This window comes from Neoarius graeffei, chromosome 8 (assembly GCF_027579695.1).
Source record: "Neoarius graeffei isolate fNeoGra1 chromosome 8, fNeoGra1.pri, whole genome shotgun sequence".
In the NCBI taxonomy this organism is placed as follows: Eukaryota; Metazoa; Chordata; class Actinopteri; order Siluriformes; family Ariidae; genus Neoarius; species Neoarius graeffei.
The window spans coordinates 85584429-85728607 of record NC_083576.1 but is presented as its reverse complement, the minus strand read 5'-3'; the positions used below and the strand labels follow the sequence as shown (position 1 = coordinate 85728607).

At 42.0% G+C, this 144179-nt stretch overlaps 1 protein-coding gene across 1 annotated transcript; it reads right to left on the bottom strand.

Moving 5' to 3' along the window:
• Window positions 1-30009: 30009 nt before the first annotated feature.
• On the bottom strand, window positions 30010-142345 carry poc1b (POC1 centriolar protein B). The gene is made up of 12 exons (XM_060928413.1): window positions 142172-142345; window positions 139812-139896; window positions 139403-139574; window positions 139143-139322; window positions 136855-136962; window positions 136642-136757; window positions 133132-133265; window positions 132166-132234; window positions 131809-131961; window positions 130151-130228; window positions 37157-37381; window positions 30010-31330 (listed from the first exon to the last, which is right to left on the bottom strand). The coding sequence occupies exons 1-12, from the start codon at window positions 142184-142186 to the stop codon at window positions 31184-31186; spliced, it is 1482 nt and encodes a 493-aa protein (XP_060784396.1). The 5' UTR covers window positions 142187-142345; the 3' UTR covers window positions 30010-31183.
• Window positions 142346-144179: the final 1834 nt, after the last annotated feature.

The window sequence follows — 144179 nt, the reverse complement described above, 5'->3', positions numbered from 1 at the left end:
AAGGCTGAGCAGATCTCTGAATTTTTGTTGCTGTCTGTATGGGAACATGCCATAAATATGAGCACACTTAGTAATTTAGGGCTGGCTGGCATTCATCAATATATTATATACACATGAGCACAAAGAAAATAACAGAATGTTTTGGAAATGTGACAGTTTGGTTTTGCATTCGAGAACATTTACACACAAGGTGCATTCAAGCAGCCGGTTTGCATAACCGTACTGATTCTCTCCGAGTGTAGGTCAGTGTAATCACTTCATGGGGTTTGTCTAGGCTTGAAACACACAAAAGCTCACTGCGGTGGCATTTCAGGACACCTCGTCCTCCGTTGTTTCCATAACAACCAGCAGAATTCACTGTCCCCCCCCCCCCCCCCCCCCATCCTGACTCGCCGAGCTCCTCATTCATACAGCTCAAGACAACACAAGTCAGTGCAGTGGTTTCCTGGCCTCGTGCCTCTCCAGCTCGGAGTACAGTTTCAACACATTCCTGACGGGTGATTTGGAGAGCAATCGCTGCTGAGAAAGGCCCTTTTCTGGAAGCCATCGCTCCTTGAACAGCTGTTTTCCTCTGCTGCTAAACAGAAGTCCCGCAGATCCTGAAGTATGATAGGAATTTGTAAACAGGGGGCCGGGACCAGGGCCCTCGGGGGTATCCTGGGTAATAGCTCTCTCTCTCTCTCTCTCTCTCTCTCTCTCGGAATGTGTGTGGGGGGTAATTAAAGGAGGACAGGATGAACGTTATTATGTGTTGGCTGTGGGACTGCAGCACCAATGCCATGTAATCAGAGAATCCGGTGGATCCATGGCATCTCACAAGCCTCAGAGCTTGGCGTTGAAGATGGAGGAGGAGAAGAAGGAGGAGGAGGAGGTTCTCAGAGTGCAGTTCTGTAGTGGTGTTACACATCTCCCTGGCTCGGGTCCCATCTCTCCAGACAACTTGAGCTCATTCAGTGTGGAGGAAAAAAAAAACAATCCAAATCAGACTAAAACAAGAATCATGATGTTATTAGGACTTGTTTCCATAGGGTTTGAGGTTTTTATTCATTCACTCATTCATCCATTATCCATAACCGCTTATCCTGGAGCCTATCCCAGCTGACTATAGGTGAGAGGCGGGGTACACCCTGGACAAGTCGCCAGGCCATTACAGGGCTGATACATAGAGGCCAAGTTTACATTAGACCGTATCTGTCTCGTTTTCTTCGCGGATGCACTGTCTGTTTACATTAAAACGCCTGGAAACGCCGGGAAACGGGAATCCGCCAGGGTCCACGTATTCAATCCAGATCGTGTCTGGTCCGGTGCTGTGTAAACATTGAGAATACGCAGATACACTGTGCTGAGCTCTAGCTGGCGTCTCATTGGACAACGTCACTGTGACATCCACCTTCCTGATTCGCTGGCGTTGGTCATGTGACGCGACTGCTGAAAAACGGCGCGGACTTCCGCCTTGTATCACCTTTCATTAAAGAGTATAAAAGTATGAAAATACTGCAAATACTGATGCAAATACTGCCCATTGTGTAGTTATGATGGTCTTTAGGCTTGCCATCCTTCCACTTGCAAGTGGTAAGTGACTTGCGCACAGCGGCTCAGTCCCGAATCACTGCTCGTGCACTTCACTCGTGCGCTCTATGAGCTGCGCAGGGCCGGAGTGCGCACCCTCCAGAGGGCACTCGCTGTTCAGGGCGGAGTGATTTGGAGCGCAGCCGCTGAGGAGGAAGCGATGAGCCGCACTGACACATTTCAACTTAAGTGCCGAATTAGTCATGTGATTAGCGTATCCGTGTATTGGTGTTGCTGTGTGCACGCGAATCGTGTATTGGCGTTGCTGTGTGCACGCTAATCGTTTTTAAAAACGTTAATCTGATGATCCGCTGATACGGTCTAATGTAAACCTCACCAGAGACAAACAACCATTCACACTCACATTCATACCTACAGTCAATTTAGAGCCACCAATTAACCTAACCTGCATGTCTTTAGATTGTGGGGGAAACCGGAGCACCCAGAAGAAACCCATACAGACACGGGGAGAACATGCAAACTCCACACAGAAAGGCCCCCGTTGGCCACTGGGCTTGAACCCAGGGCCTTCTTGCTGTGAGGTGACAGCGCTAACCACTACACCACTGTGCCACCCTCATCCATCCATCCTATGCACTTTTGAACCAGGTGTTGGATCCAGAGTCTATCCCAGGAACACCATGAACAAAGGGGCTATTTGGGAGGCGAGAAGAAATCAGATAACCTGAAGGAAACCCATATGGACACGAGGAGAACGTGGGAAATTCCATAAACACAGTAACCTGAGCTCAGGATAGAATCAGGGATCCTGCAGCTTTTAGCAGCAGAGTATACAATTTATGTCTTGGTGCAAAATGAACAGTGATGGTCACATCAGTGTATTGGGTTCCTACTTACTTTCTGTTCAAGGAATTTGTCCAAAATACCTACGACATCATGATTTCATTCAACATGAGCTTGATGTTAGTGATCACATCCACCATCCACATCAGTGACATACATTCTCAGAAAAAGATACCAAACTCTAATTTACAGGTTTCAGATATATCGTCTTGTGTCTTTTCCTCTTCATGGAATTACTCTTGTTCTTCCAAAACAAGCAACTGTGCAGTTTATCCACATTGCTCCCATATTGCCATGGCAAGGAATCACAAATAACCCTTCTTTGGATTTTCTGATTTTGTGATGAGAAGTCAGATCTACACAGACATACGATCTCATTGTGCCGGACCACCCACCAGAACAGTGCACACACTGCATGCCCATTTTTAGCCAGGTAGATCGAGTGTGTCCTGGCATGTCGTGTCACTGACTGAAGAGTTCCAGCGCTTTCTCAAACAAACCAGCGCAAACTTTTGATTCAAGGTTTGAGGTCCTGGATAGATGTTTACCGCCATCCTTTTCTTCACGAGAAATGATACAGGATAAAGACGCAAATTCCCACAGGCTTTATATGATCAGAGGACCACCCAGGGGATTACTGGTAACTTGAACAGGGACGTTTCTTTTGGCTCCAGAGAGAAATAATCAGATATTTGACTTCGCAAGATCAAACAGTCAGTCAAGAAAGGGGTGCTAATGTTGCCAGAGGCAATAAAGACAAATGAGTCCACAGGAAACGCACATGCAGACATACAGATACTAAAGCTAGCCGCACACTACGCCGATTTTCAGCGTACCGAGCCAACTGAAGTCGCAAGTCAGGCGTAAAGACTAGTTTTCGACGGTACCGACTCATCTCACAGCCGATTCGAAAAACTAATCGGGAGCCAGACTGATCGGCGAGAGTCGCTAGCAATAGCCAATCATATCTTTCGCATATAACACGTGACATCATTAAACACAATTTCTAGCACGAGAAATACGTGTTGGTAGCACCTAATACAGGTATATACTGTAATTCCATAGACTGAAGCTTTATCCATAGACACAGTGGGCTGGAAAGCCACTCTGCTCAAGTTGTGTGGCTGAATTCCAAATCGCTTTAACTCCCCTATATAAGTGCACTATTTAAGGTTGGAAATAATAGCTCATGCAGCCTAGATAGTGCGCTACATATTCCGTGTTGTGTCATTTGTAATTCAGCCTGTAGCATCTTCAAGTGTTGGATTTAACAGTAACTATATCCAATAGCCAATCACAAAGCTATTAAGTTGTCACGTGTCGCTTCAATCGCGACTGCACTCGTCAACAGTCGGGGGATGTGTGCGTGCCCTGTCGGGAGTCGGCTCTGAAATGGGTCGGTTCGGTACCGCGTGGATCGTCGTAGTGTGAGGCTAGCATAACATACAACATGCAGGGATCTAACTAGACCAAACTATCAGCTTAGTGGCACCAGTCATAACGGCCGGGGGTTCAGGGGCCGCCTTGGTCCCCCGAAAGCTCACTGGTTCCACATGCTCAGCTCAGAGATGCATTTTAGTGCATTTCCTGGCTCTTGCAGTCTTCCCTGAAAGTCCCTCTTTTTTGGTAAAATGAATGAGGATTTTTTTTTTTAAACAAAAGTTGCTGTGATTGTTTTTGATTAAAGACTTCTTATAATTAATGTTCAGCTATACTGGTGACATTTATGGAATAAGAATTAAAAAAAAACAAAAAACAGGTGATGTTCACTAAGTGTCAGCTTTATTTTCAGCTTCAGCCATTCAATTACAATCCATGACTATCCAGATTTAACTCCGGGACTGGAACATATTACGTGTATATTACGTGTAAGCACCTCTTAAAGGAGAACTGAAGGCCAATTTTTTTATTACCAAAATTCTATTTAGCTCATTTTATTAAATATAGGAATGCATTTTTGATCGCTATTCTGTCGCTGCTATAGCAAGTTATGAGTGTTTGAAATATGCTCTGTAATATATCAGTCCATATGTCAAAGCAACGGCCGTAAACGAGATTCGTTGAGACCTGTGCGAGACATCGTAGGACGGAAGTAAAACATACAGCGGAAATCAAAGCGACCGACATCTGCCAACGGTCAAAAGGCGTGCGCGTCCTCTTTCGAATGCTGATGTAATCAAGCCGGAAGTTTTGTTTGTTTTGATAGCAATCAGGAAAGTTTGAAAAAAGTCGGCAGTAATCGTCATTTAGACTCATTTTTGTGCAATATTTAGTTTGGAAAACAGTTTTCAAAATGGCGGCACTGACACCTGGCTGACACTTCTTCACGTTTCGAAGTCTCGCACAAGTCTCGTGAAGATCGTGCGGATAAGCGACGCCTGCCGTGGACCAAACGAACTAAATTCAACACGGCTAAAAACCGAACAGGCCGATAAGTATAATATTTAATTGCAATTAGTTGCCAATACGAGTCACGATATAAGGTTACTAAAACCGAAAACGTAATTGAATAAGACGTTAATTAAGAAATAAAGCAAGTTTAAAAATGACTTCAGTTCTCTTTTAACACTTTACGGATGGCACTTTACCATGAACACAGCATAAGGAAGGAGGTAAACCGGACTCGCATGATCAGTGACGATCTCTACACGGAACGACTCGGGCAGCTAAGCACTGGGCGCTTACGTGGAGGTGGAGTGGAGTATGTCCGAGTGTAGAACATTCGCATGGCGGTGCACTGTCTCTGCCACATCGGGATAACAAGAGAAAATTTAAAAATAGACCACATTTTCAAGATCGACAAGTCTTTTTATTCGTGTACCGGCAACTTTTACAGGTGTGTCGGTAATATCATGGGCGTAGCGGTAAGGAAACATTGCGTATCAGCCCGATACACTGAAAAGGCCGAGTTAGAACCCTAGACGTGCTATTTTTTTTTTTTTTCATAAAATAAAGGTACTCAGTACTCAGGATCGGAAATAAAAAGTCACGATCAGAGCTGAAATGGTTTGTGTTTGGGGTAAATGTAACACTTTGACTAGGACTAGTCAAGTGTGAGAGAGAGAGAGAGAGAGAGAGAGAGAGAGATGGTGGACAGTGTTAATATTAATTGCAGAACCTCCAGCTGGGAAACGTCCACAGATTCACAGGCAAGTGTATGAGCGAGCATCTTGGAGCTGCCAAGGTCAGGTGGAGGTGCGGTTTAACAAGAGGAACAGACCAGATGGGACCCCTCCCCCCCAAAAAAGTGGCTATTCATTTTTTTTCCAAAGTGATGACGTATCTATCTATCTATCTATCTATCTATCTATCTATCTATCTATTAAAAAGCTGTATGTGACCGTCACAACTCACTAGGTCATTTCGAGATGCTGTGTTACGATCATGTGCACACACACAACTGTTAATCCATTCAACACCAACACTACCATCAACACATTCGCTTCAGCCTCCCGCTTCCCTGCGTCGGAACAGACGGCTGGAACAGAAGGGACGGTGCGCTGGAGGTAAACATCATTACAGGATCACAGCTTTTAGTGACATGCACGTGCACCGGCATCTTAAAAGATTAGAAAACCTCCCTAATGCTGCTTAGCAGGAAAGCGCCGTATCACCTGACCGAAAGCGGCGACCTGAAATCCGATTCAACGATCGGGCCGTCATTTGTGTCGCTCTGATCTCGCATTTACAAATGTGTGTGTAAAGTAAGACAAGAATTTGAAAACACATTGTTTTTCCTTCTTAACTACCTTAACTATCGGAATCTCATCTCATTATCTCTAGCCGCTTTATCCTTCTACAGGGTCGCAGGCGAGCTGGAGCCTATCCCAGCTGACTACGGGCGAAAGGCGGGGTACACCCTGGACAAGTCGCCAGGTCATCACAGGGCTGACACATAGACACAGACAACCATTCACACTCACATTCACACCTACGGTCAATTTAGAGTCACCAGTTAACCTAACCTGCATGTCTTTGGACTGTGGGGGAAACCGGAGCACCCGGAGGAAACCCACGCGGACACGGGGAGAACATGCAAACTCCACACAGAAAGGCCCTCGCCGGCCACGGGGCTCGAACCCAGGACCTTCTTGCTGTGAGGCAACAGCGCTAACCACTACACCACCGTGCCGCCCACTATCGGAATCATTCAGATAAATAAATTAAAAGTAATTAAAAAAAATAGCATTTCAATCCACGAAGTACACTTGTAATACGGCCATGAAATGTTTGGAACGCTGGACAAGTTCAGTGGGAAGAAGAAAACTTTTCCTGCTTTCTCCTTCCCTTATTTATTTGTGTGATATTGACTGACAAGGTCACTTTGAAACTGCAATTTGAGACTGAAAGTAAATTATTCATAAAAATAAAACGTCATCGTTAGAAAGCCAATAACATCCTCCTGGCATTAGCATGGACGCTAGTTAACCACATTTCACATGTTTGCTAAGCGCACGCTAAAAACTCAACCCTGTTATTCATTCGAGAGCAAAATGCAGTAAATAAAATATGTAAAAATATTGGCGATTAAATGTTAAAAAAAGATTTTTAAAAAGAGAAAAACAAAACTATTAGCAATCATGAGGGAACTTATTTCTTAAAATACATTTAGCGCACATGCAGCGCGTGTGTGTGTGTGTGTGTGTGTGTGTGCACTGATTCCTGGCAATAGTTTGTTTTTGTCTGAAGCCATAACAGGATGAGGCGATGTGAAAGGCTAACATAAATTAGCTTTTGTGTTTTTGTGAACAGACCCACTTCCTGGCGTCAGATTATGAGGCCTAATAACAGTGGCTTCATTTCCTGTGACGAAAAAAAAAAAAACGGCCAACAGCCAACAGGAAACGCTGAGCTTCAGACAAAACAAAGTGTATAAGTGATAGAGGAAAAAAAAAGTAAAAAGAAATCAGTGACAGCCACTTTAACACCACAGCTACTAGTAGTAATAACACAAGGGTTGCCAGGTTTGTATGTCAAAATCCCCCAATTAGCAAAACTAGTTTGATGTCGCCACCAAGAACAAAACACTGATGTTAACAATGTAGGATTAAAACTATAGGTTCCTTAAAGTGACACAGGACGATGTACTGGTTCAGGAATCATTTAAGCCACTCCCCTTTCTGAATTGTTTGAGCTGATACCCATCCCTCATAGCTGGTACGCATCATCTTGTTCCAATACATTTTATTTCCTAATGCAGGGCATCCTAACCACTAGTCTGTTTACAAACCACTCGCTCGGTAGCAGACAGTTCGGAAAAGTCATGTGAGGTCATGCGTGGGTCAAAGGTCGCGACCGTGGAGCCACAGCAAACATGGAGGATCACTCAGATCGAATGAAGACTCCTAAATCAAGACAAAAAACGACAATTTTAAGAAAGTAGCTGACATCGTCAGAGGCAAAAAGAGAGGGAAAAAAATACGGCAAACAAGCCGAGTAAATATCGCTTGCTTCTGTGTCGGAGGCCGCCGTTTCCGCCATGTTTGTTGCGACCTCGCTCATTATAATATTATAATGAGGATAAACTTCAGCTGTTTGCGTACCCAAGCGTAAACATTAGTGTGTGGTGTTTTTCCAGTTCATTCTCCTTCACAGGTATGAGATGGCGGGTAATATAGTGTGTGATTCAAGTACCTGGAGGTTATTCTAGCTCCACGGGGTACTATTCATCTTTTTAATACATCGACCTGCATCACGGGGCGGCACGGTGGTGTAGTGGTTAGTGCTGTCGCCTCACAGCAAGAAGGTCCTGGGTTCGAGCCCCGGGGCCGGCGAGGGCCTTTCTGTGTGGAGTTTGCATGTTCTCCCCGTGTCCGCGTGGGTTTCCTCCGGGTGCTCCGGTTTCCCCCACAGTCCAAAGACATGCAGGTTAGGTTAACTGGTGACTCTAAATTGAGCGTAGGTGTGAATGTGAGTGTGAATGGTTGTCTGTGTCTATGTGTCAGCCCTGTGATGACCTGGCGACTTGTCCAGGGTGAACCCCGCCTTTCGCCCGTAGTCAGCTGGGATAGGCTCCAGCTTGCCTGCGACCCTGTAGAAGGATAAAGCGGCTAGAGGTGATGAGATGAGATGAGACCTGCATCACTTTAAGTTGCTCTGATACATGAACGTGTTGTAGTAATACAAATATTTCCATAAATCTTGACTATTAAGAAGGAGGACACAGATTCAGACGCATAATGGGATAAACATCGGTGTCACTTTGTGTTTATTTCTAAACATCACTGAGCTTTGCTTTCAGATTAGATTAGCAAAGCAAGCTAGCTATGTGCTCGCGACGTATGTTCAGCAGACACAACAACGATCTGTGCTACCTCCTGAGTTTTTTAACAGCAGGAGAAGATGAAACCAGGGTTATAAACCTGTTTTCCATTTATGTAACACACATCGGACCACATGCGCCATCGGATTGGTCTGAGGAATCAGTTGAGACAATTGTTTGGATTTGTCACTTTACAGCATCATACCAAATTCATCAAAAGTCGCCCTGTCGCTGTACATCGATCTCACGAGTCACACACTTGCGTAGAAAATTAACGGCCATCCGAAGCTTCGTCTCTTGCTAAACTGAATAAATCTACGTCCGGATTTCTGTTAAAGGTCCCCATGGCATGAAATTTTCACTTTCTGAGGTTTTTTAACGTTAAAATGAGTTCCTCTGACCTTCTTAAGTCACCCCAGTGGCTAGAAATGTCATAATGTGTAAACCAAACTATGCCCACCCTTTGTCAACATTTGAGAATGGCGCGTCAAAATGGCGCGTTGATAAGCTCTTCCCTTTACTACGTCAGCAAGGGAGATGATCCCCACGCCCCCCCTCTGGATTCCCACCCACTGTATGGATTGCCTGCCCAGCTCAAAAGTTGCCACCATAGATACGTCACTTCAATTTTGTAGTGAGGAGACCATAGAGGACACAACAACATGGCATCACCTAAGTGAGCGAAACATGGAAATTGCGCTGTACATGGATGTGACAACACAGAAAGGAGTCTGTTTTTACTGCCGACGGGAGAGCCCCTGAAGACGCAGTGGCTTAATTTTATTTACTCCAATAATACGCCGTCGAGTCTACCTAAGACGGTGTATGTTTGTCGGAAGCATTTTCCTGAGGAATGTTTCCACAACTTGGGACAGTACAGGGCAGGTTTTGCACATCAACTGTCACTGAAGCCTGGGTCCGTACCAAGCATCCCTGCCGCATCAGCCACAAACACCGAACAAGTAAGTGTATAACTGTTAAGTCGTTTTGCAGTGTTTTAAAATCGGTGCCACGTTAGCCTTGCAATGGTTACATTAGCTGTGCAGCTAACCGCTGTGCAAAAATAGTTGAGTTTTACAAATGACTTCGTGTAGATACATTTTGTATCCAGCACGATAGGGATATGATGAAGTATGGTGGCTATTTATATCAGCATGTGAACATTTTGTCAAGCAAACCGGGATATAGCCTAAATCACTACCTTTGTGTAAACACAGACTCGGTTTGATCGCGAACTTTATAACGGGAAACATAACCAACCCAATAATTCCCGTTTCCAGACATAACATTTCAAACTCACCATTCTGATACGTCCTGCTGAAGTCGGTGATTTACAGTTTGTTCAACTGCTTGCGCTTCTGTTTCGGGGTTGGACTCCGGGTCAAAAGCGAAAGCTTGGACTGTTGCTTGACCTGCCATTGCTACTGTTCACACACAGGTAGCATGCCCGCAGCTTGGTCAAGCCCCTCCCCCTCCCCCCATGGCCCGCCCTCTACCCTTCTCATTAGCAAAACGACGCACTGGGAAAAGGGCTGAAATGGGGCTTTCTCCCAGGAGGCTATATCTACGTGCCGAGGGTTCATTTCGAGAAAGGCTGCGGATATAACATCCGGAAGCCTCCACGAGCCCGTTTAAAGCATCAACAAACCACCATGCCATGGGACCTTTAATCTGCTTTCTAACGATCGCTACGTTGAAATGCAGAAAATATTCCAGTGTACTCCCTTATTCTGAAAATGACATCATTGTACAGTACTGTGCAAAAGGTTTGGCACCCCATACAAAGTTTGTTATAGATTTCTATGTTATGACTTCTACAGGCGGCATGGTGGCGTAGTGGTTAGCGCTGTCGCCTCACAGCAAGAAGGTCCGGGTTCGAGCCCCGTGGCCGGCGAGGGCCTTTCTGTGCGGAGTTTGCATGTTCTCCCCGTGTCCGCGTGGGTTTCCTCCGGGTGCTCCGGTTTCCCCCACAGTCCAAAGACATGCAGGTTAGGTTAACTGGTGACTCTAAATTGAGCGTAGGTGTGAATGTGAGTGTGAATGGTTGTCTGTGTCTATGTGTCAGCCCTGTGATGACCTGGCGACTTGTCCAGGGTGTACCCCGCCTTTCGCCCGTAGTCAGCTGGGATAGGCTCCAGCTCGCCTGCGACCCTGTAGAACAGGATAAAGCGGCTAGAGATAATGAGATGAGATGAGATGTTATGACTTCTACATTATCAAGTCCAAACATTACAAAAACATTTTAGAGTTCCAAACGTTTGGGTTTTTTTTTTCCTCCCCAGCACAAAATTAAACATTACAAGAAAAAAAAAAACGTTTGCATGCAATCTGAGCAGCGTATTCCATCCATAAGAGCGCACTTTTCAGATTAAAAAAGAAAACGTAATGAAGGATACTGGTGCAAAAGTTTTGGTGCAAAATAAAGAAGCGAGTGTGACAGAGCGTCCAGAAGAACTGGTGCTGGTTCTGTAAGATGCTCAGTAAAACCTACAGCTCCTTATAAAACTGCACTCATTGGACCTGAGACGACTATTTTTTTTTTTTTTTAAAGCAAAGGGTCGTCTCACACCAAATACTGACTTTGTTTCATTTATTATGGCTTACTGATTACTGTTTATAGTATTTTTTAAATGTTAAAACATTTAATTTCATTATTTTTAAGCCATTTTTTGGTCTACAGCATTTCTTTCTTTACATGTGCCTTAGACTTTTGCAGTGACAGTACTGTAGATATTTTTAAATTTCCTCAGACGTTTTGTCATGGTGGTAATGATATTGTTTCTGAATTACAGCCCTTGCTCCGCTTGTTGTATTACGCAACCGGGCCTTATTTCAGTTCGCTGTTTCTTTGCTCTGGCGCTGACTCTGAGGCGGATAATGGGTACTTGGTGCCGTTTTGTCACGTCCTGTTCCTGTGTGTAAGTGAGCAGTCACTAGCCCACGCACAGTGGTGCACAGGTGTGTTGTGGGACGGCACTGCTAATCCCAAGAAGTGCCAACAAAGCAGTGGCCTGGAGAGCTGAGAGCTTTGTGTGTGTGTGTCCTCGTCTCTAATCCTTACCAGGTGCTTCCTAACAAGACTCTCCGTCCCTTTAATCGGCCCACTAGAGGTGAGTTAGTTCACGCTGTCCCTCCAAAACGCTGTTCTTTCAGATTAGCCACTTTGCTAGCTCAGCCCCACTCCCATCTGTCAGCTGTACAGATGGAGGACAGAGGGATGAGAAGATCTAGAGCAGGCGGAGGTCACAATGAGATGAAGAAGATCAGGCTGAGGAAGCACAGATAGATCTCACACCCTCGAGCCCACGTTCTCGAGTTCTTTTGTCAGATATCGGTGAAATACTTTGAGTCCCCATCAGGATCATAGTTCACTTCTATTCTAGTGAGCACCGTGTGATGGTGTCCATATGACTGGTGAGTTTGGATTTGCACAAGATCTACCCAGCAGGGGGAGGAACCGAGTCTCTCTGCAACCAGGAAGTTGTCTGTCAATCACTCAATCCTAAACACGATCACTTTTCAGTCAGTTATGAGGGTTAAGGTTCGAGCTCAAGCGCTGCTTGGATTTCAACTCTCAACCTTCTGAGCATCAAGTCACACACACACACACTTCATACAAGTTCATTTTTAAGAAGGACTAATCCTGACGCTATGAGTATCACATGATATCGCATATGAGAGGGGAGATATGGGACATGTTTTCATCTTTTGTAGATTGTATGAAATTCTTTGCAGGTTGCGTCACATTCACATTGCTCTTACAACGACGTTAGTTTCTCAGCTTGGCACATATACTGGCCTTCAGGCTTCACTTTTACTCTCGTTATTTTTTGCAGGGAGACTTGGGACATTGTGAGGAGACATGGAACAAAAAATCATCCTCATGCAGGGACACACCCACATTTTTAACAAACATTTTTAAGCCGGGCGGCATGGTGGTGTAGTGGTTAGCGCTGTCGCCTCACAGCAAGAAGGTCCTGGGTTCGAGCCCCGGGGCCGGCGAGGGCCTTTCTGTGTGGAGTTTGCATGTTCTCCCCGTGTCCGCATGGGTTTCCTCCGGGTGCTCCGGTTTCCCCCACAGTCCAAAGACATGCAGGTTAGGTTAACTGGTGACTCTAAATTGAGCGTAGGTGTGAATGTGAGTGTGAATGGTTGTCTGTGTCTATGTGTCAGCCCTGTGATGACCTGGCGACTTGTCCAGGGTGTACCCCGCCTTTCGCCTGTAGTCAGCTGGGATAGGCTCCAGCTCGCCTGCGACCCTGTAGAACAGGATAAAGCGGCTACAGATAATGAGATGAGATGAGATGAGATATTTGTAAACCACAAGAAAAAAACCTGTATCATTATGAACTGTCCCAACTCTTCCCATCTGGAGATTTTGAAAAAAAAAAAATCCTTAAATGTTTTTCCCCCAGAATTGAAGTTTAATAAATAATACTATATCTGGTCACTCAAGGCTCAATGCTTTAATTCCTAACAAAACCCCGATTCACCAGCGTACATTACACTATAGAATGGAGGTGGAGCCGAAGGAGAAAATACTGTTAAGTTTTGGTCGATAAAATATTGATCTGTACAAACCTTACTGCAGCGTCCAGCTTTGGCTCCAAAGGAAGTCGGTTACTCTCAGGGGAACATCTAACTTCTGATCTAAAACCGGATTGGCTAAAATTAATTTATGGGAATACACTGGGTGCGATTTGCTGGGGCGGATGGTGGGGATCATCCCCCCCTCTGGTTTTTATCTCTGCTGAAAAAAATCCTCAGGGACAACCCCGTCAATAAAACAAACAAACCAAAAAAAAAAGTTGACATGACAGGCATGTTGTGATACAGTTTTCTATGGTCTACATTGCACTCAAAATGACCCGAAGTGGCAGCTTTGATGTTCACGAACGTCCCCAGCAAATAGATACATTGTAATAACAATATCTTTGCGTTCTCAGAACGCAAAGATATTGTTATTATCTACAATGTATCCATTTGCTGGGGACATTCGTGAACATCAAAACTGCCACTTCGGGTCATTTTGAAAGTGAGTGTGTGTGACAGCTCGCCTTTTGGCGGATGCCGCCTTTTTCACGGCCGATTTTTTTTTTTTAGGGGGGGCGTTGGAGTGTCTGATTATAATTTCAAAGTAAATTCTGCATTAAAATTACTAAATAAGCAAATCCGTTACAGTCCATGAAACAGGAAGTATAAGGATGAGAAAAAAACAGTTTAAATCGGAAAGCTGCGCACAATGTGAACTGCGCCATCAGAGCAAACTGTTCATTTAGTATTCATGTATTTCAGTGATTTTCGAGTCACTGTCCATTTAATCCGGAGGGAGAGAAACATCACAGCAACGCGACAAGCAATGCGAACTTTGTTGTGTATTTAGTCAGAGAGATAGGAAGATGAATTTACTATCTCTGGTTTAGTGTTCGTTTTCATTTAGTGTTATTCATTTGATATCATTGGATGTTATTGAGCTGTTAGCCTATTGTTACCTTAATTTTGTGACGTTTCATGATTAAAAAAAAAAACATCCGCCCTTCTGGTTTTTTGACAAATCGCACCCTGGGAATACAAACCTTCCCATGTCTCCCCTGTCCCAAGTCTCCCTGATCTCTCCTATGAATCTGACATTTTTGCTTTAAAAACTACTAAACTTTAGACTGATTCAAAAATTTTGACAGGAAAAAAATACACAGATAAACACACAGATTGTGACTTGCATAAAATGGTCACACAATCATCTTGTACGATGCAAATAAAGTATAAATATAACAAAATATAAATCCTTACAACCAAAAACAAAAATAATACCTTTATTTATATAGCGCTTTTCAAGACAGGTGGCACAAAGTGCTTTACATCATGATAAAAAAAAATAATAAGTAAAGGCATTCCAGAAAAATATATAAATCAATTTGATTTATATATTAGATATGGGGCGGTACGGTGGTGTAGTGGTTAGCGCTGTCACCTCACAGCAAGAAGGTCCTGGGTTCGAGCCCCGGGGCCGGCGAGGGCCTTTCTGTGTGGAGTTTGCATGTTCTCCCCGTGTCCGCGTGGGTTTCCTCCGGGTGCTCCGGTTTCCCCCACAGTCCAAAGACATGCAGGTTAGGTTAACTGGTGACTCTAAATTGAGCGTAGGTGTGAATGTGAGTGTGAATGGTTGTCTGTGTCTATGTGTCAGCCCTGTGATGACCTGGCGACTTGTCCAGGGTGTACCCCGCCTTTCGCCCGTAGTCAGCTGGGATAGGCTCCAGCTCACCTGCGACCCTGTAGAACAGGATAAAGCGGCTAGAGATAATGAGATGAAATGAATATTAGATATAATAATTTGATAAAAGGATATTATTATCCTTTGATTTAATCAAAGGATAATAATAATAAGATGGAAATAAAAAACATTAATTTAAAACAAATAAAAATAGAAACCATCAAGAAACAAAACATAATAATAATAATAATAATAACTAAGATGGAAACAAAAACATTCATTTAAAATAAAAATAGAAACCATCAAGAAACATAAAAACAACAACAACAACAACAACACCAGTAATATGGAAACAAAAAAACATTAATTTAAAACAAATAAAAATAGAAACCATCAACAATAATAATAATAATAATAATGTGCAAATTACAAACGGTATTATATTACATTACATTCAAATAAAGGAAAAGATCATTTTTAAAAATACTCCCCCCCCCCAAAAAAAAAAAAACATTTAAAATATAAAGACAGGGTGTAAAAATGTAAGTGAGTAAATAAATAAAATATTTACTCATTTTAAATATAAACATTTCCAGTTCCAAATTAATATTTTTCCAAACCCAATTACAATATTTCTATTTGCTACAGGCTGGGATTGAATCCCCTCCGATATCCGAGCCACCATTTTGTGCTGCTATCGGCTCGGTGCTGTCTCTAATGTCAGTAATCAATTTCTAAAAATGAAATTTAAAATGAAACTATATTTTTATATATCTGCATATCCATCCATCATCTGTAGCCACTTATCTTGTCCTACAGGGTCGCAGGCAAGCTGGAGCCTATCCCAGCTGACTACGGGTGAAAGGCGGGGTACACCCTGGACAAGTCGCCAGGTCATCACAGGGCTGACACATAGACACAGACAACCATTCACACTCACATTCACACCTACGCTCAATTTAGAGTCACCAGTTAACCTAACCTGCATGTCTTTGGACTGTGGGGGAAACCGGAGCACCCGGAGGAAACCCACGCGGACACGGGGAGAACATGCAAACTCCGCACAGAAGGGCCCTCGCCGGCCACAGGGCTCGAACCCGGACCTTCTTGCTGTGAGGCAACAGCGCTAACCACTACACCACCGTGCCACCCCATATAGCTACACATCTTCCTGCTTTTTGAATTATGGTAAGCGGAGCCAAAGAAATTATCTAAAGCAGGGGAAGTGCAAAATAGTTCACTAAGTGCTCGGAAACTAACACAGGAGAGCAGATTAACATGAAAAAAATAGCTCTAGTTCAGCAATTTGAGTAGTTTTTCTTTTAAAAAAAACATGAACCACTGTGACATTTGGAGCAGATTCTGTGTTGCGACCAATCACGTGGATTTATGCTAATTATTTAGCTGTACGTGGCTCAATGAAAAGAAGAGATGACTCAAACTTTCATAGATTATTTTTTATTTCATTTCCCCTTTTGGTTCCGATTAGAGAAGTGATGAGCTGGCTTGTTAAAATAGAAAAAAATAAACCAAAACAATGTTGAAAAATGATTGGATAAGAAAATGCGTGTTAAGTTGAAATAATGACAGCACTTCAAATTTTTTTCAGCACTTAAGGGGGGGAAAAGTATTGTGACAATTTACTGAGACTGATGATGATGATTATTATTATATCGCTATATCACACATTTACTGCGAGTTGGCCAAGTGGTTAGTGTGTCCGCCTCTCGACCGGGAGCTCGTGAGTTCTACTCGCGGTCAGGTCATACCAAAGATCATCATAAAAATGATACCTACTATTGTCTGGCAAGGCACGCTGTACTAGAGATGTGAGTAGGGAAGTCAAACTCTTATGGCTATCAGAGAACCCGCCCCCCACTGTAACCTTAGCTGTATAGACCCCTTTCACATGACGTCACCGCGCCGCGAGATTTTGTTAGGCGCCATATTGGAAGACCAAGTACATGCACTCACAATATAAAACAAAGTATGAGTGAGAGTAAAGTGACACGATGGATGATAATTCTGGTTATGTGAGTACATTACCAGCTGCAGAAAGGGCACGGTATGTGGAGAAACTGGCTGTGATTGATGGGTTTGACCCATATGATAAGACTCGCGGCAAGGGAGAATGGAAACATAAGGAGGACCGGACACCAATTCTGCCATCTGTTTGCTACCCAGACATTGTAAACTATTTGTTGTTTACACCCAGTGCCTACACTCAGTGTTCGAACTATGCCGATATTTTCGGGGGGGGTCCCTTTTTTTCCCTTGGGGGGGGGGGGGGGGCGCTTGCGCTTGTCTCGGAGCGCGGATCTCCAAACACATGAGAAGCCTATCTTACGCACATATCACGCGGACTCCACACACGCATCGCGTCTGAAGTCATAACTCATCAGGGGAAATCGTGTCCGCATTGGCATGTTCAAAAAACAACCTCGCGTCAACAATGATACCACACGCAAGAAAAAAAAAAAAAAACAGTCAGGCTACTCAACAACCAACCTGGCAGCAGCAAGCAAGCCCCAAACCATCCTAAATTATTATTATTATTAAATTGTAGAAGTCTGGGAGGCTTGCTCCTCATACAGTTATCAACTTGGGGCCACTTTAGCATGTTTTAAATCTGAATTTCTTGCGTTTGCTTACCTCAAAGTGTCCGCAGATCATGCACAGACTTATCCATTATATCCACAGTTTTTTGCCAAGTCTCACACAGGTTTCTTTCAAGTCTACTGTTGGGCCAATAAATCATAAATAAAACAGCTCAGATTTGTTTGTTTAAGTCGTTTGCCACTCCACTTTATTCTCGTGGGTTCACATACCGCTGCCGTTATTTCCCCCTAATCACGAGTTTGTTGGTCTTCCAAAATGGCACAGGGTCTGTTTACTTCCGGTTTCGGGTGACGTCAGTGAAAGGGGTCTATAGGCGAGAGGCCGAGGGCTATGGAAACGGAGATTGGGGCCGCATGGCTTAAAGAGTTGGTTAGTACTGGGACAGGAGACTGCCTGGGAAGACTAGATTCTGGCGTGAGAAGGGCTTTGATATCACACATTTCTAATTACATGGTCATGCAAAATGAGAAACTTGCACAGGCCAAAGTGCAAGCCAGTGAGTCCTGAAGAAAGAATTAGAAAGCGCTAGAAAGGGAGATTACGTCCGAGATCCTAGCTTATAACGTGAATGGATGGATGAGCTGCTCATCATGAAGCTCATCATGTAGCCCAGGACAGGGTTCGGGGGAAGAGGACGGGTTATCTGGGATCCTCCAGCTTTAGTACTCTCAGGAAATTCAGGATTTAAAATGGACAGATGATGACCTTGAGGGAGAAAGTTAAGAAGCTGGAGATGGTACACAGGTCCCCAGACCCCTGACTAAGGAAACATATGGAGAGACAAGGCCTTTGGCGTCTGGTTATACCGAGCTCTCGTTATCCCGTCACGTATCACGACATTTCTCTGAAGTGCAGCTGACAGCAGCACAGAAGCAGCATGGGAACGTTGGCTGGCAGCATGTTCACCAGCATGGCCTACATTTGTTTCTGCTGGAGGAAGGGGATGTGTGCCAGCCAACACCAACACCTATCATCCAGATGGCACGTTCCAGAAGCTGTGTCTCTCCAGCTGCCATCTGGCCCCTCAGGAAACCTCTAGAGATTCCTGATGCAAGTCTTCGTCAAGAGTTCAGTTTCAGTGCAGTTTTGCCCCCCTGTACCACTGTTCAAGAAATAATTGTTCATTCAGCCGATTCATAAATGCGATTCTACTCCATCTGCTGTAAGGGATCTGCATGCATAGAACGTACACGATGTTTTGCGTATTGGGAGTCGGTTTGTTTGGCTACGCCTGTGTTGTCCGGTATAGCTACCAAACATAAACAGTAAAAAACTTCTCTCTACATCGTTAGCTAATTTAAAAAGTCGTGTCAAGAAGCATACATGCCGACACATTGCTAAAATGAGCACTTCCTACAGTTTGATTATTCTGTCCTGCGATACGCAGTTACAGCATTCATGGTATTGGTTGATGATGCAAATGTCGCCAAGGTTAAAAAGATGCGATTGAGAAAATCCCTTTGGAGCAGGTAGCTATGAGTCAATGCTTTGATCTTGATGAATTCTGCTAACATTATTGCGAAATTTTGCAGATGAAAAGCCCCACTGCATCCGAGGTTTAAAGCTACAGCTTTCACACAGTCTGTCGACCAGGGTCACGGCCGAGATATTTCCACCAAGGATACATGGGTCAGGTTTGGGAAACAGGTTGTGGAGAGACAGGAAGGAAGCTCGAGCCTGGCAGTGACTCCTCTTTCCTGTTAAAAGCTGAATCCGACATGGAAAAGGTGTGGAGACGAGGTTTATCAGCAGTCTGTTCTCACGCTTCCCCTTTCAGCAGAATGGACATGAGGGAAACAGAAAAAAGTGAAGGTATCCGCAAATACTGGAAAGTCGTGAGACCTTGCGATAAAAAGGTGATTCATAAGGAAATACAAATGCTAGCGTCGCTTTATGGTTATGTTTGATGTTTAAAATACGGTCAACATTTAGAACCAGAACAGTTTACGATTTTGAGGTTTCTCAGAGAGAGAGAAATAAGTCAGATGCTGGTGAAGGGACGAAAGTTTATAGCCGCGATAACACAAGCGAAGACTTGTGTCATGGACGTCCTGCAACGTTAAAAGGAACTATAAATGGATAAAACGTACGCTGTGTTGTTCTGTAAAAGCTAACAAAGGGAAATGTTATCAAACTTCTGTGGTGTAAAAGGAATAAAGCACTTCAGGGAACAGTGTTATACACTTCTGGGCAGGAACAGTAGCTCCGCTTCATCTCACCACGCTGTTGATGAGTTTCCAAGAATAGCATGATCCCTAAGTGTTTTATTCCTCTTACACCACCCAGATTTGTTCATTTGAACATCAAAAAATTCTCACCACATGCTTGTAAAGGAAGGTCACATCCCAAACATCAGCCAACACACACACATTCATGTAAAACTACGTTGTGGGGACTCACTGACATGATGCATTTCCTAGTCCCTTACCCTAACCTTAAAGGAGAACTGATGTCATTTTTAAACTTGCTTTATTTCTTAATTAACGTGTTATTCAATGACGTTTTCGGTTTTAGTAACTTTGTATCGTGACTCGTACTGGCAACTAATTGCAATTAAATATTATACTTAGGGCGGCACGGTGGTGTAGTGGTTAGCGCTGTCGCCTCACAGCAAGAAGGTCCGGGTTCGAGCCCTGTGGCTGGCGAGGGCCTTTCTGTGCGGAGTTTGCATGTTGTCCACGTGGGCTTCCTCCGGGTGCTCCGGTTTCCCCCACAGTCCAAAGACATGCAGGTTAGGTTAACTGGTGACTCTAAATTGAGCGTAGGTGTGAATGTGAGTGTGAATGGTTGTCTGTGTCTATGTGTCAGCCCTGTGATGACCTGGCGACTTGTCCAGGGTGTACCCCGCCTTTCGCCCGTAGTCAGCTGGGATAGGATCCAGCTTGCCTGTGACCCTATAGAACAGGATAAAGCGGCTACAGATAATGCGATGAGATGAGATATTATACTTATCGGCCTGTTCGGTTTTTAGCCGTGTTGAATTTAGTTCGTTTGGTCCACGGCAAGCGTCGCTTATCCACGCGATCTTCACGAGACTTGTGCGAGACTTCGAAACGTGAAGAAGTGTCAGCCAGGTGTCAGTGCCGCCATTTTGAAAACTGTTTTCCAAACGAAGTATTGCACAAAAACGAGTTTAAATGACGATTACTGCCGACTTTTTTCAAACTTTCCTGATCGCTATCAAAACAAACAAAACTTCCGGCTTGATTACATCAGCATTCGAAAGAGGGCACGCGCGTCTTTTGACAACCCCTGTGTCCAAAATCGCTCCCTACTCACTATATAGTGAAGACGCCATTTTGTAGTGCTGTCCGAAACCTTAGTGAGGATTATTTACACCCTATATAGTGCACTGAAAAGTATCCCACAATGCGTCACAAAAAGTAGTGTACAACGATGGTCACTAACCAAAGCAATATATCCCATCATGCACTGCGGTCGTGCTGAAAGAAATCAAATTAAAAGTCTCAAATAAAGTCAGCGGCAAAGAAGAAAGTATTCAGCCTTGATTTAAAAGAACTGAAAGCTGCAGGTACTCTGTATTGATTAATGTGAGAAATGCGCTCAGTATAATATGGATTTATCACAAAAACACACGCATGTATTTATTATTTTGAAACCCACCAGCCGACTGATCTGGCACGTTTTAATTGTGCGACAGTAATGACGTAAATACCAGCGTGACGGACTAGTGTCCGAAAGTGTTTTTTCTTTTTACCAATGAGCTCACTGTATAGTCCTCTATACAGTAATTCCCTATATAGGGAGTAGGGAGTAGTGAACGAGTGAGTGATTTCGGACACAGGGAACGTTGGCAGATGTCGGTCACTTTGATTTCCGCTGTACGTTTTACTTCCGTCCTACGACGTCTCGCACAGGTCTCAACGAATCTCGTTTACGGCCGTTGCTTTGACATATGGACTGATATATTACAGAGCATATTTCAAACACTCAGAACTTGCTATAGCAGCGACAAAATAGCGATCAAACATGCATTCCGATATTTAATAAAATGAGATAGAATTTTGATAATAAAAAAACTGCCTTCAGTTCTCCTTTAACCATCACAACTAAATGCCGAATCCCAACTTTTACCCAAACCTAAACCTCATTCTAACCTGAACCCCAGATTTAAGTCTTAACCCTCAAACAGCCCTTTGAAGAAGTGAGGACCAGAAAAAATGACTTGACTTTGCTAAAAATGTCCTAACTTTTGGTTCAAAATGTGTTATGGTCCTCAATATGTTGCAAGTAGGAGTGCACACACACAAAACCCGTCCTTTGTTATCCTAGCTAAACGTCTTTTGTACCGGAGCCGTCTCTCCTTTCAGGAAGCAAAACAGGTTCTTAGTGTCATACAATCAAAGGAACCCAAAGGATACTTGGGGTCAGAGAATTTACTCAACTTCAAAGCGAGGGAAAACGGAGCTGGAGATAAGAGAGGAAGAGGAATGAAAAAGTAGTGTTTTACACACACACACACACACACACACACACACACACACACACACACACACACACACACACACACACAGAGCTGGGTGTTGGATGGAGACTCCATCCATGCTACAGAGGGTACGACAGAAAAAGAAAAGTTCGGTGGTGTTTTCCATCTGAAATGTAAATTTAACATCAGTATGTGCTCAACGTTCGTTCACGGCGACACGAACACAACCCGCATCCCTTTACACCTGGATACACGGCTTTGAACTCTTTTCCACTCGGTTCTATTTTTGTCTCACCCTTTCTTCGAGAAGCCGGGGAACACCTGAGCGTGTCTTCAGGGTGCAGGTGTTACAGTGCAAAAATTGAACACCGCTTCCTCCTATCGCACTTTCCTCACGTCACCGATGTTTCAGTGCTCATTTTCCGTAACGAGACATTTATTTATTTATTTAACCTTTATGTAAAGAACCTCCAGCATCGCAAGTTTGCAACTGAACTTTTCCACCACCGTTACACGTTCCAAATTTAGACGCCAATTCACTCATTTGCTGAGACTTTTCACTTTCAAAAATACGCAAAATCTCATAGCAACAAAACTCCAAAAAACGTGGATGCAAAATTCGTAAAGGCTCGGAGGTCTGTATATATATACACAACCCCGATTCCAAAAAAGTTGGGACAAAGTACAAATTGTCAATAAAAACGGAATGCAACGATGTGGAAGTTTCAAAATTCCATATTTTATTCAGAATAGAACATAGATGACATATCAAATGTTTAAACTGAGAAAATGTATCATTTAAAGAGAAAAATTAGGTGATTTTAAATTTCATGACAACAACACATCTCAAAAAAGTTGGGACAAGGCCATGTTTCCCACTGTGAGACATCCCCTTTTCTCTTTACAACAGTCTGTAAACGTCTGGGGACTGAGGAGACAAGTTGCTCAAGTTTAGGGATAGGAATGTTAACCCATTCTTGTCTAATGTAGGATTCTAGTTGCTCAACTGTCTTAGGTCTTTTTTGTCATATCTTCCGTTTTATGATGCGCCAAATGTTTTCTATGGGTGAAAGATCTGGACTGCAGGCTGGCCAGTTCAGTACCCGGACCCTTCTTCTACGCAGCCATGATGCTGTAATTGATGCAGTATGTGGTTTGGCATTGTCATGTTGGAAAATGCAAGGTCTTCCCTGAAAGAGACGTCGTCTGGACGGGAGCATATGTTGCTCTAGAACCTGGATATACCTTTCAGCATTGATGGTGTCTTTCCAGATGTGTAAGCTGCCCATGCCACACGCACTAATGCAACCCCATACCATCAGAGATGCAGGCTTCTGAACTGAGCGCTGATAACAACTTGGGTCGTCCTTCTCCTCTTTAGTCCGAATGACACGGCGTCCCTGATTTCCATAAAGAACTTCAAATTTTGATTCGTCTGACCACAGAACAGTTTTCCACTTTGCCACAGTCCATTTTAAATGAGCCTTGGCCCAGAGAAGACGTCTGCGCTTCTGGATCATGTTTAGATACGGCTTCTTCTTTGAACTATAGAGTTTTAGCTGGCAACGGCGGATGGCACGGTGAATTGTGTTCACAGATAATGTTCTCTGGAAATATTCCTGAGCCCATTTTGTGATTTCCAATACAGAAGCATGCCTGCATGTGACGCACTGCCGTCTAAGGGCCCGAAGATCACGGGCACCAGTATGGTTTTCCGGCCTTGACCCTTACGCACAGAGATTCTTCCAGATTCTCTGAATCTTTTGATGATATTATGCACTGTAGATGATGATATGTTCAAACTCTTTGCAATTTTACACTGTCGAACTCCTTTCTGATATTGCTCCACTATTTGTCGGCGCAGAATTAGGGGGATTGGTGATCCTCTTCCCATCTTTACTTCTGAGAGCCGCTGCCACTCCAAGATGCTCTTTTTATATCCAGTCATGTTAATGACCTATTGCCAATTGACCTAATGAGTTGCAATTTGGTCCTCCAGCTGTTCCTTTTTTGTACCTTTAACTTTTCCAGCCTCTTATTGCCCCTGTCCCAACTTTTTTGAGATGTGTTGCTGTCATGAAATTTCAAATGAGCCAATATTTGGCATGAAATTTCAAAATGTCTCACTTTCGACATTTGATATGTTGTCTATGTTCTATTGTGAATACAATATCAGTTTTTGAGATTTGTAAATTATTGCATTCCGTTTTTATTTACAATTTGTACTTTGTCCCAACTTTTTTGGAATCGGGGTTGTATATATATAAAGTTAAGTTAAAAATTATCGCTTTCAGACAACGCAAAGAAAATTCATTGTAATTTATCGTGACTCTTAAAGTTTCGATTTGTTTTGGATTTGTTGACAAAATAATGTTTTCTTGTTGCTAATATTTAACTCCTTAGGAATTCACATAAAACCATATGAACGTAACGGCTTCACAAACAACATATCGTTGAGATAATGACCGGTAAAATAAAATGAACGAGAAAATGACAAGCTACTTGCTTCTAAGGTCACGTTTAAGATGTGAAGGCGTGTATTTTCTTGTGTTTTACATTTACGAAACTTGATTGATGCAGAAGTATTACGGAGTTGTTCTGACCGTGATAATTGCTACATGCATGCAAACTGTTATTTTCACGTTCATCATCCACCGCTGGTTTGCGAACCCAGTGCTCATGGATCTGCCAGATGTTTGGAAGCAACGTTTGGTTTCTCCATTCATGCACCACAAGGAGCAAGGAGGTCATGGAGCACACCTGTGCTCTCTCTCTCTGTGTGTGTGTGTGTGTGTGTGGAGTCACATGCTGAGTGTTTGTTCTTATGTTAAGAACTGCAAAAGCTCGTTCACGCAAAACAAAACAAAAACGCAAATGGGAAACGTCCAAATGTTCTAGCGAACATCTCCGAAGAAGAATACAAACAATTCTTGTTTTTTTTTCTTTGCTGCACACTTTGATTCAAGCTTGATTTAGCTCACGAATTTGAATGACGGTTGCAAAGTTGTTCTAAAATAAAAAAAATAAAACACTTCTCGGATGTTTGTTTGCTTGTTTTCAGGTCTGAGAGGTTCAGAGAGTGACGTGTGAAGAGCAAGAACAGGGAAGGATGTGGTACCCAAAAGAAACACGAGGTGCAAAAACTTTTGTGCTTCTGCTCTCCCCACTTCCGCTTGACCTCGAGAACAGAGGAAAGCCACACAGCTGGAGGAGAGAGTAAACACGGCCGAGAGAGTCTCCGCACACAACAACAACTCGGTCTGTTTATCTTTCTCGCTCTTTGTTTTTGGCCTGAACACACGCCTCATTTTGGAATCATTACATCATTACACCATCATTTTTATGCACTTTACAGAAATAAAAATACAAACAAACAAACAAACAAACAAAATTAAACCCTATAGAAGCACACAGATTTTCAAAACACCAAAGAGAGGAAGTGCACATTGCAACTAGTTTTGGGGAAAATTTCTTTCTCAGAGTAAAATCTGTGAAGTTCCTACTTCATAAAATTATTCGTTTATGGCTATAAATAAGAATTTTAACTGGTTGTTTTGTTTCACAGTGGCACTTCAGGTCACCACTTTTAACTATCTCCATGTACTCTGAAACGATCAGATACATCTCTTATTTATTTATTTATTTAATTATTGCTCTCCAATTTATTCTTGTGTGATTCCAACCCACCATCTGAGACACATGAAGCCTGCCGAACACGTCTTATTCAAACTGCTGCATCACAGGGCTGTGGAACACACTCAGGAACGTAATATCGGGCGTATCAGACGCTCACTGGCCGTGCTGTGAAAATTGTCCATGCAGACGCTCATCTAAGTTTCCAAATCTGTCATTGCTTCACTCTTGAATATTTTCTATCGTGAATATGATCATTAAAGATCTTATAATCTCGGCTTTCCAAAGAAATGTATCTGGTTTAGATCTGTTCAGTACTTTGGGAGTAACGGCAGGTTGAAGTCGGTACAACAGAGTAAAAACTCTGCTCGCGGGACGTCGGGAAACTGCCGGTGCGTTTCTTTTCTTTTTGAGTCACGGGAAAGCGGTCAGTCTCTCTCTCTCTCCTGATCGGTTTCCTACTGGATTACTCGTCAATATCAATCAGATCACTTTTCTAGGGATGCTCTCTAAAACAGCTCTCACTGTTTCTGATGAAGGATTCAGCAAATATTTTCCGTCCGCTAGTTTTGATGTTCTGATTCACGGGAGACTTTGAAGTGAGTTTTCAGAGCTTTACCTACTTATTTTTTCAAAATGAACTGATTCCTGTAAATAAATAACTATTTCAGAATATAACTGGAGCTGTTTTGATGAAAAATATTGAGATCTTAGTGGTCGGAATGAGATTTTAAATAAAAAAACAGAAGTCAGAAACACGAGTGTTGATTTCAGTTCAGTTAATGTGAATTGTTTATTGGATGTGGATCAGAGTTTTTTTCGAGCTTCGCCTTGAAAGCTGTGAATCTCATCTCATCTCATCTCATCATCTCTAGCCGCTTTATCCTGTTCTACAGGGTCGCAGGCAAGCTGGAGCCTATCCCAGCTGACTACAGGCGAAAGGCGGGGTACACCCTGGACAAGTCACCAGGTCATCACAGGGCTGACACATAGACACAGACAACCATTCACACTCACATTCACACCTACGGTCAATTTAGAGTCACCAGTTAACCTAACCTGCATGTCTTTGGACTGTGGGGGAAACCGGAGCACCCGGAGGAAACCCACGCGGACACAGGGAGAACATGCAAACTCCGCACAGAAAGGCCCTCGCCGGCCCCGGGGCTCGAACCCGGACCTTCTTGCTGTGAGGCGACAGCGCTAACCACTACACCACCGTGCCACCAAAGCTGTGAATATTAATCAAAATAATCATTTATATTCTTTCATATAAACGCTAGTAGGCCCTACTTTTGAGAAATACAAAGGCCTATAGTGCACAAAGAGTGGATTAGAAATAATCTTTTATTACTTTTTTATTGAGTGTACCGATTTAACGGTTATACCAAATTAGCATAAATAATACTAATTAAATACAAATTTGCATAATTTGTTTTTACTAATTTTTCAAACTTTGTATTCCGTATCCAACCGTCTATGTGCCTGCCAACATATTTCCATGTAAATATCTTGAAAAATAGAAAAGTTATGAAGAATAAACATTTGATCTCATTGGTTAACGAGGCCCGTTTTGGACCATGTGATCCTCATGCAGAATATTACGGCCGTTTTGTAAAAATTAAGCCGTTTCTTCAATCTTTGATTTGTAATATCTGAAGAACGGATAAATGCATTTTAATTCTGTAAAAAGTATGTTGCTCTGCATTCAATTCGGAATTCAATGAGAGTTTCAAGCAATTTGGATTGAATTTGAATTTTCACCTGATATGTGAAACCTAGTTTCACCTAGTAATATCTGCCCTCTTCCACATACATGAGCTCATAAATGCCCAGGACTGGAATGGAAAAGAGAGAGAGAATGCCCCTCCCATTCAGACAGCACAGACAATTTTCCTCACACGGACTCACAGCATCATCAGGATTCGAACTCGGGATCTCCAGTTGGTAGGGTTTACACTTGAGAAGCATTAGGTAAAGATACTTCTTTATTCATTCATCTTGAAACATTCACTTTCCTATGTTTTTTTTTAAACATACAGTGAAATAAGTTCACTAATTGGACCATGGAAGCTAAATAATAACTTTATATCATTTACATTTCATGGGTGCTTGGTAGAATTTTTTTTTTGCTTGTTTTATTAACATCAAGAGTACAACAGTGTATTAGAGCCTTAGGTCCAGTATAGGTATTCATAAACAAGCAAACAAACAAAAAACCCACCTCATTTACGACAAAAAAGATTGTAGTTATAAATCCTGAGGGGGAAAATCCTCCTCAGAAATTCCAAGATTAAAAAGTCAGAAATTCTAAAATTAAGAAATTGAAAATTAATGGGGAGAAAAAAAAAACTAAACAAAAAACACCACCACCCTACCATGCTTTGCTGCTTCCTGGTTGCAGTGCATTCTGGGAAAGGTAGTTGAAAATGTATATGTGCTTTATTGAAATAATATTGGCTGGCTTTCTTTCGTCTTCAACTCGTTCAATGTCATGCTAGCTGACGAGAATATATCTGATGTACCATGAAAAAAAGCCAGCCAATATTATTACTATTCATTCCTTTCGGGTGCTCAACGTGTCTTTCTCTTTCAAAATTCTCTCAAAATCTTCTGTATTTAACAAAGCAAACCTGGCGGCCATGTTACGTATCGTTTATCCGTCTGTGCCGCTTCTCCTCCAGAACTTACTACCATCCGGAATTTCCTTACACACTGCTCCAAACACAAGTACATCTCCCAACCAGTTACTGCCTCGGACCTTGTAGAAAAATCACACCTTTCTCTTTTCAACAGAATTCCAAGTAAACATTGCCATCCTCTTTTTCAACTTTTACCTCGTATTAAAACACAGTTCCTTGCGCCTTAGAAATCCCGGAAGTCTATAACCCCGATTCCAAAAAAAGTTGGGACAAAGTACAAATTGTAAATAAAAACGGAATGCAATAATTTACAAATCTCAAAAACTGATATTGTATTCACAATAGAACATAGACAACATATCAAATGTCGAAAGTGAGACATTTTGAAATTTCATGACAGCAACACATCTCAAAAAAGTTGGGACAGGGGCAATAAGAGGCTGGAAAAGTTAAAGGTACAAAAAAGGAACAGCTGGAGGACCAAATTGCAACTCATTAGGTCAATTGGCAATAGGTCATTAACATGACTGGGTATAAAAAGAGCATCTTGGAGTGGCAGCGGCTCTCAGAAGTAAAGATGGGAAGAGGATCACCAATCCCCCTAATTCTGCGCCGACAAATAGTGGAGCAATATCAGAAAGGAGTTCGACAGTGTAAAATTGCAAAGAGTTTGAACATATCATCATCTACAGTGCATAATATCATCAAAAGATTTAGAGAATCTGGAAGAATCTCTGTGCGTAAGGGTCAAGGCCGGAAAACCATACTGGGTGCCCGTGATCTTCGGGCCCTTAGACGGCACTGCATCACATACAGGCATGCTTCTGTATTGGAAATCACAAAATGGGCTCAGGAATATTTCCAGAGAACATTATCTGTGAACACAATTCACCGTGCCATCCGCCGTTGCCAGCTAAAACTCTATAGTTCAAAGAAGAAGCCGTATCTAAACACGATCCAGAAGCGCAGACGTCTTCTCTGGCCCAAGGCTCATTTAAAATGGACTGTGGCAAAGTGGAAAACTGTTCTGTGGTCAGACAAATCAAAATTTGAAGTTCTTTATGGAAATCAGGGACGCCGTGTCATTCGGACTAAAGAGGAGAAGGACGACCCAAGTTGTTATCAGCGCTCAGTTCAGAAGCCTGCATCTCTGATGGTATGGGGTTGTGTGTGGCATGGGCAGCTTACACATCTGGAAAGACACCATCAATGCTGAAAGGTATATCCAGGTTCTAGAGCAACATATGCTCCCATCCAGACGACGTCTCTTTCAGGGAAGACCTTGCATTTTCCAACATGACAATGCCAAACCACATACTGCATCAATTACAGCATCATGGCTGCGTAGAAGAAGGGTCCGGGTACTGAACTGGCCAGCCTGCAGTCCAGATCTTTCACCCATAGAAAACATTTGGCGCATCATAAAACGGAAGATACGACAGAAAAGCCCTAAGACAGTTGAGCAACTAGAATCCTACATTAGACAAGAATGGGTTAACATTCCTATCCCTAAACTTGAGCAACTTGTCTCCTCAGTCCCCAGACGTTTACAGACTGTTGTAAAGAGAAAAGGGGATGTCTCACAGTGGTAAACATGGCCTTGTCCCAACTTTTTTGAGATGTGTTGTTGTCATGAAATTTAAAATCACCTAATTTTTCTCTTTAAATGATACATTTTCTCAGTTTAAACATTTGATATGTCATCTATGTTCTATTCTGAATAAAATATGGAATTTTGAAACTTCCACATCATTGCATTCTGTTTTTATTTACAATTTGTACTTTGTCCCAACTTTTTTGGAGTCGGGGTTGTACTCCCACATGTTAATACTGAACGTTTTGAGTCCAGCTTTTTTAACAGGTTACGTTTTCAATGTTTAATTGTAAATATTTTAATATGACTAGCATGTTTTTTTTTTTACAAAGTTGTCATAAAGACAAAGTAGAAGGGAATGGAACACATTTTTATTCCATGGAAAAAGTCTCCTAGATGTACAGTAGAATCTTTTATATCGTGTGTTTGAGGAGGAAAGACTGCATTATCTATATCTCTCAGCTCAGCCATGGCGTCTGTAGCGCAATGACGTTAAACCGACCTTGCAAAGAAGTGAAGAAATCTGGTTCCTTAACAAAAACAAAAAAGTTCCGTTTTAATCTTGGAATTTGAGGGATTTTTTTTCCTCGCAAATGTGTGACTTCATAATCTCAGAGAATATCAGTGTTTTCTTACAAATTTCCGACTTATATAGCTGGTGTAACAGGACATAAACGTGAGAACAGGAACTAAGTGGTTCTGCGGATGTTGCGCAACATTAAAATGTAACTCTAAACTCCGTTTAAACGGAAACTTAGTCCTAATAAGTTTGTTCGATGCTTTGCATAGATATGGGGTCTATTTTATAAAAATGGTAAGAATTAAGAATATAAGAGTTTTGGGTGTTTGTGAGGAATCTTGGCTTCACAATACACACATACACACAACAAGTACAGTCTTTCACAGCAAACACACTGCTTTCATTCACGACACTCGTTTATTTCTATAAAATACAAATGTACACTGAAAATACAGACACGAGGACAAACAAGGACAAAGTGAAAGAAAGAAAGAGAAAGACACAGAGAGAGAGAGAGAGATACAGAGCTGTCTGTCTCTCTCCTGACGTGTCGTCTGAGCGGCTGTCGTGAAGAATGCCGCCTCTCACTGCTGTCAAAACAAGGCCGGGATGTTTTCCTAGCTGCAGCTGTCTCATCCGCAGGGACTTAATGAATTTCTGGGAGAGACTGCTCCACGATCCTTTTAAAAACACCCCTCACCCCTCGGTCTAACCCCTCACTGCCCTCCGACCTCCATCCTGCTCTTCCTTCCATTTCTTCCTTTCTGTTTTCCTTGAGTTTTGAAGCTGAAGAAAGTTTCCTCAGGGTTTAGAGAGAGGAGAGAGTCTCTTCTACCCCAGAACGTCGTCACTGACCCCTGAAAGCTGGCGATGGGACGCGTGTCAAACTGCTGGACCCACAGCGCCTGTCGTCTCTTTGTGTGACTCGTCCTGCTGCTGCATCTGCTCCAGAATAACAGCCTGGTTGTCTAGACACTCTCTCAGCTTGTCCTCTGTCAGCGTGAGACGCTCCTCCAGTACAGACACGGTCTGAAGCACAAGCAGTTCATGCTAATTAGTGTCATACATCAGCGACATCAATTCAAACCTCGCTAATTTAATACAGCTGCGGAATATGGGCATGTGCTCCAGGACTTTGGATGAATGATCATTTTAAACACTCGAAAATGGGGCTTTTTGGGCAACCAGCCAAGATTCTGGTTACAAATTTCAGGCGTTACTGTAAAATACTACCGTATACATAATTAACTAAATAAATCGAGTCGTACATGAGCTGATAGCAGATGAGGCGCGTAGCACCGAGTTGTCTATAATCCATGTACGACGAGATTGAGTGGAATAACTGTTTTATTCTCTCCACATTCACTGGATTTTGAGAAACGGAGCATTTTTTGTAACTTCAAGAAATAAAAACTTTATACAAAACGTCCGACAAAATCATTTCCACTTAGAATGTAAACAAACTGGCGAAATGACAGGAGCAATTTGTGAAAAATGAGATAATAATAATAATAATAATAATTCTAGAAAAAATGAAAAAAAGATACCTGTATATTCTTGCCATCAAATACTTTCATTCCATATTTTGTTGCTTTTTTTTTATAATAATAATAGTTAAATTTATATAGCGCCTTTCAAGAAACCCAAGGACGCTCTACAATAATAGACAAAGAAAGAAAAAAAAAAATATATATATATATATATATATATATATATATATATATATATATATATATATATATATATTATAAAAAAATAAATAAATAAAAAATAAAAAGTCCACCAAGTAGGGGTCAGGATGTAATTCCCGTGGTGTAGCAGCCACAGTCCCACCAAAAGGCGCAAGAAAACAAGTCCCACATCTCCAGCACCGCCGCCAGCAACATCGCTCGAACACCACGCCATGAATCCACAAAGCGAGCAGAGAAGCTCCGCCACGCAGAGCGCTGGTGTGTCCCAACCCGCCTGCACAGCCGCCGCGACACCACCGAGCAACATCGCTCGGAACATCACGCCAAGCGTTAAAGCGCAGAGCGCTGGACAACCACGATGTAAAATGAGCAACAAGCTCACTGCAGTCCATAGCTGGGAGCGCAGGCATCGCCCACGGCGAACCAAGGCCTGGAGGGAACCGACGCCCAAAACTGGGTCCGGAGCTACACCACAACCGGCGGACAAAACACTCAAACATCAAATCACACAAACAAAAAAAAAATAGAAAAAGAAATAAAATAAAACAAAAAAGCTCCGGTGAGAAGCGGCAGCCAGACACGCACGACGTACTCTCAACCGGAAACGAAAAAAAAAAAAAAAGTGTTAGTAATTACCAGTCACAAGTAATTTTTTGTATTTTTGGGGGTTTTGTTTTCAAGTGGAGTTTTTATTTCATTCTCAGTTGGTTCAGCAACACGCTCTGCCATTTTGTTTTTCCTCTACTCATGGTATATGAGCTGATAGCCTAGTAGTAGAGTAGCCAATCAGAGCGTGCAGTTGCTCATATCCAGTGAATGTGGAGAGAATAAATAGATAAATTTTATATATATTACGTAAAGAAATGCTAGAGACCAGAAATGGTTTAAAAATAATGAAATTAAATGTTTCAACATTAAAAAAAAATACTATAAACAGTAATCAGTGAGCCATAATAAATGAAACAAAGTCAATATTTGGTGCGAGACGACTCTTTGCTTTAAAAAAAAAAAAAAAACTAGTCTGAGGTCCAGTGAGGTCAGTTTTATGTGGAAATGAGCTGTAGGTTTTCCTGAGCATCTTCCAGAACCAGCCGCAGTTCTTCTGGACACTTTGACGGTCACACTCGCTTCTTCATTTTGCACCAAAACTTTTGCACCAGTAGCCTTCATTATGTTTTCTTTTTTAATCTGGATCGTGCTCTCTTATGGAATATGCTGCTCAGATACAAACCTTTCTTTTCTGTAACATTTAATTTTGTGCTGGAAAACAAACGGTGGAACTCTGAAACGTTTTGTAATGTTTTGACTCAATAATGTAGAAGTCATAAAATAGAACTCTATAACAAAGTTTGTATGGGGGGGAAGGTGCCAAGACTTTTGCACTGTACTGTGCACACAGACGTGCATCATAACCTATATGGCCCACTGTCTTTTTTTTCACCAGACAGTGCAGAACAGTTGTTAATCTGAATCTAGAATCATCCACAACCTGGGATTTATTGCCCTGATGCATAATGTTACAAGGCACTGTGGTACAGATACTCATTTGAATCTAGAACACGGCCGATTGCTCGAAGACAACGAGGGAGGCTCAGCCTCCTCTAAAAATGACGAACATCGAATCATAGAAATATATGTGCTCAACCCAACTACAGTGCGAAATCATTCCGTTATAACTTTCCCCAGTTCGCCTAATGTGTGCGTGAGTTTTTCCCCCTCGTGACAGCGTGATGCAGCCCAGCCTCAGTGCACTTCAACGGCATTGGGAGCTCTGCGCTTTCAATCTCAAAAGGCAAGACGGTTATTGGACAAATACTGCGAAAATGCCCGCCCACGGAGTCTCACGGACTCCCAGCCTCAGTGGACTTCAATGGCATTGGGAGCTATGAGCTTTTCAATCTCAAAATGCAAGACGGTTATTGGACAAATACTGCGAAAATGCCCGCCCACGGACTCCGAGCCTCACATGGGAGGGACATGGCAGTTTCCGCGAGGAGGAGACTGGTGATTGGTGAAAGCGGCCGGATATTTTCTTTGATTGACAGCTCGTTTCAAATATAGACAGGCAGCGGTGAATCTCAGTTCAGTCCCATGCGGATTCGCAAGTGCTGTGGTGTATTGTAAGAGATCGGCTTACATTTCGATTTCATTCATTACATCCGGTTTTTACCAGCTTTTTTAGTTTGTATATATTTTCATTGTAAATAAAGTGTAAATATAGTGTTGTTATAAGTTTGCTATCTTAGTTCCAGAAATGTCGTTTATTTGAGTGACTGAACTTGAACTTGAGGGGGCTAGTCAGCTAGCAAGAAAGCTGCACACGGATGCCGAGCATTGCTGATTTAATTTTGGCGAAGCCATTTGCCAGTCTTCCTTTTGAGGAAAAAATTAAAATTAAAGAGCAGGGTAGACCAACGCCTCAAACTGACTTGGTGAAAAAGGTAGGGAATAATACTCGTTCCTTTCAGCTCTCCTGGTACGAGAAAGTGAATTGGCTAACAGCAAGTGACCCACATCAACAACAGTAAATAGGCTACTTTAGTAGTATGTCATGGATGGACCAAAAATATAGAATCTATTTAAAATGTTTATGCTGAGTATATTATATTGGAATATATATTTTTCTGGATATGAATTAAACACAGCTACGATTTGGAAAACATTTTTAAACAAAAACACAGCCGAGAACATTTCACACTACAGACCTGGATTAAAAGTGAAGGGTTATCAAAATTGTCAATAAAACATTTCTCAGTCAAAATAAGTAAAATATAGGGAAAGTGTCATTGAATGCTGAGGTTCCTGACAAAGAGCTGCTTTCAATAATGATCACTTTTTAAACAACATGCCACAATTTTAAAATATAAAATGTTAAAATATCCCCCCCCCCAACACCACCATCATGTATATTGGACAGTAGGCTAATGAGCCAAAAGAACCTGTTATTTCACAGTTTGCGACCCTGCCAACAATCAGCCAGATCAGAGGCAAGAGTATGGGCAAAACTGATGTTTTTTCTTTTTCCTTTTAAAATCTGGAAATATCATAACCCACCAGCCTCCCCTGTTTGAAAGACTACCAGCCGCCACTGATCTAGAACTATGCGTACGTAAGGTTGATAAATAGGCGCATTCAGACCAAACAGTCCAAACTCACCAAGAGGAACTACCCACTGAGGATCTCCCCTGAGAACTACATACTGTACCTTCAAGAGCTTTCTTTTCCGTTTGAATTCGCACCTCCAGCAGGAACGCTGAAGTGACGTACGCTGGCTTGCGAGTGTGATGTTAGCAGGAAATGCTAGGAAAGATTTTTTTATTTTGCTTTGACGCCTCAAAATTGTGCTGCATTTCCTCCGTCGCATTTCAGCCTGGACATCACTGTTGGTCCATTTCTCCAGGTTTTCATTTTTTTAATGCGAACGTTAAGGGCTGTTGTTTGCATGGCTAACGGTTTACATAGATTTTTAAAAACGCTGGTTGTCGGTTACGGTGCATCAGTTGCCCCCTAAAAATGAAAAGTTCCTCCGATCATGATGCATTTTTGTTTTTATGTTCCTTTTGGTAAGAAAACACACTGGGTGAAATATTTTGACACAATTCAAAAGTGTAATGGTGGCACCAGGAGCTCAAAGTTATGGAAAAAGCTGCTATTTTATGACAAAATTTCGATCACTATTCATGAAACATTATGGCACCTTATAGAGTATACCAAATATCTTGGATCCACATTTTTAGTCCATATTCTAAATATATTATCAAGCACAGTTTGAGTTTTAGCTGTTCATTGAATCATTGTTCAACTACTTTTAAACAATACAAATGTATTATGGATCACATTAATGCTTCTCAATCCCTTGCAAAGGTTCTTAACATGATCTCTGGCTCACAAGAAATCAATAAATGGAGTCCAACGTTGTGATTCAAACCTTACGCGAAAACATAAAATAAGCGTTTTTTTGGCAAAAAATGAACCTCATGGTGCCACCATTAGACTTTTGAATATGGTCAAAAAATTTTACAGGATGTATTTATTGGTGAAAAGGAACACCCGAACACAAATGCATCAGGTTTTATGAAAGTGAGGGCAACTGATGCACCGTATTGTCGGTGCTGTAATGGCTTCTGTTTGACCAATCAATGTACACTTAAAGTGCCATTCCACCATTGGATGTATTCTTTGGCATAAAATACAATATATTTTATGACAACATGACTAGACAGAGAAATCTTTTAGCTTCAAAATGATATATCAAACATAATTTTTTGACAACGACAAGTATATTAATTTTGCGACCAAAGTCCCCTACCCTTTTAATTTCCGCGCGGTAGTGAAACGTGATGTCATCGGCAGGTTCCCCTTCTTGTGTACCACGTCAGTCTATTTTTAGACCAGGAAACCCCCAAAGTGAGAGAGTCATTTCTCCTCGTACTGTATATGGGGGCCAAAAAAATTGCGAAAAATTTTGAGTAAATCTTTCAGTTAGCTAGATTTATTGGTATTAGCTAGATTTATTGGTATTATTTTTATCGCGTTCTATCCGCCATTGCTGATAATATGTGCCACGTCACACATCACGTGGTACACAAGAAGGGGAACCTGCCGATGACATCACGCGCGGAAATTAAAAGGGTAGGTGACTTTGGTCGCAAAATTAATATACTTGTCGTTGTCAAAAAATTATGTTTGATATATCATTTTGAAGCTAAAAGATTTCTCTGTCTAGTGATACCATTTATATATGTTGTCAAAATATATTGTATTTTATGCCAAAGAATACATCCAATGGTGGAATGGCACTTTAAGTCTAGGCCAATCACCATACACTTGCATCACTCATGGTTCCTCTTGTGCTGGGAGAGAATCTACCCTGGGATAGGAACTAAAAAAGTCCCTCAAAACGGTGTTCTAAGAACTACAATTGTTCTTAGCAAGAGAAATTTGAGAAGAGCCTGAAACTCAGTAGACATTTCAAAAGCGAAAGAAACTTTCTCCTAAAGTCACTACATTAGTCTCTGACAGTCCTTTTATATAATTTTATAATTGTTTTTTTTCTTGCTTATTTTTATGAAAAAGTACTTTGACCCCGAGTTGAAAGCACATCTCTAAAACCACCGACAGGTTTATAAAGTTCACTGGACAGAAGAAAAGTTGAACTGCTCACCTGAGTTAGAATGTCCAGTTGCTGAACGATGTGCTCCAGTGTGCTTCTCAATGCTGGTGAAGATCCAGAGCGCTCCCTCTGCAAGTCTGTGATGCCTGGCTCCAGAGTTTCCTCTTCTTCAGATTCCTCTTGGTGTTGTGTGTGAGTAAAGGTGGAGGCCAAGCCTGTTCTGGTGCTGGGACGCTCTCCAGAGTCCGAGATCCCACTTGCGTGCCTACCTGCACCCTAAATGACAGCAAAATGAAGAAACACAAGAACAGTGAGAAGATGCGAGACCATTAAGGGAAGCTAGAAAGGATGGAAGAGTATCTGATCATTTTAATTGACGAGGTCAGTTTGACTGCTCATATCCCCCGCACCATCAATTTCTTCTCGGTTTGTACCTTTGCTAATTCCCAGCCTTGTCTAGCAAAAAGCTAACATGCACTTCCTCTGAGAAACATGAAGCCAGCCACTGCATCCTTTCTCATGCTACATCATGGGGCAGCTGAGCAATTGGTGAACGTGCCAAGTGCCCTCTACCACAATCACGAAATCATGAAACAGATGCCCATGATTGGTTAGCGATGTTTTGACCGTCATGTCATCCCTCCCACCCTGAAAGCATGAGAATTTTGCTCTCTTGGACCCTGATATGGCTGTGGCATCATCTTGATATTCACACTTGTAACCTTGCAACCGTATGGCGAACGCTTCTCTGTTGTGCTAGTCGTGAGCCTGACTGGTCATATTTTATGAAAAAAAATTGTCCATAAGTTCAGTGGACATCTCAATTAACCTGAAACATGAAGACACTAGGGCGGCACGGTGGTGTAGTGGTTAGCGCTGTCGCCTCACAGCAAGAAGGTCTGGGTTCGAGCCCCGTGGCCGGCGAGGGCCTTTCTGTGCGGAGTTTGCATGTTCTCCCCGTGTCCGCATGGGTTTCCTCCGGGTGCTCCGGTTTCCCCCACAGTCCAAAGACATGCAGGTTAGGTTAACTGGTGACTCTAAATTAACCGTAGGTGTGAATGTGAGTGTGAATGGTTGTCTGTGTCTATGTGTCAGCCCTGTGATGACCTGGCGACTTGTCCAGGGTGTACCCTGCCTTTCGCCCGTAGTCAGCTGGGATAGGCTCCAGCTTGCCTGCGACCCTGTAGAACAGGATAAAGCGTCTAGAGATAATGAGATGAGATGAAGACACTAAAGAGTCTCTGACACAAGCTTCTAGTATCCAAACACCTGCTGCCGTGGGTGGTTTTGCCGAAATGCTGTTGGTTCTGTAAGGGTGTAGGGCCCCTGACCTTGTGGGCCAAGCGGCACCAAGACACGGCTCATCAACAACATGGAGGACTTGGACAGGGAAGGGATGGGAAGGCAAAGCAAGGGGGGAGGGTTGTCCACACATTCCTGCTCTAATACAGGAAGAAAATCGATTGCAGCTCCTTGCTTCCTGAGACGCGTCCTGACTTCAAAGGCCAGCGGTGGAGAGACAGAAGCATGGCCTGGGAGAGGAAGAGGGCTATTGGGGAGGAGGAGGTGAACAAAGCAGCCAGTGTGTAGCCCAGCCAGCTTGAGGGTCCCCTCCTGCAGCCGCAGGCCACATCTGGGAAACATCTGTTCTCCTCGTTTGTGAGCTCCTTGCTTTCCAGACCTTGCTGCCTCTTTTTTTTTTTGTTGTTGTTGGTTCTTCCTCTCCACCTCATCACACAGGAAGCTCAAGTGCAATGAGGCAGAAACTGGGGGAGAAGATAATGGTGATTGCCTGGCTGCCAATCAAATATCCATCAAGCAGAAACTTCTGACTAGGTCTCATGTTGAAAAGTGAAAACTAGGACATGGGCACTTTCTGTCGCATCAACCTGGAAAAGTGGGTGACAAGTGGAAAAACATTCATTCAAACTCAAAGGCTCTGAGGGTCCACTGGCCAGGCATGGAATCAGAGAACATTTCCCGCTGGAAGATGTGCCTTCACCGGGGAGGGTCAAGGGTAAAATATGCTTCCTCTGAAATGTGTGCAAATCTGCCATCACATCTTTTCAACCCACTGCTCATGCGTACACAGATGAAAACGCTTGAATGCGATGTTAACTGCTATCTTCCGCATACACGAGTTCACAGTCTGCCAAGACTGTCTACAACAGTAATATCACTCAGATCATATGGTGGAAAGAATCAACTTTTCTCTCCTAGAAAGCCAGGTTTGCTGTCCTGGACTCTTGCCCATGGGCAGCTGTGGCATTGATATTCAAACTTGCGCAGTCCGGATAAGGTGAATTCTTTCCTATTTTGCCACTTGTTAACTGTTAACTTTTTTCCACCCTTCTCACATGACATTGCTTCTAGGAATGGCCATTTGAAAGCATCCTGTTGGTTATCACCATTATGGTTAAACCATATCTTGCAGACAGTCAGTCAGTCATTTGACCCAATTTGTTCAAATGGCACAATTCCAGCCATTCATCTCCACACAGTCATTCAAGCAGCTTGATGACCAGGAGAGTAGAGTTATATAACAAAAACCTGAGCACCATATATAGCCAAGTGATGGTGCGATCCCGACAGCGTGTTCAGAGGGACTGAAGTGGGCACAGGTGGGTCATTAGAGCTTGAATATAATCATTCAGCTCTGAGGACAGACCCACTGCCATTATGTTGGCCGAGTTATAATTTATGTCAACAGGCTCGCTGGCTGCTAAACAGGTACTTGGCCTGCACCGAGCCAATGGGAATATTTATGAGCTCCTTGAGCTTCACAGAAAAGCCCAGACAAGCCTTTGAAATATCACACAGCTCCTCGTGCTGCGGCCCAGGCATGGAACGCTACGAGAGATCAGAGTGATCGTGGAAAATCGTGTCCTCTCCTAACTCCATTAATAAAACGAAAACTCAGTCACGTGGCTTTTCACTGCAGTATAATCCTGACATTACTGTTTCAGTGCAGCTGATTTAAAGCCTGCGAGTAAAACCAAAACCTCATGTTCACACTTTTGCACTAACAGACGTTGTATATTTCACAGTTCCAACAGAGGTCAAGATTTTTCAGTGACACAGTATGCAATTTAGGTGTAGATATTCTTTCCTTTTTATCTGGTTAAGAAAATGAAAAAAAAAAAGCCTCAATGAGGCTGTAGCTCATACCGGCCACTGTTGTTGTGTGCGAGTTTGAAAGACGATCAATCCTGTGGGAGGAGTAGCGACTTTTGTGAAATTGTATATGACCCTTGTGTAGCCTCATCCATGGAAGGTGACGCCACCTGGTGAACAATTCTTCTTGGAAAATGTCTTTAGAGTCTTTTGGGTGAGTTTCAGTGAAAACATCCCAGCATTTTACGAAGAGCAGCGTTTAATGTGACAACTCACCCAAAAATTTCAGACACCCATAAAATCGTAAATATGACGGATGACGCCACCATCTTGACAATTTTTATGCACGCCCACCTGGGGAACATTGTATGTGAATTTGATCAAAATCTGATGAATCCTGTAGGAGAAGTAGCGATTTTTGTAAATTGTGGACGGATCACGAACAGATGAACGACGCGTGATCGCATAAGATCATCTGGCCTGGCCTACAGCTGGATGAGCTAATTAGAATATGTCATAGTATGGACATCGTATGTTATACCCTTGTGCTGTTGATTCATTTTTTCAGGGTTATATTAATGCACTCGTGAATTTGCATTTGGCATAGTCATGTGGTTTTATGAGCCTAATCTTCCGTGCTGCCTCAAGGCAACTTGGAAGAGTTGAAAATAATTTATACAGTCAAGTTTAAAGAAGGTCTTTCCTCCTCCATGAAGTGGGTTATCCCGTGCCAGATACCAACCTGGAATTTATACCCTCGCGTTATTAGAGTTGAAAGCTTCCAAAACCACATCATGAGATTTATGACAAAAGAATGTCTCTCTGATCACATAAGGATCCAAATTCTTCTTGAAACAACTGGTTTAACCCCAATTGTCCCGCTCATCAAAAGCAAAACACTCAAACTTTACGGTCACGTCAAATGTAGTACAAAAGGACTGTAAAAAATGTGTTTCGAAGGAATGATAACTGGTAAAAGAAGCGCGAATGAAAAAGATGGCATGAGAACATCTATAATTGGTCAGAGCTCAACCGTGACACTCTAAACCAAGCCACTCAGAATCGGGAACTTTGGAGAGAACCAAGTCATGCGAGTGCACGTTTTGCCACAGGTGGAGATAGTGTTCTATAATAACGTACGCATTCGAATATAATAACAGCTCGCTTACAAGGAGTTTCCGGCAGACACTCAACAAAAATATTTAAAACCAGACAGTAATATGCGCTAACTTGTACAAACCGGGACGTCTGGTCACCGTACACTATAGATCCGGAACGGTAAGAGACAGAGAATGACACTTAGTGAGGAAAAGTTGCGGCCTGCCGCCCTGAAGAAGAAGAAAAAAAAAAGAAAGCCGATTGAAAAAAAAAATATCATGAAAATTGACAGTTATAAGCGACTGAAAAAAATCCTGTTTTTCAAGGATCATTCCAGATCAGTGATCAAGATCAGCACCAAAAGTCATAGCAACGTAATTCAGCCCAGAGAGATTGTTCATGTGAAATTTGGTGATGACTGGTTGAAAACTGAGGGAGAAATAGCATCCTAAAAAACGCTAGGATACTACTAGTACTAATAATAATAATAATAATAATAAGAAGAAAGATCCTAAGTGAGAGTAAGCATTTGCGCCAGCACTGTTAACGCAAATTAATAAAATGTGTGTTGATATAGTGAAGGTTCTGGAAGGAGTCTCCAGTATCAGTCAGAGGTTAAAGTGTAACCTTTTTAAAGCTTTCCAACATGGGGAAGTCTTCAAGACAAAAGCCGTTTATGCTTTCCATTCCTTGGCGGCATGACAAGCTGCATTTCTTTGTACTATTAACTTCAAGAGAAAGGGAAAGAGAATGTAGGCTTTCATTAACCAGGCCGAGATCACGGCTACCAAAAACAACTCTAAGCCACTGAATGGACCACAGCCAATCAGATGGCTAGTTAAACCCTGTGAGAAGTGGCTAATCGCTAAGAAAATCTGTAATGCTGTGTGGGAATGTAGAAAGCCAGACTCCGTGTGGTGACAGCGCTAACCCTAGGGTGATTTGCTGTATATATAATATGGGATTGTGTAGATGAAGGTAAACCAGTGATTAGACAACCACAAGTCCTGGAGTAAAATCATATTCAGAAGTCCCCTCCCCCCAAACAAAAAACAAGACTTGCCCATTGGAAATCAAACCGGCTGACAATCCACCATCCTGTCTGAATTAATTTGGTGGTTAATTGACTATCTTTTGAAACATTTTGTCCAGTTCCTGAACCAATAGGTGAGCTAACTCATAACTGTATCTACCCAAAAAATTTTTTCAAGTGTTTCAAGAGCTTGAATGTTAAAACACCACTTCAGCTAAGGTCTCACGTAGCCGGAATCACTTCATGGTAGACACTGGTAGATGATTTTGAGCCTTCCAGGGGCCAGCCGGCACATCTTCCAGGCCATTCCATTGGGAGCTACCTTAACACCTGGGAAGGCATGGCTTCCAACCCAGAAAGGTTTTGTCATGTTGAAAATTGCCATGGGTCAAGCACTGGATGAATTCACCCGTTGCAAGCATGAAGGCATCTGCGAGCATCCTTGAGGCTTACGTGGGTTACCAGAGCACTTCATCACAACCATCGAACTCAGAATGTTCACGGAACAACATTCTGCAGAAAGTGAAAAAAGTTTGCCTAGAAGGCGTGGTTTATTTTGCCTTGCCGTGGCTATGTTGTACTGCCGTCATGAAAACAGTACACACTGCAGTCATTGCTGCAAGACCATACATTGCTGCTGCCATTGGTTTACTGGCCTCTTCTGTTGCTACCGTGGTGGCTACCTCGGTTTCGTTTGCATATTTACTCCACCCAAATTTAATGTGACCTCCGAAATCTGCCAGAATGGCCATGGTAGCTCCAGCTATGGTTCTCGTGGATCAAACAGCTACGTGCGACATTAGCTTTATGCTAAAATACTTGCACAGGATACAAGCATTGTGCTGCTATGAAAATGAGAAAAATGTTTATTTTCGGTCATAACAAATAGGTTCCTATGAACCAGTTATGGAGGGAGTACACAGGAACAGAGGAACACAGGAACCGCTTTTCCCTTCAATTCCATTCACTAAAACACATTAAGTGATTAGGAGCGTAACGCCTCCCGTCTCGTGATGGAGATGAGAACATTTCCCTTGTCACAGGATGCCCTGTAATGGCATTAAAGTGAGCACTCCCTAGTACAAGGAAGCCTTAGTGAAATCAAAGGCAGCATTAGCTTTTGACCCGTCGCCCACTCCTTCATCCAGTTCATTTCAGTCTTCAATGACTCGCTCGCTGCCTCTTTATCAGCTTCGGTGCAGATCAAAGTCTGGTTTCCGCTGTGTGGAGTACCTGCTCAAGGAAGCCTAATGGAGATAAAGCTCCACTCTGGCTCCACTCACATGCTTCATCTTGGTGTGTGCGCGCACCATATACTTCTTCCTGTGCTTCTCAAAATGGATCGGGAGGCACCCGAAGCGGCCCTCAAATCCTGTATGCATACTCGTGTATATTCTTTATTCACTTTAAACCCAAAAGGAATATAAATAAAAGATAATATCAGTGTAAAGCAAGATCATGTCCAGCAATATGGTGTGAGCTAATCAAGACCTCATTTAACCTACAGCAAGTCAGAAATCCACATCACGGCTGCCTTTGCAGATATTTTGGTGAGCTTCCTTTGCCTTTTGCTGAGTGAAGCAAGCGGAGATGACCACCGATGCTGGCGGGTACAGCGGAAACGTGAAACCAACACTTGTCATGTTGAATGTAGGCCATTTCCTGCCAAGGGAAGTGAGCCATAGCCATCTGAAGCTGCTTCCTGAGACTGAGAAAAGAGGGCCGTGACTCGACAGGGCCCTGGAATTACTGCAAGACCATGGAATTTGAAAAAGTTCCAAAATATCTCCTTGCTTTTAGAACAAAAATGTTGTTTGAAAGTACATGAAATTCTCAATCCTGATTGGCCAGAGGACTTTAGTTTTATTATTGTTAATTCTCTACAACAGCAGCTCTGACATTAGTGCAGCTCCAAATCCCAGCTTCGCATTAACGGCCTCGTTCTAATACGTATGCTACGTCAAGTATGCTAATAAACACCATCTCTTTTTGCACAGAGACCGTCCACAGCTGCCATGAAATCTGCACTGTTTTATAAACAGCTTTTTGCCTTACAGATGACGATGACGACGACATCATACTTCGACTGGGATTACTGTAGCGTGTGAAAACGTTAATCGTGCAGTTAGAAACATGAATCCTGGACAATGATGATAGTAGTGTCTGTACTTAATGCTCGTGCTCTGTCTTGTTCTCTCAGGCCGGTTTGTCAAGGCTGCATTATTATCAGTTTCCTGCACCTCGTGAAAGACCAGGTCACAGGATATAGCGCTCTTGTGCAATCGAGCAAACCGCTTATCCGAGAGACGGCAGCAACAGATCTGTCAGGAAACGCATGATAACAGACAGGAAAGAGAAAGAGCAGCGCAGGGCAGATAATGCACCAATATTAGCCTGGTGATTGGCGCTGAATGGCTTTCTGAAGAAACGGGGGAGATTCCTATGGAAATGGGTGAAGTGGGGGAGGAAAAAATAAAAACGACAAAAAAAAAAAAAACAGGCGAAGGCTTCATCTTGACAAAATTCCTGTGTGAAGTGCAGTCTGTCACCGAGATCCCACTGAGAAGATGAGTCATCGGACAAGAACAAGCAAGCCAGAGAGAGAGAGAGTGTGTGTGTGTGTGTACACACAGCTCCAGATATTCAGTAAGCTGTTTGGGCTGCCTGTGATTATCCCAATCACGAGGCGATAAAGTACTGCAGAGATTCAAATCATCGCTAATGTTCTCCTCATGAACAAGTGCTGTCATTATCCTGATGTTTTTATTTCACCCTTTAACGTATCGCATTGTACCATAGAAACACAGTCTCGCAACCAGATGGACTTAAAAACTGTGCACATAAAACCCTCGCTGAATGATTCATATCGACTCGGTTAAGTCGTGATGAGAAGATGCAGTGCTAAATAACCTGCAGCCTAAAATGCCTAGTGTCTGCTGTTCAGAGCTGGTTATTGTTCGAGTCCTGTCAGGAAACCCAGTTTGGCAGAAACGCAGGCGAAGCTCAACAAACCGGCTTGCATCCAAAGGAAATTTAGCTCCTTATATAAAAGACGTTAGCACAGATGAATCATATCACGGTGGAGGCTAAGCCTCTTGACTGTGCTGTATAAACAGGGATAACATGGTAGCCAGGACAGGCATCGAGTCACTGCCGCCGACATTCATAAATTTTCGTGTAAGGAGAAGAAATGTGGAAAGACTCACTGCTAGAAGTGAGAAGGCTCCACACAGACTGAAGCTGTAACATAAAACAGTGCACTACTCAAAAAACAACAACGTCTACATGGGACGTTGATTTGCGCACATTATTTCGAAAACCTTTTTCATGATATGAAAGAAGGAAACGTAATGATGATTATGTGTAGACTACGCCGTGTTGATGTGGTTTACAGCCTGGACAGGCAGACCAGGTGAGCTCACATGGCAGATACAAATTAGAGCTCGCTGTGGCGCTTCAGAACAGGAAGCCATTAGCACGGCATTACCCAGCGGACTCGGGCCAGGAAATTAAATCCGCCCGTCTTCGAGAAACTGATGTCACCGTTCTGCCTGTGGGTAATGGATCATTACTGCCTTCCGTTACGAGGCTGAGAGGTGGACTGAGTGGGGGGTCAGAGACCGAGAGACTGCACGCGTGAGAGAGAAAGACAGGAGAGAGGACTGCTCATGTATTCAAGTGTAAAGAGCACACACTATATTCCAGCTGGAGGTCTGGTTTCAAACTCTTGTTGAAAGGGTTAAAAGAAAAAAAAGTGGAGGTGAAACACTCAGAGTCAGTGCTGTATCTGGCTAAAAGTAAACGCAAACTACCCGTTCTATAGCTGTATTCAACTACAGGTTGTAACTCGTAACTTCCGACTAAAAAGAAAACACCACCTTGGAATTCCTACTCAAGAACTCGGGATCCAGTTGTTTTTTTTTTTTAATTCTCCTTGTTGTTGTTTTTTTAGATCTGATATTTCTAGTTTTTTTTAAGCATTTACTTTAAACACTGAAAGGAGTTCTAGTTTTAGCAAACTATATCCACACCATGAAACGTGGACCGATTCAGTTGAAAACCCCCAGGCGCTGGCAGGAAGATAATGTTGGTTTACTGTTTAACCCAGTGGTCCAATCATTAACACCAGGGTCAACAACACGCTGTGACTCAGGCAGCGCCGTTATCTGCTGCAGATAGAACACAGCCCACGGACACCTCATTCAGCTGTGTTTGAACACTCCCGCACATCCGGTGTGCTATTCACACTGCGTGCAGTCATATCCACTTCCCTTATGCTTTTAGAGGAGCAAATCTGGGAGAGAGATAACGCAATGACTGGTAGTGAAGTTAAACATGAGCATATTGTGTATGAGGGGAAAATCATTACCGAATAAAACTACAGGTTGAAATGTTAAAAGAAAAAGAAAAAGAAAAAAAAACTATGTTTATTAATACGGAGGGGTGTTAAAACATTTCATAATTATCGTATAATTGCATGAATTGTTAATAATATTATGAACACTAGTAGTAGTAGTGGTGGTAATACAACCACGTTTGCCAAAATAAATAAATTAATTAATTAAAAAAATTTTGGAATGCAGTGTAAAACATCAATAAAAACAGAATGTGATGATTGGCAACTCATGGAAACCCTACATTTCACTGAAAACAGTACAAAGACAACAAATGTTGAAACTGAAAAATTATTGTTTCTTTGAAAAATCTCATCTCATCTCATTATCTGTGGCCGCTTTATCCTTCTACAGGATCGCAGGCAAGCTGGAGCCTATCCCAGCTGACTACGGGCGAAAGGCGGGGTACACCCTGGACAAGTCGCCAGGTCATCACAGGGCTGACACATAGACACAGACAACCATTCACACTCACATTCACACCTACGCTCAATTTAGAGTCACCAGTTAACCTAACCTGCATGTCTTTGGACTGTGGGGGAAACCGGAGCACCTGGAGGAAACCCACGCGGACACGGGGAGAACATGCAAACTCCACACAGAAAGGCCCTTGCCGGCCCCGGGGCTCGAACCCAGGACCTTCTTGCTGTGAGGCAACAGCGTTAACCACTACACCACCGTGCCGCCCTCTTTGAAAAATATATTCTCATTTTGAATTTAATGACAGCAACAGGTTTCAAAAAAGTTGGAACAAAACACTGGAAAAAACAAAACAACTCAACTAATTTGGTTAATTGGAGGGGAAGCCATGGCCTGGTGGTTAGCGTTGGGACCAAAAGGTTGCCGGTTCAATTCCCTAAACCATCAGGAATGGCTGAAGTGCCCTTGAGCAAGGTACCAAACCCCCAACTGCTCCCAAGGCTACTCTGGGTATGTTATGTTGTACGTCGCTCTAGATAAGACCATCTGCTGTTAATGTAATGTAATTGGCTACAGGTCAGTAACATGACTGGGTATAAAAAGAGCATTCCAGAGAGGCGGAGTCTCTCAGAAGTAAAGATGGGGAGGGGTTCACCAGTCTGTGTGGGCAAACAGTGCAACAATTTAAGAATAACCTTTCTCAAATGTAAACCTGCAAAGGATTTGGGGATCACATCATCTATGGCAGATGAAGCGAACTTTTATTCATAGTGCTGGGTTGCATCTGACGTCACATCCGCCTCATTAAGCTACAGTCACACTACAGCTCGTGAGGCTTTGCGATGGTTTATCGATGAAAATGAGGCATTTTGGTGGTTATATACACGTGAGCTAAAAGCTGTGGTCACACAGCGTGCGAACATTTGACTGTCATACCTTCACGCGCTCGAGTCTGGCGCAGCTCAAGTGGCTGTGCTTGTTCACAGAGCGCGCGGTGCACGCGCTTGGGACCCAGTCATTATGGGAAACACCTGATACTGATTTGAGCGTAATCAGCACACGCAGATATGGAAGCTGTTTTCACAGAGGCTTTGCAAAGTATTATCATGTTTGTTTTTAGCCACATTTACAACGCTGTTTAAATAATCTGCTTTATGATTCTGCTTTCGTTTGTGTTTTGTTTGTGTAAATAATCACATCTGCTGATAGACACTCTTCATGCACTTAGATCCGTCTACCGCCGTCTATCTTGTAGTGTCCTGATCCCCAGATCTTTAACCCAGCCACATATAAAAAGTTGTAGCCTCCATGCTCTTCCAGGTTTTCATCTATGTGTCCATGTAGAAGGATGGCTGGAGCACCAGGTAGTTTGAGATGTTGGGGAAGTCAACGGATGGATAATCTTCCAACTCCTAGGAAAATTCCTTCTTTGTTAGCGTGTAAGGATCTAAACCCATTGAGTGGTTTCTATATCCACTTCTTTAGCATGTAATTCTTGGTTTTAATAACTTGCTTGTTTTCTGTACAAAAACATGGCAATAAGTTCTTGTGTTAATGGACCAGACTCCACTTTTGGATCATTAATCCCTTTTGACTGAGAATGACCTGTGCGCATGGATTGATGTTGGCTTCTGGTACCATCCATACAGTTTTACATCCATACAAGACCTACAATTAAAATTTTTTAATTGCATTTATTTAATTCCTGAGCTCAGATCTGTAACAGGGAGTGATGTTGCATCCCATTTAATACACTTTACAGTAGATTATTAGATTCTAATAGAACAGATGAGCCAAAATAATTGGAGATCCTTTTTAATTGGCCTCGACTCGTTACAAGTATGAATAGATGGGCTTTAAAGTAGAAAAGGTTGAGAACCCCTGATCTATGGTCCATAATATCATTAAAATTGTGATGGAGTGCCCATCACTACAGTTGAGTATGTGCTTTGACGGCCATACCAACGAGCCTAGCTCTTTGGTGTTGTGGTCAGGGTGCAGGTTTGGCATCCTGTAGACCTGGGCTCAAGACAGAATAAGGTGACTGTTCTCTTGCTTCACAACAGATGGTGTCAGAAGTGGGATAACTTGCTAGGAGGCCATCAGAGGTGTGCCCTGTATATGAGCCATACGAGGGACCCCCAGGATAGGTGGCCCCCGTGTGAGGGACCCCAGAGATGGGTGAAGCAGCAGGAGTGGGTGGGGCACCCTGGTATGGTTAAGAACCCCTGATCTATGGTCCATAATATCATTAAAAGTGTGATGGAGTGCCAGTCACTACACTTGAGTATGTGCTCTGACGGCCATGCCAACGAGCCTAGCTCTTTGGTGTTGTGGTCAGGGTAAAGGTTTGGCATCCTGTAGACCTGGGCTCAAGGCAGGATAAGGTGACTGTTCTCTTGCTTCATTACAAAAAGATTCAGAGAATCTGGAGAAATCTCTGTATGCAAGAGACAAGGCTGAAAACTGACATTGGATGCGTGTGGCCTTCAGGAGACACTGCATTAAAAGCAGACAAGTGTCTGCAGTGGAAATCATTTTAGTGGAAAGTACTCGATGGGATGATTTCTGAGATCAAGTTTTAAAACACTAATTTTGTGCAAGAGTGTCACACCTGCGTGCCTTGGCGCGTGCATCAGATAGACTCTCGGGCGCGCGCCATAAACAACTCGCACCTGCACAGGATTAAGGTGCAATCAGCGTGCCGATATAAAAACTGTGAAAAAACACTTACTTTGCAAACTATTGAGTTGCGTTCCTGACATGTTACCGAGCCTTATTTCTTTGTCCGAGTTCCTTTTTTTCGTCTTTGATTCTGCCGAGTCTACGATACCCTGTTGTGCCTGCCGCTCTGGATTGTTTACCGTCTTCACTTGTATTAATAAACACACCTTCTGCACTTCCATCCGTCTCCCAACCATCTCTGACAGAATACTTCACACTCCCTGATAAAGAGAAGCACAGTCACCTGTTCATACGCCAAGTTCAGGAACAAACTCATGTTAATGGCGCTGAAACAGACACCGTCACATGGTGCGGTTGGAGTCTTGTTCTCGGACTTGACTCGAAATTTTCTTTAAATGACTTGGACTTGAACATGGGGGACTCGAGACTGGACTCGGGGTTTAGTGACTCGACTACAACACTGCTGCTGAGCGAGCGGTTTGTAAACAGACGAACACGTGGTTAGGACGCCTTGCGTTAGGAAATAAAATGTACCGAAACAAGATATTGCATACCAGCTATGGGGATGGGTATCAGCTCAAACAATTCAGAAAGGGGAGTGGCTTAAATGATTCCTGAACCAGCATATTGACCTGTGTCACTTTAATAGAAAACGAATCAGAACTTTGACTGATCAGTATCCAGAGGTTTTTCAACGTGCTTGAGATTCTTTTTCGACGAGTGACGCTATAGTTGTATGGACGAGCAAATATGGTGCAACAGCAACACTGTGCAATAGTGAGACTATTTTTAACGTGCACAGTGATGACTGTCTGGATTTACAACCATGTTGGTGTCGATTTCGGGCATCGTCTTGTATCACATTGTAAAGGCATCATTCGAGCGCAAAATTTTCAGGTATGGGTTCGTACTGCTTTCGCTCGGTCCGTTTCTTCAACTCATCACAACCTCACTGACACTTTTCCATCTTGTTTTTTTTTTTACCCCCTGCCATGTCCTATACCTACTCACTCTCGTCTTTCTCACGATAATTTGCTGTCCTTTCAGTTTCCTGCCTATTTTTGTTTTGTGCAACACATCCTGTTCTTGTGCTCCACTTAGCCTTAATATTTCGGTGCGTCTCGTGTCCGAGTCATTTTTTTTTTAACTTTCTGTTCCTCATTTTCCACCGTGGCTCTTCCACTTCTTGCGAGTTTGCAGTCAGCACTTGTATTTCCACTCTCCACCCATCTCTCACCTTCTTCCTCTCCTCGCTTCAGCCACTTCTGTTCTCCCCTCCCCTCCCCCACTTGCCGTCCGTCTCTTGCTGTCCAAGACTTGAAGTTGAAGTGACGAATGTATGTCATGGTCAAATTAAAGATTTGCTTTTCCAGAAAAGAAAAACATCCTGAGGACTATCGAGGAGGAAGAAAAATGTAATTAATTAACTTTTTGACGTTGCTTGTTCTTTCCAGACACACTCACTCACTCAATCGTGTTAATTTTTATGTAACTGACCCACTTTAAATGTTTTCCCCCCACATTGATTCCTCTGTCTACTCCACATGACGCACAGAGCAGAAGGTTAATGCACCAAGAGCTGTTACTTCCTTAAATCACACGAACGTCGTTCACAGTTAAACCCTGAGCTGAGTGTTGAACTGAGACCTTCCATGCAAATGTTGAAAAGTGCGTCAGCGTGTAACCAAAACCAAATTCACAAATGATTCTGAACGCACATGGATTTACATAGGTTTCCATTATTTATTTTTTTGCATGAGTAATGAGTACGTCTAACACACGCAGGCTGACTGGCTGCATGGATGTTTAGCGTGCTAATAAGCTTGCAGCGCTACAGCAGAGTAGGTGAAGGTTCGTGCTTTTGACTGACAGCCATAGTCATGGGTGGCTCGGGGCCCAGCTGAGCCCGTGCCCTTCAGAAAGCTCAGCCGGAGACGGTTGTGCACAGCGAGAGAGTCTCGGAGGCAGCGGGGGCTCTTTCAAGCCTGCCATTAGCCCTGGAGCCACACGCAGGACCTTCTTGATACAATACAGGCTGCCATGAAATGTAACAAGTCGAGGTTTCTTGTACGTTTTGAGGCCACTGTCTGGACTTTGTCATTTTTTTTTTGTCTTGAACATTTTATCTACTCGTTAGATCAGTCGTGAAGGGTGTAGTCGGTGTTGCTCAGGTGTCTTGGAGAAGAAAATCACCAGTAGCGCAAGAATTTCCAGCACAGTGTTTAATCAAACGAAGCTGAACGGTGAACGAGGTGCTCGTGATTTAATGCACAAAAACAACTAGAACTCCAAGACAAGCCAATCAGTTCACTTCTTCCAAACTTCAATATTGCAACTGATTCCATTTCAGCAGTGTGGTTGATTTACTGTGTAGCTCTAAACCAGAATGATTCAAAAAGAACCTGAACTTCTCGCATGTTCTTGTGTGAATCAGTGATGTGTGGTGTGGTGTGGTTCTTCCTCTTCTTTTGCTCTTCTCACCACAGCACAAGTCATTCACTTCCTGTTCTCACACACCGAAAACTCTGCAGAGTAAGCTTGTGGTTTGGACCTCCACACACTCCAACAAGTCAAAGACATTACATATCTGATGGTGGTGTAGAAACATGAGGCTACCTCTGAGGTAAGCCAGTGATAAATCCTCGTTGGCTTGGCTGTCGAGACTCCTGCCAGTGACGAGCAGCAGATAATCCGAGAACAGAATGCGTGTGAACAGACACAGACGTCTTCAAGCCAAGCTCAGGAAGCAGACGATCATGACTCGCTGGCACAGTACTTCCTATGACCTGGATTAGTGCCACGGGAGGGACGTGATGCTACTGAGAGTTCCTCAAATCAGGCTGAAAAGCACAATTTGGGATGTTTCAGATTTTCACCACGATATTGAAGCCACTAGGGAGTGTGCTTTTCAGACTGGGGCGTGCGTGAATGGATGTGAATCAGTGTTTTCAGAAACCTTTTAGCATGTAAGCAGGTTTACATCCCCTTTAATCATACTGTTCCCACAGGAACCGGGTTTCTACATACTCCATCATCTGGCTCATGACATTTCTGAAGCGGTGTAACAATCGATGGCTTCAGTTTCCCAGTCTGGTCAAGCTGATTAGGCTAAATGCAAGAAAAGAGGCTTGGACTTATGCCTTTCTCTGGGCGCTTTTTCCCACCAACCAAGTTCAATGTAAAACTCAAGGGACAGATCTAAGGCTCCTGAGGAACCCCTTCAAGCCCTCAAGAACCTTTGCATTCCATTAGTCTTGCTTTGATGATGCCTTTAGGTCACTCTGTGATATCCGAGCAATCCCAACTGAGAATTTACAAAAATCCTAAAATGGTTCAACCTTAGCAGCTTTTCTGTCTACCACTCAATAAGATCACACCAGATGGTTTCCTTTTCAGAAAAGGGTTTCCCTTTCAGAAAAGGTTCCAGGTCGAACCCTTTTAGAAAGCTGAAACTGCAAGTCTCACTGCTAGCAAACGTCAAAATGAAAAGCGGCTGTTCGTTTTCTATGTACGCGGACTTCACGGAACAGCGATTTCAGCCACAACAAACTTTGAACCAAGATTCTCAAGTTTGTGCAAATTATGTATGATGTGAAAAAGCTAAACACGGTCTTGAATGAGTCCTCGGACACATGTGAGCTGATGTTTCGTGAGTTCCAGAGATGTCCACAAGCGCTGGTAACCAGCGGTTTTCTCCGCCTAGATAGACAGTCTGCGGCAGCTACTCGATCCAAGAAAAAAACAAAAGCTTGCCTTTCAATGTTCAAGCGATTTATATCGTCTCCGCTGCCCATAATTTGCTGCGAATCCAATTATTCCACCACGCAATTATCTTCGATTTGGGTCTAGCAAGCTCTGATTGGCTGAGCCAGACCACTTGACCACACCGTAGTGTATGTAGTTATGTTACAGAGCCAGGCAGCGTACTACAGAGGGGAACTGAGAAAGCCGGGGACACACACCTGGAGGGAAATCTCAGACATATTTTGCAAGTATTTTACAGGGAAATGGTGAGTAATTGATTAGCCAAGAGTGCACCAGAAGGCATGTAAATTTCGAAATTTTCCAGGGTGGTATATCCCCAGACCCCCCCTAGCATTAACGCACCTTTGGCTCCGCCACAAATTCCAAAGCCGCCTACTCCTTTTTTTTTTTTTTAGCCGGCGACTTCAGATTTTCTGGAGAACCCCAAGTTCCCTGCCCACGATTTTAGTTCCTACCTGCATTTACTGCGTGATGCACAAAATAAAGGACGAAACGCTTATAACCATCAAAAAAGTCAAAGTCCTTCCCACGCCTTACAGTACCTGGTATTCCTGGGCAGTCTCCCACTCAAGTACTAACCAGGCTCAACTCTGATGGTGGCGCATCGGGCGGCGCCGATCTCCGTTTCCGTAGCCCTCGGCCTCTCGCCTATTACATAGCTAGGGTTACAGTGGGGGGCTAGTCCTCTGGTAACCACGAGTGTTTAACTCCCCATGCACATCTGTATTGCAGCATGCCTTGCCAGATGGTAGTAGGTACCATTTTTATGATGGTCTTTGGTATGACCCGACCGTGAATAGAACTCACGATCTCCCGATCAAGAGGCGGACTAGGCCACTAGTCGGTGCTTATAACCATGGTTTCATTTTATCCTGTTATATACAAGCTCTTGTTAAACATGTATAGAGATGTTATGAAGAAAAATAAAGCTTGGAAGGAAGTAGAGAGCGCTGGTGCCTCTAGTGAGTGAATGTAAGGAGTACAGATCGCTTGCTTTGCGAAGCCCAGAATGTAACCAGGAAATAAAAACTGATTTTCACACTGATTGGTGCTTTATTAGCCCATTTGACCATAAGGCCATTGCCGTGGCGTCCGTCATCCACAATTCAGTTAAATCGTATCTCCTCCGTCAGTTCTCCACGGATTTCCGCTCCGATTGTTTTGTTTGAAAGAACTCATCACTCCACACAAAACTTGGTTGCTGTTTTGTCAATTTTTTGCTAACGAGTTACTAATTAGGCCAAATTAATGAATTTTCCAGGCCTCTCACTAGAATTGTATCTCCTCTCAGAGTTCTCATCCGATTCCAGGTCTGATCGATATTTTGGCTCGATCTTCCCTTGAGGAACAAAACTTGGTCATTTGTTTGTTGATTTTCCTGTTGTAAACAATTTGTTTATTTTCAGCTAAATCTTGTCTCCTCCCTCCTTCAGTTCTCAATGGATTTCAGTTCTGATTGTTTTATTTGAAAGAAATCGACCTTCTGCACAAAACTTGGTCGTTGTATTGTCAATTTTTTGCGAACAAATGTGTAAAATCAGGTCAACTTCATGCATTTTCTTCTGACTAGATTTGTATCTCCTCTCTCAGTTATCATGCGAATTCAGTTCTGATCGACGTTTCGGGTCGATCTACACTCAGGGAACGAAATCTAGTCCTTTGTTGATTTTCCTGTTGTAAACAATTAGTCGTGGAGGTTGGTCCTCTCTCACATTGTCACATTTCAGTTTTGTTTGGTCGTCATGGCTGTTTTGATGGCAGGCCAGATGAGCTCCTACATCCTTGACATTCTGGTTTAATTTGTGTTGAACTGGTTGCATTTAAAAGCTATACATAGCTACAACAATTTCATGTCAGAGCTTTTTTTTTTTTTTAAATAATGCTGGACACGCCCACCAGCTACAGACTACAAGTGTCTCGAGTGACTTGTCGCCTTGGTTGTGTTGATGTAGGGTTAAAGAATGTAGTTAAGACATTATCGAGAATGAGACACCATTTTTCTGGGCAGGATATCATTTACGTTTAAAATTTTGGTCTTCAGTAGCATCTTTTCCTCCACAAATCCGTACAGAATTAAAACCAAGTCGATTACACGTTACACATCCCAACCCTCTGAACAGGATGAGTGAGTAAGGATGTCACCCAAGAAAGGGAGAATCCCATTTTATCAGTGCCAGAGAAAAGTCTTGATCATGTGCTAAGTAGGAAACCAAAAGCCCCAGCCAGCACCATCTTGACTTTCCCACAGCTGGGTTGGTCAGACACGGCTTCCTGTGCCAGACAGGAACAAACCCAGCACTGAGTTTCACAGCACCTCCGGCGTATCATATAAACACGGCGTGAAACGAGCTCCTAATTTTAGCTCTGCGAGAAAGGTGCTGGGATCTCCTTCCACTAACGGGCTCATAAATAAGCAGATACGCCAGCTCGCAGGGGAGCCGAGGCATGACAGGAAGAGAGAACGGTGTGGCATCCAATGAACGTGCTGGAACTCGAGCTCTGAACCTGATGCACTCTTCCACTATGGCTCAGAAGGAAAGGTCAATGGAGGTCAGCACAAAGAGTGGGTGAGGAGATCAGTGAGTCAAGCCTTCAGACGAGAGTGGCGGATGTTTTTCCTGTGTGTACTTCACAAGAAGGATGGGGGAGGTTTAAGAAAAGGAAAAAAAAAGCACTTGTGGGAGACGGAAAAAAACAACGAGAAGTGGGTTATTGTTCATCATCATTGACCATGTGGGTTGGGGTTAACGTCAATCACGTCTCCTCTCATTAATAAAGTAAAACGCTAAACATTTACTGTGCTGTTTTTTTTTTCTTAATCTTAGTAAAAGGAGATCTTCTGTGTTCACAATAACGTAACTGGACCACGCTAGATGACAAAGATCTCAAAATCGACTCAAAAAAAAGTATCAAGATGATTTGCCTTAAATCTTCAAACACAGCTGATGATTGTGATGCTGATATTGCGATAGGTATATTTGTGATTTATTCAATTCACATTGACTGGATATGAGCAATCGCACGCTCTGATTGGCTACTCTACTACTAGAATATCAGCTCATACACCGTGCGTAGAGAAAAACAAAATGGCAGAGCGTGCCGCTGAACCAACCGAGGACGAAATAAAAACTACTCGAAAACAAAACCCCCAAAAATACAAAAAAAGAAGGAAAAAAAAATGGAATGAAAGTATTTGATGGCAAGAACGTATCTTTTTTTGGTTTTAATTTTTCAAGAATTATTAATGTATTTTTCACAAATTGCTCCCATCATTTCGCCGGTTTGTTAAGTGTACGGTTTGTCAATCTCACCGTACATGGATTATGGACCCTTTCCACGTGACGTCACGACAAACGCGGCCGCCATTTTGGACATGTACTACCAGTAGTTTACCACAGCCAGCATTGAGGAACGGCAGCAAAGAAAGTGTTTATTTTCAGCAAGACTTCCATCATGCCACTATATTGTTGTGCACCTGGATGTAGTAACCATCAACAAACAAGCCAAGGGTTATCATTTTATCGGATCCCGGTAGATGCTGACCGACGGAGAAGATGAACAGCGGCATACCAACGCTTGTGTAGTGACCACTTTGTTGGAGGTAAGACGAATAAAATTAGCCAGAAAAGGCATTACATTGCTGTTAACATTCCATTCTAGTTTACTGTAATTATGATCTGGCAGCTATTTACACCGGATCCAGTGTAAATAGCTGCCGGAGCCAACGTCCGAGGTTCCGGAGCGCGCTAGCTCGTGGCCGGCCGGAGCGTGCGCGCTCCGGAACGCTCGGACGTTGGCTCCGGCAGCTATTTACACTGGATCCGGTGTAAATAGCTGCCAGATCATAATTACAGTAAACTAGTAAATACAGTTTTCTGCATCTCGCTCCTTTTTCTTTCATGTTTGTCGCCTTCCTCGCATTCAAACCGATTCGAGCCGAAGTCCACTACATGTCCAAAATGGTGGTCGCGTTTACGAAGGTCACGTGACTGAAAAGGGTCTATAGAGAACTCGGTGCTACGTGCCTCGTCGGCTATCAGCTCACGCACGAGTCGATTTCGTGAAGTAACTGTTAAATGTTTAATTGCTGCTCTAAATATTTAGCTAGCTCATTAATTTGCTGTCAGGTTTATTTAGATTCGGCACCGGAGGTGTGGCATGATGTGTCTCAAACACCACTGGCTGTCAGGCACTTCAACATGGAGTCACTCGGACTTCCTGTTTGGAAAGGAAATGCAGAATCATACGACACTCGAGATGTTTCGTGGAGAAATCGTTTCGTTTTGATGTGTAATTGAGATTTGTGGCACCAGGATGATACACGAACACGCGCGACCTTCCAGGCCTGACGTACTGCGCGAGATACTGTAGTGCAAAAGAACCTCAAAAACCCCATTATTGATCTCGCTCCTGTTTTTGGAAGCCTCTTCTTTCATCTTAATAGGTTTTGTACTTCAAAGCCCCGTCACTGAAAGGAAACATTGACTTGCTCTTCAGCCATACTCCTCCATCTGCACTCTCTCTCTCTCTCTCTCTCTCTCTCTCTGTGTGTTATTTATAGACCATCTCATGTGAGGATGATCAGTCAGGAAACATACTTCCCAAGCTCTTCAGTAATGCCCCTCATTATGTACACATTACCCACAATCTGTACTTCCTGACTCTCCACTAGAAATCTTTCAGTTCTCTCTCTCTCTTTCTCCCTCAATCTCTCTTCCCCCTCTTTCTCTTTTTCCTTTCTCAATCTCTCTCTCCTTCTCTCTCTCAATGTTTCTCCCTCTCTTTCTCTCGCTCCCTCCCTCAAGCTCTCTTTCTCCCTCTCTCCTTCTCTCTCTCCGCTCTTTCTCCCGCTCTCTCTCAATCTTTCTTTTTTCTCTCTCAATCTCTCTCCTCTCTTTTTCTCCCTCTTTCTTTCTCTTGTTCTCTCTCCCTCCCTCAAGCTCTCTTTCCTTATCTTTCTTTCTCTCTTTCAATCTCTCTCTCCTATCTTTTTCTCCCTCTCTCAATCTATCTCTCTCAATCGCTCTCCTCTCTTTTTCTCCCTCTCTTTCTCTTGTTCTCTCTCCCTCCCTCAAGCTCTTTCCTTATCTCTTTCTTTCTTTCTCTTTCAATCTCTCTCTCCTATCTTTTTCTCCCTCTCTCAATCTATCCATCCTTCTTTTTCTCCCTCTCTCCCTCTTTTTCTCTCTCAATCTCTCCATTTCTTTCTCAATCTCTTTCCTTCTCTCTCTTTCTCTCGCTCCCTCCCTCAAGCTCTTTCTCCCTCTCTCCTTCTCTCTTCGCTCTTTTTCTCCCGCTCTCTCAATCTCTCTCTCAATCGCTCTCCTCTCTTTTTCTCCCTCTCCTTCTTTCTCTTGTTCTCTCTCCCTCCCTCAAGCTCTCTTTCCTTATCTCTTTCTTTCTCTTTCAATCTCTCTCCTATCTTTTTCTCCCTCTCTCTATCTATCCTTCTCTTTTTCTCCCTCTCTCCCTCTTTTTCTCTCTCAATCTCTCCATTTCTTTCTCAATCTCTCTTTCCTTCTCTCTCTTTCTCTCGCTCCCTCCCTCAAGCTCTTTCTCCCTCTCTCCTTCTCTCTCTTCGCTCTTTTTCTCCCGCTCTCTCTCAATCTTTTTTTTCTCTCTCTCAATCGCTCTCCTCTCTTTTTCTCCCTCTCTTTCTCTTGTTCTCTCTCCCTCCCTCAAGCTCTCTTTCCTTATCTCTTTCTTTCTCTTTCAATCTCTCTCTCTCTCTATCTTTTTCTCCCTCTCTCAATCTATCTATCCTTCTCTTTCTCCCTCTCTTGCTCTCTCCCTCTTTTTCTCTCTCAATCTCTCCATTTCTTTCTCAATCTCTCTTTCCTTCTCTCTCTGTCCCTCCCTCAAGCTCTCTCTCTTTCTCTTTCCTTATCTTTCTTTCTCTCTCTCTCGATCTCTCTTTCTTTCCCTCTCTCTCATTTAAGGTGGAGGATTTAATCCTAAATTGCAGGCGCATAAAGGCGTAGTAGTGAGCTAAGACGTTAATGAAGCGGAAGTGTGAGTTCCTCGTGCGAGTGGTAATGTGGGGTCACACGGCAGCAGTTTGTCTGACTGTGTGACGTTTTAAGTGCAGGGTGAAGTTGCTTTAAACTCTGCTTGTGTTTGGAGTGGGTAATGGAGGGCTGCACTTTGCCACACTGCTCGTACTGATGGTGCCTTTAGGAAGTGGATCAGGGAGAAGTGTCCCGAGAGAGAGAGAGAGAGAGAGAACACTGTACCACCACCGCGTTTCTTCACCCAGACATCCAGATCCACATCGACTCAATGCTGGTCAACTCAAACTAAAATGCTTCGCTGGTACAGTCCAGAACACGGACCACCGAATGAGTTTATGAATACGAATTTACAAATACGTATAATAATTTACGAATGAGAAATTAACAAAAATGTCTACTCATTTATGCATTTACAAATACGAATTTGTGAAGATGAATACTAATATAAACATTTACGAATACAAATTTATGAATGCAAATTAACGAATACGTATACTAATTTTGAAGTTACAAACATGAATTTACAAACACGAATACTAATTTACAAACAAATTCACGAATACATATACTAATTCATGAATTTATATGAATTTACGAATATTAATACTAATTTAAGAATACGGATTTGCCGATATGAATACTAATTAAATTCACAAATACAAATTTATGAATACAAATATTAATTTACGAATATGAATTTACAAATACGTATACTAATTTATGAATACTAATTTACTTACACGAATTTGCGAACATGAATACTAATTAAAAAATTTACGAATATGAATTTACAAATACACATTTACAAATACGAATTTGTGAATATGAATTTGCGAATACGTATACTAATTCACTCATACGAATCTGTGAATATGAATAATGTAAAAAAAATTTACGAATACGAACTCACGAACACGAATTTACAAACACGTACACTAATTTACAAATACAAATTTGTGAATATGAATTTGCGAATACATATACTAATTTACTTATACGGATTTGTGAATATGAATAATTTTAAAATTTACAAATACGAATTTAAGAATACAAATTTATGAACACGAATTTACAAATACGTATACTAACTTACAAATACGAATTTGTGAATATGAATTTGCAAATATGTATACTAATTTACTTAAAAGAATTTGTGAATATGAATGAAAATTAAAAAAATTTACAAATACGAATACAAATTTTCGAATACGAATTTACAAATCTGTATAATTTACTTATACGAATTTGTGAATATGAATAATAATTTACGAATATAAAATTTACGAATAAATCCGTTCACTTTCGGCTCGATAAATGAGCCCCACTGATCTGCGTTATTATTTTTCAACACTAAGTGCTCGGATGCGTCCACTGAATCGCTGCATCCAGACTCGTGTCTGATCCACACAGCGAGATCCTCAGTGTACAAAATGAAAATGTGCAGTGTGACCTCTTATTGACCCTGAGCAAATCCTCTTCATGACTGAACAGGTGTTGTAGAGGAAGGATGGTGCGGTTTAACCAGAGTGAGGGGTTACGACAGGGTCATCACCTCCTGGGTTGTTTCGGAGGTCCCCCGCCCTCACAGCCACCTGTGAGTCAGATGTTCAGAGAAGAAAAGAATGATGCTTTGAATTTTTTTTTTTTTTAAACAAGGCCGCTCGTTCCAGACAGGGGAAGTTCTCCATTGTTCACATTGTTCTCGTCTTCTGTCTTCCTTCAGAAGGCCCATTGTCTCAATCCTTTAGGTGATAATCATTAAAGTTTCTCTTTTCGACTCCCACTGGCTTCTAATGTTCCTCTCATCAACACAGGAAAGCAGAGAGCTTCAGAGACGTTTCTGCTGAAAGGAAATGCAGATATGGACGGAGAATGCTCTGAAGATGATGCTATGATACATGGCGTGTTTTATGATTTGGGAACTGTGGGATTTTAAGATTTACAAATCCATTAAATAAAATTTGAAAATGTTTTACAAATACAAGTACTGAAAAAATATTTCGTCAAAGTTAAAGGAGAACTGGAGGCAAATTTTTTATCATCAAAATTCTATTTCTCATTTTATTAAACATCGGAATGCATGTTTGATCGCTATTTTGTCGCTGCTATAGCAAGTTATGAATGTTTGAAATATGCTCTGTAATATATCAGTCCATATGTCAAAGCAACGGCCGTAAACGAGATTCGTTGAGACCTGTGCGAGACATCGTAGGACGGAAGTAAAATGTACAGCGGAAATCAAAGTGACCAACATCTGCCGACGTGGCCATTTATATTTGTAAATTAATATTTGTATTCATAAACAAACAAAACTTCCGGCTTGATTACGTCAGCGTTCGAAAGAGGGCGCGCGTGTCTTTTAACGATGTTGGCAGATGTCGGTCGCTTTGATTTCCGCTGTACGTTTTACTTCCGTCCTACGATGTCTCGCACAGGTCTCAACGAATCTCGTTTACGGCTGTTGCTTTGACATATGGACTGATATGTTACAGAGCATATTTCAAACACTCAGAACTTGCTATAGCAGCGACAAAATAGCGATCAAAAATGCATTCCGATGTTTAATCAAATGACATAAATAGAATTTTGATCATAAAAAATTTGCCTTCAGTTCTCCTTTAACCTGTTTATCCTGGACAACAAGATGAAGTGTCTTTTTGTTGTAGGTGTTTGAGACGAGGTCGCACGTCAGTGTTGCCGAGAGGTCGATAAAATGTTTCTTACTGATCGAGACAGAATTCCATAACTACGGAACTGTGCTCCTGATTGCGACGTTCCCAGCACTGAACAGCCCCAAGTTTGTAAAACAGTCCCTCTGAGAAGAAGACACCAAAAGTCCCCCATGTTCGAACTGAAGCTCCAAACATTTTCTCACCGATACGTCCTAGTGATAACTGGAAAAGGGAATAAACGAGGACAATAATGCATCAATGAACCATATTTGAGCAAGACACACCCCTAGGAGCGGGACATACACCCTCTAAAGAGCATCTAACTGGATGAAAGCAAAACTAGTGCAGGATTATTCGAGACCAAACACTAAGGCCCTGTCCACACGGCAACGGATTCAGGTGAATCTGATAAAATTGTTTATCGTTTCGGCCTGGCGTCCACACGGCACCGGCGTTTTGGGTGCCCCAAAACGAAATCTTTTGAGAACGGGTTCCAGAGTGGAAAAATCTGGCAACGGCGCCGTTGCGAAGTTGTCTGGATGAGTAGAACGGATTTGTTTACGATGATGTCACAACCACATGACAATCCCGCCAGCAAAAATAGGGAAAAAAAAAAAAAAGGAGCGATCTCACCTCTTCAGATGTTGGTTTAAGTCCGACAATACATTCCTCAAAAAGGGCGTAGAAGAACAAAGTAATCCATCAACGTGTAGCATTCAATTTATTCCGGACCATTAAAGAATTCTGGAGGATCTCAGAATGTTGGCGTACTGGCTTCCATCTACCCCCGTTCATTCCTCTCTCTCTCCATCTACCCCCGTTCATTCCTCTTTCCGCGTCGCCATTCAAAAAACGAGCACGTGATTTAAAGGGACTATAGCCATAGGACAGGGAGTGAGAAGGTGTGCGCGTGTGACAGTGACAGGGAAGAACCTAGGCTCATGCTCGCCCTGAATTTCTCTTAAAGTGAAGGCAGAAGAACGTTCAGCGCCTGGCCAGGCTTTCTATGTATTAATTTACATAGACGTTTTAATATGAAATATAAATAAGTGTCTTAGACAATAGATACTATTTTACGCTACTGATTAATAATCAAAACTTTGTGTGGCTAATGCTACAGAAGAAGGGGTTTATGCGCATGTGTCTACTTCTTCTATTGTTCTGGTCTCTCCGATGGGACCGTCTTACAGCGCACGTAGAGGTGTGGCATGTGTATTGCATCGTTTTCAGCAAGCGTTGCGTTGCCATATGAACCTGTTATTTTACTGATCCGTTGCCCATGTGGACGCGATATTTAAAAAAAAAAAAATCTCGTTGCCTTTGTCGTGTGGATGTAGCCTAAGAAACAGGAACGAAAAGCTCTAAAAACATCCAATTTTAATTTCTCGAGCACTTTAAACGTTTGCTACCAAAAATAATACAAATAATAAGAAGTTGCTGGGCTCGTTGACGGCATTGTGCAATTGTCCGCTTTGAAGCCGTGGACGTTCACCCGTGTTGTGAGGAATGTGTTATTCATGCTACGTTCAGTCAGGCGATTTCCTCCCACCGCTCAGGAACATCACGCTTCAGCTGCCTTCTTACCTCGAGTCACTCACTCAACAACTCCATAACCTTGAACATGGAACAAAAGGCAGGAGTCAGAAAAAAATAAAAACCCACAGCATGAGAAGACTGAAAGGGCTATAAAGAAGGGAATGAAAAAGCAGGAAGCGTGACAGGCAACGGCGTGACTGAGGAGAGAAACTGTTCACGCCGGTTAAAGGACAACTCCAGCCTCAAACACTTTCCGTCAGTTCGTACTGAAATATTTGTCTTGTGTTTTTTTGGACAGTGCGTTATTTTCATTCCTCTTCTCAGGAGTTAACAGTAATGATGCATTGCACGAAGATAAATCTGTGTAATCACTTAGTTTCTTGCTTATTGTAACCGTTTTGTTGAGATAGCACACGGTGCAATAACGTACAATCGCAGCAATGAGTGTGACTTCACTGTGGGTGGAAGTAACACAGCTCTAATGTTACAAAAACAACAAAAAAAAGATCTAAAATGTGAAAGAGCTGTTGTGCACGTGTGTACAAATAGATTTAATCAGAAATCAGAACTCTCTTTTTTTACAGACTGTTGAAAGATAAAGAAAAGAGAAGCAAATTGAGGAAGAACAAATGCTCAGAAAGGTTTATTGAGAAAAGGAATATTTATGATTTTTTTCTTTAATAAAATGAATATTTTAGTTAATAGACTATTATATTTTACTCCAACCTTTACAAAAGATGGGTAAAGAGATTTTTTTTATTTAATAAAAATTAATATTAAAAAGTTGATGATAGGAAAATAAATTTGTATTTTTTCATCTCATCTCATTATCTCTAGTCGCTTTATCCTGTTCTACAGGGTCGCAGGCAAGCTGGAGCCTATCCCAGCTGACTACGGGCGAAAGGCGGGGTACACCCTGGACAAGTCGCCAGGTCATCACAGGGCTGACACATAGACACAGACAACCATTCACACTCACATTCACACCTACAGTCAATTTAGAGTCACCAGTTAACCTAACCTGCATGTCTTTGGACTGTGGGGGAAACCGGAGCACCCGGAGGAAACCCACGCGGACACGGGGAGAACATGCAAACTCCGCACAGAAAGGCCCTCGCCGGCCACGGGGCTCGAACCGGGACCTTCTTGCTGTGAGGCGACAGCACTAACCACTACACCACCGTGCCGCCCCTTATATATATTATTTATTCTATCCACATTCACTGGATATGAGCAATCGTGTGCTCCGATTGGCTACTCTACTACTAGGCTATCAGCTCATATACCATGAGTAGAGCAAAACAAAATGACAGAGCGCGTTATTGAACCAATTGAGGAAGAAATAAAAACTCTACTTGAAAACAACCCCCCCCCAAAAAAATTTAATAAAATTAATAAAAATGCTCCATTTCTCAAAATCCAGTGAATGTAGATAGAATAAAACAGTTATTCCACTCAATCTCGTCGTACATGGATTATAGAGACCTCGGTGCTACGCGCCTTGTCGGCTATCAGCTCATACAAACTTATAGATTTCTATTTTATGACTGCTACATTATTGAGTTCCAAACGTTCGTGTTTTTTCCAGCCACAAATTAAAAATGTTACAGAAAAAAAAAAGTTTGTATCTGAGCAGCATATTACAAATTTATTCTATCCACATTCACTGGATATGAGCAATCGCACGCTCTGATTGGCTACCAGGATATATCAGCTCATATACCGTGAGTAAAGCAAAACAAAATGGCGGCGCGTATTGCTGAACCAACAGAGGACGAAAAAAAAAAAAAAAACTCTACTCGAAAACAAAACCCCAAAAAATACCAAAAAAAAATTGCAACAAAATATGGAATGAAAGTATTTGATGGTAAGAACGTATCTTTTTTTGAATTTTTCAAGAATTATCACATTTTTCACAAAGTGCTCCTGTCATTTCGCAGGTTTGTTTACATTCTAAGCAGAAATTATTTTGTCAGACGCTTTGTATACTGCAAAATTATTTATTTATTGAATTTGCAAAAAATAATGTTCTGTTTCTCAAAATCCAGTGAATGTGGATAGAATAAAAAACAGTTATTCCACTCAATCTGGTCGTACATGGATTGTAGACAACTCGGTGCTACGCACCTCGTCGGCTATCAGCTTGTTTACGACTCGATTTCGTGGAATAACTTAAATAGCTAGTAGCTGTGTGCCACTCTAATGTAGGAAACCGTTTAACAAAGTTGACAAAGATGTTGATAAAAGTCAACCCCCCCCCAAAAAAAAAAGTCAACTCAGAATTTTATTCTAAAATAAAATGAATCTTGGATGCCACTGGAACGGTGTGGGGATGGTGTTGGGCATAACGGCGGCAAGATGTTGAGGTTAAAATTGAACATGCTAACATGTAAAGCCTCGGTCGCAACCGGCCGTACGTGCTCCTACGGCCGGTCTACGTGCAAAAAACGCACGGAGGGCGCGAGTGTGACGTGCTGATTTTCGAGCCGTAGACCGGCCGCAGAGGTTCTTTGTCATGTCAAACAAACTCTACGGACGCTTATGTTTTTTTCAGGTTGCAAGACAAACTTACGGCCAACGTGCGTCTTTCTCCACGAACAAAAAAAAAAAATAAAATACGCAGCGATTTGGGAAACGCCAAAAATAGCACGTCCGGTTGTGACCTAGGCTTAAATGCTAACCAATTAGCCAAGCTTCCTAATATCTCAATCTCAGCTGTGTTTTAATGAACTCCAGGAGACGTCTTGGATCTGTGAAGGTGGTTTAAAATACAGCTCACTGTGCAGCCGTGTTCTGGAGGGAATCGTCCTGAGGTGTGATTCTGACCGTGTTCCTGTGAACTCTCTCACACACGCGCACGAGTCTTCACAATGGAGAAAAAAAAAAAACTTCACCGCTGTGAAAGAAAACAGGTCTGAAACCCATCCGCCGGCAGTTTAGTTCAATGCTTTAGCGGTCGCACGAGTGCGTTAATGAGACACTTTGTGCTTCCTGGCCAGGAGACAGCGTGAGCACAGAGCAAGCACGACTGACCCAGGTTCAGTTCTCAGGCTCCAGAGGTTTCTCTCAGCTCTGTGCTAATGAAGGACGGGTTTCCTTCCCTTCAGGAGAGAGGGTTCAAATCTCTCGCTCGCTAGAGGATGGTTAGCACGAACTGGATACACGCCACGAATACTGACACATCCGCACTTTTGTTGCAAACACTAGAGCGGCGGCTACAATTATCAACACCTTTTCAGATTTACCAATAAACAATTTACAAAAGGTGAGTTTCAGTTACAACAATCATTACTGCTTAATTAATCAAACGGAAGACACCACACACACACACACACACCCCTCGCCCTTTGATCTTGTCGTCTGATGACGCAGCTTGTCATTTTTTTTTTAGCGTGATCAGCAATTTTTCGGAAAACCCGGACGTTATCATCGCAGGTGAGCATGGTGGAAAGATCACGGACGTGTTTTTACTGATCAAATTCACCGATATTTCATGAGCTCCTCGTCGAAACCAACTTTGTTTCTGACTCTTTCGTTTGACAGTCGCCATTTTGTATCTAAACGCGCGTTTGAGAATCACGTGAGGTGTCGATAATAGTGATCACTTTCACCGGTGTCCACCATTATTTACAACTGTTATGGATCGATCTTTGTGTAACATTGTTGAAGTACTTTAAAAAATAAAAATAAAACTGCTGTGATTTATAATATTTTTTTCTGATTCATAACAGAGTGGAATGTTTATAGAGTATTTGGAATCCTATTGCAGTAAATAGAATTAGAGCAGAATTAAATTCCGAGCATATAAAAAATTACATGCTTGAAATTTTCAGATTTTTCTATTCCATTCAGAAAATAAATATATATTTTTTGTGCAGTTTGTTGTAAATATCGACCGCATATTACAATATCAGTAGACATTTTATATTTCGGTTCGAGGAATGAGATGCGACCTTTGACCTGGATGTTCATGTGGTTACAATCTCAATTCCCTGTTGATATTTATTGGTAAACGACAAAACTAGAAATTAATACAAACAACAACAAATGATGAACAAAATGTCATTTATGAAAATCCTTAGAAAGCGGGTAGAAAGTGGAAGAAAAAGATTTTCTGACGCAGGTTAAACGTTATCAGTTCGTTTGTTTACAAACATTAGAATTACTTCCTCATTTACATAAACACCGACATCCGTATATTTATATAAAAGATATTTTGTACTAAATACAAGTCTGTGTAAAACAAATTTTAAATAAGAACTATGTTTTGTTAACTTAAATCCACATACTGATTTTTTTTTTTTTAATAAATAAGCATCTGGGTGTCGATAATCATGGAAAGGTGTCGATAATTTTGGAACGGTGTCACGTGACCCGATACGCCAAGTAATCAGGAATCAACTAAGTTTTTTCCAGCGGAAGTTTGAGTAATTATTCATGCACAATTTATGTACTGAAAGTCTTTTATACTTTTGCAACGGCCAGAAGATCGTTAAGGTGTCGATAATTGTAGCCACTGATCTAGCTGTGCTGGGTCTTATCCATCCATCCACCCATTATCTGTAGCCGCTTATCCTGTTCTACAGGGTCGCAGGCAAGCTGGAGCCTATCCCAGCTGACTATGGGCGAGAGGCGGGGTACACCCTGGACAAGTCGCCAAGTCCGCTGGGTCTTATATTTAAAAAGAAAAGTAAATAAAAATACAGCAGATGCATCACAAACACAAACAACAGCAGCAGCAGCGTGTGTAATCATTGATAAGGTAAGACATTAGACATTTATTACACTTTTTTAATTTTAAGGAGCCTCCGGCATCAAGTGTAAAGCCGTAACGATGTTTTCAGGACCGAGGAGTTTACTACGCTTTGTGGTTTCTCTGTAACATGAAACTTATCAAGAACAGACAGAGAAGAAAAGAAAAAGTGAGGCTGGTGAGGGAACGGCTGTTTATAGATGCTATTCTTCATATGAACGTGACGTCATGCTTATTTTCCAACCCGGAAGTTCCCCATGTTGGATGATGACAACGATGACGACAACCAAGATAGTGGCACTTCACATGATTTCGTTGCCTTTGAAGAAAGGCAACGCCTACTTTGTGTGCAGGATATAACTGCGGTAATAATGCTACTTGTGACAAAGAGAAACGGTTCTTCAGAATTCCCAAAATAATTAACAAGAGTGCTCTGAGAGGACAATATACCCCGCTGGCAACTCAGCCATAACTCTGGTAAAATGCAACATACGTATAACAAAGAATCCTGCCAAGTTTTGTGAAATTCCTCCAAAAATTGCGAGAGGAGTTGATTTCAGGAAGTGAGTACGCTTCCTGGGACGGACGGATGGACATCGCCATGACGTAATCCCCCTTCGGGCCTTTCAGCCAGCGGGAGATAAAAATTATGAGGGAAGTTGATTTCAGAAAGCGAGCACACCTTGATGAAATTGCCAAAGTACAAGTTTGTTAATAATCGAGGGCATAACTCTGGTCAAATTTGCCCAAATTAAAACAAAATTTCAATCTGCGTACGGTATAACTGTCATATAACAAAGCCTTTTGCCAAGCTTGGTGAAATTCCTCCACAAATTGTGAGAGGAGGTGATTTCAGAAGAACGTACACGCTCATGAAACTGTCAAAGTACAAGTTATTTAATCAAGGGTCAAAACTCCGGGAAAATTTTCACAAACTAAATAAAATCGCAATCTGCGTATTACCGTCATATAACAAGGCCTTTTACCAAGCTTTGAGAAATTCATGCAAAAATTGTGAGAGAAGCTGATGTCAGAAGGAAAACACACCTTCATGAAATTGTGAAAGCACAAGGTTGCTAATCAAGGGCTGGAACTCTGGTAAAATGCGACCGAATTGAACGAAATAACAATATGCGAATTATCAACAAGGCCTTCTGCCAAGTTTCGCGAAATTCATCCACAAATTGTGAGAGGAGTTGATGTCAGAAGGAAAACGCATTCTCATTAAACTGTCAAAGTATAATTTTTTAAAGTACAGTACATATCACGGGTAAATTCAGGAGCAAGATCAATGTAATTCTCCTATTTTATATATTAAACTTTGGTCAAATATCTGTAACATTCTGCATTCTCTGCGATTTTTTTCTCTGCGCAATACCAGAAAAATTCAGTTGAAATCAAGCTCTTTGAGGCGAATTGGTCCGCCTCTGAAAAAACTTGGCATTTGGATTTCCCAGCAAACATTGATTTTCGTGACGTCGCGTGCGGGACGCCTCCTTCTGAATCCTACATCAGCGCTGGTTTGTTTATAAGAAAACGACCTGGTGGTTTTCTGCAAATGTCTTCAATGTTATCGCGTAATTATTAAAATGGTTAACAGATGTATTGTAGGAGGGTGTAGCAACACCAATCATGATGGGATTAGTACTCATCGTTTTCCAAAAGACCGGACAATGAGAGAGAAACGGGAGCGCTTGGTCTACACAGGCTGTGCACTGAAACTGCGCGCAGCCTGCTGGCGCTTCCACAGGCGACGTCACGAATCTGGCTCCAGACTCCCTTGGGATTTTTCCAGACGTGTTTTATTTTATTTTTTTCTGCTGTAGACAGATGGCCTTGTGCCAAATTACCCTTCTGGATGAGTGTGTAAAGAGACATACCCCCCCCCCAAAATTAGTCCAGAATATGCCCTTTAAATCAAGGGTCAAAACTCTGGGAAAATTTTCACAAATGAAATTAAATTGCAATCTGCGTATTACCGTCATATAACAAGACCTTTTACCAAGCTTCGAGAAATTCGTCCAAAAATTGTGAGAGGAGTTGATGTCAGACGGCGAGCACACCTTCATGAAATTGTGAAAGTACAAGGTTGTTAATCAAGGCCTGGAACTCTGGGAAAATGCGACCGAATTGAATGGAATAACAATATATGTACGACCGATATACAACCGAGCCTTTTGTCAAGTTTTGTGAAATTCATCCAAAAATTGCGAGAGGAGTTGATTTCAGAAGATGAGTACCCTTTCCTGGGACAGACAAATGGATGGATAGACAGACATCACCATGACATAATCCCCCTCGGGCCTTTTGGCCAGTGGGGGATAAAAACAGGAAGTAACTTCACAATATAACAAAATGATTTAAAAAAAAAAAAAAGTGTCACCTTTATTAAAATAAAATTGCAACTGTTAGCAAACTGCTGTGGTATGAGAGGAATAAAACACTTCCGGATGCATCTTTATGGGAAAATCTTCATCTTCTGGATGGCAATGGTACCGTATCTCATCATCACATCACATCACATCACATCAGTCAATCGTTGATTAATTTCCCATCACAGCACAAGAAGGAGTGAGTACTTCATTCCTAATAAAACAAAACAGGCTTGTGTACACTGATGGCTACGCAGCATTGCATCATTTTATTTTACACGTCAGCTTCCAGCCGACGATGAGCGAGAAGATCCACGCTGTGAAACGGTTTCACCGGACAAGAAAACTCGGATTTGATTTCAACAATACAGACGTACGCTTGCTTAATCTCAGATATCCACACTCTTTAGAAACTCGAGCTTACCTTTGAACAGACAACAGTGAAATGAAACGAGCTCGAGAAGCTCGTGAAAGCACTGAACAATGGTGAGTTCACAAAGCGAAGGAAACAACAGGGTCACTGTATAGGATTTAACTTCAGCTAAACTCTGTCACTGCACAAATACAAGATAATCTGCTTTTGAACTTGAGATAATGTGAAGTAGCTGTGGGAACGGAAGCTGGAGTGAGCGACGAGCTAACCACTAATTGCTCAACAGTCAGACAATAGGAATGCTAATGCTAATACCTAACCCCACTCGAGACCTGCATTCCCAGGAAACCGCAACAGGCTTCCCACCCACTGGAACCCGCGACGACTTGCACCCATACAACCGGATCACAATAGCGACGACTTGAAAGCCGCATACGCAATCGTGAACCGTCCGTTCATCAAGCTCTTCATTCACTGAAAAGGGATTTGGGCATCAAAATAGAAAAGAAAATACAACCAGGACTGTGGAGTTAAACATCAACTCAATGCAACGCCAAGACCTTTTTGATCACTCAAGGGCTTCCACTGGTGGTGCATGTTTGTTTTTTTTTTTTTACCCGCCCAAGAGGGTCCGGATGGACGTGTGCAGAAATGGATGGCCGCACAAAAGAGGCGAGGCGAGGCAGACAGGCCCGTGAGGAATGTGGAGAGCGACAGTTAAATGCTCCTTAACCGAGCTCCGGTTCCCCTTGGAGAACTCCTCCTCCACATGACCTTCAACTTAAAGTCTTAACCTCATCTCCGAGCGGGGCAAGGTGAGGTTAATACACGTCCCAGAGGTGGGGAGGAATGCCAGGGTTAAGCCTGCAGGGCCTGGACGCGTCGGCACGGAGGCGCCGCGTGGATGTCGCGGTTGACGGGAAGCAGAGGAATGGGATTGGGGTGGGGCGTTTGGGGGAGGGGGATGTGCGAGCTCTGGAGGTTCAAAGGGTCATGGACATTCCTGACATTCTGCACCAGGAACCTACACGACCAGCTGAGAACCGACCAGAACCGGAGAACAGGACACGCTACGGGGAGTTAGAAGGTCATGTCAAAGAAAGAAAGAAAGAAAGAAAGAAAGAAAGCAAAGGATAGATAGATAGATAGATAGATAGATAGATAGATAGATAGATAGATAGATAGATAGATAGATAGATAGATAGATAGATAGATAGATAGATGGAATAGAAAGGATAGACAGACAGATCGTTACATTATAAAGAATAGATGGACGGACGGATGGATGGATGGACGGACGGATAGATGATGTGCATATGAAGAACAGGAAGGAGCCGGAATTTCCAGATGCCCGGTGGTTCATATGAGCCGAAGTAACAGAGACCAGAATGGAAAAGTGATTTGTTTGGAAAAACAGAAATGTGAATCTCATGGAATTTGCCTGCTAAAGATGGGTGTTGGTCATGGTGTGTGTGTGTGTGTGTGTGTGTAAGAGGTTGAGATAGGAATAGAAATGAGTGACTTCCTAACAGGTGGGCCCAGGATGCAGCTCACCTCCCGACCCGAGCCGGTATTGGGTTTCTGAGCCACCTCCGGAGCCCGTGACCCCCCCTTACAGGAAACAGATTTGTTTTACGACCCTTTTCCTTGTAAATCCTCCGTACTTACCTCACCGGAGGGCACAAACACTTTGCATTCCTTTCTCTCACTTTTAGACTAAATCGAGGCCGACATACCAAGTGCATTCCTCAAAACCTTCATCTTCCAAAAGAGGTGGAAGAAAGAAAAAAAAGCAGACAAAAATGTGTCAGAGTTTAAAAAAAAAAAGTGAACATTTTGAGAGCTGTTTGGGGAAAAACTCAAGCGCCGTCTCCTGATGCGTGTTCACGCCGAGCTAAAATTAGATGCCACAGGTGAGAGGATTAAAGAGGGGAAAAGAAAAGCAGATACTAAATCATAAAGCGGTCTGTTCTGTCTGAGCGGCGAGGTCGTGGAGGGACGACCCTGCGTTATTCACACAGGCCCTGGCATTCCGAACAGACGCATTACCTGTATCAGAGAGCATGTACACACACGCCAAGCCTCTTCACTGTTGGCAAACACACACACACACACACACACACCCCTGAATGCAGGAGCCACTTTAAGCTTTAATTATGTTCATTATGCCCGACTGCAGCTGTGTTAATACTGGATATAAAACATTATAGCCTGTTAGATAGACATCAGTGCAAAAGTTTGCATCCCCACAGCATTCGAATGCCAAAAAAAAAAAAGTAAAAATCACATGATCACAACCTTCTGAGTCTCCAGACCTGATTTGAGGGAAGTACAATCTGTCACAATGGGAAGATCATGCAGCGGATGGGATTTGTAAAGAACAAAACACTCAAGAGCACGCCGTTATAGGAAAATAATCAGCATCAGGGCGGTGTAATGAAGCGCAGCCACTGTTACTACCATGAACTTGATTACTTCCTAATAATGATGTGTTTATTTCCTCTTACACCACTACAAACAATGCTACAAATTTATTTTATTTATTAAAGAATGCCATGTCATGCTTTTAACTTTATATTTTATTTATAGTGTGGAAAGTCAGTGAAATGAATTAGTTCTCATCATGGCAACACTTTCACAAACCTCTTCTAGAGACACTTGATAAACACCAGCCTCCAGTTTCACTGCGCGAAGTCTTGCCTTCTTTCTGAGCTGTTTAATAGAAACCTATTCCGATAATAATCTTGAGACTCCTGATACTCGTACACTAATCCGAATTCAAATAGTTCGAAATCCAAATAATAATAATAATCCTAAAAATCTGAAATATCCTAAAACTATCCTGAATCCTGAGTTAATGTAATAAACCAAACGAAACCGTCAATGACGGCGTAGCTCACTCCGGCCCCGTCTAGTCCAGAAGGAATGATCTAAAGTGAGCCACCTTCCTTACGCAATAAATGTTGCAAGCTATATAGAAGCTATATATGTACACCCTAGGAATACCAACCTATTTGCCAGAAAGAATCCAAAACTGTGAGGAATCGACCTTTTTGTTGAACTGCTCATTAAGGCTTAATTAGTCCATAACTTCATTAATAATTGTAATTATTATTGTAAAATCTGGGTAGAAGTTCTATGCACCCTACAACCCCGATTCCAAAAAAGTTGGGACAAAGTACAAATTGTAAATAAAAACGGAATGCATTAATTTACAAATCTCAAAAACTGATATTGTATTCACAATAGAACATAGACAACATATCAAATGTCGAAAGTGAGACATTTTGAAATTTCATGCCAAATATTGGCTCATTTGAAATTTCATGACAGCAACACATCTCAAAAAAGTTGGGACAGGGGCAATAAGAGGCTGGAAAAGTTAAAGGTACAAAAAAGGAACAGCTGGAGGACCAAATTGCAACTCATTAGGTCAATTGGCAATAGGTCATTAACATGACTGGGTATAAAAAGAGCATCTTGGAGTGGCAGCGGCTCTCAGAAGTAAAGATGGGAAGAGGATCACCAATCCCCCTAATTCTGCACCGACAAATAGTGGAGCAATATCAGAAAGGAGTTCGACAGTGTAAAATTGCAAAGAGTTTGAACATATCATCATCTACAGTGCATAATATCATCAAAAGATTCAGAGAATCTGGAAGAATCTCTGTGCGTAAGGGTCAAGGCCGGAAAACCATACTGGGTGCCCGTGATCTTCGGGCCCTTAGACGGCACTGCATCACATACAGGCATGCTTCTGTATTGGAAATCACAAAATGGGCTCAGGAATATTTCCAGAGAACATTATCTGTGAACACAATTCACCGTGCCATCCGCCGTCGCCAGCTAAAACTCTATAGTTCAAAGAAGAAGCCGTATCTAAACATGATCCAGAAGCGCAGACGTCTTCTCTGGGCCAAGGCTCATTTAAAATGGACTGTGGCAAAGTGGAAAACTGTTCTGTGGTCAGACGAATCAAAATTTGAAGTTCTTTATGGAAATCAGGGACGCCGTGTCATTCGGACTAAAGAGGAGAAGGACGACCCAAGTTGTTATCAGCGCTCAGTTCAGAAGCCTGCATCTCTGATGGTATGGGGTTGCATTAGTGCATGTGGCATGGGCAGCTTACACATCTGGAAAGACACCATCAATGCTGAAAGGTATATCCAGGTTCTAGAGCAACATATGCTCCCATCCAGACGACGTCTCTTTCAGGGAAGACCTTGCGTTTTCCAACATGACAATGCCAAACCACATACTGCATCAATTACAGCATCATGGCTGCGTAGAAGAAGGGTCCGGGTACTGAACTGGCCAGCCTGCAGTCCAGATCTTTCACCCATAGAAAACATTTGGCGCATCATAAAACGGAAGATACGACAAAAAAGACCTAAGACAGTTGAGCAACTAGAATCCTACATTAGACAAGAATGGGTTAACATTCCTATCCCTAAACTTGAGCAACTTGTCTCCTCAGTCCCCAGACGTTTACAGACTGTTGTAAAGAGAAAAGGGGATGTCTCACAGTGGGAAACATGGCCTTGTCCCAACTTTTTTGAGATATGTGTTGTTGTCATGAAATTTAAAATCACCTAATTTTTCTCTTTAAATGATACATTTTCTCAGTTTAAACATTTGATATGTCATCTATGTTCTATTCTGAATAAAATATGGAATTTTGAAACTTCCACATCATTGCATTCCGTTTTTATTTACAATTTGTACTTTGTCCCAATTTTTTTGGAATCAGGGTTGTAGGTACCCCTACCTTCATGCCAGAAAGAATCAAAATCGGTGAAGAATTGAGGGAGAAGAAGCGATTTGTGTGGAAACTGCTCGTTAGGGATTAAAGCTAGACTGCCTTCCAAATTTTTCAAGTGTAGGTCATAAAAAGAAGAATTTTCCCAATACCCAATTATTTTTCTTTACAGGGAGTGCAGAATTATTAGGCAAATGAGTATGTTGACCACATTACCCTCTCTATGCATGTTGGCCTACTCCAAGCTGCATAGGCTTGAAAGCCTCCTACCAATTAAGCATACCAGGTGATGTGCATCTCTGTAATGAAAAGGGGTGTGGTCTAATGACATCAACACCCTATATCAGGTGTGCAAAATTATTAGGCAACTTCCTTTCCTTTGGCAAAACGGGTCAGAAGAGGGATTTGACGGACTCAGAAAAGTCAAAAATAGTGACATATATTGCAAAGGGATGGAGCACTCTTAAAATTGCCCAGCTTTTGAAGCGTGACCATCGAACAATCAAGCGCTTCATTCAAAATAGTCAACAGGGTCGCAAGAAGCACGTTGAAAAAAAAAGGCGCAAACTAACTGCCCGTGAACTGAGGAAAGTCAAGCGTGAAGCTGCCAAGATGTCACTCGCCACCAGTTTTGCCATATTTCAGAGCTGCAACATCACTGGCGTGTCAAAAAGCACAAGGTGTGCAATACTCAGGGACACGGCCAAGGTAACAAAGGCTGAAAAACGACCACCACTGAACAAGACACACAAGATGAAACGTCAAGACTGGGCCAAGAAGTATCACAAGACTGATTTTTCTAAGGTCTTATGGACAGATGAAATGAGAGTGAGTCTTGATGGGCCAGATGGATGGGCTCGTGGCCGGATCAGCAAAGGGCAGAGAGCTCCAGTCCGACTCAGACGCCAGCAAAGTGGAGGTGGGGTACTGGTATGGGCTGGTATCATCAAAGATGAGCTTGTGGGACCTTTTCGGGTTGAGGATGGTGTCAAGCTCAACTCCCAGTCCTATTGTCAGTTTTTGGAAGACACCTTCTTCAAGCAGTGGTACAGGAAGAAGTCAGCATCCTTCAAGAAAAACATGATTTTCATGCAGGACAATGCTCCATCACACGCATCCAAGTACTCCACAGCATGGCTGGCCAGAAAGGGTCTAAAGGAAGAAAGATTAATGACGTGGCCTCCTTGTTCACCTGATCTGAACCCCATAGAAAACCTGTGGTCCCTCATCAAATGTGAGATCTACAAGGAGGGGAAACAGTACACATCTCTGAACAGTGTCTGGGAGGCTGTGGTTGCTGCTGCACGCAATGTTGATCGCAAACAGATCAAAACACTGACCGAATCCATGGATGGCAGGCTTTTGAGTGTCCTTGTAAAGAAAGGCGGCTATATTAGTCACTGATTTGTTTTTTTGTTTGTTTTTGAATGCCAGCAATGTATATTAGTGAATGTTGAGTTGTTATATTGGTTTCCCTGGTGAAAATAAATGAGTGAAATGGGTATATGTTTGTTTTTTGTTAAGTTGCCTAATAATTATGCACAGTTATAGTCACCTGCACACACAGATATCCTCCTAAGATAGCTAAAACTAAGAAAGCCCTACTCCAACTTCCAAAAATACTCAGCTTTGATATTTATGAGTCTTTTGGGTTCATCAAGAACATAGTTGTTTTTCAATAATAAAACTAATCCTCAAAAATACAACTTGCCTAATAATTCTGCACTCCCTGTAGTGGACCGAAAGCTACTGAATTCCAATCACAGACTTCCAATTTTATTAGGTTTTTTTTTTTCAAATAGAACAATTAATGAATTTAAGGCCATGTGGCCCTAAATCCTCCACTATTTTTTCCTGCTTCACCATGACCCAATACAAGATACTCCATCATGCATCACATCACGTGGTGGGCTTTCCCCGTTCGTGCAAAGCATTGTGGGATACAAATTTGAAACAGGAGAGAAAAATGGAGAACATGAGTGTGCAAATGAAATGTGAAAGACCGACTACAGTAACGGAAAGAAAGCGAGAAGAAAAGACGTTATGTTATATACAAAGGAAAGGAAACGCAGGACCAAACTAATAAATATCGGCGCTCAGCGAACACCTCGGTGTGATCAGCTGTTCGTTTAGCGACAGAATGATGTAAACCTGCTCATGCGCACACACACACGGACTTCCTCTGTCTGCTTGACTGCGCGACGCGAGCGATTTCATGCACATTATTTGCTTTAATCCCCTCAAATTAAATAATTTCCCAGCCATAGAACAGAATGGGATGATATTTTGTGAGATATTACAGAAATAAATAAACATAATTACAATGACAATTTCAGAAGAAACTAAATTTCACTGATTTTATGAAATCGAAAGGCCGTCTCGCTTTAATTAGTCCATATCTTCATTATTAATTGCAATGATGCAAATTTGGGTAGAAGCTATATGAACCCCAGGCAGACCCATTTTCCTGCTAAAAAGAATAAAAAATAAAAATAAAAAATAACAGTAGTCTCGGGTCCAGTGAGTGCAGTTTTATGCGGAAATGAGCTGTAGGTTTTACTGAGCATCTTACAGAACCACCCACAGTTCTTCTGGACACTTTGTCACACTCGCTTCTTCATTTTGCACCAAAACCCAGCAGCCTTCATGATGTTTTCTTTTTTAATCTGAAAAGCACTCTCTCTAACAGTTATTCCACGAAATCGAGTCGTACATGAGCTGATAGCGGCTATAATCCATGTACGATGAGATTGAGTGGAATAACTCCTTTATTCTATCCACATTCACTGGATTTTGAGAAACAGAGTATTTCTATTTTTTACTGCAAACTTGATAAATAAAAACTTAATACAAAACGTCAGACAAAATCATTTCCGCTTAGAATGTAAACAGACGGGTGAAATGACAGGAGCAATTTGTGAAAAATGCGATAATTCTTGAAAAAAAAAAAGTTCTTACCATCAAATACTTTCATTCCATATTTTGTTGCCTTTTTGTCGTATTTTTTGAGGTTGTTTTCGAGTTGAGTTTTCATTTCGTCCTCGGTTGCTTCAGCAACACGCGCCGCCATTTTGTTTTTCTCTACTTGCCGTATATGAGCTGATAGCCTAGTAGGAGAGTAGCCAATCAGAGTGCACGATTGCTCATACCCAGTGAATGTGGATAGAATAACTAACGAAAGCCTTTTTAAAAATATATATTTTCACCTTCGTCCATGGCGGTCCAGTTTAACCAAGACGGTATCCTGGACAAGATGACGTGTCTTTAGTGTAGGTGTATGAGACAAGATCGAGTGTCAGTGTTGCTGACAGGGTAGATAAAATGACGATGTTTCGAAGTGTTCGAGATGGAATTCCATAAGTATGGAATTGTGTTCCTGATAGCGACATTCCCAGCACTGGTCGTACGCTCGACAGTGTGCCGCTGCTCTGATGAACTTCCCATACGTCTGTGTGAGAGAACGGCATGTTTTCGTTTGGCCTTTAAAGACATTTAAAAAAAAAAAGTGTTCACATAAAACTAGCATTGATTGAAGATTAAATAACATATTTAAGGAATATACTGTTAATTTTGTGCGGCGTTGTGTTGAGCTTTTACTTTGTTTTGTTTTTTTTAATGTTGTGTAATGCAACACACCAAACTCACGGAGGCCGCCATCTTGGTTTTTTTTAGTGATATTCGTCACCGGTCCGTGTGTTTCGTTGTTACTTCCAGCTTCCACTGTTGGTTCAATCAGCTTGAAACTTATGATTCCCACCTAGAGGTCGAGTCTCTCATGTTGATCTGATTTTCCAATAAAATCAGCTGAACACTTTGCTGTCTAACGCCCACGAAAGATCGGATCGCTGAGGAACATTTTGTATCTTTCCTAAGAATTAGAATCAGAATCAGCTTTATTGCCAAGTAATTGTTGCAACTACAAGGAATTTGGCTCGGCATTAAGGTGCTCAATAAATACAGTGGGGCAAAAAAGTATTTAGTCAGTCACCAATTGTGCAAGTTCTCCCACTTAAAAAGATGAGAGAGGCCTGCAATTTTCATCATAGGTACACTTCAACTATGAGAGACAAAATGAGAAGAAAAAAAAAATCCAGAAAATCACATTGTCTAATTTTTAAAGAATTTATTTGCAAATTATGGTGGAAAATAAGTATTTGGTCAATAACAAAAGTTCATCTCAATACTTTGTTATATACCCTTTGTTGGCAATGACAGAGGTCAAACGTTTTCTGTAAGTCTTCACAAGGTTTTCACACACTGTTGCTGGTATTTTGGCCCATTCCTCCATGCAGATCTCCTCTAGAGTTTTGGGGCTGTCGCTGGGCAACACGGACTTTCAACTCCCTCCAAAGATTTTCTATGGGGTTGAGATCTGGAGACTGGCTAGGCCACTCCAGGACCTTGAAATGCTTCTTACGAAGCCACTCCTTCGTTGCCCAGGCAGTGTGTTTGGGATCATTGTCATGCTGAAAGACCCAGCCACGTTTCATCTTCAATGCCCTTGCTGATGGAAGGAGGTTTTCACTCAAAATCTCACGATACATGGCCCCATTCATTCTTTCCTTTACACGGATCAGTCGTCCTGGTCCCTTTGCAGAAAAACAGCCCCAAAGCATGATGTTTCCACCCCCATGCTTCACAGTAGGTATGGTGTTCTTTGGATGCAACTCAGCATTCTTTCTCCTCCAAACACGACAAGTTGAGTTTTTACCAAAAAGTTCTATTTTAGTTTCATCTGACCATATGACATTCTCCCAATCCTCTTCTGGATCATCCAAATGCTCTCTAGCAAACTTCAGACGGGCCTGGACATGTACTGGCTTAAGCGGGGGACACGTCTGGCACTGCAGGATTTGAGTCCCTGGCGGCGTAGTGTGTTACTGATGGTAGCCTTTGTTACTTTGGTCCCAGCTCTCTGCAGGTCATTCACTAGGTCCCCCCGTGTGGTTCTGGGATTTTTGCTCACTGTTCTTGTGATCATTTTGACCCCACGGGGTGAGATCTTGCATGGAGCCCCAGATCGAGGGAGATTATCAGTGGTCTTGCATGTCTTCCATTTTCTAATAATTGCTCCCACAGTTGATTTCTTCACACCAAGCTGCTTACCTATTGCAGATTCAGTCTTCCCAGCCTGGTGCAGGTCTACAGTTTTGTTTCTGGTGTCCTTTGACAGCTCTTTGGTCTTGGCCATAGTGGAGTTTGGAGTGTGACTGAGGTTGTGGACAGGTGTCTTTTATACTGATGAGTTCAAACAGGTGCCATTAATACAGGTAACGAGTGGAGGACAGAGGAGCCTCTTAAAGAAGTAGTTACAGGTCTGTGAGAGCCAGAAATCTTGCTTGTTTGTTGGTGACCAAATACTTATTTTACCGAGGAATTTACCAATTAATTCATTAAAAATCCTACAATGTGATTTCCTGGATTCTTTCCCCCCATTCTGTCTTTCATAGTTGAGGTATACCTATGATGAAAATTACAGGCCTCTCTCATCTTTTTAAGTGGGAGAACTTGCACAATTGGTGGCTGACTAAATACTTTTTTGCCCCACTGTAAATGCTAAATAAAGACAGTCTAGTCTAATATGTTAAGAAATAAGAACTAAAACAAGATAAAAATAAGATAAAATAAATAACTGTGCAGATAAACAAATGTACAAATTAGGTAAACAATAAGATAAAATAAACAAATGTGCAAGTCAGGTACTGTAAACAACTGAGGGGGCAGAGGAAATGGGGTCATTGGTCTTGTTTATTGAGGTGGGGGGGCAGAGTGGGTCAGGAGTATGAGGTATGATACTAGGCGGAGGGGCAGAGTAAGTGGGGGTCACTGGTCATGTTTATGAGGCCAGCAGTGCTAGGAAAGAAACCGTTTCTGTGGCGTGAGGTTTTGGTCTTGACGGACCGCAGCCTCCTGCCGGAAGGGAGTGTCTTAAAGAGTTTATGTCCGGGGTGGGAGGGATCAGCCACAATCTTTCCTGCCCGCCTCAGTGTCCTGGAGGCGAACAGGTCCTTAAGGTGAAGGCAGGCTGCAGTCGATCACCTGCAGTCTACCCTGGTCCCTGGCAGTGGCGGCAGCATACCAGATGGTGATGGAGGAGGTGAAGATGGACTCCGTGATGGCTGTGTAGAAGTGCACCATCGTCTTTGGCAGGTTGAACTTCTTTGGAGGGAGCTGATGTTCAGTTCCCACTTCAGGCCCTGGGTGATTATGATGTCCAGGAAGCAAAAGGACTCCACAGGGTCTACTGGTGAGCCACGCAGGGGGATGGGGAGAGGAGGGGTTGGGTTGTTCCTGAAGTCCACAATCATTTCCACTGGTTTTGCAGCATTTAGCTCCAGGTTGTTTTGTCTGCACCAGGTCACCAGATGGTCGATCCCGCACCTGTAGGTGGACTTGTCCCCACCAGAGACGAGTCCAATGAGGGTGGTGTCATCCGCAAACTTCAGAAGTTTGACGGACTGGTGGGTGGAAGTGCAGCTGTTTGTATACAGGGAGAAGAGCAGAGGAGAAAGAACGCAGCCTTGGGGGGGGATCTGGTGCCGATTGTCTGAGTGTTGAAGACGTGCTTCCCCGACCTCACTTGCTGCTTCATGTCTGTCAGGAAGTCAGTGAGCCACCTGCAGGTGGGGTCAGGCACATTTAGCTGGGACAGTTTGTCCTGTAGTAGAGCTGGAATGATGGTATTGAACGCAGAGCTGAAGTCCACACACAGGATCCTGGTGTAGGTTCCTGGGGAATCCAGATGCTGGAGGATAAAGTGGAGGGCCATGTTGACTGCGTCGTCCACAGACCTGTTGGCTCTGTAGGCAAATTGCAGGGGGTCCAGAAGGGGGTCTGTGATGGCTTTGAGGTGGGAGAGAACAAGGCACTCAAAGGACTTCATCACCATGGAGGTGAGGGCGATGGGTCTGTAGTCATTTAGTCCTGTGGTTCTTGCTTTTTGGGGGATGGGTATGATGGTGGAGGACTTGAAACAGGCTGGCATGTGGCATGTCTCCAGTGAGGTGTTGAAAATATCTGAACACTGGAGACAACTGGTCGGCGCAGTTTCTCATTGACAGACAGAATCAGATCCAGCTAATTTACAAGGGTTCTGTCTCTTGAACAGTCCACTGACATCCCTCTCCTGAATGGTGAGAGGCGCAGTGGGGGAGGAGGCCTTTGATATGGACAGAGATGAGGAGGAGCAGGCTCCTGAAGAGAGGGGGGAAGGTATCAGGACTGTCCCACTGTTTTTCAAAACAGCAGTAGAAGGTGTTATGGTTGTTTGCACGGTGAAGGTTGTTGACAGAGTGAGGGGGTTTGGGTTTGTAGTTCATGGTTTGCCTTAGCCCTCTCCAGACAGATACATGCCCCTTTTCCACCAAAGCAGTTCCAGGGCTGGTTCGGGGCCAGTGCTTAGTTTGGAACCGGGTTTTCTGTTTCCACTGACAAAGAACTGGCTCTGGGGCCAGAAAAACCGGTTCCAGGCTAACACCAACTCTCTGCTGGGCCAGAGGAAAGAACCACTTATGTCAGCGGGGGGCGGAGTTGTTAAGACCAACAACAATAACAAGACCGCGAAAGATCGCCATTTTTAAGCGACGAGAAGCAGCAGCTGTACAAACGCGAAGTCATCCATTATTATTATTGCTGTTGTTGCTGCTGCTGCTGCTTCTTCTGTGTTGTTTTTGCTTTGATATTCGTGCCAAGGTTTATGCAAACGTAGCAATGTAACTGACGTATACAATGACGTAATGACGTGGCTTCCCTTAGCACCGCGAGCTATGGAAAAGCAAACTGGTTCTCAGCTGGCTCGCAAGTTGAACGACTTGTGAACCAGCCCTGGAACTGATTTGGTGGAAAAGGGGTAACAGAGTCGTTAGTCGAGAACTGGTGTTGTAGTTTCTTAGCAGACAGCCATTTAGCATCTCTCGCCGCCTTGCTGAACCTGTATTTGGACTCTTTAAACCTGTCCCTGTCCCCACTCTTGAACGCCTGCTCCTTCTGTCGTCTCATCTGTCCGAGTCTAGCTGTGAACTAGGGCTCGTCACTGTTATAACTCACCCTGGTGCGAGTTGGTATACAGTTGTCCTCACAGAAGCTGATGTATGAAGTTACCGCCTCGGTGTACTCATGTAAACTGTTTGTGGCGGTCCTGAAAATGTCCCAGTCTGTTGAGTCCAGACATGCCTGAAGGTCCTCCACAGCCTCCTTGCTCCACTTCCTTGATGTCCTCACAACAGGCTTGCTAAGTTTTAGCTTCTGTCTGTATGAAGGGATTAGGTGGACCACAACATGGTCAGAGTGGCCCACTGCACTGGGCCACTCAGATATAAATTAATGATTTTCCTAATTTTTTTTTTCCATGGAGAAAAAAAAAAAAGAGGTGGTGTAACTATCAGTGATACTGTTTTGAAGAGAATTAACAGAGGTTTGATCCTCTTATTTATACACAGCGCATTCGAGTGCCACCGTCATCAGTCATGCTTGGTGTCCACAATTTAAAGTGAACATACCACTAAATTCTGGTTTTTATGTTTAAACACAAAGGCTGGATCAATTTCAGTGATGTATTACTTACTTTTAAACCTCTAGGTGCATAATTGTGATCTACAAGAAGCAGCCTTTATCTGTAATTTTTACCCTGACACTCAAAACTCTAAATCTCTTTTACTGGCTTTTTGGTCTGTTCATTTCTGACTGAGGTTTTTTCTCATGAATGGAAAATTAAACCAATGGAAAATGATTGCTGGTTTGTGACCGGGGTAACGGACAGAAATGGAAATTTTATTAAAAAAAACAACAAAAAAAAACCCCACTGTGTGTTTTCAAATGTTCATAACGTTGATTTTTTTTAAAGACATATTTACAGAATTAAACAAGTTTTGAATTCAGATCTTCATGCTGTTTAATTTGATACAGAACACAACACTATGACAACTACTTTGAAAAATGGCCCGTCATTGCTACTGATAGAATAATATGGAATATACTGCTCAGATACAAACTTCATTAGGTTTTCTTTTTTAAAAAGTGTGTATGTAATGCCTTATTGTAATGCTTTAAAATGAACATACAGTTGTGGTCAGAAGTTTACATACAGTGACATGAATGTCATGGCAGTATTTGGGCTTTCAGTAATTTCTTTGAACTGTTCTTTTTCTGTGGCAGAATGATTGTACAGCGTACAGCTTTCATAAAAAAAAACACTAGAATTTGGTGCACAAGTTTTTTTTGGGCTTTCTGAAATCAACACAGGGTCAAAATTACACATACAGGGTCAAAATATGCTCTTAGATTATTAATTCAGAGGTGCTGAAACTTCCAAAACGTCTCTTATCTCGCCAAGGCCGATGTCTCTTAACTTCCTGTTAGTGATCATGATTGACTACAGCTGGTAGCTTCTCTGTGCCTTCATAAAAAGGGTTTGTTTACAGCACTCGTTGGATTGACCAACACACAGTAAAATGGGAAAGTCCAAGGAGCTCGGTGCAGATCTGAGAAAGAGGATCACAGATGTACACAACTCCGGAATGTCTCTTGGAGCCATTTCTAAACAACTGCAGATCCCAAGATCAGTTCAAACAATTGTATCCAAGTTATTGTCAGGTGTAGTCACTTTGCCAAGCCACTTTGCTTCAAGAAAACCCAAACTGTCACCCTCAGCTGAAAGGAAATTGGTTTGGATGGTCAGGAACAACCTGGGAACCACCATGGCACAGCCCTGCCATGAACTGGAAGCTGATGGATCACTGTCTACAGTTCAGATCACCGTGGACTAAGAGGCTGATGTCTAAGAAATAACCTCCCGCTCCAAAATTGACACCTTCAAGCTTAACTAAAGTTTGAAGCTGACCACACGAACAAAGAAAAAGCCTTCTGAGGAAAGCTGTATGGTCAGATGAGAAAGATTGAGCTGTTTGGCCACAATGACCACCATGTACAGAGGGACACTGTAGCAGCTGGTGGTGGTGGTAGGATCATCATGCTCTGGGGCTGTTTTGCTGCCAGTGGAACTGGTTCATTGCACAAAGTGGATGGAATAATGAAGAAGGAGGACGACCTCAGAATTCCTCAGCATAAACCATCAGAAACTTGAACACGACTTGGGAGTTACAACAGGACAATGAACCCAAACACGCATCAGAGCTGGTTGTGGAGGATAAAGCAGGCGAACATTAAGCTTAAAACAAGTCCTGACTTCAACCCTGTTGAAAATATATGGACTGGGCTTACAAGTCGAGTCCATGCCAAGAAAAATAAATAAATAAATAAATTTAATTGAACTCTACTGATTCTACCATGAAGAGTCGTGAAATATCCAACCAGAATTCTGCCAGAAGCTTCTTCATGGTAAACAAAAAAATGTTTGGTCAAGGTGAATCTTGTGAAGAGACATTTTACCCAAATATTAGGTGTGCTGTATGTATAATTTTGATCCGGTGTTGATTTCAGAAAACCCAAAGAAAATAAAAAATTGTGCATTAAAATTCTAGTGTTTTTTTTTTTTAATTAAAGATGTTGTACAATCATTCCGCCACAGAAAAAGAACAGTTCAAAGAAATTACTGAAAGCCCAAATACTGCCATGACATCCATGTCACTGTATGTAAACTTCTGACCTCTACTGTACGTCTCGGTCACGTGGCTATTACGGTCAGTAAATTGCGTTTGTATCCATCTTGAAGTCGGCTAACGATAAGTAAACAAAGCTAATGTGCTAATTCTCAGTGGCATGAATCCCAAAAGCTACCAAAAGGATTTGGAAGAAGGTTGGACCTTGAGGTCATTACAGTATAATCGTTTTTGCTCAAAGTCTCGCACTCGGCTGTATAAACGCGGTACTTTTTTCTGTGAATATTTTATTATACTGAAATTTTAACTCCGGTCTGCTCTTGTTGTCACTTCAAGCTTTTATAAATCGTCACAAATCCAGTTTGCGTCCTTTGTTCTCCTCCAGACAGACAGTCTCATCCTTTCTTCTCCGCACTCACTTATCTCTTCTTTTGAATATTCAGGATGTCAGTCTGGAGGTTGGCCTCGTCACCGCTGTGGCATTAACGAACGTCTTGTTGCACTGTTTCGGGTGAGTCATTGCACCATTCGTGGGCTATGAATAGATTTTTTTGAAAACTAAAATTAATTCATGTCAAATTTAGTGAAACTAGAACAATCCTAAAGACTCTCGTGCATTATTAGAAGAGCGCGAGGCATTGCTCTTTCAGCTCTCTGCATGTGTTTACCGTCTTCACGGCTACAACAAGCCTGACTATACTTTCAGGTTTATGTTTAGTAATCAGGAAGGAGAAGAGCGAAGCTGCTGAAAAGCAGGAGGTCGAGCCGAGAGCTCATTATTCGCCTCCAAGCTGTCCCTGTTACCTGCAGCAATACGACCAGGACGCTATTTTTAGAGCCGGTGTCAATGGACCGTCAGTGTATTTTCAGCCACCGTGTATGAAGATTCTCTGTTTAAAAAAAAAAAACAGGCACTTTTCCACAGAGATTCTGCAACCTTGAAAAAAAGAAGAAAAAAAAACCCCAGCTGAAACAAGCCATGACACATTAGCTACACAAACACACAAGGTTCGACACTCGTTTCGTTTCAGGTCTATTTTTGTTTTCGGCTTTGAGTAGCATGCAGCTGTAAAGCTGAAAGCTTTCCTTCGCTGGGTTACCGTGTGAAAGAACTAAAAAACAAACACCGAGCAAAAGCAAGAGCTGGGAAATGTTCAGCTTCGTCAGTCGTCTAAACCAACAGTGTAGTGCTGTCATAGAAAATTATTATCCATACAGGACACTTTTTCCATGGAATAAAAACGTGTTCTATTTCCTTCTAGCAGGTTCCATTCATTTGGTTTGATAGCATGACGGCAATATTGTTAGCATATCGCTTATCCTAAGTGTATTACGGTACGTCACTCTACCTAATGCAGAACGAGCGTTGAATACGGTTTACCATATTGCATGGTTGTCAAGACAACATGACGTCACACGCTGGATATGTAAAACTTCCGCGCTAGCGAGCGACTGGGACAATTTGTAAACAAACATGGCTGCCAGGTTTGCTTCGCTTTGCTAAATACGGAAGATTTTGAGAGAGTTTTGGCTGCCAGGTCGCTCCGTTGTATGTAGCTGTCGATGTTGATTTTAAAAGTAACTCAGTAAATTACACAGGGAAGTGAATATTTAAAAAGTAGATGGCCTTTCGATTTCATAAAATTGGTGAAATTTAGTTCCCTCTGAAATTTGGTCATTTTGATACATGTTTATTTAAAAAAAAATAAAAAGAAAAATCAGGCCGTTCTGTTCTGTGGCTGGGAAGTTATTTAATTTGAGGGGATTAAAGCAAATAATGTGCATGAAATTGTTCGCTTTGCGCAGTCAAGCAGACAGAGGAAGTCCGTGTGTGTGTGCGCGCGCATGCGCAGGTTTACATCATTCTGTCGCTAAATGAACAGCTGATCACACCGAGGTGCTCGCTGAGCGCCGATATTTATTAGTTTGGTCCTGCGTTTCCTTTCCTTCGTATATAACATAACGTCTTTTCTTCTCGCTTTCTTTCCGTGACTGTAGTCGGTCTTTCACGTTTCATTCGCACACTCACGTCCTCCATTTTTCTCTCCTGTTTCAAATTTGTATCCCACAATGCCTTGCGCGAACGGGGAAAGCCCACCATGTGATGTGATGCATGATGTAGTATCTTGTATTGGGTCATGGTGAAGCAGGAAAAAATAGCGGAGAATTTAGAGTCATGTGGAGATAAATTCATTAATTGTTTCATCTCATCTCATCATCTCTAGCCGCTTTATCCTTCTACAGGGTCGCAGGCAAGCTGGAGCCTATCCCAGCTGACTACAGGCGAAAGGCGGGGTACACCCTGGACAAGTCGCCAGGTCATCACAGGGCTATTAATTGTTTTATTTTAAAAAAAAAAGAAGAAGAAGAATATTGGAAGTCTGTGATTCGAATTCAGTAGCTTTTAGTCCACTAAAGAAAAATAATTGGGTGTCGGGGAAAATTCTTTTGTGACCTACACTTGAAAAATCTGAAAGGCAGTCTAGCTTCAAGTCTGAGTGAAAAATACTGTAGTGAGCGTGCAGCGTGGAAGAAGACAGAAATCTTAGTTTCTCGGTCGTTAGCCTGTGCTACTTGCTCTTGATAGCACCGCTTTATTAGCATTCACTAACACTACTGATGAACGCTACACCGGCTGGAATGTGACTTCACTGCTGTGCTGACAGCGCTAACTCACGGGTAAGCTCGCACTGGCCTTTGAGAATGCTGATATGAAGAAAGTGAGCATGTTTAATAATAATAATAATAATAATAATAGCAGCTTTTTTTCATGGTCTATCAGATATATTCCATTCAGCTACTCATCTTCGACTCGCTCAGTATCATGCTAGCTGAATGGAATATATCTGATAGACCACTCAACACCAAACAATATCATTTAAATAATCAATCAATCAATCAATCAATCATGACATGGCGTTACCATTATCACCCCTCCCTCATAACAGAGCATCCTGAAGTCTTTTAGTCCTCTTATACCACAGATCTGCCAACGCTTTTTTTTAAAAATTAAACAGCAACATATTGTACTTTTATCTGTTTACAGAGGAGACTGAGGCTGATGACTCAGAGGTGGACTCGTCCATTACCCAAGCCAAAGTCACTGAGGTGGTTTGCAAGCTCCTCGGTGGCAAGGCACCGGGGGTGGATGAGATCCGCCCTGAGTATCTCAAGTCTCTGGATGTTGTGGGGCTGTCTTGGTTGACACGCCTCTGCAACATCGCGTGGCGGTTGGGGACAGTGCCTCTGGAGTGGCAGACTGGGGTGGTGGTCCCTCTTTTTAAGAAAGGGGACCGGAGAGTGTGCTCCAATTATAGGGGAATCACACTTCTCAGCCTCCCGGGGAAAGTTTACTCTAGGGTACTGGAGAGGAGAATTCGACCAATAGTCGAACCTCGGATCCAGGAGGAACAATGCGGTTTTCGTCCTGGTCGCGGAATACTGGACCAGCTCTATACCCTTCATAGGGTGCTCGAGGGTTCATGGGAGTTTGCCCAACCAGTCCACATGTGCTTTGTGGATCTGGAGAAGGCATTCGACCGTGTCCCCCGTGGTATTCTGTGGGGGGTGCTTCGGGAGTATGGGGTTCGGGGCTCTTTGCTAAGGGCTGTCCGGTCCCTGTACGAACGGAGCAGGAGTCTGGTTCCCATTGCCAGCAGTAAGTCAGACCTGTTCCCAGTGCATGTTGGACTCCGGCAGGGCTGCCCTTTGTCACCGGTTCTGTTCATAATTTTTATGGACAGAATTTCTAGGCGCAGCCAGGGGCCGGAAAGAATCCTGTTTGGGAACCACAGGATTTCATCTCTGCTTTTTGCGGATGATGTTGTCCTGTTGGCTTCTTCAAACCAGGACCTCCAGCATGCACTGGGGCGGTTTGCAGTCGAGTGTGAAGTGGCTGGGATGAGAATCAGCACCTCCAAGTCCGAGGCCATGGTTCTCGACCGGAAAAGGGTGGCTTGCCCTCTCCAGGTTGGTGGAGAAGTCCTGCCTCAAGTGGAAGAGTTTAAGTATCTCGGGATCTTGTTCACGAGTGAGGGAAGGATGGAGCGTGAGATCGACAGGCGGATCGGTGCAGCCTCCGCAGTGATGCGGTCACTTTACCGGTCCATCGTGGTGAAGAAGGAGCTGAGCCAAAAGGCGAAGCTCTGAATTTACCGGTCGATCTATGTTCCGACTCTCACCTATAGTCATGAGCTTTGGGTAATGACCGAAAGAACAAGATTGCGGATACAAGCGGCCGAAATGAGTTTCCTTCGCAGGGTGGCTGGGCGCTCCCTCAGAGATAGGGTGAGAAGCACAGTCACTCGGGAGGAGCTCGGAGTAGAGCCGCTGCTCCTCCACATTGAGAGGAACCAGCTGAGGTGGCTCGGGCATCTTTTTCGGATGCCTCCTGGACGCCTCCCTGGGGAGGTGTTCCAGGCATGTCCCCCTGGGAGGAGGCCCCGGGGAAGACCCAGGACATGCTGGAGGGACTATGTCTCTCGGCTGGCCTGGGAACGCCTCAGTGTTCTTCCCGAGGAGCTGACCGAGGTGTCTGGGGAGAGGGAAGTTTGGGCTTCCATGCTTAGACTGCTGCCTCTGCGACCCGGTCCCGGATAAAGCGGAAGAAGACGAGACGAGATCTGTTTACAGTCACATTTAATGTTGTGGAGCTTCTCCTTTATGTAACGTTACAGCAGTGACAAACAGCCGCTCCCTCACCAGCAGCTCTTGATAAGTGACTCAAAGAAGGATGGGGGGGGGGGGGGGGGATAGGTACCCTATGAGTACATGTAGCTACTGCTTATAAATAAAATTGTTTTCTGATCCCACGTCCATAGAGTAAATATAGCATATATACAGTTGTGGTCAGAAGTTTACATACAGTGACATGGATGTCATGGCAGTATTTGGGCTTTCAGTAATTTCTTTGAACTGTTCTTTTTCTGTGGCAGAATGATTGTACAGCGTACAGCTTTAATAAAAAAAAAAAAAACACGAATTTGGTGCACAAGTTTTATTTTCTTTGGGTTTTCTGAAATCATCACAGGGTCAAAATTATACATACAGCACACCTAATATTTGGGTAAAATGTCTCTTTGCAAGATTCACCTTGACCAAACATTTTTTTGTTTACCATGAAGAAGCTTCTGGCAGAATTCTGGTTGGATATTTCACGACTCTTCATGGTAGAATTGGTAGAGTTCAATTAAATTTATTTATTTTTCTTGGCATGGACTCGACTTATAAGCCCGATCCATATATTTTCAACAGGGTTGAAGTCAGGACTTGTTTTAAGCTTAATGTTCGCCTGCTTTATCCTCCACAACCAGCTCTGATGCGTGTTTGGGTTCATTGTCCTGTTGTAACTCCCAAGTCGTGTTCAAGTTTCTGATGGCTTATGCTGAGGAATTCTGAGGTAGTCCTCCTTCTTCATTATTCCATCCACTTTGTGCAATGAACCAGTTCCACTGGCAGCAAAACAGCCCCAGAGCATGATGATCCTACCACCACCACCAGCTGCTACAGTGCCCCTCTGTACATGGTGGTCATTGTGGCCAAACAACTCAATCTTTGTCTCATCTGACCATACAGCTTTCCTCAGAAGGCTTTTTCTTTGTCCGTGTGGTCAGCTTCAAACTTTAGTTAAGCTTGAAAGTGTCAATTTTGGAGTGGGGGGTTATTTCTTAGACAGCAGCCTCTTAGTCCATGGTGATCTGAACTGTAGACAGTGATCCATCAGCTTCCAGTTCATGGCAGGGCTGTGCCATGGTGGTTCCCAGGTTGCTCCTGACCATCCAAACCAATTTCCTTTCAGCTGAGGGTGACAGTTTGGGTTTTCTTGAAGCAAAGTGGCTTGGCAAAGTGACTACACCTGACAATAACTTGGATACAATTGTTTGAACTGATCTTGGGATCTGCAGTTGTTTAGAAATGGCTCCAAGAGACATTCCGGAGTTGTGTACATCTGTGATCCTCTTTCTCAGATCTGCACCGAGCTCCTTGGACTTTCCCATTGTATTGTGTGTTGGTCAATCCAACGAGTGCTGTAAACAAACCCTTTTTATGAAGGTGCAGAGAAGCGACCAGCTGTAGTCAATCATGATCACTAACAGGAAGTTAAGAGACCTCGGACTTGCCAAGATAAGAGACATTTTGGAAGTTTCAGCACTTCTGAATTAATAATCTAAGAGAGCGTTTGTAAATTTTTGACCCTGTATGTGTAATTTTTACCCTGTGTTGATTTCAGAAAACCTAAAGAAAATTCAAACTTGTAAACCAAGTGTTTTTTTTTTTAAATAAAAGTTGTACACTGTACAGTCATTCTGCCACAGGAAAAGAACAGTTCAAAGAAATTACTGAAAGCCCAAATATTGCCATGACATTCATATCACTGTATGTAAACTTCTGGCCTCAATTGTATATATGTTATCAATGATACTCGCCTCATCTCTCGCAAGCATCACCAAGCTGTGAGCAGCATCAGGGCTTGGAGTATTTTGGTTATCAATTTTGTTTACCGTGTTTTGTTCAAAAATACAGTGCTGTGAACTATATTTTCAAAATAGTAAGAAAGAAAGCACTTGTTCATGAATTGTTTTAGAAGCGTTATTTAGTACTAATGGGAGCATTTTTCTTTCACAAGTGTAGTGTAAAGACTCTAAAATAAAAATTAAAGCGAATAGCAGAAGTTTGATATCAGCTTCTCAATCTATCTGCCAAAAAGCTCAAAAGAACTTACAAACCCTTTCATTTGGCCTTTCAGAAGGACCAAACAAAAGCTGTGATAATCGAAAGGTCAATTTTCTTCAAATAAACACCACTTACTTGATATCGACTCAATAACCTTGGCGAACCACGAGGCGAATTTCGTTTATCTTTTTATCCGCCGATTATCTTCTGATACCACAAAGTTATAACGAGGTTTCTCTTATTTCGTTTCTGAGTGGTTCCGAAGTTTATTAAGTAGAAGAAAGGGTAATTGAACTTGATCAGGGTAAGTGCTGATTGGTTACAAAGTTTCACTATTGTTTTCCTCATTCTTACAACACGATGACATAATAGCTTCGCCACTAGTTCTTGTGCACCTTTGATAACGCGAGATCAACTGTTCGTATCGCGAGATCACGATTCGCCGTCCTGGTGATTGTAATGCGTATGCGTAGTGCGCTATTGTTCCACTCCTTCTTACATTCTTACAACACGATGACATAGTAGCTCCGCCTCCATGAGGCAATAGCCACAAAAACACAGCTCGTCACATTATCAAGAAACGAAAAAGAACCCCAGCATTTCCTGAAGATGTCGAAAAACTTAAAGTTACAGCTTTAACTTTCCAAAGCGTCGACACTGGAGACTCCTTCAGTTTCACTGCAAAAAGTATCTTAAGAAGAAATATCTTTAATCTGGGTGAATTTATCTAATATTTCTTATTAGAAGATTAGCTGGACTCAAAGATAAGATTATTTATCTTCCTTTGAGGCGCTTTTCTTCATTTCAAGCTTGAAATTCTTATTCTATTGGCAGATCATTTTGCTAATTTTAAACAATTCTAGAAAGAAGCAAAATTATCTGCCAATAAGACAATTTCAAGCTTGAAATGAGTAAAAGCATCGGAAATTAAACTAAATAAACTTATATTTGAGTTCTAATAATCTAATAAAGAAACAGATAAATCCACCCATATTAAAAATATTTTCCCTTAACAAGAAATCATTTTTTGCAGCCAGTGGGGAAAATTCAGTCCTGCTTTCCGCAGTGGAATTCCATCAAATCCATTCAACATCACCATAAGTAATGGGACGAAAAAGCAAGAAAACATCAGGAAGGAAGGTGTCCTCAACCCCGAGTTTGTTACAAGAGGTCATAAAAGACATCGTGTTTCCATCTTTTGCTGCTTGGACACAGTAAACACAAGACAAAAGTCTTCATGGACAAACGAAGAAGAACCGACGTCAAAAATTATGGAATTCTGAGCTCCGACATCCCACATTCCGGGTTTGGACACTGGAAGTGCGAAAGCCTGAAAGCTTAGCAGTAATGCAAGAGTGAAAAGAGGTTGGGGGAAAAAAAAAAAAAAAAAAAGAGAAAAATGGTTGGTGAAGAAGGCAGGCGGAATAAACGGATTCTTTAAGCTAGAATTAAAAAACTCTTACTTTTTTAAAAAAAAGAAAAAAGAAGAATAGAACAAACAAATATGCATGATGAATGGGAGAAAAAGGTCATGTGAAGAATCTCAGTTCATGTTACACACTTTAAACGTTTTATAAATAACTATACGCTTTGACGCAGAAGCAGGAAGTGGATACGGTGCAGTTTCACACGCTCAGCGTTTTACTTTCACCTCAAACCTAAGGTCAGCGTTTCGCGTCATATCAGCATGGCTGCTCGCAGTCTACGGTAAACAAAAACCAAGTCTCTGCTTTTAAAGGAACAGTCCACCGTACTTCCATAATGAAATATGCTCTTATCTGAATTGAGATGAGCTGCTCCGTACCTATCCGAGCTTTGCGCGACCTCCCAGTCAGTTAGACGCGCTGTCACTCCTGTTAGCAATGTAGCTAGGCTCAGCATGGCCAATGGTATTTTTTGGGGCTGTAGTTAGATGCGACCAAACTCTTCCGCGTTTTTCCTGTTTACATAGGTTTATATGACCAGTGATATGAAACAAGTTCAGTTACACAAATTGAAACATAGCGATTTTCTATGCTATGGAAAGTCCGCACTATAATGACAGGCGTACTAACACCTTCTGCGCGCTTCGGCAGCGCACTGATACGGAGCTCAGATATCAATGCGCTGCCGAAGCGCACAGAAGGTGTTAGTACGCCTGTCATTATAGTGCGGACTTTCCATAGCATAGAAAATCGCTACGTTTCAATTTGTGTAACTGAACTTGTTTCATGTCACTGGTCATATAAACCTATGTAAACAGGAAAAACGCGGAAGAGTTTGGTCGCATCTAACTACAGCCCCAAAAAATACCATTGGCCATACTGAGCCTAGCTACATTGCTAACAGGAGTGACAGCGCGTCTGACTGACTGGGAGGTCGCGCAAAGCTCGGACAGGTACTGAGCAGCTCGTCTCAATTCAGATAAGAGCATATTTCATTATGGAAGTATGGTGGACTGTTCCTTTAAATGACATTACAGCCGGATTTTCTTCCGCAAAAATCAACGTGCAGCTGCGGTCAGAAGTTCAGACGCAGGGACATGAACGCCATGGTAGTATCAGGCTTTCAGGGATTTCTTGAAGCTGTTCTTTTTCTGTTCATCTGTTTTTCTGTTAATACGTCAAACGCAACGAACACGGACATGCTTAAGAACCTCTCAGAGCTTTGGGTCCATGCAAGTGTTATTACAAATCTGATATCGGAATGACAAAAACACGCTAAATGGAAATAAAGTCTATCGCGAGAAACATTACGGCTTTAGAGGAATCAATCATTGATGACTGGCTTTCCTCGTAGCCAAGTGGTCAAATGCAAACAACAGCTATCGATGGTTGCGTGAGATGGTCAGAGCAAACTAATACGAGTTGTGGTGTGCCTCAGGGCTCAGTTCTTGGACCGCTTTTGTTTCTGATAGATGTTACAAGTCAAAAAAATTTCAACAAAGGTGATTTTTTTTTTTTGACCAGGATTCAAATTTTTAAATGTAGTTCATACTCTTCAACCTCTGCAAAATTTTGGATTATCTCAGATTCTTAAAAGGGATTTTCCATCATTCCTTTTGTCTCTCTTCCTTCCATCTATCCACTTTCTCTCTGCCTACACCAACCGAGAATTTCCTCTCATCTGTCCGTCTACCTATTCCTATCTACCAAATTAGCATTTTTTACATATCTTTTTTCATACTTTAAAGGAGAACTGAAGGCAAATTTTTTATAATCAAAATTCTATTTCTCATTTTATTAAATATCGGAATTCGTTTTGATTGCTATTTTGTCGCTGCTATAGCAAGTTATGAGTGTTTGAAATATGCTCTGTAATATATCAGTCCATATGTCAAAGCAATGGCCGTAAACGAGATTCGTTGAGACCTGTGCGAGACATTGTAGGATGGAAGTAAAACGTACAGCGGAAATCAAAGTAACCAACATCTGCCAACGTTGTCAAAAGACGCGCGCGCCCTCTTTCGAACGCTGACGTAATCAAGCCGGAAGTTTTGATAGCAATCAGGAAAGTTTGAAAAAAAAAAAAAAATAGGCAGTACTCGTCATTTAAACTCGTTTTTGTGCAATATTTCGTTTGGAAAACAGTTTTCAAAATGGCGGCACTGACACCTGGCTGACACTTCACGTTTCGAAGTCTCGCACAATTCTCGCAAAGATTGCGTGGATAAGTGACACCTGCTGTGGACCAAACGAACTAAATTCAATACGGCTAAAAACCAAACAGGCCGATAAGTATAATATTTAATTGCAATTAGTTGCCAATACGAGTCACGATATAAGGTTACTAAAACCGAAAACGTAATTGAATAACACGTTAATTAAGAAATAAAGCAAGTTTAAAAATGACTTCAGTTCCTCTTTAATGGGATTCAAACTCAGAAGCTTCTGATTCTTAACCCAACACCTTAACCACATGATCAGTGATGACTACGATGGAAAGAATCAAGTCAAGTTTATTTGTATCGCGCTTTTAACAATAGACATTGTCGCAAAGCAGCTTTAGAGAATTTGAATGACTTGAAACATGAGCTAATTTTATCCCTAATTTATCCCTGATGAGCAAGCCTATGGCGACGGTGGCGAGGAAAAACTCCCTCAGACGACACGAGGAAAAAACCTCAAGAGGGACCAGACCCAAAAGGGAACCCATCCTCAGAGTGATATATATTTTGAATTTATGAACGAGTCCAGTCTTATGATGTCATCAAGCAGCTTAAAATACAAAGTCTTCCCAAACCCGAACCCTAGATAGAGCAAGTCTCCCTGATACAAGTAACACATTATGAACTGGGTTCAAAATTCCAACCGAGGTTGAAAAATTCCATCTGACCTACAATTCTGACCTGGAACAAATACATGACAGACAAGTTTCTATCTTTTTGCTGATGATACGAATATCCTTTATACTGATAAAGACTTAGAATCCATTGACACAATCATTAACAATTAACTTTCGAAGGTTTATGACCGGCTTACAGTAAACAGATTAAGTTTAAATAGAAAGAAATCAAACTAATGCCATCTTTCATCCATATCAAAAAAATATCAACGTTCCAGCCTAAAATACGAGTAGCTATGTATGACCATCAGTGTTGTAGTTGAGTCACTAAACCTCGAGTCCAAGTCTAGTCTTGAATCCCCAGTGTTCAAGTCCAAGTCATTTAAAAATAAATTAATTAAAAAAAACTTGAGTTGAGTCCCAGACTCCAACCGCACCATGTGACGGTGTCTGTTTCAGCGCCATTAACATGCGTTTGTTCCTGAACGTGGCGTATGAACAGGTGAATGTGCTTCTCTTTATCAGGGAGTGTGAAGTATTCTGTCAGAGACGGATGGAAGTGCAGAAGCTGTGTTTATTAATGCAAGTGAAGACGGTAAACAATCCAGAACGGCAGGTAAAATCATAAAAACAGGCGACAGGTCGAGCAAGACACAAACAGGCGATCGTAGACTCGGCAGAATCAAAGACAAGAAACAGGAAATCAGGGATCAGGAAACCAAACAAGGAAATAAGGCTCGGTAATGTGTCAGCAATGCAACTCAATACTTCGCAGACTAAGAGCGTCTTCACATCGGTGCGCTGATTGCGCCTTAATCCTGTGCACGTGCGAGTTGTTTACGGAGCACGCGAGAGTCCGCTTGGTGTGCGTGCTGTCTGGAGCGCGCCCGAGAGTCTGTCTGACGCACACGCCAAGCATACCTGTCAACTTTGAGGTTTGAAAAAAAGGGATATTTCCCAGATTTTAACTCAAAATAAGGGAAAATTTCGGAAAGTCGAACTTTCCGAAAATTTCAGAAAGTCGGTAATCGAACCGACTTTTCTTCACAAAATTAAATCCATTTAATTCATTTGGGCAAGTAGCGGCAATACACCTTTTTTGGTTTTGCCTCGCTCCTTTCTTTATTCATGTCTCTAGTCTCGCCATCTACTGAAACTCGCTCCCTGAGGAAAAAATTACGACCATCTTTTAGTTTTGTGAGAAGTTCCGAGCAGTGACCTTGGTCAGACCATAGATTTACATAGAAGACTAGATGCCTCGTCCCCGTTGCCCGTCAACGAAGTTGAACGTCCGCACATGGCGGCCATCTTACCTCAGACAGCTGGCTTACCCATTACATTGTGTTGGTAGCGATATGTACTTTTCAGATGACCGTAACTTCCTCAAATTTCAATCGATATTCAAACGGTTTGGTTTGTTATATAAAAAAAACAAACGGATGTATTTATGATATTAATGATGAATAATCATTTTATGTTTTAAAAAAAATACGCATAGCTTGGCGAAAATATTTCAGTATACTACAGACTGTAAGACAGGATGCATGCTGAAATTCCTATGCTGTAAGAAGCCTAACACTGCATACTTATGGATAACTGCGGCCTTAGGACAAATAACCATACAATTTATTTCCAATTTTTAGTGAAAATATTTTTACATGTGATAGGGGAAGCTAAAGTTAAATAAACAGCTTACTCACTTCTGAAACTTCAGAAATACTTCATCCACCTCAAAAACCTAATGCACTCACACCATAGCATAATAACAAATGTAAACTCACATCATAGCATAATAACAAATGTAAACTCACATCATAGCATAATAACAAATGCACTGCCCGAGTCAGTAATAGTATAAAACAGTGACAGCGACTCACGGTAGTTTGTGACAAAAAAAAGCATTTAATTAATCGCATGTGGTTATACTTCCAAGGATAAAAAGATATCTTTACATTTACAAAAAGAACATTCAAAGCTGATTATCATGTCAAAGTCAATATATGTTAGCACAGAAGATTGAAATTTCATTTGACTAGGCTCCAATGTGCAGTTAAAATAAAACTAAACATACTGATATAAACATCTACAATTAAAACAGACACACACATCAGCTTGTCATCAAAGTCAGTACTTTGATTTCCTGTAAATCATAATGTGGGCTGTGCTGTGCTTGCGTAAGTCTTCATACCCCTTGTCTGTGGTAAGATGGCCGCCCTGTGCGGACGTTCTGGAATACGCGGTGAGGAATCTAGTCTTCTATGTAAATCTATGGGTCAGACTAGCGCTATGGTTCTGACAGTCTTCTTCACAGACATGCAATTAAAATCAATGTGTAATTACTAGACTGCCACCTGCTGTACTGGAGAGGGCGGGGACATGAATTCATGGCCCGACTTCCTGCTGTAAACTCCTGTCAGAGGCGCGTCATGAATTCTGGACCTACCGACTTTTATATAATATGAAAATACGGGATATTTTCGGGAAAATAAAAAAAAAACGGGAAGACAGTGGGAAATAAGTCAAAATAAGGGATTTCCCGGGAAAAACGGGAGGGTTGACAGGTATGACGCCAAGGCGCGCAGGTGTGACACTCTTACACAAAATTAGTACAAAAATTAATGTAGATACAAATATCTAGGGCGGCACGGTGGTGTAGTGGTCAGCGCTGTCGCCTCACAGCAAGAAGGTCCGGGTTCGATCCCCGTGGCTGGCGAGGGCCTTTCTGTGCGGAGTTTGCATGTTCTCCCCGTGTCCGCGTGGGTTTCCTCCGGGTGCTTCGGTTTCCCCCACAGTCCAAAGACATGCAGGTTAGGTTAACTGGTGACTCTAAATTGAGCGTAGGTGTGAATGTGAGTGTGAATGGTTGTCTGTGTCTATGTGTCAGCCCTGTGATGACCTGGCGACTTGTCCAGGGTGTACCCCGCCTTTCGCCCGTAGTCAGCTGGGATAGGCTCCAGCTTGCCTGCGACCCTGTAGAACAGGATAAAGCGGCTAGAGATAATGCGATGAGATGAGATATAAATATCTTGTGCCAAATTATTATGGCGTGTTACAAAAAATAAAGAAAAAATCCGAGTCCTCGTCTCCAATTTACGAGTCCGAATGCAGTTAATGCACGAGTCCGAGTCAAGTCACGAGTCCTGGCCTGGAGTACTACAAGCCTGATGACGATGAAAAACAGACACTAGCTCACCTCGAATGGAAGGATTTCATTAAATATCTTGGAATCTTAAACTGACAGTGGTTTTAGTTTTAGGAACTACACTGAGCAAATTACTGAAAAAAATAAAAAATTAGTAAAACTAATGGACTGATTGCCAAACTTAGACATTCTGTTCCACATAAGTCCTTAATCTTTCCCTACATACCTGATGGAATCCCGGTGTGGGGTCTCACAAGTACAACCCCAATTCCAAAAAAGTTGGGACAAAGTACAAATTGTAAATAAAAACGGAATGCAATGATGTGGAAGTTTCAAAATTCCATATTTTATTCAGAATAGAACATAGATGGCATATCAAATGTTTAAACTGAGAAAATGTATCATTTAAAGAGAAAAATTAGGCGATTTTAAATTTCATGACAACAACACATCTCAAAAAAGTTGGGACAAGGCCATGTTTCCCACTGTGAGACATCCCCTTTTCTCTTTACAACAGTCTGTAAACGTCTGGGGACTGAGGAGACAAGTTGCTCAAGTTTAGGGATAGGAATGTTAACCCATTCTTGTCTAATGTAGGATTCTAGTTGCTCAACTGTCTTAGGTCTTTTTTGTCGTATCTTCCGTTTTATGACACGCCAAATGTTTTCTATGGGTGAAAGATCTGGACTGCAGGCTGGCCAGTTCAGTACCCGGACCCTTCTTCTACGCAGCCATGATGCTGTAATTGATGCAGTATGTGGTTTGGCATTGTCATGTTGGAAAATGCAAGGTCTTCCCTGAAAGAGACGTCGTCTGGATGGGAGCATATGTTGCTCTAGAACCTGGATATACCTTTCAGCATTGATGGTGTCTTTCCAGATGTGTAAGCTGCCCATGCCATACGCACTAATGCAATCCCATACCATCAGAGATGCAGGCTTCTGAACTGAGCGCTGATAACAACTTGGGTCGTCCTTCTCCTCTTTAGTCCGAATGACACGGCGTCCCTGATTTCCATAAAGAACTTCACATTTTGATTCGTCTGACCACAGAACAGTTTTCCACTTTGCCACAGTCCATTTTAAATGAGCCTTGGCCCAGAGAAGACGTCTGCGCTTCTGGATCATGTTTAGATACGGCTTCTTCTTTGAACTATAGAGTTTTAGCTGGCAACGGCGGATGGCACGGTGAATTGTGTTCACAGATAATGTTCTCTGGAAATATTCCTGAGCCCATTTTGTGATTTCCAATACAGAAGCATGCCTGTATGTGATGCAGTGGCGTCTAAGGGCCCGAAGATCACGGGCACCCGGTATGGTTTTCCGGCCTTGACCCTTACGCACAGAGATTCTTCCAGAGTCTCTGAATCTTTTGATGATATTATGCACTGTAGATGATGATATGTTCAAACTCTTTGCAATTTTACACTGTCGAACTCCTTTCTGATATTGCTCCACTATTTGTCGGTGCAGAATTAGGGGGATTGGTGATCCTCTTCCCATCTTTACTTCTGAGAGCTGCTGCCACTCCAAGATGCTCTTTTTATACCCAGTCATGTTAATGACCTATTGCCAATTGACCTAATGAGTTGCAATTTGGTCCTCCAGCTGTTCCTTTTTTGTACCTTTAACTTTTCCAGCCTCTTATTGCCCCTGTCCCAACTTTGAGATGTGTTGCTGTCATGAAATTTCAAATGAGCCAATATTTGGCATGAAATTTCAAAATGTCTCACTTTCGACATCTGATATGTTGTCTATGTTCTATTGTGAATACAATATCAGTTTTTGAGATTTGTAAATTATTGCATTCTGTTTTTATTTACAATTTGTACTTTGTCCCAACTTTTTTGGAATCGGGGTTGTAAATGTTACTTAAAGGTTCTGACTGCAAAGCTGAATTCTGGGTAAAATATTCTATTTCTATCGCTGTTGGAGTTTCGAGATGTTTCATTGCTGCGCTCACACACACACACACACACTGCATCCTGTGTGTGAATGTTTTGCAGAGATAAAAAGCGTCCCACATTTTACGATTCCGGAGCTGTAAAACCTACAGCTCATTTCCTTATAAAACTGCACTCATTGTACCGGAGATGACTTCTTTTTTTTTTAAGCAAAGGGTCAACTTACATCAAATACTGACTTTGTTTCATTTATTACGGCTTACTGATTACAGTATTTGTTTAAATACTGAAACATTTCATTATTTTTTAAGCTGTTTTTGGTCTCCAGCATTTCTTTACACAAGCCTAAGACTTTTGCGCAGGACTGCAAAGCTTTTATAATCTTTGTGTTTTGTAATGTGTCCGTAGTTAACACGGCTCTAACACAGAACACGACTGATCCGCCTCGATTAGCCGATGCTATCTCTGGATCAGTCTAACTATTATTTTTTTAAAAAGTCTGCAGTCGTATCTGAACAGGACTGGCATGTCTGTTGAAGGCAGAGGTGGACAAAGTACCCAACTTCATTACTTAAGTCAAAGTACAGATCCCACTGGTTAAATGTGACTCTGATACAAGTGAAAGTTGTCCAGTCAAATTTTTACTTAAGTTAAAGTGCCATTCCACCATTGGATGTATTCTTTGGCATAAAATACAATATATTTTATGACAACATGACTAGACAGAGAAATCTTTTAGCTTCAAAATGATATATCAAACATAATTTTTTGACAACGACAAGTATATTAATTTTGCGACCAAAGTCACCTCCCCTTTTAATTTCCACGCGGTAGTGAAACGTGACGTCATCGGCAGGTTCCCCTTCTTGTGTACCACGTGTCGGTCTATTTTTAGACCAGGAAACCCCCAAAGTGAGAGAGTCATTTCTCCTCGTATATGGGGGCCAAAAGAATTGCGAAAAATTGAGTTAATCTTTCAGTTAGCTAGATTTATTGGTATTAGCTAGATTTATTGGTATTATTTTTATCGCGTTCTATCCGCCATTGCTGATAATATGTGCCACGTCACACGTCACGTGGTACACAAGAAGGGGAACCTGCCGATGACATCACATGCGGAAATTAAAAGGGTAGGTGACTTTGGTCGCAAAATTAATATACTTGTCGTTGTCAAAAAATTATGTTTGATATATCATTTTGAAGCTAAAAGATTTCTCTGTCTAATGATACCATTTATATATGTTGTCAAAATATATTGTATTTTATGCCAAAGAATACATCCAATGGTGGAATGGCACTTTAAAGTACTGAAGTATTTGCTTTTAAAAAGTATTGAAAGTACATTTTCTATCAACACATTGCTGTATTATTGACACGACGCTTACAAAACCTAACGCCGCTGAAGTGACCGACTGGATTTACAAAATGAACGCATGCTGTGCATCATGGTGGTTTAACATTAAAGGAGATGCGCAGAACCATGGCCTCACTTTTTGTTTATAAATGCCTTGAGACCTCAAGAATGGCACAGGAATAGTTTTAAGCATTAACAATAAATCTAATATCGTAATTTTTATGATTAAAGTGATTCATATAGGTAGCGGTCTGAGTGAATGACCTTGACGTCACAGCAGGAAGTCTATCGGTCTCATTGCCATTTCCGCTATACTAAAACACAGAGCTGACGGCAACTCCGATCCTCCATTTTGAGCTAATTTATCACCATGCCACGTAGATGTGTTGCTGGCGGGTGCATCAACACGACAGAAGGTGGATTTACGTTGCATTCATGGCCCAAGAATGTTCAAACTGCAAAGATTTGGACGCGTTTTGTGAGAAGTTCACGGGCACATTGGGCGGTTGTAAAGTGGTCTCTCCTCTGCTCTGCACGTTTTACTGAAGACTCGTACGAGACCTCTGATCTGTTGAGGAGTGTTGGCTATAAGCCCGTATTGAAAGAGGGTGCAGTACCAACAATTAAAGGGAAAGAAAACTACAAGAAAAGGAAAGTAAGTTCAGTTGCACCAGTTCTCCCGGAGTGTGAGCCGAGCAGTAATGGCGGAGTACTCAGTGTGGAGAAAATGGAGAATGAGTGGACCAATCGTCAGATTTCTCTGCTGGATATGCTCCCCCCCCCCCACTGGATATGCTTGCCTCAGCAGCAATATCTCACTCTTAGATTAGATTAGATAGGACTTTATTGATCCCTTTGGGCGGGTTCCCTCAGGGAAATTAAAATTCCAGTAGCATCATTACAGGATAAACAGAGAATAGAAAATAGAGAAAAACTTACGTGGAAGAAGCAAGTAAACGAAGAACTGAAAGTCGGACTGTTTCAAAACAATAAGCCACAAGCTCAGCCTTCAAGAAGCGAGAACACAGACGGGTAAAATGCGACTCTCATTTGGATACAAAACAACAACACTCGTTGTTTATCTGCATTTAGATTAATACATGTAACTTGTATTGTGTGTTTAAGTTACCGGTATAAGATTATTTAATTTGCTTCAGAATGTGACTCTCTCAGTTCATCTGATTATTTAATGAGCCTTTTACGTTTTATCAGTGAAAATGCATGCATGTACATGTATGTTGCATAAGTTATAACACCCATCCTGTTTTAATGACAGTCACATGAGACTGTCAGTTCAATTCCATCCAATTCTCTACATGGCTTTGTTCTCTGGCTTTATTTCGTAAGGTGGGGCCTCCATGGCCGACGTGTTACTATCGGATTCACTTTCCGATGGTTTGAACTGATACGGTTCTACGTGTACAGCAGTAGCATGTATAGGACTGTGCGATATATCGAATATACTCGATATATCGCCGAAAATTCTGTGTGCGATACATAAAATTATTATATCGTAACTATCGAGTATTTTATGGTCATCTTCCGACTTGCGTTCGTTTCGTGTTTGTTTAAAACCTTTCCCGGTGGTTTTCTCCCTGTCCCTCAGGCAGTAACGTGAGAGGCTGCCCAAGGGTAAAGAAAACAATAATGTCACGCACTCGCCAACCAATCCCGGGCGACATCTCGGTGCTGAAAGGAACTTCCAGGAAGATCTTCTAGTTTCGGTTGTGTTGCCAGATTGGGCGTTTTTTTTTTTTTTTTTTATATATTTTTTGGGCTTTTTTCACCTTTACTGGATAGGACAGTGTAGAGACAGGAAATGAGTGGCAGAGAGAGACGGGGAGGGATTGGGAAATGACCTCGGGTCGGAATCGAACCCGGGTCCCCGGATTTATGGTATGGCGCCTTATCCACCTGAGCCACGACGCCCCCAGATTGGGAGGTTTTAAGTGCGTTTTGGCGGGTTTTGAACATATTTTGGGCTGGAAAACGTCAGCAGTATCTGGCAACACTGCAGAAGATTTCCTGGTTCCGGTTTACAGCGCTGACTCAGTTCGTGCAATCGCTGATTTTGCATAGGCTACCGTGTAAGCTCTGTCAATTTCAGCGACAAATTAAAAATGGAAGCGGACGAATTGGTTCCTAAAAGAACTAGTAAGGGGTCAGTCATCTGGCATTTTTTTGGATATTGCGAGGAGGATGTGGAACAGCAAATGCCAGTTTGTAAAGTGTGCAAAAAAAAAACCTGTCATCACGAAAGGCAGCAGCCGGAATTCTACATATCTGAGAGGCAGAGCCAGAAAACATTCAGTTCAAAAGTGTGCAAAGAGGAAAATGATGTTTTGCAGATCTCTCTCTTCTCTCCCTCAATCTCTCGCTCTATTGTGGATGTTCCAGTGGTTCTCAGTAGTCAGGTTAATAGCTTGGAGATCTATTTTTTTAAATAATTTAATGAAAGAGCACTTTTCTTATTTAGGCTAAATGTCTTTCTCAGTGTTGAGCTGCACTTTATTGATTTGAGCAGCTCTGTATTGTGTTGCCCCTTTGTTGCAATTTTCAAGATTGTTTTTGCAGTTTGTGCCGCATCTTTGTTGAATAAAAATAGTCTTATTTCAATTCAATTGTGATTAATCACCAACATGACAATTTAAAATGTGTTGTTGAAAACCACCTGTAAAGTTAACCAAGAATGTTATTTAATCTGCAGGGATTGTAGTGAAAACAGTAAAGAGTAAAAGAAGTTAGATTTCATGGGGTCCTTTAGAGGAGATTTAAATATATCGAGATATATATCGTATATCGTGAAATGGAGAAAATGTATCGGGATATTCATTTTTTCCCATATCGCACAGCCCTAAGCATGTACACACACTCCAATTTCAGGACTATCACATTCCGATGTATTACTATCTGAAGAATCTCCGATAAATCCGAATGAAGAGGCCATTGCAACCGCTCTCACCTGCCGAGTCTGGCTTTGGTCTATAGACCCTTTTCAGTCACGTGACCTTCGTAAACGCGACCACCATTTTGGACATGTAGCGGACTTCGGCTCGAATTGGTTTGAATGCGAGGAAGGCGACAAACGGAGAACATACAAGAAAAAGGAGCGAGATGCAGAAAACACCTTCGCTATCCAGCGACGTAGGGCATTTACAGGGCGAGCAGAGGGAGAAATAACAACAGTAACGACACATTAGCAACGCCGTACAGAAATAACGGTTTATGGCACAGACCCTTTCGGTTCTCGCTCATCTAGCTGCTACAATGACTGCTTAGACTGCAACAATAATACCTAACACACATTTAAGTATCCGTCGTAAAGACGTGAAACTCGTCGAGTGACGAGTGCGTTCATTGATAAGCTAACACAATCTAAAAGTAGACATACCATCACACTGCCCTGGCGCTGTGTACAGTTTACCTTCTATGGTTTGTGCACTCACTATTTGCCATTACTTTCTCCAACCGTTGTTACAGATTACAGGGAACGGCCTGGATTTAAGAGACAAATACCTGTTCCTCTTGTTTTGAACACTTATTTGTAGGCAGTGCTTAATTTGTAAAGTGGGAGGTCCCGGAGCACAGAGGATGAGTGGCTCCGGTGTGGAAAAAAAGAGGGGGGGAGGGGGGCGCGGCGCTGCGCTTCTGGGCATGTTTTGTAATAACACTGCAAATTAAGTTCATCTGCAGATATTTTGTGGATGTCGTTTCATGAGAGAAATCACCAACAAGACAGATATCAAAATCAGACATTAACACTAAATAAACTTGCATTTTTTTAATTTAATTATTATTATTTTTTTGTTACATAGTCAAAAGAGGTGTCGGATCACCGGATCCAGTGTAAATAGCTGCCGGAGCCAACGCCCGAGGTTCCGGAGCGCGCTCCGGCTTGCTCCCCCTCAAATTAAGCGCTGTTTGTAGGACACTGCCTCTGATCTGTCCTACAGTCTACCAACAGCAAAGGAACACAACGCTAGCTAATGTCGTTAGCTAATAGCTACTACAGAAGAACAAAGAGGTTACAATGGGTTATTTTAACCTATTTGGTTACACACTCGCCGCCACAGAATGTTAACAGCAATGTAATGCCTTCTCTGGCTAATTTTATTCGTCTTACCTCCAACAAAGTGGTCACTACACAAGTGTTATAAGTGGTATGCCGCTATCCATCTTCTCCGTCGGTCAGCATCTACCGGGATCCGATAAAATGATAACCCTTGCCTTGTTTGTTGATGGTTACTACATCCAGGTGCACAACAACATAGTGGCATGATGGAAGTCTTGCTGAAAATAAACACTTTCTTTGCTGCCGTTCCTCAATGCTGGCTGTGGTAAACTACTGGTAGTACATGTCCAAAATGGCGGCCGCGTTTGTCGTGACGTCACGTGAAAAGGGTCTATAGCTGTCAAAGGCCTCGGCCTTAAAACCGGTTACCACTGTGACGTCACGCACTCCGGGCTGGCTGGCTGGCTCAGCGGGGCAGCTCGAATGCCAACTTTGCAGTCGATTTTAACTCTCAAAAATATTTTTTTTTATTCCCATTTATGTAGCATACAAGAGTCAAGGATGGAGATACTATCCACTCAGAAATTTACTAAAAAATAAAGGTTCTGTGCACCTCCTTTAAGCTAGCTAGTCACTGAAGCTCCACCTGACATGCTAGCAAACTCTTTTCAAACTCGAAATCATATTGGGTAGCTAACGTTACTAGAAAAGAAAGATTTCTACATTGTTTATTGAGCAAGATTATGCTACAACATTTCTGAAAGGACTTCAGATAAGTTAACGTTATTCGTGTTAGCGTAACTCCGTTTTTACATGCTAACAGTGTCCACGTTAACTAGCTATGTGTAAATGTTAGCCGTGGACAAGGCGATGGCAACTTGGTGGGCAAATCCATAGAAAGTCAGTCATTTGACTAACCAGACTGCACAGCTATTGTAGCGTTATCGCTAGCTCTAAAAGCACACACAACTTCATTATAAGCTTTCTCTTGGAATAAAACATTTGCATCCATCAATATGCTTCCGCAGGTCGGACGGCGAGTTTTTGTCGGCTGGGACGTGGTTCGTTTTCGGCAAACAAAGCAAACATTTCAAACGAAATGAATCTTTAATCCTTTCAGAAAACTGAAACATGGGTTCATGGGCCATGGGTGTGTCCATTCTCCAGAAGAACCGCCTCCTCCCATTCTGCCATCAACTGATCGTGTTCAATAACGCTACTGAGAAATCACTGAACTTGATTTTATCCAGTCTATGGACGTGACGTGACCCGAGTGATTACTGATAGACTCTCAGTGTCACCTGCGAAAAAACCAAATCACATTTTAAAAAAAAGAAAAAAAAAATCCACTTTAAAAGCTGCTTCATAGTAACGAGTAACGAAGACTTTGATAGAAATGTAGTGGAGTGAATTGTCTTTCAAATGTAGTGAAGTTAAAGTCATAAGTTTCCAAAAAAAAATAACACTCCGGTAAAGTACACACACTCAAAAAGTGTACTTAAGTACAGAACTCAAGTAAACGTACTTCGTTACTCTCCACCTCTGGTTGAAGATCTGTTGTTACAGAATGGTGGCGTGGAGTTGCAGTAGCTCTCCTTTTTGGTAAAAATAGCATTTTGAGGCAGTGCTTCTGAAAGCAGACTCGCTCAGCAGTGACACCAGAGGCTGAAATGTTCTCGCAGTGTGTGTAGGAGGTGTAGCCAATCGTGCTCAGTGCTCCAGAATTAGAATTCAGGGGACGGGGATTAACATTCACTACCGTTAATCATTATGGTGTAGTCTCGGAGCATGTAAACACCTGATTACCTCTCGGTATTTAGGAACTCGAGCTGTGACCCAAAGAGCAGCTCGGACCATTCTATGAAGGTTGGATCTTATTTAGGAATGGAATGATGCATTGCGACACGATGCATTGTGATGAAAAAAAAAAATGTGATGGGAATCAGCTTTATATTTATTATGCGTGTAATACCGTTGCATCATCCCAATCACTCATCGCACAACCCACAGAGTTAACATCCACAGAGAACATGCTGGTCACCTGATCGTGTTCTTTCGTGGACAGCCTGCCAGTTTAGCCGTCTTTGGAGCTCTAATTTGCGCTACAGAGTCCATTATGACTCAGTCGATCAGGATATGGTGAACCTGTAGTACTTAAATAATATTAGCTGGCTTTTCGTGGCATCTCATATATATTCCATTCAGCTACTCGTCTTTGACTCGTTCAATATCATGCTAGCTGAATGGAATATATCTATCAGATATGCCACGAAAAAAGCCATTATTATTATACATACACATTCCTTTTGGGTGTTCAACGCGTCTTTCTCTTTCAAAATTCTCTCAAAATCTTCCGTATTTAGCAAAGCGAAGCAAAGGCCATGTTCATTTACAAATTGTCCCAGTCGCTCGCTAGCATGGAAGTTTTACATCTCCGACGTGTAACGTCATGTTGTCTTGACAACCGTGCAATATCGTAAACCGTATTCAAAGCTCATTCTCCGTTGGGTAGAGTGACGTAATACACGTAGGATAAGCGATATGCTAACGGTATTGCGTGCTATCAAACTAAATGAATGAAACCTGCTAGAAGGGAATAGAACACGTTTTTATTCCATGGAAAAAGTGTCCTGCATGGATAATAATATACAATATTGAACTTTTGCTTGTAGCTATTTTTATTTATTTCATATTAGACAGATTTTAAAAAAAAGCACACCGTTTTGCATTGTTTAAGATTCAGAACTTAGAAAAGGAGTCGTCATTTTTCGTCATTAAAATTTTGATCAAAATATTCTGAAGTTTATCAAATTGTGAAGAAAGAACCATGAATCAAATTGCGACCGGAGTGTATCGTTACACCCCTAGTATCAGCAGGTGGATTAAATCATTCACTAATTATTTTCAACATGAAATAAAATTCTTTAAAAAAAAGTGTGCTGTTTTCATATATATAGAAACGTCAAATATCATGATATTTTTCATATCATCCACTTCGATATACCAGTTAAAAATTTATACACCCCTACTCGACTCATTCGTAGTGGGTGTTTTTTTCTGTATTTTGTATTAGAACAATACTGAAGACATCAAAACTATGAAATAACATCTAACAGAGATGGAATGATGTGGTAAACACACATCACACATCTCATTATCTGTAGCCGCTTTATCCTTCTACAGGGTCGCAGGCGAGCTGGATCCTATCCCAGCTGACTACGGGCGAAAGGCGGGGTACACCCTGGACAAGTCGCCAGGTCATCACAGGGCTGACACATAGACACAGACAACCATTCACACTCACATTCACACCTACGGTCAATTTAGAGTCACCAGTTAACCTAACCTGCATGTCTTTGGACTGTGGGGGAAACCGGAGCACCCGGAGGAAACCCACGCGGACACGGGGAGAACATGCAAACTCCGCACAGAAAGGCCCTCGCCGGCCCCGGGGCTCGAACCCAGGACCTTCTTGCTGTGAGGCGACAGCGCTAACCACTACACCACCGTGCCGCCCATGTGGTAAACAAACAAAATATATTTAATATTTTCGATTCTTTAGCGTATCCAGTGTTTCCCTTGATGACGCTTTGCATTATCTTAACCAGCTTCGCGAGTTCGTCACCTGGAAGGCTTTTCTTCAATCTAGTTAAGATGTGCCTCGTTAATTAAAAAAGGTAATTAGTGGACGAGTTTCTTGTCTTCTTAATGCGTTTGCAATCAAACAGTAAATAGTAAACAACAAATAATAAAATAACCCTATTCTACACCACAACTGTCATAACCCATATAATATCTAGAACACAATATGGATGACAAGAAGAAGAAAAATATATATTTATTTAACACTTATTCCATGAAATCACGTCGTACCTGAGCGGATATAAGCCATGTGCGACGAGATTGAGTGGAATAACTGTTTTATTCTATCCACATTCACTGGATTTTGAGAAATGGAGCATTTTTATTTTTTGCAAATTCGATAAATAAAAACTTCATACAAAACGTCTGACAAAATAATTTCCGCGTAAGCCTAGGTCACAACCGGACTAGGGATGTTAACCGATGACCGTTTGACCGGTGGTTGACCGAATCAACATCAACCGGTTAATTTTTTTTTGGTTGTCGGTGAAAAAAAAAAAAAAAAAATCAATCGTTTTGAAGCTGCCGATTTTGGAGCGGAGAACCTGGAATTCTGTGTTGTAAACGCTTGGGGCGTGCCATGCGGTGTAAGGACGACAGCTGACAAATCAGAAACACCCATTCAGTCATGTCCCGCCCTCCCGCCCCAGTTAAAGACAGCTGACAAATCAGAAACACCCATTCAGTCATGTCCCGCCCCAGTTGAACACAGCTGCCACTCGGCTAAAGGAAAAAGTGTAGACACAGGCTTTTTAGCTTACAAATTACTATTCTGTTTTTTTAATTATTATTAGAAGGCACATGGAGTTTAGTCCTGCCTTGGCCAGTGCATTCTGAAAGTATGTTTCGGTCTGTAGCCAACAATGCATGTTATTGCAGATCACATCTCGCCACACAAACTAAAGGCGCAGATGCCGACTTTTTCACGGCTTTTTCATGGACTGTAACGACATTTGCTTATGTAGTAATTTTAATACAGAATTTACTCTGATGAAATTATTCAGACACTCCAACGCCCCCCCCCAAAAAAAAATCGAATCTGCACGAGCCGTGAAAAAGGCGCGCCGTTTGCATCCCTGTAATAAACTCATAGGTTAACCGACTTTAACCGGCTAATGAGGCTCGGTGGTCGGTCAAGATTTTTTTTTTAGTTTTCGCCATCCCTAAACTGGACGTACGATTTTTTGGCCGTGCGATTTTTGGCATTTCCCAAATCGTTGTGTTTTTTTTGTTCGTGGAGAAAGACGCACGTTGGCCGTAAGTTTGTCTTGCAACCTGAAAAAAACGTAAGCGCCCGTAGAGTTTGTCTGACATGACAAAGAACCTCTGCGGCCGGTCTGTGGCTCGAAAATCAGCACGTCACACACGCGCTCTCTGTGCGTTTCTTGCCTTTTTTGCACGTAGACCGACCGTAGAAGCACGTACAGCTGGTTGTCACCGAGGCTATAGAATGTAAACAAACCGGTGAAATGACAGGAGCAATTTGTGATAATAATAATAATAATAATAATAATAATAATAATTCTTGAAAAAAAAAAGGCTATGTTCTTACTATTAAATACTTTCATTCCATATTTTGTTGCTTTTTTGGGGGGGTTTGTTTTCGAGTAGAGTTTTTATTTTGTCCTCGGTTGGTTCAGCAACACGCTCTGCCATTTTGTTTTTCCTCTACTCGCAGTATATGAGCTGATAGCCTAGTAGTCGAGAAGCCAATCAATCAGAGTGTGTGATTGCTCATATCCAGTGAATGCGGATAGAATAACTTTGGACAGCAGTTCAGTCGGCGTGAAAGAGACCAGGCCTGGAATTTTCCCAGGCTAAAAACGGTGCTCGCATTCTACCAAACATATCCAGAAGTGTGAAAACAACCTCACACTGCTCACAGTCAGGATAAATATTTCACTTCTTTTCTAGAGAAGGGAAAAGATTAGGATTCGGGTTAAAGTACGTTTTCCATTTTTATAGTCAAAAACCCATTGGACGGGGGCACAAACTTTTCCACACAGCTGTCCACTTTTGTAGAATTTATAAAAGCACATCAACACCGATGGATGAATACAAGCTCTTTCTATTTCAGCCTTTTTTATTTAGTCTGCATTTACAGGAAACAGCACAAAAAAAAAAAAAAAAACCCTGCCTCCAGTGCAGGTCATCAGATCAGTGGTCCAGCTTCCACCCACGGCCAGAACAAAAGCACTCAGCACCCGGCAAGCTGCGATAACTCGCGTTACATAACTATAACACATTCCTCACACTAAAACACCTACTGCTTCCTCGAAATTACACACACACACTGCACAACACGCAGCATAAACAAAAACACCACACTAGGCCATTATTAGTGCGTCTCTGACTGTTAAACTGTCCTCATTTCCACCATTGCTTCAGACCGACATGCCCGGTACAGCACTGGGAAGGGACCTCAGCTCCCTCCATTGATCACAGTGCTGCCGAAATCTTCGTTTTCAGATGCTTTCCAAGCTGTTTTCAGATGCTTTCTGTTAAATAATTAATATTGTCTTTTTTTTTTTTATAATTTTTACTTTCTCTGCATGTTTTAAATTTACTTTAATTTTAACTTTATTCTATTTTATTCTTTATTCTATTCTGCTGGTTTTTTTTCTCCTCCTATTTCTACTTCATTTTATTATTTTATTTCTACTATTGTTTAATTCTTATTTTCTTTTAATTCTTTTAATTAATTGTTTTAGAATAAAAATACAATTATTTTATGTAATTTTATTTCTCTACTGTTTTTGTTTTTACTTCTGTAAAGCACATTGAACTGCCATTGTGTATGAAATGTGCTATATAAATAAACTTGCCTTGCCTTCGTTCTGATTGGTCAGAATCATTTTCTAGAACAGCACCACGAAGGTGTGGTTTGTATTAATGCACTCGTTCTATAGTAACGACATAAGGCGTTGGTTCAAAAAGGAGACGTTTATCGGACAGTTCAATCCCTTCACGTTACGTTTACATGTTGCTCTAGTTCCCCGTGTCTGTGGTTTTTGTGTGAAGGAGTTTATGTGAATAAATTAAGTTTCGTTTTTAATTTAGAGACTAGAGCAGGGGTTTTTCAACTTTTTCTGTTTCGAGGCCCATCTATTCATACTTGTATCGAGTCGGGGCCCATTAAAAAAGATCCCCAATTATTTTGGCTCATCTGTTCTATTAGAATCTAATAATCTACTGTAAAGTGTATTAAATGGGATGCAACATCACTCCCTGTTACAGATCTGAGCCCAGGAATTAAATAAATGCAATAAAACACTGTTTTTAATTGCAGGTACTGTACGGATGGAAAACTGTATGGAAGCCAAACCATGCACACAGGTCATTCTCAGTCAAAAGGGATTAATGATCCAAAAGTGGAGTCTGGTCCATTAACACAAGCAAACAAGCAACTTATTAACACCAAGAAGTACGCTCAAAAGAAGTGGGTATAGAAACCACTCAGTGGGATTAGATCCTTACACGTAGGGCTGTGCGATATGGGAAAAAATGAATATCCCGATACATTTTCTCCATTTCACGATATACGATATATATCTCGATATATTTAAATCTCCTCTAAAGGACCCCATGAAATCTAACTTTTACTCTTTACTGTTTTCACTACAGTCCCTGCAGATTAAACAACATTCTTGGTTAACTTTACAGGTGGTTTTCAACAACACATTTTAAATTGTCATGTTGGTGATTAATTACAATTGAATTGAAACAAGACTATTTTTATTCAACAAAGATGCGGCACAAACTGCAAAAACAAAGGGGCAACACAATACAGAGCTGCTCAAATCAATAAAGTGCAGCTCAACACTGAGAAAGACATTTAGCCTAAATAAGAAAAGTGCTCTTTCATTAAATTATTTTAAAAAATAGATCTCCAAGCTATTAACCTGACTACTGAGAACCACTGGAACATTCACAATAGAGAGAGAGAGATTGAGGGAGAGAAGAGAGAGATCTGCAAAACATCATTTTCCTCTTTGCACACTTTTGAACTGAATGTTTTCTGGCTCTGCCTCTCAGATGTGTAGAATTCCGGCTGCTGCCTTTCGTGATGACAGGTTTTTTTGTACACCTTACAAACTGGCATTTGCTGTTCCACGTCCTCCTCGCGATATCCAAAAAAATGCCAGATGACTGACCCCTTACTAGTTCTTTTAGGAACCAATTCGTCCGCTTCCATTTTTAATTTGTCGCTGAAATTGACAGAGCTTACACGGTAGCCTACGCAACACCAGCAATTGCATGAACTGATGCCCCTTTTCCACCAAATCAGTTCCAGGGCTGGTTCGGGGCCAGTGCTTAGTTTGGAACCGGGTTTTCTGTTTCCACTGACAAAGAACTGGCTCTGGGGCCAGAAAAACCAGTTCCAGGCTAGCACCAACTCTCTGCTGGGCCAGAGGAAAGAACCGCTTACGTCAGTGGGGGGCGGAGTTGTTAAGACCAACAACAATAAGACCGCAAAAGATCGCCATTTTTAAGCGACGAGAAGCAGCAGCTGTACAAACGCGAAGTCATCCATTATTATTATTGTTGTTGTTGTTGTTGTTGTTGCTGCTGCTGCTGCTTCTTCCGTGTTGTTTTTGCTTTGATATTCACGCCAAGGTTTATGTAAACGTAGCAACGTAACTGACGTATACAGCGACATAATGACGTGGCTCCGCTTAGCACCGCGAGCTATGGAAAAGCAAACTGGTTCTCAGCTGGCTCGCAAGTTGAACGAGTTGTGAACCAGCACTGGCCCCGAACCAGCCCTGGAACTGATTTGGTGGAAAAGGGGTACGAGTCAGCGCTATAAACCAGAACCAGGAAATCTTCCCGCCGGCAGTGTTGCCAGATACTGCTGACGTTTTCCAGCCCAAAATATGTTCAAAACCCACCAAAACGCACTTAAAACCGCCCAATCTGGCAACACAACCGAAACTAGAAAATCTTCCCGGAAGTTCCTTTCAGCACCGAGATGTCACCCGGGATTGGTTGGCGAGTGTGTGACGTTATTGTTTTCTTTACCCTTAGGCAGCCTCTCACGTTACTTACTGCCTGAGGGACAGGGAGAAAACCACCGGGAAAGGTTTTAAACAAACACAACAAACACGAAACAAACGCAAGTCGGAAGATGACCATAAAATACTCGATAGTTACGATATAATAATTTTATGTATAGCACACAATTTTCGGCAATATATCGAGTATATTCAATATATTGCACAGCCCTACTTACACGCTAACAAAGCAGGATTTTTCCAACGAAAGAAAAATTTACTTGCTAAATTTGCCATTAGTAGAATAAATTTTGATCCTACTGCAGCCGTAACTAAATACAAAGACAATAGTTATGCGTACTATTACTTAAAGGAGAACTGAAGGCAAATTTTTTTATCATCAAAATTCTATTTCTCTCATTTTATTAAATACAGGAATGCACTTCTGATAGCTATTCTGTCGCTGCTATAGCAAGTTCTGAGTGTTTGAAATATGCTCTGTAATATATCAGTCCATATGTCAAAGCAACGGCCGTAAACGAGATTCGTTGAGACCTGTGCGAGACATCGTAGGACGGAAGTAAAACGTACAGCGGAAACCAAAAAGTGACCAACATGGTAATTTGTATTCGTAAATTAATATTTGTATTCATAACAAACAAAACTTCAGCATTCGAATGCTGATGTATTCAAGCCGGAAGTTTTGTTTGTTTTGATAGCAATCAGGAAAGTTTGAAAAAAAAAGTCGGCAGTAATCGTCATTTAAACTCGTTTTTGTGCAATATTTAGTTTGGAAAACAGTTTTCAAAATGGCGGCGCTGACACCTGGCTGACACTTCTTCACGTTTCGAAGTCTCGCACAAGTCTCGTGAAGATCGCGCGGATAAGCGACGCCTGCCGTGGACCAAACGAACTAAATTCAACACGGCTAAAAACCGAATAGGCCGATAAGTACAGTATAATATTTAATTGCAGCTAGTTGCCAATACGAGTCACGATATAAGGTTACTACAACCGAAAACATAATTGAACAACACGTTAATTAAGAAATAAAGCAAGTTTAAAAATGACTTCAGTTCTCCTTTAACTGAAGCTCTTGATTTGTATCTGCGTGATTTGTTGCATGGCTAATTAGAGAACGGCATCAAATAAAAGAGCAGATGGCTGTAGGATGTTCCTAATAAAGTGTCTAGTGAGGGCAGATCTGGTGTGGGATGATTTTTTGTGTGTGTTTTTTTTTTACTTCATTTTGAGCTGTGTTACTTCTGCCTACGGTGAAGTCATGTGTATTCCTACTATTGTACATTATTACCCCATGCTGTTGAAACAACAAAATTACAGCGAGGAAAAACAAAATGATGTGCGCCCTCTTTCGAATGCTGATGTAATCAAGCCGGAAGTTTTGTTTGTTATGAATACAAATGACCACGTTGGCAGATGTTGGTCGCTTTGATTTCCGCTGTACGTTTTACTTCCGTCCTACGATGTCTCGCACAGGTCTCAACGAATCTCGTTTACGGCCGTTGCTTTGACATATGGGGAAAATTGTGATCTCACAGTGAACTGTGACTTTCTTTCACTGTGGCGTGGGTGTCGGTTTGAGCCAGATGGGTATGAGGTTTGAGTATTTCAGAAACTGCTGATCTCCTCCTGGGGTTTTCACACACAAAACAGTCTTTGCACAGAATGGTGCGGAAAACAAAAAACACTGAGCGAGTGAGAGTTCCATAGGTGGAAAAAAACAAAAGCCTTATTGATGAGAGGGTCAGAGAAAAATGGACAGATTGAAAGGATATAGTAACTCATATAAATCACTCTTTACAACCATGCTGAGCAGAAAAGCATCTCAGCATGCAACAGAAAACAGAAGAACACATTGGGTTCTACTCCTGCAGCCAAGAACAAGTTCCTATTAAAGTGGCCGGTGAGTGTAAAATGTGAAAGAGCTGTTGCGTGATTGTGTACAAAAAGATTTAAAAAGAAATCAGAGCGCTCCCTCTCCGTTTACAGACGGCTGAAAGATAAAGAAAAGAGAAGCAAATGAAGGAAGAACAAATGCTCATACAAGTTTATTACGAAAAGGCCTGTGTTATTAAGGAATATTTTAGTTAATGGTCCATTTTATTTTTTTTCATGGTCCGGTTTCCATCAAATCCTGCGCTCTGATTGGCTGGCGAGCGGGTCCGCATCCTACGATACGGACCCCGGTTACGGACCCCGGTTACGGACCTCGGTTATGGACCTCTGGCAATTCGCTCGTTCACAATAACAACAAACACAACAGCAATTTTTGTCAACATTTATCTTTTTTTTATAAGACTATCAAAAATCTTATCAATTTTTGTCAGCATTTCTCAGGAGAATAGCATTAATTTTACAGCATGGATAGCGATAACGACAGTGTTCACAGCGAAAGCGAGTTTCACTACCCTGAGGAAGAAGAAATAAAAGAAAACACTTCAGGAGAAAGCTAAAAACCTCTAACTGTTGCTAACGCCGAGCAAAAACATGGCTGAATCCTGAATGACTCAATTTTGTATAAATAGGGGACTACATAGGCGGCAAAATGTAGTTTTTTTCCTGCCATGGAAGTGCACTTGTATACCGAGGAGGAAGCCATTTGCATTACAGCCGTGAACGAGGATTCAAAATGGCGGCTCGACTCGGTTTTCCCTTTCGGGCGCTCTCGTTTTCTGTTAGAATTTGGTAAAGAAAAAAATAAATATATTATTTACCAGCTTAAGGTCGGTCCGTATTGTGAAATACCGTGACCTCGGCCTTGAATACTGACCTCGGCCCAGAGGGCCTCGCTCAGTACTTTCAAGACCTCGGTCACGGTATTTCACCATACGGACCTCCCAGCTGGTAAATAACACATATATATTTTACTCCATCCTTTACAAATGTGGGTAAATAGTCAGTTTTTTTTTAATTAAACAAAAATAATATTTAAGTTGTTAAACAGTTGGAAAATAACTGTTGCTTTGCTTTGTTAATAAAATTATCATGGGAAAATCAAATTGTGATCCCAATATCGTAAATTGTTACGTGCCTAGTAATTCGTATGAAAAAAAGAAAAAAAAAAAAAGCTTTTACGTCTTCTTTTCACGCAGCACAAAACAACTAAACCTGAATTAAACCTCGAGAGAAACTAAAATGTGTAAACCTGAAGAAACGAGGAGCCAATTTACTTGGATGTTCTGCGTAAAATTGTCAAACAGCTAAACACTCCCATACGAAAGGAGCTCCATGGTTTGGTTTTAAAAGTTCTCGATTCGGGCTTCATGCTTTCTTCTTATTCTTCTCACGCTTCCTTTGCTAATCAATAACTTCCTGCTCACGTCTGGAACTCATGTCTCTCCTGTCCCTGTAAGGTTCTCACATGCCGTTCCCCCTCCCCCCAGGGTCACGTCTATCTTTAGCAGCTTCCGTCTGTCCATCACGTCTTGTCACGGGTATCTGTATCAGAGCTGGAATCCGTCCCTCACGGCCACCTGATCCCTCGCCGCTGACGCCACAGGAAGAGCCCGAGAGCTCGCTTCCTTTCCCTCACGCTCACACAACCTCACGCAACACGATACCCCAAAACACACGCGCTTCTCAGGAGGATCGGCTTTAACTTTAACCTGACGTGAAAGAAAGACACGCTGTGCTTCGTTTAAGGAAGACCGTCAAAATAGAGTCGCTTTACCGCGATCATATGGGCCTTAAACAGGAGCGTTACATGCAAACTGAGGATATTACACAATCGTGCAAATTTACCAGAACAATTCACTAATTTCCTCACGAGTGACGTAGAGAGAATTATTATACACACACAGGACACTTTTTCCATGGAATAAAAACAAATATATATATGTGTTCTATTCCCTTCTGGTGGGTTTATTGATGGCATGCAATATTATCGTATCGCTTATCCTCTGTGTATTACACCGCTCTCCCCAATGCAGAACGAGTGTGCAATATTGTTATAATATTGCACGTTGTCAAGACAACATGACATCACACGTCAGAACTCATGCGAAGATCCAATGACAAAACTTTTCTGCTGCGCATGCACACAATCGTTTCTTTGTCGGCCGGGAAATAGAGAAGGCGAGGTTAATTCAGTGCTTGGTTTAAGCACTAAATAAATAAACTGAAACGAAAGATGTGCTGACCACTTGAAAGGCTACAAAACATTATATATTCTTTACGCATATTTACAAGAGAAAAACACTAGCCTAGTAAACTAGACCCACCCGCCTAGCGGCCAAAAATATTTTTTGCCTAGTGAGTGGGCCTAGCCTCTCACCATATAAACAAAAACACCCCGGGCATCAAATCGTGCCTGCCAATCACAACGCAAGGTTTTTGTTTGGATTCTTTGGGCGGGCTTTTGCAGGAGTGACGACAAAGCTGCGCGATGCTGGAGAAAGCGCAACAGGAAAGATGGCTACGGCTAGTGAACAGCGCGCGTTTGACTCGGCTTTGGAATCAGTTTTAGAAGAATTAGACTTGGAGTTTTGGTTGAAACATGAGCAGGAAGAGGCTCTCCGCTCATTCCTTTTCAAGAAGGACGTTTTCGCTGTTTTGCCGACCGGCTATGGCAAAAGTCTGATCTACCAGCTGGCTCCGCTCGTAGCCAAAAGGATGGGCTAGTTTGTGCAGTACGAAGAATTAATAAACAGCTTTGAAACATTACTTTTTGATTGTTTCTTATTTTCCCGTTATTTTAAATTTAAGGGAAATTATTTCACCAAACACCACTAAATAAAAACTCTCAAAAACAGTTTAAGCAAACCCTTGAAAAACACTTGGAAAAAAAAAATGTGTATGTGGTACAGACTCCAAACTTGTGGTCATTATCTCCAAACTTCTTAATATCTAGAACCTGTTTATTAATTAATACGCATTTTGAAAAATTATTTATTTCAAGGCCTACCCCACTGCTTTCTGTCGCTCTGACTACGTCACAGTCACTGTTGCGCTGATTGGTCAGAGCGTTGGCCTATACGCACAGAGACAGTTTGAAAGACAGCGGTTTGTTCCTCCTACCCGCTTCGGAAATGTCTACGGATCGAGGCCAGACTAAATATTCACATTTAGTCTGGCTTGCCAGGCTAGAAAAACACATCAACGGACATCGAAAAACTGGAAAAGAGACACGTCGGAGATGTAAAACGTCCGAACTAGCGAGTGACTGTGGCAGTGTGTAAACAAACATGGCTGCCAGGTTTGCTTTGTTAAATATGGAAGATTTAGAGAGAAGTTTTGGCTGCCAGGTCGCTCCGTTGTGTGTAGCTGACGATGTTGATTTTAAAAGTAACTCAGTAAATTACACAGGGGAAAATAATATAATAATAATAATAATAATAATAATAATAATGTTCGGCATGACTGCGCTAGCACTGCACCAGCTAGAAGCTGCACTAACAGCACCGAGTTGCAGGTAAGCTCGCATTGGTCTTCGAGAACGCTGATATGAAGACAGCGTGGATGTATAATAATAATAATAATAATAATAATAATGGCTTTTTTCATGGTCTATCAGATATATTCCATTCAACTACTTGTCTTCGACTTGTTCATTCAGTATCATGCTAGTTGAATGGAATATATCTGATATACCACAACACCAGCTAATATTATATTGACTTGAGTGTTTAACTGAGAAATACACCACTCGCATTTTTCGTCCGAGCTCCATCTGGGACATGGAGAACCAAAACCATGACAAATCTCTATATGCCACTCGTGAGGAAATCGATGAGGGAGTTGTTTTGATAAATTTGGGGCCTTTTTATTTGTGAATGTGTCGATATGCACTACCGTTCAAAAGTTTGGGGTCACTTTGAAATGTCCTTATTTTTGAAAGAAAAGCACTGTTCTTTTCAATGAAGATCACTTTAAACTAATCAGAAATCCACTCTATACATTGCTAATGTGCTAAATGACTATTCTAGCTGCAAATGTCTGGTTTTTGGTGCAATATCTCCATAGGTGTATAGAGGCCCATTTCCAGCAACTCTCACTCCAGTGTTCTAATGGTACAATGTGTTTGCTCATTGCCTCAGAAGGCTAATGGATGATTAGAAAACCCTTGTACAATCATGTTAGCACAGCTGAAAACAGTTGAGCTCTTTAGAGAAGCTATAAAACTGACCTTCCTTTGAGCAGATTGAGTTTCTGGAGCATCACATTTGTGGGGTCGATTAAATGCTCAAAATGGCCAGAAAAATGTCTTGACTATATTTTCTATTCATTTTACAACTTATGGTGGGAAATAAAAGTGTGACTTTTCATGGAAAACACAAAATTGTCTGGGTGACCCCAAACTTTTGAACAGTAGTGTAATAAAGAAAAATCACATGTTGGCTTGAAAATATGAAGTTTATCTTCTCGTGTTGAAAAATTAGCATTTTTCAGATGAAATACATCACGGATCTGAGTGACATTATTTAAATATTATTGGCTGGCTTTTTTTTGTGGTCTATCAGATATACTCCATTCAGCTAGCATGATCGTGAACAAGTCGAAGACGAGTAGCTGAATGGAATATATCTGATAGACCATGCAAAAAAGCCATTATTATTATAATTATACATACACATTCCTTTCAGGTGTTCAAAATTCTTTCAAAATCTTCCGTATTTAGCAAAGCAAAGCAAACCTGGCGGCCATTTTTGTTTACAAATTGCCCCAGTCGCTCGCTAGCGCGGAAGTTTTACGTCTCCTACGTGTGACGTCATGTTGTCTTGACAACCATGCAATATCGTAAACCGTATTCAATGCTCATTCTGCATACACGTAGGATAAGCGATATGCTAACGATCTTGCCATCATACCAAATGAATGAAACCCGCTAGAAGGGAATAGAACACGTTTTTATTCCATGGAAAAAAGTGTCCTGTATGGATGATAATTCCTGATATTTCACTCCGATGACATCACACTCAGTGTTTTCCTCCACTCTCAGTGTTTTTTGTGGATATTTCCATATAATATAAAGAACATTACACGGTGGTGCAAAGATATGAAGTTTGCTTCTCTCACTTATGAATAAGTTCAACACTTGAAGATAAACGTCATATCTTTTTGGTTCTCCATGTCCCAGATAGAGTTGGTATAAAAAATACGAGTGGCATATTTCCCAGTAAAACGCTCGTGTCTATATAATATAACCTGGTCATATGATTCAGGCTAATCAGCTTGACGTGATTCACTAAACTTGTATGAATTCCACAAACGTTTCATACACTTTTTTTTTTATTCATGACATCACCACACTGACGAACCACATCATACTGTATTTTATTTGCTAACAAGAAAAAAAATAGCTTCAGGTTGTTTCTAAATCAGCGATCGGAACAAGCGTGAAAATCACTCAAGCCGATTCACCGAAGGGGAAAGGACACGGGACATGAAAGGCGCATTTGTTTCCAGTACTTTATTTTTGCTCCCACTTTATACAAAGGTGTCTGAAAAGTCAGGAACTCATAAAGAACCCATGAAGCACCATGTTTATGGTTCTATCCAGCGTTCAGAGCATTTTTCACCTGTAAGGAAATAAATAGGTGCAAATGAATAAACAAATCACTTACAAGGAGTTCCCATTGGTTCCTGATTTTTCTAGACACCCTGTAGATGAACACTAACCTGTGAACTCTCTCTCTCTCTCTCTCACACCTCTGTGTGCCAACAAAAAATTAAAATCTAAAACGACTAAAAATCCCCAAAATCGAGCTGAAAGTCTTCCCAAAAGAGCGGATCTTAAGATAACAAGAAAGAGAAAATAAGTCTGGAACAAGACGTTCAACACACACAGTACCAACCAAAAGTTTGTACACCCCTACTCGACTTATTCATTGTTTTTTTCTGTATTTTCTACATTATAGAACAATCCTGAAGACATCAAAACGATGAAAGAACATCTGGAACATATCTGGAATTATGTATTACATTTAGATTAGATTAGATAAAAGATTAGATTAGATAAAACTTTATTGATCCCTTTGGGAGGGTTCCCTCAGGGAAATTAAGAACATTTAAAAAAGGGTTTAAAAAACAAAATGTTTGATATTTCTGATTCTTCGGCGTATCCAGCGTTTACCTTGATAATGCTTTGCATCATCACTATTGCCGTCATCTTAACCAGCTTCGTGAGGTAGTCACCTGCAACGCTTTTCAATTAAGTGATATAATTGTGTGCCTCGTTAATTACAAAAAAAATAATTAGTGGATGAGTTTCTTGCACCATCAGTAAATAATAACAATACAAACAACTGTTGCCAGGCAAAACAAACCTCACCCGGTAGCACTTATGATGAATAAGAAGGAAGATATCGCACAAAAATAAATAAATAAATAAATAAATAAAATAGGTACCCTATGGGTCCATGTGGCTACTGCTTATAAATAAAATAGTTTTCTGATCCCATGTCCATACAGTAAAAAAAATAAATAAATTTTATATACACACACAGAGTGGCACGGTGGTGTAGTGGTTAGCGCTGTCGCCTCACAGCAAGAAGGTCCGGGTTCGAGCCCCGTGGCTGGCGAGGGCCTTTCTGTGCAGAGTTTGCATGTTCTCCCCGTGTCCGCGTGGGTTTCCTCCGGGTGCTCCGGTTTCCCCCACAGTCCAAAGACATGCAGGTTAGGTTAACTGGTGACTCTAAATTGAGCGTAGGTGTGAATGTGAGTGTGAATGGTTGTCTGTGTCTATGTGTCAGCCCTGTGATGACCTGGCGACTTGTCCAGGGTGTACCCCGCCTTTCGCCCGTAGTCAGCTGGGATAGGCTCCAGCTTGCCTGCGACCCTGTAGAAGGATAAAGCGGCTAGAGATAATGAGATGAGATACACACACACACACACACACACTATGAGGCAGTAGAACAAAAACGAAGCGTAATCCAAAAATGAACAATTTAAAAAAAAAAAAAAAAATCACAGAAGTAAAATATACCAAGTGTCTGTACTTTATATTATTCTACTCTTACCGCTTACAGTTTTCGAAACTGAAACCTCCGAACCGAGGCTGACATGCACACGCTGTCGCCATGACCCAAACTCTTATTTCCCAGAAATGGCCCGGCGCTAGAGCTCAGCGGAATGCACTTTCCCTCTGTAATAAGCATAAACATGTCTGAAAGCGATTTCTTTAGTCTAATCCATTTATTTTGAATGGTGAACCGAATTGTATACACTCACTGGCCATTTTAATCGGAACATGTGTATGCGCGACTGTTACACTCTTACAGCACGATGACGTAGTGGCTAGCGCCTCTATACGAGGCAGTAGCCACAACAAAAACAATTTTGACCTTTTTGGTGACCTTGACTGGATGACCCTCAAAATGTTGGAGGTTTTATTTGAGACCGATGCCCATCTATCCTGAAAGTTTCATGAAGGTTGAGCCAGACGTTTTCCCGTAATATTGTTAAAGGTGTCATTCCACGACAAACCGTTTAATACTTGCTCTTTTTGAAACACCGTAGGTCACTCCGAGTTGAATATGCATGCTGCACGTGAAAATGTTCTTCTACCCCCATTCCCTGTATTAGCCTCATCTCATCTCATTATCTGTAGCCGCTTTATCCTGTTCTACAGGGTCGCAGGCAAGCTGGAGCCTATCCCAGCTGACTACGGGCGAAAGGCGGGGTACACCCTGGACAAGTTGCCAGGTCATCACAGGGCTGACACATAGACACAGACAACCATTCACACTCACATTCACACCTACGGTCAATTTAGAGTCACCAGTTAACCTAACCTGCATGTCTTTGGACTGTGGGGGAAACCGGAGCACCCGGAGGAAACCCACGCGGACACGGGGAGAACATGCAAACTCCGCACAGAAAGGCCCTCGCCGGCCACGGGGCTCGAACCCGGACCTTCTTGCTGTGAGGCGACAGCGCTAACCACTACACTACCGTGCCGCCATGTATTAGCCTATGAAAGAAAATAGACGGAAAATTAGTGAATCAGAAAAAGCCCTACGAACTTACTGTACGCCACTTTGAAAATTAGTAGTCATGGCCTCGCCCATAACCCACTGGAGGGAGCGTCACAGTGCTGTTAGCCAATCAGAAGCGATATGTTTACATGTCATGAATATTCATGAGTAAGAGCTGAAATCCTGTCGTTCTCTCCCCACCCACTCCTCCACCAAACTAGAACAGCCTGAAACAGGAGCACCACAGCAGGTTTTTTTTTTTACCAAAACCAGCTCACAGGGCATTCATTCATACTAGAGACCACCGCACAATTAATGAAAAAACGATGCAATGACAACTTTAACACAAAAGAAACAAAACAAAAAAACCTGACTGAAAACACCTCGCCCCTGGTGGACTCCGTCCCGGGCGAGGTAATTATATATAAAACAGCCCTATCCCACACCGCAGCTGTAATAATCCGTACTGTAATATATCAAGAACCGAACAACTAAGTAAAGAGAAACGACATCCATCATTACTTTAAGACATAAAATGACTTCGAATTCATAAAAAATAAAGAAAAAAACCCAAAACAAAACACTGAATTAGAAGGCGTGTCCAAACTTTTGCCTGGTACTGTGTACGTGAAATGTACGGAAGCCGCGAGAGGCCCTTCATATAATCTTTTTTTTTTTATTCACCTTGTTATCCCGAGATAACGACATAATTAATTCAGGATCTCGAGAAAACAAAACCGTTATTCCGAGATCTCGAGAAAACAAAACCGTTATTCCGAGATAACGACATAATTAATTCAGGATCTCGAGAAAACAAAACCGTTATTCCGAGATCTCGAGAAAACAAAACCGTTATTCCGAGATAACGACATAATTAATTCACGATCTCGAGAAAACAACAAAACCGTTATTTCGAGATCTCGAGAAAACAAAACAATTATTTCATGATCTGGAGTAAACAGCTGAGAAATGGTTCATTCAGGTGCGCCAAGAGATTTGTGATATGCTGACTTTGGGGCTATTTCTCATTCTGTATAGACGCAACTTTGGTCATTAGAATGTCTGGAATAATCAATCACCTAATAACGCAATATTATGATCGATATATTAATAACGGTTTTGTTTTCTCGAGATCTCAAATTAGTTGTGTTGTTTTCTCGAGATCCTGAATTAATTATGTCGTTATCTCGGGATAACAAGGTGAATAAAAAAAAAAAAAAGGATTATATGAAGGGCCTCTCTCGGCTTCCGTAGAAATGTGATCAGATGTCCATAAACTTTTGGCTCATATAGTGCATGTTTCGTAAATACTAGCTAATGAGATAAAGTATATTATCTATAAAGACTACACTGAAGATATTTTGTGTGCGACGTAAATAAAAATCAGTTTTTATTCAAGCAGAACTCACGTTTTTGTCAATTAGCGTGCATGTGTGTGTGCGTGTGTGCTGACACACTCTTTGGCCTCCTTCCTGTGTCTCTCCCCGGTGCATTTGCAGAATTAATAGGCCACAGTGCTTCTGAATGAGAGCCACACACACACACACACACACACACACGGGAACTGAAAGACAAGTTCTGAGGAAGTGATGGCAGGAAGAGTCATACAAAAAGAAGCTGTGGTCAGACTTCATGCTACCGCCTGCTTCCGCCGCTCCAGCCTCTCTCCCCACACACACACACACCTAATGTTAGCTAAATTGAACACACACTCATGGATTGTATTTCACGTTAATGAACTCAAAACATTCCCCATTTAAGGAGGAAGTTGAGAGCATGTAAGAAAGAGGAAAGGGGCGTGGCTTCAAGGTATGTGTGTGTTAATATAGGCGCTTTAAAAACAAAAACATCTCATTGGGAACGAAAACGCTGCTCTTCTGGTATATTTACCGCCTCCTTGTTAACGCCGATGTTAACATGATGTAATACTAGTGCATCTCAAAAAAATTAGAATATTGTGAAAAAGTTCAATATTTTCCATCAGTTATTTAAGAAAGTGAAAATGTTATATATTATAGACTCATTACACAAACTAAAATGTTTCAAGCATTTTTCTATTTTAATCAGTATGGCATACAGTACAAAAACATAAAAAACATCTCAAAATATTAGAATATTTCATTTCGAGTTTGAGTAAAACAGTATGAACACAGTGTATCTCTCGGTCTCGTTCAGTACACACAACCACAATCATGGGGAAGACTGCTGACTTGACTGTTGTCCAGAAGATGATCACTGATGCCCTCCACAAGGAGGGTAAGCCACAAAAGGTCATTGCTGAAAAGGGTGGCTGGAAAAGGTGCACAAGCAACAGGGATGGCCGCAGTCTTGAGAGGATTGTCGAGAAAAGTTGTTTCAAGAACTTGGGAGAGCTTCACAAGGAGTGGACTGAGGCTGGTGTCAGTGTATCAAGACCCATCACGAACAGACATCTTCAAGAAAGGGGATACAACTTTCGCATTCCTAATATCAAGCTACTCCTGAGCCAGAGACAACGTCAGAAGTGTCTTATCTGGGCTCAGGAGAGAAAGAAATGGACTGTTGCTCAGTGGTCCAAAGTCCTCTTTTCAGATGAAAGTACATTTTGCATTTAATTTGGAAATCACGGTTCTCGAGTCTGGAGGAAGAGTGGAGAGGCACAGAATCCAAGGTGTTTGAAGCCCAGTGTGAAGTTACCACAGTCTGTGATGATTTGGGGTGCCATGTCATCTGCTGGTGTTGGTCCACTGTATTTTATCAAGTCCAAAGTCAACACAGCCATCTACCAGGAAATTTTAGAGCACTTCATGCTTCCGTCTGCTGACGAGCTTTTTGGAGATGCTGATTTCCTTTTCCAGCAGGACTTAGCACCTACCCACAGTGCCAAAAACTACTACCAAATGGTTTGCTGACCATGATATTACTGTGTTTGATTGGCCAGCCAACTTGCCTGACCTGAACCCCATACAGAATCTATGGTGTATTGTCAAGAGGAAGATGAGAAACACCCGACCCAAAAATACAGATACGCTGAAGGCCACTATCAAAGCAACCTGGGCTTCAATAACACCTCAGCAGTGCCACAGACTGATCACCTCCATGCCACACCGCACTGATACAGTAATTCATGGTAAAGGAGCCCCAACCAAGTAGAGTGTATAAATGAATATACTTTTCAGAAGTTGGACATTTCTGTATTGTAAATCCTTTTTTTGATTGATCTTAGGGAATATTCTAATAATTTGAGATACTGGATTTCTGATTTTCATGAGCTATAAGCCATAATCATCAAAATTAAAACAAAAAAGGCTTTAAATATTTCACTTTACATGTAATGAATATAGAATATATGAAAGTTTACCTTTTTGAATTAAAGTATGAAAAAAAGGAACTTTTTAAATCACCATAAACATTGCTGTCATCATGTTCACCAAATGACCACCAGATGGCAGCACAGAGCACACCTACAGTTCGACGGCACACTTTATAAAGCCTACAGCGCCCCCTGGTGGACGCACTCATGCAAGAACATGGGAGAGATCACGAGAAAGCAGCAGGGAGATGACACAAGCTTGTGTGTTCACCAAGGCTACGGGATGTGAACTCACCGTCGTGTAGAACCGTTCCTCTCCGACCTCCACCACGTCAGGATGAGCCGAGTGGACGTCCGAGACCACGGGGTTAATCTGAGAGGACACAGGAACAAAGACACGGTGACACTCGCACCTGTCAGACAATCAGAGAACGAATATTTAACGTACGCTTCATTTTCCAAACTCGTTCAGTCACTCAAGAGCAGCAGACACGTCTTTATCACGCCCCGATTTTTTTTCTGCTCATCGTGATGCGTAGGATGCACCAGGATTCGATTTCTCTAATCACAGTCATGCTGTACGTCCACAGGAGTTCAGTGAGAAAATAAAACAAAAAGGGAATATTTGGGGGAAGAGCTCGCAATATCTGAAAAACAGAGCAAAACAGAGGACAAAAAGGAAGGACGGAAGGAAAGAAAGAAAGAAAGAAAGAAAGAAAGAAAGAAAGAAAGAAAGAAAGAAAGAAAGAAAGAAAGAAAGAAAGAAAGCTTGAAGTTGTGAAAAGAGGGAGAAAAGAAACACAGAGGGAAGAAGAGGGGGTGACAAAGTGGACAAAAATGAGAGAGAGAGGAGTTAAATTCAAAAGGCTAAAGTTGAGAGAAAGAGGCAGAAAGACAAAGAAGCAGACAGAATAAGAGAAAGAAAAAGAAATGCAGAGAGAGACAAAAGTATTGAGAGATAGAAAGAGTGACAAAGGGAAGAAAGAGAAAGAAAGCAGTTGAGAGAGAGAGAGAGAGAGAGAGAGAGAGAGAGAGAAAGGACAGAAAGAGTAAGAAAGAGGCAGAAAGAGGTGAAGGGGAGGAGGGGTGACAAAGTGGACAAACATGAGAAAGAAAGAAAATCTAAAGACTGAAGCTGTGAGAGAGACAGAAAGACAAATAAACACAATAAGAGAAGGAGAAAACAAAGAAATGCAGAGAGAGGAAGAAGAAATAGACAGAGTGACAGAAAGGGCAGAAAGAAAGAGCAGTTGAAAGAAAAAAGTGGACAGAAAGAGAGCGAGAAAGAGGCAGAGGGAAAGAAAGGGTTAAATCATAATGGTTGAAGTTGTGAAAAGAGGTCGAAAGAAAGAGATAGACAAAGTGGACAAAAGGGAGGAAGAAAAAGAAAGAAAGAAAGAAAGAAAGAAAGAAAGAAAGAAAGTTGTGAGAAAGAGGCAGAAAGACAAAGAAACCAACAGAATAAGAGAAAAAGAAAGGCAAAGAGAGAGAGAAGAAATATTTAGAGATGGAAAGAGTGACAGAAAGGGCAGAAAGAAAGCAGTTCAAAAAAGAGAGAGAAAGGACAGTGAGAGCTTGAGAAAGAGGTGAGAAAAAGAAAGAAAGAAAGAAAGAAAGAAAGAAAGAAAGAAAGAAAGAAAGAAAGAGATTGATTGATTAAAGGGTAAAGTTGTGAGAAAGAGGTGGAAAGAGAGACAGAGAAAGAGAAAATAGAAATGCAGAGAGAAAAACAGTGAGTGACAAAAGGCACAATGAGAAAGAAAGTGGCTGAAAAAGAGAAAGAAAGGACAGATAGAGAGTGAGGAGACAGAGAGAGGGAGAGAGAGAATAAATATCCTTCAGACCTCAAAGGGTTAAACTGCCAAACGTTAACCACGTCTGTTAAATTGTGAGATAATGAGCTGTTATAATTGGGGGGGAGAGAGAGAGAGAGAGAGAGAGAGCAGGCCCCACCTCCACAGATGCGTTGTGGGCGTGGTGGACGTGTGGGGAGCGGGGGTAGATGTCCGTCAGGTGAGGAGGAGGGTCTGGGGTCACACGCTTCCTGTGCCTGCTCAGCATCTCCCTGTAGTTCAGGGCATCGAAGTTGGTTTTCCACAGGAGGACCTACAAATCACCCCAATCAGAGACACGCCCACCGTACACAGCCCCCGAGGGGTCGGTGGTTTTGGAGCCACTTTCACCCCTAACACGAGGGAACGCAAACACAGCTCCAAAACAAAAATCCCCACCCTGACCCTGAGGGGGCGCCGTACTGTTCTCAGGACAGTCATGACGAAATAAATCAAATCCTCTACCATCACTCTGTACCTGACAGTCAGAGCCACCGGAGGTAAAGAGGTCTCCTTCACGAGAGAACGCTACGGCCAGGACCGGACCCTGAGAGAGAGAGAGAGAGAGAACGAGAGAGACAGACACAGAACGAGAGAGAGACCGAACGAGAGAGAGATCAAACGAGAGAGACAGAATGAGAACGAGAGAGAGAGACAGAACGAGAGAGAGACACAGAACAAGAGAGAGACACAGAACGAGTGAGAGAGACACAGAACGAGTGAGAGAGACCGAACAAGAGAGAGATCAAACGAGAGACACAGAACGAGTGAGAGAGACACAGAACGAGTGAGAGAGACCGAACAAGAGAGAGATCAAACGAGAGACACAGAACGAGTGAGAGAGACACAGAACGAGTGAGAGAGACAGAATGAGTGAGAGACCGAACAAGAGAGAGATCAAACGAGAGACACAGAACGAGTGAGAGAGACACAGAACGAGTGAGAGAGACCGAACAAGAGAGAGATCAAACGAGAGACACAGAATGAGTGAGAGAGACACAGAACGAGTGAGAGACCGAACAAGAGAGAGATCAAACGAGAGAGACAGAATGAGAACGAGAGAGAGACACAGAACGAGTGAGAGATCAAACGAGAGAGAGAGAATGAGAACGAGAGAGAGAGACACACAGAACGAGTGAGAGAGAATGAGAACGAGAGAGAGACACAGAACGAGAGAGAGAGACACAGAACGAGTGAGAGACCGAACAAGAGAGAGATCAAACGAGAGACACAGAATGAGTGAGAGAGACACAGAACGAGTGAGAGACCGAACAAGAGAGAGATCAAACGAGAGAGACAGAATGAGAACGAGAGAGAGAGAGAACAAGAGATCAATAACATTATCAGCTATTTAGAGCTGTGTGTGTGTCTGGACTTAATTTAAAGCTGGTACATGTGGAGGGAGAGAGAGAGAGAGAGAGAGAGAGAGAGTGTGTTTTCCCACCTTGTGTCCATGGAGTGTGTAGATGAGTCGTCCCTCCAGCAGGTCCACGATCTTCACAGTGCTGTCGCTGGAGCCGCTGATCAGGTAATTCCCCGACGGGTGGAAGGAAAAGCTGTTGATGGCGGCGCTGTGGACTGAGACACACAGGAACCTTTTCAGGAACCTCTTTACCTCCTGCTCCAGGAGTTTATCCAACAAGTGATTACTAAAGTCAAACATCTGTACAGGAGCGTTCTCTAACGTGCAGCACGCAGATGAAAGAAACTAAAATCACTGCGTGGTTAAGATCATGTATGCAAAAAAAGTTCGATCTCAAGGTCGTCCTCGTTCATGTTCACTGTTATTTTACATAATAATAATCACGAGTAGATGAATAAAGGCAAAGCAGGAACCGTTCTGGAGAGGTTTCTGACTAAAATGTATCAACATCAAAGACTTTTAACACCTCTCAACCAATCAGAATGTAAGTTAGGGGTCCAGTGAAGATGGAGAGAGGGAGAAAAATATCCACAGTGTTGGCTGAAGGTGAGGATTTTGGAGACATGTTAAACAGGAACTATTTCACTGCCAGCACTGTAAATTTGCTGCAACTCAGTGTTGTAGTCGAGTCACTAAACCTCGAGTCCGAATCATTAAGAAAATTCGAGTCGAGTCCACTATTGATCCGAGTCGAGTCGAGTCCAAGACTCCAACCGCACCATGTGACGGTGTCTGTTTCAGCGCCATTAACATGAGTTTGTTCCTGAACATTATGGAATCAATTTTGTGCCAAAATGTTCATAGAATACTTTTGAAATATCAAACAAAAACGACAAATCAAAATACAAAAAAAAGAACAAAGTCAATTTTTTTAGACTGGCAAACAAATTATTCGTGTAATCGTGCAAAATATCAGTCTATTACTCTTCAGAAACCTTTTATTTTTGTTCCGCGTCTTTCTCGGTTTTGTTTGACGTAATTTATTTTGGTTGCGATTCCAGCTTTCTCGTTTGCGCTCCCTGACTTTTTGCTTGCAGTTTTGGCACAAACTTCACATGTGGGTGGGCTGTCCAGGAATGCATTCCCATTGGCTAACTTGTGTTTGACTGACAGCTACGCTCAGCCATTCCCTACTCGGATTCTGGCGGACTGTTTGACGAGTGACCGATCCATTGACGGTAAACAAGGATGGAGTGGACTTCAGTGGCGACTATGATATTGAATTAATTCAACGGGACAGATGTGCTGTATGTGCTGCAGTAGTGCACATTATGCAGGTGTTTCGTGGCAAGTCAAATGTTAGCCTTCGCTCCACTACCCAATATAATAGCTGTCTTGCTAACGTTAAACACGCCTGCATAATGTGCACTACTGCAACACATACAGCACATCTGTCCCGCACTTACACTTTGTTGAATTAATTCAATATCATAGTCGCCACTGAAGTCCACTCGATCCTTGTTTACCGTCAATGGATCGCTCACTCGTCAAACAGTCCGCCAGAATCCGAGTAGGGAATGGCTGAGCGTAGCTGTCAGTCAAACACAAGTTACCCAATGGGAATGCATTCCTGGACAGCCCGCCCACACGTGAAGTTTGTGCCAAAACTGCAAGCAAAAAGTCAGGGAGCGCAAACGAGAAAGCTGGAATCGCAACCAAAATAAATTACGTCAAACAAAACTGAGAAAGACGCGGAACAAAAATAAAAGGTTTCTGAAGAGTAATAGACTGATATTTTGCACGATTACACGAATAATTTGTTTGCCAGTCTAAAAAAATTGACTTTTTTTTGTTTTTTTGTATTTTGATTTGTCGTTTTTGTTTGATATTTCAAAAGTATTCTATGAACATTTTGGCACAAAACTGATTCCATAGGAACATGGCGTATGAACAGGTGAATGTGCTTCTCTTTATCAAGGAGTGTGAAGTATTCTGTCAGAGACGGTTGGGAGACGGATGGAAGTGCAGAAGCTGTGTTTATTAATACAAGTGAAGACGGTAAACAATCCAGAGCGGCAGGCGAAATCGTAAAACGGTGAAACAGGCGATAGGTCGAGCGAGACACGAACAGGCGATCGTAGACTCGGCAGAATCAAAGACGAGAAACAGGAAATCAGGGATCAGGAAACCAAACAAGGAAATAAGGCTCGGTAATGTATCAGGAACGCAACTCAATACTTCGCAAAGTAAGTGCATTTTCACAGTTTTTATATCAGCGCACCGATTGCGCCTTAATCCTGTACAGGTGCGAGTCGTTTACGGCGTGTGCGAGAGTCTGCTTGGTGCACGCGCTGTCCGGAGCGCGCCCGAGAGTCTGTCTGATGCACGCGCCAAGGCGCACAGGTGTGACACTTTTCCGCAAAATTAGTACAAAAATTAATGTAGATATAAAGATCATATACCAAATTATTATGGCATGTTACAAAAAATAAAGAAAAAATACGAGTCCTCGTCTCCAATTTACGAGTCCGAATGCAGTTAATGCACGAGTCCGAGTCATCAGTGCTCAAGTCCGAGTCGAGTCGCGAGTCCTTAAAGGGGAACAGAGGGCAATATAACAATAAAACACACATTAACGAACCTTATTCAAGACTTACAAAAGTTTTTTGTTCTAAGGTTGGAAAGTTATAGTGTTTTGAAAGTAGCTCGAGCAAACTATTTCCGCAGTTTGAACAGCCCGCCATGATATTAATTTTATCCAATCAGAATGCACGTTCATTTTCTCTGCGTAACACTCATGACGTATGTATGTGCCCAGTTGTGTTGGCTCACTGAGGTTGGGAATAGCACGTGTGAATCGGAAAGTAGGATGAATTGGAAGTGATCGGCTACACAATGCCACAGTGTGTTGCTTTCGGGTGTAATAACAGGACCGATGGAAAGCATAACGATCCTCCAGACGTGTCTTTTGCGGGATCTCTTCGTATGATTCGACAGAGCTGTTGCTTTCACTTGATGCGCCCGACGCCATGATTACACGCTTCTCTCCTAGTGCAGTGGGTAGGGCTGACGTCACGGTCTTTTAAAAATGGCGACTCTTGTGCTGTTTAGCGTACCGACTATTATATTTACAATTACCAACATATTTCGTTGTTTTCTCGTATATAAATTTGATAGAATACTTAAGAATACGTTACTTTGTCACATCAGCAACTGTATATATTATATTTGGTACCCTTTTAAAATTAGGGCACGAGTCGGACTCGAGTACTACAAGCCTGCTGTAACTAAAAATACCAGCGTGTCTATTTCTGGGCTGTTTACCAGACGCTCCGACACGCAGCTCAAATCCTCTTCATTTTCTACCTCCAAAGCTACAGTGGAGAAGAGGAAATAACGCCTCCTCCTTACAGGTCAACCAGAACACCAGCACTTTGTCCTGCGATGGTTTTTCTCACCTGCACCACAACCAGTGACCTGACTGGTTAAACAAGTGCTCGCCATGATTTCTTTCTGGAAACTCCACCGCACTTCCAACACCCTGTCGGACGGCGGGTAAGCCGCGCTGATGGCTGTAAATGAAAAGCGTACCTTGGTAATGCTGAAGGAGTTTGTTTGTTCGAATGTCCCAGATCTTCAGCGTGTTGTCTGCTCCTGAGGACGCGATACAAGTCCCGCTGCTGTTGAAGTCCACAAACGTTGCTGGCCTAGAGGATGAAAATAACCTGATTAATCTCGCTGAATGAATGAAAGAGAAAAGGTTCAATAAATAAATAAATTAAATAAATAAAACAAACACCCCACCCTCCGTAATCGGTGAAAGTGTTGATGCACAGGCGAGTGGACGTGTCCCAGAGACGAACCGTCCTGTCGTCACCGCAAGACGCCACCAAACGCCCATCTGGAGAAAACCTGAGGCACAAACCCAAACATCTTTGGTGTTTTTATCGTAACTGTGGGACGTTCTATTAAAAAATAATACACGTCATAAAAGCACAGAACGTTTTGTAGAAATTACATCTCTCACAGAAACCATCAAATGCTTCTACACACAGACATTTTCTTTTTAAAGGAAAGCAAAAAAGAGAAAGAGAGATCATAATGGTTGAAGTTGTGAAAAGAGGTAGAAAGAAAGAGTTAAATTCTAAAGGCTAAAGTTGTGAGAAAGAGGCAGAAAGACCAAAAGAAACAGACAGAATAAGAGAAAGAGAAATGCAAAGAGAGAAAGAAGAAATATTTAGAGATAGAAAGAGTGACAAAGGGCAGAAAGAGAAAGAAAACGGTTGAAAAAGAAAGAAAGGACAGATAGAGAGTGAGAAAGGCAGAGGCAGAGAGAGAGAGAGAGAGAGAGAGAGAGAGAGAGAGAGATGACAAAGTGGACAAAAAGGAGAAAGAAAGAAAGAAAGAAAGAAAGAAAGAAAGAAAGAAAGAAAGAAAGAAAGAAAGAAAGAAAGAAAGAAAGAAAGAAAGAAAGGCTAAAGTTGTGAGAAAGCAGTGGAAAGAGACAGAGAAAAAGAAATGCAGAGAGAGAAAAAACACTGAAAGATAGAATGAGTGACAAAAAAGGCAGAAAGAGAAAGAAAGCAGTTGAAAGCGAGAAATGACCGATAGAAAAAGAGAGTGAGAAAGAGGCAGAGATGTGATACAGAGAGAAAAAGAAAGAAAGAAAGAAAGAAAGAAAGAAAGAAAGAAAGAAAGAAAGAAAGAAAGAAAGAAAGATCATAATGGTTGAAGTTGTGAAAAGAGGTAGAAAGAGTTAAATTCTAAAGGCTAAAGTTGTGAGAAAGAGGCAGAAAGACCAAAAGAAAGACAGAATAAGAGAAAGAGAAATGCAAAGAGAGAAAGAAGAAATATTTAGAGATAGAAAGAGTGACAAAGGGCAGAAAGAGAAAGAAAACGGTTGAAAAAGAAAGAAAGGACAGATAGAGAGTGAGAAAGGCAGAGGCAGAGAGAGAGAGAGAGAGAGAGAGAGAGAGAGATGACAAAGTGGACAAAAAGGAGAAAGAAAGAAAGAAAGAAAGAAAGAAAGAAAGAAAGAAAGAAAGAAAGAAAGAAAGGCTAAAGTTGTGAGAAAGCAGTGGAAAGAGACAGAGAAAAAGAAATGCAGAGAGAGAAAAAACACTGAAAGATAGAATGAGTGACAAAAAAGGCAGAAAGAGAAAGAAAGCAGTTGAAAGCGAGAAATGACCGATAGAAAAAGAGAGTGAGAAAGAGGCAGAGATGTGATACAGAGAGAAAAAGAAAGAAAGAAAGAAAGAAAGAAAGAAAGAAAGAAAGAAAGAAAGAAAGAAAGAAAGATCATAATGGTTGAAGTTGTGAAAAGAGGTAGAAAGAGTTAAATTCTAAAGGCTAAAGTTGTGAGAAAGAGGCAGAAAGACCAAAAGAAACAGACAGAATAAGAGAAAGAGAAATGCAAAGAGAGAGAGAAAGAAGAAATATTTAGATAGAAAGAGTGACAAAGGGCAGAAAGAGAAAGAAAATGGTTGAAAAAGAGAGAAAGGACAGATAGAGTGTGAGAAAGGCAGAGGGAGCTGATAAAGTGGACAAAAAGGAGAAAGAAAGAAAGAAAGAAAGAAAGAAAGAAAGAAAGAAAGAAAGAAAGAAAGAAAGAAGTGAAAAGACAGACAGAGACAGAAAAAAAGAAATGCAGAGAGAAAAAAAACAGTGACAAAAGGCAGAAAGAGAAAGAAAGTGGTTGAAAAAGAGAGAAAGGACAAATAGAAAGAGTGAGGAAGGCAGAGAGAGAGGTGATAAAGTGGACAAAAAGGAGAAAGAAAGAAAGAAAGAAAGAAAGAAAGAAAGAAAGAAAGAAAGAAAGAAAGAAAGAAAGAAAGAAAGGCTAAAGTTGTGAGAAAGAGGTGGAGAGACAGAGAGAAAGAGAAAAAGAAATGCAGAGAGAAAAAAACACAAAGATAGGGTGAGACAAAAAAGGCAGAAAGAGAAAGAAAGCAGTTGAAAAAGAGAGAGAAAAAGAGGCAGAAAGATGTGATGGGGAGAGAGAGAGAAAGAGAAAAATTTTTCTTTAGACCTCAAAGGGTTACACTGCCAAACCGCATGCGTGTTAAACTGTGAGAACCTCGACCAGCGGGTACCTGGCACAGCGCACCCAGTTGGTGTGCTGGTTGAGGGAGTAGATGAATTTTTGCCGATGCACGCTCCACACTTTCACAGACTTGTCGTCTGAAGCAGTGACTAATCTCTGACCATCGGCGGAGAAGCTCACGCTGCGTACGGTGGCCGTGTGCGCTTTAAACACCGTCGAGTCTCCTTTACTGAAACACGACACAGATCACGTCTCAGACACGCAGGGATTAGTGACGGAGCACGGACAGAAATCTAGCGCGGCACTTACATAGTGGGCGTCCATAATCTCACAGTCCTGTCCCTTGATCCAGAAGCCACCAATTCACCAGATGGGGAGAAGTGCACGGCGGTTACGATGTCCTGATGTCCGACAAACCTGAACGCTCTGGATTTGGGGTTGAGGTTCCATATCATGAGAGTCTTATCACTGGATCCCGTGGCTAGGAAAAGAAAAAAAAAAAAGATCATTTTACACTTTAACCCACATCCTACCATCCATCATCTCTCCAGTTTATCAATCAGGTTCATGGAGAAGCTGGATGAACAACAAAATCACTTAATTAAACCGGTGGAATGGTGAAGACCCTCATACACACACACACCAGGACTTTATCGATATGATCAGATACTCAAACTGACTGAACAACAAAGTGAATCAGAAATATTTCCCTCCGTACCCAGCTGCTTGTTACTGGGACTGAAATCTGCACACGTGACAGCATCTTTGTGGCCTTTAAAATGTCTCGCAAGTGTCGGGTCCTCCTGAAAGACAAGATGTTTGTGAGCTGCAACCACATCTGCACAAAAAAATCATTTTAATCCACGCTAGATTGTATTTTTGAAAACTGATTCAACTTTCTGGATCCTCTAACCAGTCCTGAAATGGCACCAGACTCTCTGGTCATGAAAAAAGTGCGCTAGGCCACATCACTGGGACACTTATTATACAGTGATGTTCTGTTAGAATTAGAAATACAGCTCTTTTAAGTGAGTCGGATCATTCATAAATAAGAGCCGACTCTTTTTTTTAATGAACTCAAACCAGCAGTGGTGCTTGAAAGTTTGTGAACCCTTTAGAATTTTCTATATTTCTGCATAAATATGACCGAAAACATCATCAGATTTTCACACAAGTCCTAAAACTAGATAAAGAGAACCCAGTTAAACAAATGAGACAAAAATATTATACTTGGTCATTTACTTATTGAGGAAAATGATCCAATATTACATATCTGTGAGTGGCAAAAGTATGTGAACCTCTAGGATTAGCAGTTAATTTGAAGGTGAAATTAGAGTCAGGTGTTTTCAATCAATGGGATGATAATCAGGTGTGAGTGGGCACCCTGTTTTATTTAAAGAACAGGGATCTATCAAAGTCTGATCTTCACAACACATGTTTGTGGAAGTGTATCATGGCACGAACAAAGGAGATTTCTCAGGACCTCAGAAAAAGCGCTGTTGATGCACATCAGGCTGGAAAAGGTTACAAAACCATCTCTAAAGAGTTTGGACTCCACCAATCCACAGTCAGACAGATTGTGTACAAATGGAGGAAATTCAAGACCATTGTTACCCCCTCCCCAGGAGTGGTCGACCAACAAAGATCACTCCAAGAGCAAGGCGTGTAATAGTTGGCGAGGTCACAAAGGACCCCAGGGTAACTTCTAAGCAACTGAAGGCCTCTCTCACATGTTAATGTTCATGAGTCCACCATCAGGAGAACACTGAACAACAATGGTGTGCATGGCAGGGTTGCAAGGAGAAAGCCACTGCTCTCCAAAAAGAACATTGCTGCTCATCTGCAGTTTGCTAAAGATCATGTGGACAAGCCAGAAGGCTATTGGAAAAATTTTTTGTGGATGGATGAGACCAAAATAGAACTTTTTGGTTTAAATGAGAAGCGTTATGTTTGGAGAAAGGAAAACACTGCATTCCAGCAGAAGAACCTTATCCCATCTGTGAAACATGGTGGTGGTAGTATCATGGTTTGGGCCTGTTTTGCTGCATCTGGGCCAGGACGGCTTGCCATCATTGATGGAACAATGAATTCTGAATTATACCAGCGAATTCTAAAGGAAAATGTCAGGACATCTGTCCATGAACTGAATTTCAAGAGAAGGTGGGTCATGCAACAAGACAACGACCCTAAGCACACAAGTCGTTCTACCAAAGAATGGTTAAAGAAGAATAAAGTTAATGTTTTGGAATGGCCAAGTCAAAGTCCTGACCTTAATCCAATGGAAATGTTGTGGAAGGACCTGAAGCGAGCAGTTCATGTGAGGAAACCCACCAAGTTGAAGCTGTTCTGTACGGAGGAACGAGCTAAAATTCCTCCAAGCCGGTGTGCAGGACTGATCAACAGTTACCGCAAACGTTTAGTTGCAGTTATTGCTGCACAAGGGGGTCACACCAGATACTGAAAGCAAAGGTTCACATACTTTTGCCACTCACAGATATGTAATATTGGATCATTTTCCTCAATAAATAAATGACCAGGTAGAATATTTTTGTCTCATTTGTTTAACTGGGTTCTCTTTATCTACTTTTAGGACTTGTGTGAAAATCTGATGTTTTAGGTCATATTTATGCAGAAATAGAGAAAATTCTAAAGGGTTCACAAACTTTCAAGCCCCACTGTAGATGCTGGGAGAGGTATCAGTGGAAAGGTTTTGATTGCAAACTGCAGGAGGATCATCCCTGCCAACATCTACAAGCAGAAGGAAAAGAAAAACGACTCGTGGATGAGAATCGACTCTCAACGTTCGGTTCAAAGAGTCGACTCGTTCAAACGACACATCAGTGCCAGCGGTTTAGGAAATACGGTCTGATACAGTTAAAGAACGTTAATTAAATTCATTCAGGTCTTAATTTAAGTGCTAACGTACTTTTGTTTTCTACTAACATAAATAAACCATGTTTTTTTGTAAATTATCCTGTGTTCCAGCAGCAATAATGAGTTAATACCTGAATCACTGGCTAACTGGGACTGAATCATTAGCAAAACAATTAGCTAAAGAGAATATAAATATTTACTTACCAAAACAGATGCCATTTCTTTTCGCTAGCTATCTAAATATAAATTCTAGCATGTGTTCGAAACTTCTTAAAACACTGGTAAACATATTTATTTCATTTTAAAACCCTACTTCCGCTAACTTCATGTCTGTCAAACAAACCGCCGTTGATGCTGCTAGCAGCCGAAAATAAACGAATACAGAAAAGTCGATTAACTATTTTAAAAATGGGTTACGAAACTAACTCGTTTCTCAATAAATAAACCAATTAATTAAAATAAAACAAAATATACGTTATTCACGAGACCAGGACAACAACTGACTGATTTTCCGTTATCCATAACCGTATCAGGCATGCTTAATCAAACCAGATAGCACCGAAACAACCTGAATTCTTTTACGTCAGCAGTGTTTATTTAAAAAATAAATAAATGTTGAATAAAACACCACTTTGTTCTAATTCATGTCCAGACTTTGTATATATTAATTGTTATTCATTCGCGAACGTGTATAGTTTGGATAACAGAAAGCTAACGGGCGAGCAAGCTAAAGTTGGATGAGATGCCGGGTTGCCAAGTGTTTACCTAAAATGCCTCAAAGACATAGAAACTCACAAATCAGCCTCTAATACCTTTATAAACCATTGATTGTTTGTGAGGGGCACAGTGATGTAGTGGTGAGCACTGTTGTCTCACAGCAAGAAGGTCCGGGTTCGAGCCCAGCGGCTGGCGAGGGCCTTTCTGTGCGGAGTTTGCATGTTCTCCCCGTGTCCGCGTGGGTTTCCTCCGGGTGCTCCGGTTTCCCCCACAGTCCAAAGACATGCAGGTTAGGTTAACTGGTGACTCTAAATTGACCGTAGGTGTGAATGTGAGTGTGAATGGTTGTCTGTGTCTATGTGTCAGCCCTGTGATGACCTGGCGACTTGTCCAGGGTGTACCCCGCCTTTCGCCCGTAGTCAGCTGGGATAGGCTCCAGCTTGCCTGCGACCCTGTAGAACAGGATAAAGCGGCTAGAGATAATGGATGGATGATTCTTTCTGTGCAACCACATGACAAAATAGTCTAACCTATGCATCCGCCGCCATGTTGGATGGTATACAAATCCAGAATGCCGTCTAGTGTGAACGATAACTGTGATGCATCTCTGACTTTCTCGAAATATTATGATTCTCTAGAGTCCTCAGCCAAGTCAAGATTCAGAGAAAAAGTTTAAATTTGTGGCTTTTACCCGTATGTGTTAAAGCCGTCCGATTATACAGAGGATTTAGCCTCATTACTAGTGACTGAATACCTTGATGTTGTGAACTCTCTCTTTCGACAAAAAAAAAAAGTGAAAAGTAAAGCGAAGTTACTGGAGCAGGATCGCTAATATCTCACCTGGCAAAGCTGACCCACATTATTGTTCTTGTGTATCCAAACTCGCTAAGGTTTCTCATGCTGCTTCTAATCTGGCTTTCTTGGCAGATCTTACATTTATCCTGCGCAGTCCATTGTCTTTCGAGACAGAAGGAGACGATGATATCTTGATACTACGAGATGAGTTTTCGTCTTGATCTTATCGTGTCCTAATTTGAGTGTTGGTGCCCAATCTGGATTTGTTTTATCGCGTAGGTTTGCCGGTGCTCCTGCAAGGTGAGAAGCAGAGTGTTTGCGTTAAAGCTCAAAAGTTCAGTTTAATTATCAGAAAACAGCTTTAATTAGCAATAAACTCTTACCAGATATAAAGTGGTCATCACAGACACGGGTGTAATTAGCATTTTTGAACCACAGCGTATGCATGGTGTTCCATTCTCTGGACAGTTCATCTGTTTTGTCTCTCGTCTCGTCTCGTCTTCTTCCGCTTTATCCGGGACTGGGTCGCGGAGGCAGCAGTCTAAGCAGGGAAGCCCAAACTTCCCTTTCCCCAGACACCTCGGCCAGCTCCTCGGGAAGAACACCGAGGCGTTCCCAGGCCAGCCGAGAGACATAGTCCCTCCAGCGTGTCCTGGGTCTTCCCCGGGGCCTCCTCCCGGGGGGACATGCCTGGAACACC

Excerpts from the sequence above, each read along its gene's own strand:
- poc1b (XM_060928413.1), bottom strand. Across the intron at positions 139,323-139,402 it reads AGATTATGGACGCCCACTAT|TAAAGGAGACTCGACGGTGT; the intron begins GTAAGTGCCGCG and ends GTCGTGTTTCAG. Across the intron at positions 133,266-136,641 it reads ACTCCTTCAGCATTACCAAG|TCCACAGCGCCGCCATCAAC; the intron begins GTACGCTTTTCA and ends TGTGTGTCTCAG.